This window comes from Prunus mume, linkage group LG8 (genome assembly GCF_029339155.1).
Source record: "Prunus mume cultivar Tortuosa linkage group LG8, ASM2933915v1, whole genome shotgun sequence".
Taxonomy (NCBI): domain Eukaryota; kingdom Viridiplantae; phylum Streptophyta; class Magnoliopsida; order Rosales; family Rosaceae; genus Prunus; species Prunus mume.
The window spans coordinates 15,506,059-15,650,237 of record NC_142705.1 but is presented as its reverse complement, the minus strand read 5'-3'; the positions used below and the strand labels follow the sequence as shown (position 1 = coordinate 15,650,237).

Here is a 144,179-nt window from a genome sequence, read left to right as displayed (position 1 = left end):
CTGCCATTGCAGAATTCTGCCTCTCTCTCAACCTCTTTGCCGCTGCTGGAAATTCAATACGTTCATTGGGTAAGTATTTTTCGTCATTAGTTTAAAAATATTAATTTAAATTCGTACTGACGCTATTAATTTTGTTCTCGTTAGGGATATTTGTAATTAGCGATTAGTGGAGAACGATTGAGAAGGTATTTTATTTTTTTTATATATTAATAATGTTAAAGTTAGTTTGTTATGTTTAAAATTTTTTTTGTGAAGTTATATTTATATTATGTTGTTAAATTGTGCGTGACGTAGCACAATATGTTGTAATGTACGAAGTTAATTGAAATTAACTTTGTATTTTTATTTTTATGTTTACTAACAATTAGTTTCCCGTTCGAGATTAGTTGCATTTCGTGCATGGATGCGTAATGCATGACTGCAGTCCAATTAATTCTTGAATTGTCCCATTATTTGAATAGTTTGCTAATGCATAGTGTTGTCACGTAATCTACGGCTACAAGATTAGATTTCGATTGTGGAGATTTCGGTGTCATCTCGGTACGTTCTTCGGGTGGTACGTAGGTATTTATACCTATAACCACCTCAAGAAATGTATCGAGATGCTGCCAAAATTCATCCACGTCGAAATCTAATCTCATGTAGCTTTAGGTTACGTGGTAGAACTATGCATTCCCGAATAGGATAAGGCCCTTACCGGAGGCATAAGGTGACATTATAACTTCGTATGAAGTTGTTGTGATTGTGGTTTCAGGAATTATAAGCAGAAGGTGGATACAGAACCCGAATAGATGCGCAGACGAATACTTGGATAGAATCTAGGATTTTATTGAGTTTGCACGTAGACACAACCTGAGTGCAACTAGAATTCGTTATCCTTGTAGGAGGTGTAATAACACGTTGTGGGAGACAGTTGAAAATGTTAGATTTCATTTAGTAAGGAATGGAATGATTGAGACATATAACATTTGGAATATTCACGGGGAACAATTAGATCATGCCTCGTCTTCAAATGCCACAAGAGTGGCCAATGTTGAAACTATTGTGGATCCTAATGATGAAGTCATGGATATTATACAGGATGCTTGTCCATTTGCATTGACCAACATCAATCAGGAAGGGGAAAATGACGTGCCTACATTAATAGACAGTGCGGAATTTAAACAATATGAAAAATTGTTTAAAAAATGCCAACCAAGAGTTATACCTGGGGTGCGAGAGCTTTTCCGTTCTCACGGCCATTGTGGAGCTAATGCAAGGAAAAATAGAGTATCGTATGTCGAGCCTGTGTTTCATTTCGATTACTTTTTGGGGGTTTTCAAGAGAATGCTTCGGACGGACAACTGTTTACCGGAAGATCATAAATACGCGCAGAAAGTGTTGAATGGTCTGGGATTGGGTTATGAAAAAATTCACGTTTGCAAAAACAATTGCATGTTATTCTACAAAGAGCATGAAACGCTGGATACATGCCCTATATGCAATGAGTCGAGGTTCAAAACGACATCTCAGAATAGAACGACTAAGATCCCTCAAAAAGTCATGCGTTATCTGCCCCTGAAACCTAGGTTGCAGCGATTGTATATGTCGACCCATATTGGCACAGACATGACATGACATAAGGAAAAATGGGTAGACGATGATGTGATGTGGCATCCTGCAGATGGGGAGGCATGGAAAAAGTTCGATTGAACGTTCCTCGAGTTTGCTGCTAATCCCCGAAATGTTAAATTGGGACTTGCCACTGACGGATTCAATCCGTATGGGGTTCTAAACCAACACCACATCACTTGGCCAATTTTCGTATTCCCATATAATTTGCCACCTTGGAAATGCATGAAAAAAGAATACATGATGATGACTGTTTTGATAACTGAGGATCCTAGTAGGTCAATCGATGTTTACTTAAGGCCGCTGGTTGATGAGGTGAAGGATTTATGGACAAACGGTGTTTACATGTACGATAAATCAACTGGGAAGATGTTCACTTTGCAGGCAGCAGTTATGTAGACTGTGAATGATTTCCGGCATATGCAATGGTTTCTGGGTGGAGCACAAAGGGTTATATGGCATGTCATATATGCAAGGAAAATGTAACTTCTGGTTGGCACGCTGGAAAAGTTTGTTACCTTGGTCATCGGAGATGGTTGCCATGGGACCACGAGTGGAGGGAAAAAGATAAAGAATTCGACGGGAACACAGAGCGTCGCCTCAAAACTAGAGAATGGTCCGGTGATGAGATATTGGAACAGCTTAACCGTTTGGATTTTGTTCCATTGGGGAAAACAGTTAGTTGAATCAGACCTTCTACACATATGAACTGGACGCACAAGCCTATGTTTTTTGAACTCCCATATTGGTCGAAACTCAAATTAAGGCACAATCTATGTGATGCATGTTGAGAAAAATGTATTCAACACATTGGTAGGCACGATTCTAGATATCGAGGGCAAGACAAAGGATACGATCAAAGCTCGTCTTGAGTTGGAAAGAATGGGCATACGAAGGGGTTTATGGATGAATAGGGACAGTGATAAAGCTAGAAGGGATCTTGCATTCTTTTCTATGAAACCGAATGACATGAAAGAGTTTCTAAACTTTGTATCGTCTGTAAAGTTTCCCGATGGGTATGCTTCTAATATCGCACGTTGCGTGAATGTTGATGGGGGTAAATTTACTGGACTTAAAATCCATGACTGCCATGTGTTTGTGCAACGCCTACTTCCTATGGGTATTTGACACCTATTGCCGGAAGATGTAGTCAAGCCAATCATGTTGTTGTCCAGATTTTTTTCACAACTCATGGCGAAAACATTGCGAAAGACAGACATTAATCAGTTGCGGCATGACATTGTCCAAGTCCTATGCAAGTTTGAGATGATATTCCCTCAAGCTTTCTTTACAAGTATGATCCATGTGATGGTTCACTTGCTAGAAGAGGCATTGCTTGTTGGTCCTGTCAACTATCGTTGGATGTATCCAATAGAAAGGAATATAATCCTTATCGTTTTTGTGTATGCATCATTATCACAGGCTTGCTAATTTGTATCATATCATTTTATTTTGGCAGGCTTCTCGGAGAGCTGAAAAAAAGTGTATGCAACAGGACAAGGCCCGAAGGATCAATTATAGAGGCTTAGGTTCAATATGAGTCGCTTACTTTATGCGGAATGTATTTAAAAGATGTGGAGACGGCTTTCAATCGTCCTCGGCGCAATAATGACGGAGGTTTGAGAAATGAAAAACTTTCTATTTTTGCCCAAAACGCACTACCCTTTGGAGATCCTGGATGAGGAGAGTCGTTTTCTAGAAATGACATGGATGTAGCGCATTGGTTCGTACTGAACAATTGTGATGAGATAATGGCATACTTAGATGAGCATGAAGAGATGATGAAGCAAGAACATCCATCACATTTGGTTGCCCAGAAACACCGTGAATTGTTTCCACAATGGTTTTTGGATTTTGTAAGTTATAAGTGTTTTGTATTTGAAAAATATTAATCGTAGTATTTAATTTTGTCATACTAACATGTGAATGATTTTGTATAATATTAGGTGAATAAGTTGAAATCATTAAATTCCCCCACATACAGTGATGAGTTATATAACTTGGCGTTCGGCCCGATTCGCGCTGAATTGTTCTCGGGAAATGTTAACGGCATCAAATTTTTGGGGGCTGCACGAGATAACAAGCTATGTATGCAAAACAGTAATGTCCATGTCCCAGGTGGAGGAAAAAGTACGAACATTGATTTCTATGGCAAACTCACAACTGTCGTGCAGTTGCTTTATAAAGATCGATACCAAGTGATCATGTTTAAGTGTCGATGGTTTGATACCAACCCAAATAGGTCGGGAAGTGTTAAAATCGACAATGGCTTACTATATGTGAACATTAACAGAACTTGGTATGATGACGACCCTTACATTTTGGCAAACATGGCAACACAGATTGTGTATCTAGATGACCCTAAAGCTAGGAATGGTTGGAAAGTTATTCGGAAGATGGATCATAGGAACGTGTATGCTATACCAGAACTAGACCTTACTGACAACGATGTCGACAATGTGGTTGACCAACATTTAGAATCTTCAATGGAAAATGATGCGGAAACACTTCGAGATAGAAATTTTATATAAGAACCGTTTCAAATACAAGGAGTGTCTTCAATCAAAATACCAATTCAGTCAATTACAATTGACCTCGGTGATCTTCCACGATACGATGTCGCAGTGGGCCCGAGAACCGACGATGATGTAGTTATAGAGGAGGAGGAGGAGGAGCATTGGGAGACCGAAAGTGATGATAGCAACGATAAGGAAAGCTATTATAGTTCGGATGATAAATAATGATTTTTTTTTGTAATTTCATTATGTTAATGTACATATTTTGTGTAATACAAATGTTTGTATATATGTATATGAATTGTAACAATGAATTAGAGTTAGCATTGCAATATTAACTGTCAGGAATCATAATGAAAAATAAAATCAATTCTCGCTAAAATCATTTAATATTGTGAAAATCAAAATCAAAACCAATTTTATTACCAAAATGCCCTTATACAAAACAAATTTTTTTATATTCAACTACTTACATAAGTTTTCAAACGAAAAAAAAATATTTATAATGAAACAAACTTTTAAAAAATGAAAATAATAAACAATCTGACATGACGCCAAACCCTTCGCAACAAAGTAAACATCGTTGCACTAATTTTGCGCGACGCAGAAGCCACTCATCGCGTAAAGTTAAACTTTTGCGCGACAAAAAGTAGCCGTCGCGTGAAGATATTTTGCGCGACGAAATAGTCCCCTTCGTCGCGCAAATATACATATATTTTTCTTTTTAATATATACACACGTATATATTTGAAATTCACGATCAAATTAGTTCATTGTATTCATATAGGGTCAAGGAGTGTAGCTGTAAAAAGTCATCAAAATCGGAGTTCAAAAAACCGTTCAATCATGACTTTTCATTTATAACCGTCGAAAAGTTTTGTCCCGTTACTTGATCTCTAAATGTTTTTTCCGATTTTTGGGGTCTATGATCTCGAAGTATAAACAAACAAGTTTGATGGCTGGATTACTGAAACTAGTTTCGTAAAATGTGTATGCCATCAAAACAATAGAATCATCAACAATGAAGAATTTACTTATACTTTCGTTAAACATAACATAAGATTATGTGTTATCCCTTAGTGTAAATATATTAAATTGAAGATCAAATTCAGTCATTGTATTCATATTGGGTCAAAAAATGTATCTGTAAAAAATCATCAAAATCGGAGTTAAAATTACAGTTAAATCGTGACTTTTCATTTATAACCGTCGAAAAGTTTTGTCTCGTTACTTGCTCTCTGAATGTTTGTTTTTTCCGATTTTCGCCGTATACGATCTCGCAGTATAAAAAATGAAGTTTACCGGTTGGATCGTTGAAACTAGTTTAGGGTTTAGTGTTTAGGTTTTAGGTTTTAGGATTTAGGGTTTAGGGTTTAGGGATTGTGCGACGAAGAGAGACATTTTTCATTGTGCAATGTGCGCAAAGCATAGGATTGCGTGACGACAGCACGTCTTCGTCGCGCAATCTCATCCAGACCTTTCATTTCCCCCCTCAATACTTGGTCGAAATTTTTTGGCAAATAACATGTTTGCGTGACGAATGGTGACAGTTTTCGCGCAATGGCGCAAAGCATAGCATCGCGACGACAGCACGTCTTCGTCACACAATCTCATCCAGACCTTTCATTTTCCCCTTCAACACTTGGTCGAAATTTTTTGGCAACTCACATGTTTGCGCGAAGAATGGTGATAGTTTTCGTCGCGCAATGGCGCAAAGCATAGCATCGTGCGACGACAACACGTCTTCGTCGCGCAATCTCATCCAGACCTTTCATTCTCCCCCTCAACACTTGGTCGAAATTTTTGGGCTGTATCACATCATTCAAAATATTTTGCGCAAACTCAAAACCCTAATCCCAAATTTTGGGCTGTATCACATCATTCAAAATATTTTGCGCAACGATCATTCAAAATATTTTGTGCGATGGTGTTTGTCCTTTCGTCGCGCAAACTCGAATAAGGTTTCGGAAACAATACGAGCGCCTCATTCTTCCCCAGATTCCATTTCTGCAAATCTCTCTCTCTCTCTGCCATCACCTCAGCCTGCCTTCCAACCCGTAGCTTCCCGCTGTCACCTGGAGCTTCCCGCCCGTCACCGTCGATCCTCCCGCCGGAAATTGCTCGGTTTTCACAGAATCTTCGCCAACCTCGTTCTCTCTCCTCCGGCCTCCAAATCTGACAATTGAGGTATGGTTTTTGGCCTATTTTTGATGGTTTAGCTGATGGTTGGGTAGGATTTGCATAATTGTTTGAATAGGGTAGTGGATTTGAAACCCTAGGTTTCGGCCGGTTTTTGAATTCAAATTCGGCCACTTCCGGTCGTTTTTCGGGGTTGGTCCGAAAACAAAGTGCCTCCAATTCATGTTTTGAACCTAGGGTAGGAACCTTGGCCCTTAATTTGTTGAAAATTCCTGCGATTGTTATCATTTTGGACACCCACGCGCTGCCGGCCCGTGGGATCTTATGAGTGCATTGAGTCCCAGTGCAATCCCCTGGTTGTGTCGAGCGCGTAGATGTGTTTGGATTGGAATTTGGTTACCATTTGAGTCTCAAACAGATTTTGCCTATTGTGCGATTTCCGGGTTTGATATGTTCGGACCATTGGATGGAACTCAAACTCATGCATGTTGTACGTTGTATTTCTAGGATCTTGTAGGATTTGACGGATGGTGGATCAGAGTCTCGGATACTTCGAACTCGCAAACCCTAGGTCTATGCTTTTAATTAATTAGTTAAGAATCTGAATAAAATCATATGTGCTTACAAATATTTGTATAATTTTAGGAATTTGTATGTGTATTAATGAAATTGTGCAGATGTCAGACTTGATTAGATACGTCATAGGTCGGTGACAACTACACCGAGTTTAGAGCCCGCCTCGGCCGGCATCTGTTGCCTTGCACAGCCAGATTGACGAGTTGGCGATTGGTCCGTGGGGTCCCGAGCGCTGCTTCATCTACTTCATCGATGGCGCGACTGTTAGCGCCGAGCGGCGTCATCAGCTGGCAGCACCACCGATACCACATCGGTGATCGTCGGGCTCACACTAGGTATAGATTTCATACAACTCCAGTTCTTTTTTGTTTTTGTTTTTGTTTTTATTTTTGTATTTTATAGTTAAATTTGTTATTTATTAATGTCATATTTCTTTGCAGCTAAGAGGAACACCCGCAGGCCGTGTCGGAAGTTGAAGACGGCGAAGGTCACTGGGTGACCAACGAGTCGTATCAACATCGGATACGACGAGCGACATCGGGCTGCACCGACGCCAGAGTTGCATAGATCCTTGGCCCACGACATTGGTCACGTCGTGCGTACCTATTGCCCGATGCAATGGAAGTCTTGGAAGGTCATGCCTGACGAGATCAAGATAGAGGTTCGCGGCCAGTTGTCGGTATGTATCCTACCTTTTAATTCTTTTTATTTCAAACTTTATATATTTGTTTGACTTAATGTATGTAATGAATTTATTGCAGAAGAACTACAACTTGGAGGACCTCAACGACGAGTCGTTGGCGTACGTCAACAGACTCTTTTCTGACAGGTACAAGCAGTGGAAGATCGACTTGCACCACTATTTTGAGGCTTTTGAGGATCCGGAAGTCTCTCTTCAGGAGGGTTGCCCGAAGGAGCTTGAGAGGCGGGAGGATAATTGGGCGTGGCTTTGCGCTCATTTTCAGGCGCCCGATTTTGTGGTAATTTGTAATATGAATTTCAAATATATTATATACTTCTTATTAATGTTTATTTTATTTTTTATATTTCATTTCAATTTCAACTAATACTGTTTATTTTTTGTATAATAGAATAAAGCCAAAGTCAATAAGGGCAATAGGAAGAAGAAGACTCTTCTCCACCATTTAGGTTCCAGGCCCTTCTCCTATAGGATGGATGCACGGCGCCGGGTGATGATAAAATAATTATATTTTAATTTTTAATGTGTTATTATTCTTAATTTATTTTTTTCGTACTAATATTTTTCTTCTCTTGTTCAATTTAGAGGGGTCCAAATTCCCAGAGATCGACGTCTTTGGCGACGTTTATGTTCGGCCTGGGAATGAGTTGGCCGAGTCCCTTCATGTAAGTATTTTTTAATTTTAATTCTGATGTTACCCATTCAAGTTTAAACGTTATTATATGAATGTTTTAATTTATATTTTATGTTATGTTAAATAGACGACGATGGTGGAGAGGAGCCAATTGGTTCTTCAAGAGTCCGCCTCCCGACTTCTGCCGAGACTCCGATCAGTCGTGGATCCTCCACAAGATCTTTGGGTTTCAGATCTGACGGAGGCGTTGGATTAGACTTTCGGGAGGAGGCGGGGACATATTGTCGAGGATGGGAATGCTCGGCGAGAGGAACCCGAACCCGTCGGCGATCAAGTCGGTAACTAGTTTGGTGCCGCACGGTGGCCACGTTTGAGTCAAATGTCGGTGATTCTAGAGTCCCTCGCACGGTCCAGATTCCAATCCGCATTTCATACGTCGACCTCCGGCTCGTCCACCCATAGCATCCCAGCAGACCACGGCCCTGCCCGGACCTCCGAGCCGCATGTGCGGGCGACCTTTGTAGATTTGGATCATTATTTGATTAGTTTTTTATTTTCATAATTATTTTTAAAATTTTTCTCCTGTATTATATACATTTATTTTATTTTATATAATAGATGTATTCTTTACAATCCTTTTTTTTTTTGCAATTTCATTTTATTACCCCAAAAAAAAACACCAAATTCATTTCTGTACAAAATTTTAAGAAAAAAACGTAATATTAAATTTATATAATATATATTAATTTTGTGCGACGAAATGCTTCTCATCGCGCAAAGTCACATTTACAAAATAAAAAAATGTATAAAAATATTTTATACATATAATTTATTCTTGCGCGACGTACACCTTCGTCGCGCGAAAAGGATATGCGCGACAACCACTCATTCGTTGCGCAATATCTTTCGTCGTGCAAACGTTAGGGACACATAATGCGCGACAAAGAATCCTTCGTGGCGCAAAATCTGCGGCACGAATTGCGCGACGAATATTATTTGTCACGCAAAGGTGTGTGCGATGAACAGTTTAGGCAACCCTAAACCTTTTGTGCAATGAAGGGTAAACCGTCGCACAATTTTGCGCGACGAATGCAAAATATTGGTCGCGCAAAGTCTGTCTTCACGCTCTTTGCATGACAGACTGTGCACGACAAATTTTTTGTCGCGCAGACATTTGTGCAACTTAATGTATGTTTGGGCGACGAGATTCTCTTCGTCCCGCAAACCGTAAAATGTAGTAGTGTTGCTTGGTTCGATCTTATATTGTAGGAAGGAAGGCTGACTTAGTCTTGTTCAAGAGGCGATCAAGTCTAAGGCCGCACAGAAGGAAGACTCCGAAAAAGTCATCCCGTGATAGTAGGCAACCTAGGTTAACCTAGGTGCAGCTGCAAATTGATTTGTCTGAGTTTTGTTTGATCTGTTCTAGTACATTGTATTATAGGATTGTTAATGAAGCTGGAGGCCCATTTTGTAACTTTTTATGCTACTGCATTGTGTGTGCTGTCAGTTGGTTGTTATTTTGTTGTTTTTGACAGGTGGAAAGTTTGGTAAGTTCATTTTTTAAGGGGAGACTCTGTCTAAATTTCTATAGGAGTCTCGACGCATTTTCCTTTGTTTCGGAGAAGATGATGTTTTTAGAAAGTGGGCCCAGCATTTGTTAGATGTCGGAAAAATAGCAAGGTCCATAACGGATTCCGAGGAATTATGGGCGAGTCTGTCGGCTCAATCAGCCTTACTCACCCAAAAAAAAAAACAGTAACAACAAAAAATAAACACAGTTTCAAATTCTAAAATCAAACGAAGAAGCATGGCCTCTAAAATAGATTTTTTTGCTTTCAGTACAAAGGCTATGAAGGCGGTAAACTCCACGAGTTGCCAAAAAAAAAAAAAACATATTAATCCTAGCTACGAAGTATATTTAAAAAAAAAATCAACATGTATAGTAGTCTCCAATTTGATTGAGGCACCATTGTTGGCCTTCGAGGCGTGGAGCAGGAAAAAGAGCTAGAAGAAGAAGAAAAGGGAGAAAGAGGACCTCGGGAGAAGCGAAAAGATGGAAGAGGCGGTGAGTTCTGTTTTCGGCTATACCAGCTAATTTTTGTCTTTTATTTCCTCTGTTTTGACTTCTATCTATCTGTAGGAGGAAATCCTCTGAGGTGATTGCGAGAGCATCGCTTTGGCGCGAAATAGCGAGCCAAGGCGAACCAGCTCGGAGTTGGCCTTTTTGAGGATGCAGAGGCGAGAACACTCCACTTGCCCTTCGGTATTTGAGGAACAAGCGAGCAAAGCTGCGTGAGCACATGGAATAAGCGAGAACTACCGTTGCAGTCCAGGCTGAAGTGAAAGTAGTTCTTCTTGTTCTGATCTTGTGGTAATTTTTCTTTATCTTTATGTCATGTAGTTACATCCTGTGTTTGCTTCTCTAACTATTTAGTCTTTTCGGTAGAAGTGCCTAGTCTGCTGGAGTTTTGGCAATGATGACCAGCCTTAAGCCTCCAATTATTCTGTAAGTATTGTACTCATTCAGGGTTTTCTTGGATTCCAAAATTTTTGCATAAAACGAGTTGAGTTCTTCTTGCAGATGCCCATCCATTCCTTTCGGGTTCATCGCCTTTGCTTCATTCTTGATCCGGGTGGCGGAATTGAGGCTATGGATCTGGATGCCCAGTGGACAAGCTAGAAAAACTCAGTTCTACCCCTGCAAGGCCAAGTCTAAGGTGGTGGGGAGAGGTGAAGATCCGGCAATCTATTGGTAGGCTGGACAAGGCGGGGAGGCTATTGATCAATTGATGAAGGACTGGACCTTCGCATAAACAGAACATGGCTCCCAAGCCGATACTTAAGATGAGCCTCGGCTTGGCAAGAGATGTGCTCAACCTTCATGATCACTATGAGGATCTTAATCCCACCTTCAAAACCTCTGAGTTCTGCAAGGCCACTCATGAGGCCAACTTGGCTGATTACGCAAAAGCGAAGCGAATTGGACCAGGATGGTTGCAGTGTATAAGGAAGCCAAGGCCACTGCAGATAAGCTGGAGAAGCATATTGAAGAGCTTCAAAAGCAGTTGGTAGAGTGCAGGGAGGTGCAGAGTAGGCTTGGGGCTGGGTGAGTTCCAAGACCAAGGCCACCTTTCTTGTGCAGAGCATGGTTTTAGCTTCCAGGCCTGCTTTGGAAATTGCAGAAGCTTCAATCCACTAGGGGGTGTTGCTTCAAAAGGAACTCTATATCAAGAAGGCTAGCTTACAGGAGACTCTCAAGAAATTAGGGTTCTAACTTTTAAATTCAGACTCGCAATAAACAACTTACCCACGAAAGTGGCTATATTTAAATAAAAGGTTATTTATTTTTGTGGAATTTTTTATTTCTAATGACAAAAGTGAGCATAAGTAAGAATAAAAACGTGCTTAACAATTTACAACAAAAGTAAATTTTGAACATAACTTTTAAACAACAGTTTCATTTTGTTCCCTCTCTATTCCAGGATCCATCTACATAGCCTGTGAATTCCACATAGATGGATAAAATTTCTTCAACCATTTGCCATTAATTGGTGCAGCATGATCATCTCCATCTCAATCCTGTAATCTGTATGCCCCCAAACCCCATGCCTAAGCCACACCCCCACACTGCCACCCACCCATCAAAGCAATTGCTCCCCCTACTTACCCACCACCGCACTCTTCCCCCCACCCCTCAGCAACATTGATGGATCTCACTTCCTCAACTCCTTTTTCGCTACCCATCTCTTTGCAATTTCAAAAACAAAAAAAAAAAAAAAAAGAACTTTGAATATTGTTTCCATCTTTGTTTTTTGGTTTTTTAATTAGAATAATTGGGGTTTATTTTGGTAAAATATGGAGCATGAGTGAGGGTTTAAATTACTAATTATATATATATATATATTTTTGTCAAAACGCTGGAAAATGATATTAATAATGAATGAGAAGGTTTACATCAGAGGCAAGAAAATTAAAGAGCCAGTCAGTTCCAAGGTGATCCCAAACATGATTACGCCCCTGTTTATAAACAGAACCAGCAACAGAATGGGCAGCCTGGTTGCAGGACACTGGGAGCAAGCGCAAAGGAGACCCGAGAAAGAGAAGCCACCAACTGCTGGATATCAAAGACAATCCCCTCCAGATCAGATCTGAGTCCACTGTAACCCGACCATTAAGCATTGAAATTCCCTTTTGAGAATCCGACTCCACAATTACGTCTGTTAGATGAAAGTGAGAACATTCACTGAGCGCATGGCAAATAGCTAGAAGTTCCATCATGAGAGCGGAGGAACCATGAAGGTCTCCCAGTCCACCCGCACATAACAACAGACCAAAAAAATCCCGTATGACCCATCCAACACCCCCACATAAATTACTAATTATATGGGTTATTGGATTATTTGGTTCATCAATCTATATGACGTTGTGGAATTTATCATGAATTCAAAGGAAGTTCTTATGTAGTTCGGTTTGTTTAAAAAACATGGATTTTTTGAGAAGCCCTCAAAGTATGAAATCAGAATGTGCCCCCACTGCGAATTTCTTAGAATTGGGCATGGCGAATGAGAAAATAAATATACAATTTACAACGTAGAGAAAATTTTCATAGAAATATAACTTCATAGGTTTTTTTTTGGAGTGGGTATAACTTTATAGTTTGAGACAACGACGCAACATCTATTTTGTAGGGACGGAAGACGAATGTATTAGTAAATAGAAAGAATCAAATGCACAGCCCAGCAGTATCATCGATCGATCTACACATCCAACCTTGGCTTACGCTTCTTGATCGCCACACAGGGAGAAAGTAGCCCTCTCGAAGAAGAGGCTTCTTGGCAAAATTTATTGTGATCCTCGCCCATGTTGTAATGAAGACGAACCATTACATTAGCCCTTTGTTGATCATCAACTCGATTTTCTCCGGCCTTTCTTTGACGATTTTGAATTGGCATGAGCGATTTATTGGTAGCATCACTGTCGCGGTTCACGGGTAGCGGTCGAGGGTAGAAGAAATCAGTGGGAAAGAAGTTGTATTGGAGGAGGCCAGACATGGATGGATATGGCTCAAACGCAGTCGGAAAGCTTTTTGAAGTTTTGTTTTGTGTCTGATGGTGGCCTTGTCGTTGAAGTGGCTGTATTTTATATTAAGTCAGGACTTGGGGCATAAGTCATTGGTTAATTAGTTTGGGCATTGATCACTGATCTTTCTTGTTTAGACGTTGAATATTCTTTGACCGCTGTATATTATTTGTTCCGCAAGAAAAAAGGGCTGCGTAACGGCTAGAGTCTGGCTTCTGGATGTCAGGAAACTTTAAGCTCTCGTTTGTTACATGGAATTGGTTGGGACAGGACTAATCACAAGGATTAGCTAGGATTGGCTTGACTTGGACTAAGTCTTGTAAGCCTACCCAAATCAAACACCCAAATCTCCAGTTCAACAAAACCCACACAAATACAATACTGAAACACATCTTCTTCTTTTGTTTTCCGCAAACCAACAACCCACAAGGTAAAAGCTTATGAATACCATAAGATTTTCCAAAGCATAACCCAGTATCAAAACAAAAATAAAAAGAAAGATAAAAAAAAGAGAGAGAGAGAGAGAGAGAGAGAGAGAGATTGGAGGCTTACAAGAAGATAGCAGCTGGTTTGATTTGCGGCAAGGGTGATTTGGGACGACAAGCACGTTATACGAAGAAGACGACTCGCTTGCGCACAGGGACGGACCTAGAATTTGAAAATAGCGTGGGCTAAATTTTTCTTACATATTTACAGAGACATATATAAAATGAACTTTAGCAGGAAAATCAAGGTTGAACTTGTATTTTTAAGAATGCTATATGATGAGTAGATTTTATATTATATATTTAACCCTATTCTTAGTATATTTTGGTTAATATTTTGGAAGAATTTTGATACTTTGAATTATATTTCCACTATAGGACTGTCGAACTTCCTCTGGAGCAAAACATAATCAAATGGACGAATTTTGGAGTCATTCTAGTTGGAGGACATTCGTGAATCACTTAGCTTCTTGATCATATCAAATTATCATATTCGTTCACCAAGCGGTGATTTCCTGGCGAATAAATAAAGGAGCGATGTGCAGTGCTGAAATAGTGACGTTTTGGGCTTGAATTGTGTTTTTGGAGCCCAAGGTGACCTCGGATGGGTTCGGGGCCTTCTGGAGATGTGTTCAGACTGTTTTTTTCGTTAAGACAAGCTATATAGGGCCGGATTTGGAGGAGATTTGAGGCTAAAGTGTGGCTGGACAGTTTCTGTGAAGTTTATCCCCACTTAATTAGGACTTCTTATATTCTATTTTATTTTACTATTTAGTTAGCTTCATAGCGGGAATAAGAGCTGGTTTTCGCAGGGATTGTGCGGCTGGTTTTTAGGGAAATATTTAAGGTTTTAGTCCGCCCTAGTTTTTTGGACACTTTTCTTTTACGTAACTTTGGGAGACAGAATAATTGCAAGGGTTCTTGAAGATCTTCAACTTCAAGGTGTTTTTATTCTTATTCATTCGAATGATATGTTCTTTGTCAATTATGACTATGCGTAACTAATTCTCTTTAGCTAGGGCGAAGCCTTGAACCTTAGCATGAATATGTAACTTTTATTTAATTGCTTATGATTGATGGCATGCATACTTTGAATTGTTAATCACACTTTTAAACTTTCTAGTTGTCTTAATGCCTGATCACCATTAGGATCTTTAGAAATGTAATTCGATGCAATTTTGGTCGGAAGGTTCCGTGAAATTGATGATTGCTTCTTGTGATTAATAATTGTAATTTCACTTAAGATGAACACTATGTTTTAAGGGTTGCATGGTTTTCATAAAGCATAATGAGTCTTTCATGTTCAGATTTGATCCAAACGTCCAGACGGGTTGCATGTTGGATATACGTTCTATGTTGGAGGTTCCAAGTATAGTATAAATTAGGAAAACCTAACCTTCAAAGTGGCATGTGCAGATCATAAGTAATTGGTAAAAATTCATAGGATTGCTAGGATATGGTGAAACCCTAGTGCTTTTATAAATTGGTTTTTAAAACTCTTTTCTTTGATCATATTTGTTTTTAATCGGCATTTGTTTTTAGTATTAATGAATTTCAGAATCATCCTTCTCAGTCTTTAATTTCAAGTAGTTAATTAGAGATTGTTTTTACATAAATTGTTAAATGGTCCTTGAGGAGAACGACCTTGCATGAGCATATATACTACAATATCCTTGTATTCTTACAAGTATTTAATGTGATTTTAACCCTATTTGCGTATGTACTAAAAATCCTATCAAGAAATTGGCGTCGTTGTCGGGGACTATTTTAGATAATTTTTGTTTAAACTTTTCTTGATAAATTAACAATTTTATTTTATTGCAGATTCTGCAAACTACATGGTCGACCAGATCGAGCCTGCATAGATTGCACAGTTTGATCCATAACCAAAACGCACCTTTGCATGGACAACGGCGAGAAATAAATTGGGCGTGGGATTGTTCACTGCAGGACACTTTTCTGCATAATTTGTTTGCGGATTTTGTGGACAACAAGGGTAACATGGCATTAGCACTGCCTGCAGTAGGCAGACCACTTAAAGAGTCGTTGGTTGCCCGTGCCAATGATGTCCCTAATTGCATTGTGTATCCTGAACAAGAAGAGAATGGTTCGTTTGAGATCAAGCACCATATGCTTGAAATTCTACCTATTTTTTGTGGGCTGCCTAATGAAGATGCGAACAAACATATTGCAAAATTTATTGTGAGTTGCAAAAATATTTTGACTATGGGTTTTTCTGCTAAAGCTATTAAGTTACGTCTTTTCTCTTTCACTTTGAAGGACAAGGCGGAAACTTGGTTGTTCACTCTACCGACAAATAACATTACTATTTGGCAATAATTACATACAAAATTCCTGAATAAGTATTATCCAGCATTCAAGACATTGAATTACAAGCGGGAAATCATGACATTTACTTAGAAGCCAAATGAAGAGTTCCATGAAGCATGGGAATGATATATAGAGATGTACATTAAGTGTCAACATGCTAATATTGATTCAACACTACTGCATTTTACACTTTGCAAGACGAAGAGAATTTCGTCGCGCAAAATACATTATAGTCGCACAAATTTTAGCGCGACAAAAACTTTGTCGCCCAGATTTCGTCGCGCAAAGATCGTGAAGAAAGACTTTGCGTGACGAAGTTTTTTCATGTTGCGCAAAGTGACTTTGCGCGACGACAAATCTGGTCGCGCAAAGCGACTTTGCCTGAACCCTAAATATTTGTCGTGCAAAGTGACTTTGCGCGAAGAAAAATCTTAGTCGCGCAAAGCGACTTTGCGCGACAAAAATATTGGTCGCAAAGTTTTGAGCGACAAAACACATTGTTCTTGTGACGAAAAATTTTAGAAAATTTTAAAAAAAATTCCCATGTCCCATTTTTGGTACCACCAAATTTTTAGAGTTTTGAGCGACGAATACTAATGTCGTGTAAGACTTTGCACGACGAAATATTTTGGTTTTTGACTTTTTGTTTTATTATTTCTTTAATATTAATTTAATTATATTAATTATTTCAAATTTTTACTTTTTAAATTTAATTTAATTTTATGATTTTTTTTCGTTACTTTAATTTAAATTGATATTAATTTAATTATATTAATTTTTTCGAATTTTTACTTTTTAAATTAAATTTAATTACTTTAATTTAAATTGACATATTCAAAATACAATTACATATGAAAAATAGTGATCAAATTATCCAATAAATATATATATATAATATTCAAAATGTACACATAAATTAACAAAGCACAATAAATAAATAAAAAGGGATAATCTCCCCTAGAATTATTATACCACAAATCCAACCCAAACTCCAATCCCTCCCCTTTACTCAACCCCAAACCCCACACAAACTCAAAACTAACTCCAAAAACACATATTAATGAAAAAAAAATTAAAATTTGGTGAGAATCTATCTTTTGGCAAGATTGAGAGTGAGTGAGTAATGAGAGAGAGAAGTGAGTGTCAGAGAATTAGAGAAGATAGTGATAGAGAGATGAGAGAGTGAGTGAGAGTGAGAGATAGTGAAAAGAGAGATGATGAGAGTGAGTGAGAGTGAGAGATAGTGAAGAGAGAGATGATGAGAGATTAAGTGAGAAGAGTGAGTGTGAGAGAAATGGTGGGATTTGGGGAGAGGGAAAGAGAGAGGAGAGATAAGAGTAGAGAAAGACATTGAGAAAATAGTGGAGGAGTTATTTTCATTTTAAAAACCGTATCACTTTGCATGACGAATATTGGTCACGCAAAGTTTTGCGTGACGAATCTTGGAATATTGGTCGCGCAAAGTCAAAAAAAAATCCCACGTCCCATTTTGGTACCTGCCCAAATTTTGAATTTTTTGACGAAAAATACATATTGGTCGTATAAAGTCTAAAAAATTATATATAAAAATTCCGCGTCCCATTTTTGGTACCAAATTTTGTGCGACGGAAAATATATATTGGTAGCGCAAAGTCTAAAAAAAAAAAAATTTAATCCCGAGTCCCATTTTGGTACCCTTAAATTTTTAGAGTTTTGCTTGCGACGAATTATTGGTTGCATAAACTTTTGAGAGACGAAAAATTGGTTCGTAGTACGATATTTATAAAAATAATTGCTATGAATAATAAAAAATAAATTTTTTTTAGGATTTAAAATATAAATAAGTTTAAAGCAACTTAATAAATGTATATACCAATTTCTTAAGTGTTATACATACAAAATAAATAAATTTAAAGCTATTTAATAAGTAAATAAATATATATATACACACCATTCAACGATCCAACCGTCAGACTTGTTTGTATATACTTCAAGATCGTATACCCCAAAAATCGCAAAAAACAAACATTCGGAGACCAAGTAACGGGACAAAAAATTTCAACGGTTATAAATGAAAAATCACGATTTAATGGTTATTTTAACACCGATTTTGATGATTTTTTACAGCTACACTCATTGACCCTATATGAATACAATGAACTAATTCGATCGTCAATTTAAAATATTTATACTAGTGGATACCACAAAATCTTATGTTATATTTAACAAAAGTATAAATAAACTCTTAATTGTTAGTGAATATATTGTTTTGATTGCATACGCATTCTACGAAACTAGTTTCAACGATCCAACCGTCGAACTTGTTTGTTTATACTTTGAGATCATATACGCCAAAAATCGAAAAAAATAAACATTCAGAGATCAAGTAACGGGACAAAACTTTTCGACGATTATAGATGAAAAATCATGATTTAACGGTTATTTTAATTCCGATTTTGATGATTTTTTACCGCTACACTCCTTTACCCTATATGAATACAATGACCGGATTTGATCTTCAATATTTACACTAGTGGATACCACAAAATCTTATGTTATATTTAACAAAAGTATAAATAAATTCTTAATTGTTAGTGAATATATTGTTTTGATGGCATACGCATTCTACGAAACTAGTTTCAACGATCCAACCATCAAACTTGTTTGTTTATACTTTGAGATCATATACGCCAAAAATCGAAAAAAATAAACATTCAGAGATCAAGTAACGGGACAAAACTTTTCGACGATTATAGATGAAAAATCATGATTTAACGGTTATTTTAACTCCGATTTTGATGATTTTTTACCGCTACACTCCTTTACCTATATGAATACAATGACTGAATTTGATCTTCAATTTAAAATATTTACACTAGTGGATACCACAAAATCTTATATTATATTTAACAAAAGTATAAATAAACTCTTAATTGTTAGTGAATATATTGTTTTGATGGCATATGCATTCTACGAAACTAGTTTGAACGATCCAACCGTCAAACTTGTTTGCTTATACTTCGAGATCATATACGCCAAAAATCGGAAAAAATAAACATTCAGAGATCAAGTAATGAGACAAAACTTTTTGACGGTTATAAATGAAAAATCACGATTTAACGGTTATTTTAACTCTGATTTTGATGATTTTTTTATAGCTACACTCTTTGACCCTATATGAATACAATGAACTAATTCGATCGTCAATTTAAAAAACATATTTTCTAACAAAAACCCAATCCAAACAACAATAATATATTTTTCTAACAAAGATTTTAAAAAATAATTTTATTTATTTTTTTTATAAGGACTTTGCGCAAAGTTACTTTGAGCGACGAATTTTTTTTTGTTGCGCAAAATTTGGTCGCGCAAAACTTTGAGCGATGACGTATTGTCGTCGCGCAAGACTTTGAGCGACGACGTATTGTCGTCGCGCAAAGTCCCTTTGAGTGACGAATTATTTTTCGTTGTGCAAGGTTTTTAGCGACGAAGTTTTGAGTTTCGTCGCGCAAAGTGACTTTGTGCAATGAATAATTTTTCCTCGCACAAAATTTGGTTGCGCAAGGGTTATTTTGTAGTAGTGCAAATACACAGATGAATATTTTCTTTGACGAGCTTAATCCGATATCTATGAGCTATGTTAATGCATCAGCTGGAGGATCGTTGTCAAATACATCTACAAGAGAGGCATTTGAACTGTTTGATATGATGGCTACAGAATCTCAACAATGGGCAACATAACATTCATAGAAAATGGGCATTTTTGAGTTATCAATAGGTTTTCCTAACATGTCTGCACAAATGGAAATAATGGAGAAGAAAATTGATGCAAAGTTTGATATTCTTCTACAACAAATTGCAAATTCTACACAATAGCAACCACCTACATCAAAAATTTGCAGTATTTACAGCATGGCTACACACAATATAATGGGTTGCCCTCATAAAGAATCCTACTCGGAACTTGTAGAGCAACATGTTAATATGATGAACAACTATCAAAGGCCTAGGAATGATGCATATGCAACTCATTACAATCCAGGATGGAGGGATCACCCTAATTTCAAGCATGAACAAATACCATTTGCTTCATCCAAACCAACTTTGGATGATCAGCTTACTAAATTGGCAGTAACAACTCAATCATTTATCAAGGCCAACAATCAAAGATTTCAAAGTGTAGAAGCATCAATTAAAAATTTGGAGCAACAATTTGGACAGCTAGCTGCACATATTTCAGAGAGAGAAAAAGACAAATTTTCTAGTCAAACAGTGCCTAATCCAAGAGAACGTGAAGATTGTAACATTGTTTGGACATTACAATGTGGAAAGAGCTAGCTATGACAATCATGAAAATAGCACTAAACTACTCCAAAATTATGTAGACAATTTTGAGGCAGCAGTTGAACACTGCCAATTCTGCAAAAAAGCGAGAATCTGGCGAATCTGACTGTTCCAAAACAGGTTTTTCAGCGTGTTTATGACCCTCAACTACCTTATCTTGAACATGTAATTCCTAGAGCAAGAGATCCACAAGAGATCAACAACTCAAAGATTTTATGCAAACATTATCCAAGATCCAAATCAACATTCCATTGCTAGATGCAATAAAGAAAATTCTATCATATGCCATATTTTTGAAAGAAGTTTGCAACAGCAAAAAGAAACTTGCAGATTTAGACAAAGTTATTTTGACAGCGTAGTGCAGCGTAGTTATGCTACACAAATTGCCACCTAAGAAAAAAGATCTAGGGAGTTTTAATATTTCTTGTTCTATTGGAAATTCTGATTTTGAAAGTGCTTTAATTCATTTGGGTGCGAGCATTAATTTGATGCCTTTTTCTGTTTTCTTGCGATTGAGACAAGGAGATTTAAAGCCTACACAAATTATATTTCAGCTGGCTGACCATTCAATCACTTATCCAAAAGGTGTTATTGAAGATTGAATTATTAAGGTTAATAATCTTTATCTACCGGCATATTTTTTGGTTTTAGACATAGATGAAGACCTTCAAACACGTATCATTTTCGGAAGACCGTTTATGGAAACATCTAGGACTTTAATTGATGTGGAAGCTGGAATCTTAATTTGTTTGAGGCAGCAAAACGTCCTGCTGAACAGCACGAATGTATGCGCATTGATATGTTAGATAGTATGGTTTAAGACAGTTTTTATGCCAGTTCAAACATAGATCAGTTGCTGCATGTTTTACAAGGGGAAATTGGGACAAATTATGAAGATGGAGGTGTTCTTGAGTACATTCACGCATTAGACAATCTGCCCACACAGTTGCCAAGGATTCGAAATGTTTACGAGAGCTTAAAGGAGCCTAAAGAGCCCCTTAAATCGTCCAGACAGCAGCCACCAAAATTGGAGTTGAACCTTTACCAGAACATTTAAAATATGCACATTTAGGGGCTGCAGAAACGTTGCTAGTTATAGTTGCAGCAAATTTAACTCCCACAGAGGAAGATAAATTGCTTCGTGTTTTGAGAAAATATCAAGATGCATTGGGATGGACAATTGCAAACATCAAGGGTATTAGCCCAGCAATCTGTATGAACATAAATTTAATAGAAGACATTGTGAAGCCAACAGTTGATGCTCAATGCCATCTTAACCTAATTATGAAAGAGGTTGTCAGAACAGAGGTTATGAAATTACTTGATGCAGGTACGATTTATCCTATTTCAGACAGTAAGTGGGTGAGTCCTACGTAGGTCTTTCCTAATCGTACAGGCATTACAGTGGTTACAAATGACAACAATGAGCTTGTTCCTATGCGTTTAACTGTAGGGTGGCGGATGTGTGTGGATTATAAGAAGACAAATGCAGGAACAAGAAAAGATCATTTCCCCCTACCGTTTACTGACCAAATGTTGGAAAGATTGGCTGGCAAGGCTTTCTATTGTTTCTTGGATGGTTATTCGGGGTACAATCATATCTCAATTGTCCCAGAGGACCAAGAGAAGACAACTTTTACATGCCCCTTCGGGACGTTTGCGTATTGAAGGATGCCGTTTGGGTTATGCAATGCACCTTCTACTTTTCAGCGTTATATGATGAGTATTTTTTCTAGCTTGGTTAAATATTGTGGAAGTTTTTATGGATGATTTTTCTGTATTTGGCGATTCTTATTATCAGTGCTTACCAAATTTATCATCAGTTCTTGAGAGATGTCAGGAGACAAATTTAATGCTAAATTGGGAAAAATGTCATTTCATGGTGAAACAGGGAATTGTATTAGGTCATTCGATTTCTAGCAAAGGCATTGAGGTTGACAAAGCAATGATTGATGTGATTGCAAAACTGCCACCCCCTACATCAGTAAAACGGGTGAGGTCATTCTTAGGACATGCAGGTTTTTACGGTCGATTCATCAAGGATTTCTTTAAGATTAGCCGACCTTTATGCAATTTATTGGCTAAGGACGCACCATTTCATTTTGATAAGGCTTGTTTAGAAGCGTTCAACAAGTTGAAATTACTCCTCACTTCGGCACCCATCTTTGCTGCACCAAATTGTGGTTTACCATTTGAATTAATGTGTGATGCTTTAGATTATGCTGTCAGGGCAGTTTTAGGGCAGCGTACAGATAAGCTCCCCCATGTCATTTATTATGCAAGTCGTACTCTCAATGATGCGCAACTAAACTATGCAACCACAGAGAAGAAATTGTTGGCAGCCGTGTTTGCATGTGTTTGCATGAGAAAAATTTCGGTCTTATTGGTTGGGGCTAAAGTAATTGTTTATACTGATCATGTTGCATTAAAATACTTGTTGTCTAAGAAGGATGCAAAACCTAGGTTGATTCGTTGGGTTCGTTTACTTCAAGAATTTGATCTAGAGATTAAAGACAAGAAGGGTAGTGAAAATGTGGTGGATGACCATTTATCCAGATTAATTATTTCAGCAGCTATAGAGGCAGATTCTCTACCATTGAGTGAAAGTTTCCTAGATGAACAACTATTTGTTGTTGAATTGATACACCTTGGTTTGCAGATATTGTCAATTATTTGGCTAAGGGTGTGGTGCATACCAATTTTTCTTTCCAGCAAAAAAGAAATTTTTATCTGAAGTAAAGCATTATTTCTGGGATGAACCATACTTATACAAGTACCGCCTAGACCAAATTATTCGCATGTGTATTCCTGAGGCTGAACAAGAAAGTGTTTTAAGTTTGCTCATCATTATGCCTGTGGGGGACATTTTGGGCAGAAAAGGACAGTAGAGAAAATTCTACATAGTGGGTTATTTTGGCCAACACTTTTTAAAGATTCACATAATTGGTGCAAGGCTTGTGATAGGTGTCAAAAGGTCGGCAACCAGTCCAGAAGGAATTAGATGCCCCAGCAAAGTATTCTAATTGTTGAACTATTTGATGTTTGGGGTATTGATTTCATGGGGCTGTTCCCATCTTCTAATGGGAACCAATATATTTTAGTGGCTGTGGAATATGTTTCAAAGTGGGTCGAGGCCATTGCAGCACCAACTAATCAAGTATCAGTAGTCCTGAAGTTCCTCCAGGGGGTTATATTTCCGCATTTTGGAATTCAGTGAGTTGTTCTTAGCGATGGGGGGAAGCATTTTATTAATAAATCGTTTGCTCATTTATTGGCAAAGTATGGAATTAATCATCGCGTGGCCACACCGTATCATCCACAGACATCTGGTCAAGTTGAAATTTCAAACAGAGAAATAAAGCGCATTTTGGAGAAAACAGTTGGTTCTACACGAAAGGATTGGAGTTTAAAATTAAATTATGCTTTGTGCGCATACAGGACGGCTTATAAGACTCATATTGGGATGTTACAATTCTGACTTGTTTATGGGAAAGCATGTCATCTATCTATGGAGCTTGAGGATAAAGCATATTGGGCCATTAAAGAGTTCAATTTTGCATATGATTTAGCTGGGGAAAAGTGAAAATTGCAGTTAAAAGAGCTAGAGGAAATTCGTCAGGGTGCTTATGACAGTTCTCGGATCTACAAGGAAAGAACTAAGGCATTTCATGATAGTCAAATTTTACGAAAGGAATTTCAGCTAGGGAAAAAGGTTTGGTTATTCAATTCAAGGCTCAATTTGTTTCCAGGGAAATTAAAATCTCGCTGGACTGGGCCATATCTGGTGACTAAAGTCTTCTCGCATGGGGCAGTTGAAATAACTAATGTGACTAACTGCAACGCATTCAAGGTGAATGGTCATAGGCTGAAACCTTACGTGGAGTCACCATTTGATACTGCAAGAAAGTCTTTGACTCTAAAGGAACCAGTGATCTAACTACCAGGACTCAGCAATGTCTAGCTACTAACTTAAAATAAAGCGCTTATTAGGAGGCAACCCAATTTTTACTAAACTCTTTACTTATTTTATTTCATTTTTAATTTTATTTTGTTTTTAACTTTTGACACGTATTGGTTAACTGTAGGTATCAACACGGGGAAAACAAAAGTAGGTAATCCTATACTGTGATGATTTAAGTACTAGTGCATTCCTAATTAAGTTTGCCCAATTTGGAGATATTTTAATTCCCTTGTCATCCTTTCCTACTTGTATTCTGGTCGATTGGGCTCATTGTATGTAATAACTCAAACCTTAATTAATATTTAATTATTAAATTATTAGAAGAAAAGACAATTTTGCCCATAAAATAAATTATTGAAGAAAAAGTTGACTTTTTGACCGGGAAGGAATTTGAAAAATCCGCTTGCGGTGTTGCGTAGAGTGTGACAAAACGAGTCCGTAAACACATATTGGGCTTCGATATGAGTCATATTGAAGGAAATACGATCGAAATACAATGAGGGGCAAAACGGTAATTTTGTAGGTCAGATTTTTTTTTATTTTAAAAGAACCGTTTCTTCTCTCTCTCTCTCTCACGCGCGATACCCCGCTTCCCTGTCTGGTTGTCCCGACCAAGGTCTAAAATATCGGGAGTTTCGGAAATACCGACGGTTCAAAAACACGGATATATCGATGAAAATATCGATATCTATAAAAATTGAATAAAAATCACGGAAATTGTGAGAAAACTTGGAAATTTTTATTGAAACTTTAAAGGATGTTTACTTAGTCAATTGTCTATTATTTTATCATGAAAAATTGAAGGAAATGCATGGCATGGTGGGTTTGAGTGATTTAAGTTGATTATGCAGCGACCTGACAAACACTGCGACTTTAGAAAATATGTAGTAATTAGTGAAAGAAAATTAAACACACCATAATTTTTTAGTTATAATAATTTACTTCAATATATTACACTTGATACATATGATAAAATATATGAGCTTAACTAAAAAAACAAAGATAAATATATGAGTTAGTACCACATAGAAATAATTCCTATTAAAATTCAAACTTAGTATCACATATAATGAACAATATTAAAACAGAAAGTGAATAATAATAAAACTCCATAATATATAACAACAACAAAATACTACTCCATTATAAAATAATAAATCACATTAAATATATGCTTAAATTTATTCTTAGGGAATTTTTTTAATATGGATATTTATCTTAGATAATATTAGCTTGCAGACATTTTTAAAGACCTCATAAATATTACAAGCTGAAGATATAAACACAAACTCAGCCGCAGCAAGTTGGATAAGGCGGTATGGTTCGAATCCCTTTGTGTGCAAGAGCAAGATTTTTCCACAAAAATATTGAAATTATCGTGCACGACATTATCGCGATAATATCAACAAAAATATCGGCGAAATATCGCCAATTTAATATTGTGGTCCCGACCACCACCTCATCACCCAGCTACCACTACACCGCAACGCAACCCACCAGACCGGACGGATCGCTGCCTTTCCTCGACCATTTCCCGTCATTGGAGAAGCCACTTTCACCGTAAACAGCTCGGTTTTGGACTAGTTTTTCTCTGAATTTCAAATATTTTGATCTCTCTCTTCCGGCCGTCAAATCAATCGGGTGAGGTATGTTTCCCTACCTATTTTTTGTGCCCTAACTGATGGTTGGGCAGGATTCGAGAAATTTCTAGGTTTGGCAGGTTAATTTTCGAGTTAGGGTTTGGCCAATTTTGGGATCACAATTCCGGCAACTTTCTACCAATTTTCGAGGTATGTCTAAGAACAAAAATGGTTTCAAATAGGCTGTTACACCTAGGGCAGGGTAGGAGTTTGGGCTAGCGGTTTGGTGTATTTCCGGCCGCCAGAAATTGATCTAGCCATCACTCGCTGCCAGTGCGTGTGGCGGCGTGTGGGCAACATGGTGAAGCCACCTTCTGTCCTAGAATGATCCCTTGGTCCTCACGAGCTCGTAGGTACTTGAGTATTTCAATTCGGACAACGTTTGGACCCTGAACGGATCTCACCTATTGTGTGTTTTTCGGGTTCGATACGTTGAACCGTTGGATCGCAATCAATTTGATATATGTTGATCTAGATAATTCTAAAACCGTGTCGGATTCGACGGATCATAAATCGGAGTTCTGGATACTCTGAAAATGCCAACCCTAGGGCTAGGGTTACATTCAATTGTGCGATCGGAATCAATCCAACCGTCCGATCCAGACCAAACTCTTGGGACATGTGTCCTAGGTATATTGGAACCTCTAGGAGCTTCCGGATCAGAATTAGAGGTCGTGGACCCCATGGGGTCTTGGGTTGACTTTTGTGACTTTAGCACTTTTTGAGTCCCGAGGCACTACTAAACCATTCCAAATGTAAAGAAAGCTTTTGTGGGCATAAGAATGATTTTAAAGTTAGTGCAGACACTTTTAAGAGACAGGGGTCAGGGTTTTAATTAAATACTTAGACTGAGTAGTTTTATTAATTAAATATTCATGATGGTTTAATCAGGCACATGGGGCCAGGCTGACCCACAGGAGGGACCTCGAGAGGTCCAGCTAGCTAAGTATTTATGCAATTTTGTTTTCATAAATGAATTTATGCAATTCAGTTACAGTATTTGATCTTAAATAAGTATGAATCAGCTTGAGTTTTCTAGCATAAATTGCTGAGGTTAAATATTTTGTTTATGTTATTTATATGCTGCCGAATGAGAACGTTTAAGGATAATAAAAGTTAAGAGTTTTAGAGAACTATCAGTTAGGATGACAGCAGAGTTTGAAGATAAAGAGAACTATTTTATTTATTCCTAACTTTCTAGAAATCATATTTTCTTAAAACCACCTTAAGTACCCAAGCATAATAAATGTTGCCTTCGGTAATTCTATTGCCTTCAGATAAATCGGTTGCCTTCGGTAATTTTGTTGCCTTCAGATAAATCGGTTGCCTTCGGTTAGGTCAGCATGCTTGATAGTTGCCCCACGAGTCCTAGGGGTACCCGGACCATGTGGAGCAAGGAATGCTGATCATGTTGACCATATGTCACCGAGACCTGTGAGGGTGTGTCACCAATGGTGACATGAGGACATGAGGACACGAGGACATGAGGAATTGATGGATTATAAGAAATTGATGAAAATAAAATGGGGTACACTTAGGTGGTAGATTAAAGTTGATTTCCATGTTTTTAAGGAATTAATGTTTGACTAAGAGTATAATAGGCTTATAGATTATGAATGCATTGATTTTGGTACGAGTATATATGAGGATATTGATTATTAGTATTTCATAACTGTTTTTACAGTGGGGTCAGTATGTTCATATGCTATTTTCTAAAACTTTGTTTTTGGTGCACTCACATTTTAAATGTTTTGCGCCCCTAGGTAATAGTCGTGCACAGTGAGCCACCACCGGGCAGAGTCTGCGTTCCGTCACATCTTTTGCTGATGTAGGGCCTTGTATAGTTAAATTACCCATGTAACTTATTTTGTATAGTTGCTCTGATATTGCCCTAGGATATATTTAACTGTTGGAACGTATGCATACTTGCAATTGGTGTATATGTTTAAATGCTTGTTGACATGTGTAAAATTTGGGAATGCTCGAATTACAGGGGGAACTCTGCCGAATTTTCGGCATGAATCAAACCTAAAATGGATTTGAGTTTTGAGTAGGAGGGGAATTAGGTCTTTTGTGCCCGGCACCCGCCGAGTGTCGGACATGCACAGGGTTCGGCTCAGATTCCAAAGTGGAATTTGGGCCGTGTCCTGTCATTATCAATTTCTTTAATTTGTATTGTTCATTTGGACACATTTCTATCTCCTTTAATAAAAGTTTTTTAGGTTCTTACATCATGCAAGTGGAATTTTAAATTCCTTAATCAATCTAGGCATGAAAAGAAGATTTCATAACGCGCAAGACTTATATTACAATTTTATCTGAATTACCTCTTTTTATTGGGCTTAACAATACTAATAGCAGCACGCTTGTGCAAACACATCATACAAAACATATACCAGCCCACTAAAGGGCTTTGAATATTTAAAATCATTCATGTAATTTAGATTAGATTCGTTTGTATAAAAAACAATAAATAAATACAAAGCCATACTTTTTGGGTTGAACAAATACAAAGCCACAACTCTAACCAGAGCTGCTGGCCTTATGGGCATCCTAACTTATATATAATGGTCACACTACCTCAAGATCTCATAAGATGCAGACAGTATTCTTAAAAAATTATAACCTGTCATCTTCATCAACCCAAGTTCTCAGTGAAAATCATACTAGCATAAAATTTGGATAAGACCACAAGGCACAAAGTCTGTATTAACAAACACAAATTTTATTTACCATAGATTTCCTAAACAAAGTTCAAACACCTGACAAGATGAAACCATCGAGCACAAATTGGTAGCATAGATTTCCTAAAACAGGTAACAACTCCGTAAATTGTTGCTATTTCATCTTTAAAACATAACCATAGCGACAACAACATAAATGAGACCTCAAAGAGGAAAAAAAGAAGAAGAGGGGAGGGTGGGGGAAGATTGGAGAAGAGAGAGAGAGAAATCTAAGGCACAAAAGACAACAAAGAAAACAGCATATTATGAGAAATACTTCAATTTCCCTGAAGAATCGTCAGGAAACAGAAACATATCAAGATTATTAGCACCAACTAATAACATATATAGAGAACTTTTTTCAAAAGAAAATGACATCCGTATATTTTCAGAACATGTGAAACAATACAATACTTGATAAACTTGAATCTTATATTCCCCAAACATCTGTCCATTTATCCCCATATTTTCTGCCAATATGTCAATTCTTTTATTTTAATACGACCAACATTTAAATCATGCAAAAACATAAAATTGAAAAGAAAACCTGGGAGCTCAAACATCTTTGCACTGAAAATAAGGCTCACCATCATACAAGATAAAACAAGCAATGAAGAATTGCGACCAAAGATTTCGTCGAGTGTATTTCAGGAAAAAGCAAACATTTGGATGGTAACCTAACCTTAATATATTGTAATCTTAAAATATATATTGTCCAAACATCTCAGTACCTGAAAATAAATCTCAAACATCTCAATACGCGAAAATAAAGCTCAAACATCTCAGTACCCGAAAATAAGGCTCAAACATCTTAGTACCCGAAAATAAAGCTCAAACATCAAACAAGATTGGAACCAAAAATGTCTTTAAACAAAATTTTAAATGATCTTATACATAACACTAGTGAAAACAAACATAGGTCGCAAACTAACCCAACAACCAGGAAAAGAGAGCAAGATACGTTTAAGGCACAAAAGATATAGTAAAACCAAAAGATAGAGTAAACACAGAAAATCATAACACAAAGACAATATCATGCTCAATTAGAAGACTTACAACGACAATCAGAAAATAAGAACCCAAAGAGTTGACAGCAGTAGTTAAGAAAAGAAAATTCTATTAAAAGCTAAAGAAAAACAAGCTCTTAAAATGCCTCACTTGCTTGTGTCACCTGAAAAAGGGCCCAGGACATATACTGACCATAACTGAATCAAAATCAATTAACACAACGCTATACCAGAACAATCTACACACTACCCAAAAGTCCACACATTTTAAAAAATAAGCTTAGTGTACATGTTTTTAAAACTGTAGAAGGGTAAAACAAGTCAAATTTATGGTGTGTCAAGCCAACCTTACTAGTTATTCTATACACATAACAGTTAGAAACTATAGAGCAGGGATAGTATAATTAGAGATCAAACAGTAACAGAAACTGCGTCTGCTCCCCATTAGAAACTCTGCCCCACTGCAGGCTTAGACACATCAGAAAGTACCATGTTTTTTTTTTGTAAACGATGAGAACCAAACATGTCCAAATAAAAACGGTTTCTTATTTTTATTGTTTGGAGTGCCCTCATCAGCTCTGGCAATTGTTTAAAACGTGGCACTTCTAAGGTTTCTGTTTATTTGATTTTCAGTCATTGATAAAAGGAAATTTGAGTGGACTTAATTTGTGCTCATGTACATTGACAGAAAACGTTTGAAACGGTGAAATATTACAATACCAAATGAACTCTAACCAGAGCTGTATACAATTTTATTTACCAGATACGGCAACTTAAATAAAAAATTCGCTGCTGCTTGCTGGGCATTCTAATCTATATATAATGCTCAAACTACCTCAAGATCTCATAAGATGCAGATAGTGTACTTTAAAACTTACTTACAACCTTTCTTCTTCATCAACCCAAGTTCTCAGTGAAAATCATACTAGTATGAAACAAACCTAAATTTTATTTACCATAGATTTCCTAAACAAGGCTCAAAACATCTGATAAGATGAAACCAAAGAACACAAATTGGTACCATAGATTTCCTAAACAAGGCTCAAAACATCTGATAAGATGAAACCAAAGAACACAAATTGGTAGCATAGATTTCCTAAACAGTAGCAGCTCTGTAAATTGTCGCATGAAATGTTCATTGATCTTTAAAACATAACCATAGTGACAGCAACATAATTGAGACCCCAGAAAAAGAAAAAAAAAAGAGAGGGAGAAATCTAAGCCACAAAAGAAAAAACAAAGAAAACACTGATTGGGTTATTTCATAAATATAGGGGAGAAATGAAGACGTGGTGTACCTGATTATCAGATTCACTGATGCAAATGCCACTGCAGGGTTTAAAAGAAGGGGGCACACTCCATAGTTTTCCTTCATATTATGGCATTATTGACGTGAAGAGACAGTACAAGAGGGAAAAAAATTGCGGAGACCTGACCAGCCAACAACCTTTGCAACTGAACAGCTTTGACTAGAAATCCTTATTAAATCAAAACCAACATAAAGATGCAGAAACATTCTTTTACAAGGAATAATTTGTTGCTCAAGATGCTAAATATTCTGGCTTGCATCATTATCATTCTTTATTAAACCAAAAAGAAGAAAGAAAAACTAGCACAATGATAAACTCAAAAAGCAATGTACTCGGAACAAAGAAAAAAAAAACTTTATGAACAAGCACATACTTTGCTAATGTTTCCAAGATATCTGGATGTCTAGGATTGCATCAAGAGAGACAACTATATCCACATTGGAAACCTCATCTATAACAAATTAGAAAGTAAAACTTAAAAGAGATTCCCTAATAATAGCAAGATTCTAAGTTATCTATAACAAATTAGAAAATCCTGTTGAGGTGACTCTCAATGAAAGCATCAATTTGTGGGATATGAATTCCACAATCACTTTGAGATGTCTCATTTAAAAGAATGCAACTGAGGCCTTTGCACACCAACCTTCCCAACGGTTCCTATTGATCTCAAAATGTGAATCTAAGCCAATAGGTCCTTTGTATCTTCACAGCATTATAAAAGTACTAACTTATCAACCCATGGTCTAAGCCAAGAAATATAACTTATCGTCACCTCCCATGCACATGCTCAAAGATCTCATCGTCTTCGAGTGGCATATATAGATCCCCCTAAGCCAAGTAGGAAGTATTTGAAACAAAAAAACAAAAATGGATTATAGCATCCAAGACATCACTATAGAAGCTATTACAAAAAGATCATGGCACAAACCTTTTTATAGCACTTTTAGAAATGATTGTGATACATTATGTTATTGAAATTAGCACTCCCCTAACTCTACCGACCCCATGGGGTGTAGGAAACTTGATTAGCAGTGCCCTCATGTTGATGGACAAATTCAGATCGCCTATGGCGGGGCGACCGAATAGCGTTGTATGAGGAAGGACACTTCGCTACAATGAAATCCATAGTAATGCTAGCACGCTTTAGGTGTGCCCCTATGGACAAGGTTAGAGGCATGTGGCCAAGGGGTTGTATATGCCCCCCCATTGAAGGCTACGAGTGTAGGGTAACATCAATCGAGAGGATTCTCACTAAACCCCAATTGTCTAAAGGCACCAAGAAAAATGATGTTGACGGAACTACCCTCGTCCATAAATACCCGAGCCACCTCGCAATAGGCAATTTTGGTCGTGATGACCAAGGGGGTCGTGATGAGGGAAAGTGACACCCGCCGTGTCACCCTGGGAGAGCGCAATTGGCTCTAGTTCCAACGCGTGTTGGGTGGGTGGGTTTCCAATTGTACCCATTGTCATGACCTCGGTAGATTCGTGTTGGTAAGCCCTTGCATGTCTTTTTATGACTCTATTTGAGTTGCCAACCACAGTTGGTTCTCCCGATATGGTAGATATGTATACCTAAGACACCCCTGGTTTGTCGCTGGCATCACTTCATGCTGGGTATCCATGGGGACTGTGTCTCCGTCATATATTCCTTCAATTTCCCACGCTGATTAGTACTTCAATTTCTTCTTTTAACTGGTAGCAATCATTCGTATAATGGCTGTAGTCACGGTGGTACTTGCAGTACTTGATATTGTCCCTCATTCCCGATAAGGGAACCTCATCCTCTTCGGGCTAGGGAATTCACCAGCTATCACCGTGAATGTCTCTCCCTTTGGTTTGTTTAAGAGAGTATAATTTGTATACTGGTTGGGCTTTTTCGGTCTAACCTCATTCCTCCAAGCCGAGTATCTCGACTATCCCTTCCTTCTTTTTGCCAAACGATCATAGACGTAGTCATTAGGCCTTTTTTTTCTCTTGGTGTGTGGGCCTTTGACATCTTCCATACAGTGGCTTGCCTGGCCAAGTTTAACTGTTTGGCTCGGGAGTAGCTTATGGCTTCGCGGAGGAGGTCCTCGTACCTCTCAAGGGGGTTCCTGGTAAGGGAAAAGTAGAAGTCTTCCTCTTAGAGTCCGCCTATCAATGCGTTACTCGCCAAGCCTTTTTCTCCCTTAGCATGTTCTTCGCGTCAATCATTCTCTGCCTCGGCCCTTTAACTCCTATCGACGAGGACGAGGGCTCGTTAGTATCCTTGGTTTTGGTCGGCTAGGGTTCTTATCGTGCGTGTAACTAGTCCGCCAGCTCAGCCTGGTTTTCTTGTAATATCTCGTTTTGTGCGCGGAGGCTGTTACTAAATTATGTATGTCCTTCACACCTTTCAGGACCAATCTTATTTTCTCCTACAGGCCCTTCAGACGATCCGACCTCAGCCACTCATTCCATTGCCTCTGGGTATTCCTTCTAGTTGCACTCGAGGAAGCATTCTTCCAAAGGTGCTAATTTCTCAGCATGGCTTGGTTATGCTAGCATCGGTGCTCAGATGGATGAGAGGATGCAGCTTTTGTTTGTAAAGAAGTTTTCCCACAGACGATGCCAAATGTAAACCAGGCGTCTTTTCCCCTATATGACGTGTAGTGGGTTGGGATGTGCTTCTTGGAAGATCTGCACACTAGGAACAACTATTAGAATATGAGTGAACTGGGGCTGATCCCAATAGAGCCCCTTCCGATGGTGAAGTCAGGTATGATAATGGGTAGAGAGAATGTATGTAGGGTTTACTTAATGAGAAGTTATTACCTTTGTCCAGAGATAGGTGAGGGGTATTTATAGGGGGAGAATAGAAGATTGGGGTATCTTTGAGGGAAAATATATTTTCTTCCCTTTCCATTAGTGGGGTCGAGCTCACATTTAATGGCCTATTATGATCAACATGCTACCTAACAAGGTTCATGCGGTGAAGCGATGGCTCCGGATGGGAGGCGTATTAAATAGTACCTTTCCATCACCAAGTGGTTTACTATCAAAGGGAGAGATGACACCTGGTCCTGGATAGGATGTGTATTAACTGATCCCCTACTTTCGGCTAGGTTGTTTCATCAAGTGGGTGGAGTGATTGATCTGACAAGGGTCCGATCAACCTTGCAAATCATCAATGTGTCCTAGTCAGGTATAACACCACCGTGGTCGGGTCAGTATACATGTAGCCTAGCAAGGAAAGGACAATGTGACAGTCCGTAATAGGCATGTTTGCTCGGGTCGGTATATGTGCGACCTAGCAAGGAAATGCCTACGTGGCGGTCTGTAATAGGCTCGGCTTTCAATGGTGATATGATCTATCAACAACATGAAATTGTACCTATCTTTGCCAAAACCTAGAACTCACCGAATAGAGAAATGCTCTCAAATACCACTAGCTAGTATTTGAACTCAATGGAACCCTCATGATACTAGCTATGTTACTTTCAATTACTTGAATCATTTTTTTCCACCTGCAAAACTCCATTTCCGATCTCGAGATTTTTCGAAACAGAAAGTGGAAGAAACATAAATTAAAAGTGAATTGAAAATGAAGAAACAATGAGATTGAAAAAGACTAAGGGGGAAAAAATTACCAAAGAAATATAAAGAGAGAATTATGAGTGGATTTTGACTCTTTGCTTTGCTGCTTTGCTAGGGGAAATAAGGGAAAAGAAGAGGTGTAAACTTTAAACAAAAATATAAGTTAAAGTCACAAAAGATTAAAAAGTGTGAACTTATATAGAGAATGGTCTCCATTATATATCTGTACATACACACACATACATTCAATACAAGGTTTAGATAGAGAGCTCATTTACAAAAATTCAAGTACGATTTTAGCTGCTCAGTAGTAACCACAAAGGAATAGTTGGGTTGCTTGTTTTTCCTAGATGTACTGCAGAACTTGAGCAGCTACTACTAATGAGAGATTTGGCCTGCAAAGCTCTCTCCAAATATGTAGTCATTTCTCGTTGGAGAAGTGAGACTACGTAATTCATGAAGAACAAGTCACACGGCAAGACGATAGGCCCAGAACTAGTTGAGAGTCCAAACTCTTCTTCAGACATCTTGAAAAGCTCTTGGAAAATGTAGTTAGAGAGATAGGTTAAAGGCAGCACAAAACGGATGTTGTCAATGGTGTAGATAACAAAGGTTCCCTTTTCACCCACCTTACTACTACTCCTCCGACTTTGATAGCAGTCTCAAGCACTCCAACACCTCCCCTCCAGGTAACTTTGGCAAGGCTTTCCATGCCCATGATACCAGAGATACAGGTTGGATTATTGATTCAGGAGCTACTGATTACCATATGACGTATAATTCTACTTTATTCTCTACTACTCTTCCGCCTCATCGTGATCATGTTCTGACTGCTAATAATGCTGCTGGTCCTGTCACGGGGGCTAGTTCTATACTCTTGATACCTACTTTACCATTGAACAAAGCGTTACTGGTTCCATCTTTGTCTAGTAATTTATTATCTGGACCTATGTGTTCTCTGCTGTGTTTTTATGGGTTTCTCTCCTCATCAGAAGGGCTACCGATGCTATCATCCTGCAACCCGACGTCTATATGTTTCTATGGATGTTACTTTTATTGAGGATGAAATGTTCTTCTCTAATACACCCGAGCATGTCCTTCAGGGAGAGACTAGTAGTGAAGGACATAACTGGCTAGATTTACAAGGGGGAGTAGTATTGGATAGTTTGATACAAATGGAAGAATCGACTAAACTAACAAAACCTACTACACTAGTGAACCTGCTAAAGATGTCACTACTTCAGAAAAGCTTCTTTATAGTACCCGATCAAGCTCCCCAGGATATTCCTGAGGTAAGATTCATATTTCTGAAATTCTTATGTTTTATCGCGATGGAACGTTCCACCTGTATGTTATTGCCCATTATATGTCTGATCACAGGTTATCTCCTGAGTGTAAAGTGTTTGTGACCAGAATGGATAATATTAAAATTCCAACCCGTTTTGAGGATGCATTTAATGATCTTGAAGCCATGAATATTGAAATGGAGGCGTAAAAAAATAATACATGGGACATTGTTGATCTACCAAAGGGAATGAAGCCTTAGGATGCAAATTGTTTACAGTTAAATATAATGCAGATGGTACTGTGGAGAGGTACAAGGCAAGATTAGTAGCTAAAGGGTTCACTCAGAGATATGAAGTTGATTATCATGATACTTAAAGATGAATACTGTCAAAATTTTGTTGTCCTTAGCAGTAAACTTGGATTGGACCCTGAGGCAATTTGATGTAAAAAATGCATTCTTACATGGTGAACTAGAAGAAGAAGTGTACATGAGTCTTCTAAATAACAAACAGAAAGTGTGCAAATTGAAAAAGGCGTTATGGTTATGTGACAAAGCGACATCTAAGTGAAAACCGTCGTTTTTTTAAAAGACGACGGTCTATAGTGTCCCTTAGACACCTTGGAGATTCAAATGATTGTTCATAAACAACGACGTACCTAATTAAAAAACCGACGTCTATTTGAAACAGTTTCCGCATGTAAAATCAAAGCAAATAAAGGGCAGAAGTTGAATCGACCGACGTTAAAGACGACGATTTCAAAAAAAGCCGCCGTTTTTATGCAAGACCAAGTTTTCTGGCGCCATATAATTACAAATAAATCCACGGCGGTAAAATACAAAATATTGCCGTATTAAATTAATGTACAACGATAAAAATATATCGACGGTTCTACGACGGTATCTTTAAATCTCACCACGTTTGTTTTTCATTTAACGACGTATTATAAAATTTAACGTCGTATTTATTCCCTTTATACGTATACCTTATATTTAAACCGAATATGAATTTTTTATCAATTTATTTCTTTGATTTTGTTATCATAATACTATATGTAAAGATGACGCTTTTTAAAAAAAAAAAACGTCGTCTATTATGAAGTAAAGATGACGGTTTTTCTGGATAAAAACCGGTCGTCTATTATATGTAAAGATGTATGATTTTATAAAACCGTCGTTTATTATATGTAAAGGGCTGTTATAAAAACATTCAATAAAGATGGCGATTTTATAAAACCATCTAATAAAAGACGATGTTTTCAAGAAAGGCATGTAACTAGTATGTAAAGGACGATGTTTATAAAACCGGTTTTATATGTAAAGATGACATTTTTATAAAACCGATGTAAAGATGACGCTTTTTATAGTAAAGATTTTTTTAAAAACCGTCGTCTATTATATGTAAAGATGACGATTGAGGTTCATTATATATAAAGATACCTTTTTATAAAAAATGGATTATATGTAAAGCCATGATGGTTTGTTATAATAACCGTTAAATCATGATTTTTCATTTATAACCGTGAAATTTTTTGTCACTTTATCTCTGAATGTTTATTTTTTTCGATTTTTGGTGTAGATGATCTCAAGTATAAACAAACAAGTTTGAGGTCATTGAAATTAGTTTCTTAGCGTATGCCATCAAAACAATATATTCACTAACAATTAAGAGTTGAAATATAAGACCACTAGTGTTATTTTAAATTGAAGATCAAATTCAGTCATTGTATTCATATAGGTCAAGGAGTGTAGCGGTAAAAAATCATCAAAATCGGAGTTAAAATAACCGTTAAATCATGATTTTTCATTTATAACCGTCGAAATTTTTTGTCCGTTACTTTATCTCTGAATGTTTATTTTTTCCGATTTTTGGCGTATATGATCTCGAAGTATAAACAAACACGTTTGACGGTTGGATCATTGAAACTAGTTTCTTAGAATGCGTATGCCATCAAAACAATATATTCACTAACAATGAAGAGTTTATTTATACTTTCATTAAATATGACATAAGATTTTGTGGTATCCACTAGTGTAAATATTTTAAATTGAAGATCAAATTCAATCATTGTATTCATATTGGGTCAAGGAGTGCATCAAAATCGGAGTTAAAATAACCGTTAAATCATGATTTTTCATTTATAACTGTTGAAATTTTTTGTCCCGTTACTTTATCTCTAAATGTTTATTTTTTTCGATTTTTGGTGTAGATGATCTCGAAGTATAAACAAACAAGTTTGACGGTTGGATCGTTGAAACTAGTTTCTTAAAATGTGTATGCCATAAAAAAAAATATTCACTAACAATTAAGAGTTTATTTATAACATAAGATTTTGTGGTATCCACTAGTGTAAATATTTTAAATTGAAGATCAAATTCAGTCATTGTATTCATATAGGGTCAAGGAGTGTAGTGGAAAAAAATGTCTATTGTATGTAAAGATGACGCTTTTTATAAAAACCGTCGTCTATAAAGATGATTTTTATAAAAGGGTCGTCTATTATTATGTGAAGATGACGTTTTTTTTAAAAACGTCTATATTATATGTAAAGATGACAAATTTTTTTTAAAAAGCGTCGTCTTTTAAAACACGCTAAAAAATGGCCGCTTAAGTGAATTCGCGCTCGATAAATTTTCAAATTTTCACCCGTCTTTGAAAATCTTATTTCTTATTAACAAGCGTTGTCTTTTAAAACACGCTAAAAAATGTCTACTTAAGTGAATTCGCGCTTGTCAAATTTTCAGATTTTCCCCCGTCTCTGAAAACCTTATCTCTCCCTCCTTGCACTCTCTAAAATACCCTCATGAAACTCTCTACAAAATCACCGATATCAATGAAGGACTTAGCAAATCCATAAGATGTAGAGGGATATTTGAGAATCGAAGCCACCTAATCTCTTAATACCCTTCTATATCTTGCTAGTGAATTCTGGATTAGTCTCTTTGCGTTTTGGTATGTTCTTTGTATCCCTAATTTCAGATTTTGTCTCTCTTGATTTGTCTGGTTTGTTTACATATTTTTTTATATTTCTGGTTTCTTTTTAGATTTTCTGATTTGGTTATCAAGAGATGATGAGGAAGCTTGCAGATTTATAACTTTTTCTTTTGCAGGTTTTCTATGTGAGTCGTATGTTTTTTGTTGTTGAAAATTTGTTACCTTCTCTTTTCACCATCATTTTATTTATATATTTTTCCTTTTGCAGGTTCTCGATATTCTTTTTTATGCTCATTTTACAAGTTTTCTATGGAAATATGGACCAATGGTAAAATTTCTCTTCCACCTAATTTTTTATGTTTATAATCTTAGCTTCTTTTTTTTTCTCTTTGTCATTTTGATTTATTTTCAGGGATGATGGAGGAGACTTCAGTTGTGCATCATTTGTATGTTTGGATGAGGAATGCTTGGATTAGGAGTACTTAGGTCTTGTTAGGAATTATGTTTGTTGTAGAATAAAGATTGGTTAACTATGTAATAACTATTGAATCTTCAAGTTTTATGAAAGAAACTATTTGTGTATATATTCATTAATAAAGCATTATGGTTGGTTTTCTAGTTAAAATCGTTGTATAGCATCATAGGAAATCAAAAAGAACTAAAAGGTAGCAGTTTGGAAACTTATTAGACGACGGTTTTTATAATAAATCGTCTATTGGTCTTTTTATAAAACAGATAATTAACGACGGTTTTTATAAAAAAGTGTCATCTATTATAGGTAAAGATGACCTTTTTATAAAAAAGGTCGTCTATTGTATGTAAAGATGACGGTTTTTATAAAAAACCGTCTATTGTCGTCTTTATAAACAATCCACAATGGTTTTCATAAAAAACCATCATCTTTACATACAATAAACGATGGTTTTATTAAAAACAGTCGTCTTTCCTCCTATAATTAACGATCTTTACCTCTAAACAACGCGATTTTCTTTAAAAACCGTCGTCTTTACAGATAAACAACGACGGTGAAAAGCCGTATTGTAGTTTGAAACCCAAATAGACGGCAGATCGATTTCACGACGGTTGGAAAACCTTTTACACGACGGTGGTTTCCCGTCATCTATTTCGATTTTTGTAGTAGTGAGTAGTATTGGATTTGTTGATTGTTTATGTTGATGACAATGCTGTAGAAATCGAGAAGAATCGACAGTAAATATTTTCCACTCGATCTAAACATGGCTTATTTCTTTCACATGGACTAGCTACAATGCTCATAAACTTGGTGTTTATGTGGATCATTGTTGAGAATCCCAACTCCAAAGGTTGGTTGGGAGAATGATTTATTTATTATTGACATGATATTGCCTATGCTGTAAGCATTGCTAGCCAATTTATGCATTCACCTAGTGAGGATCATATGACTTGATAACTTAAAGAGAGGTTTATTATTTAAGTGGTCATTTGGATCTAGAAGGTTATACTAACGCAGATTATTCACAAAAATAGACGTTCTACATCAGGTTACTTCACCTTTGTTGGTGGTAACCTAGTGCCCCGTTGTGTCTCGGTCCTTTGCCCAAGCTGTGGTTGAGGTGGTTACTTGCTGAAATTGGGTTTAGATCAAATGCTGCTACAAAGCTCGTGATAATCAATTTGCTAACAATCCTGCAACATGATCAAACTAAGCATGTAGAAGTTAATCGGCATTTCATTAAGGAGAAGCTGGAGCATAAGTTAATTTCTATACCTTTTGTGCCTTCTTCATGCAACTTGCAAATATGTTGACTCATGTTGTGTCAAAGTGCCGATTTGAAGACTCACTTGACAAGTTGGGCATTACCGATATCTATGCACCAACTTGCGTGAGTCAACGTTCCTGTTAGGAATAGAATTTATATTTTATTGTAATTATCTATTTTGAGTAGAATTAGGAGATTTTGTACATATTTCCTATTTGTAACCACTCTGTATGTAATATATATATTCCTCCTTAAGAGAAGAATAAACATATTAGTTTTAAACCCTAATTATTTTGAGTGATGATTATCTTGTCCATGGAAATATATAAATTGACCTAATGGAGCAATAACAGTATGTAACTTTGTGTATTTCATGAATGCTAAAGACTGATTGATGGAGAACAATGGGGATTGCTTTCCTATTTATACATATGTTCCATTAGTGGGGACAACGCTAGAAATTAAGTAGTTATATATTGGCATAGTACTTTGTTGCCTAGTTTTGTTAGTTGCTTGGTGGTGAAAATTTCAATGTTGCACAAGAGATGTTCAAAAATATTATATCAAGTTTATGTCTTGTGGCTTAAGGACACGAGAGATGTTATCAGTAGGATAGTTATTTAACGTACAAAGCGGAAATGCTATGAACCACAGCACCAAACTAAAATGTACTTTTTAGTTGCCTTGTGGAGAAAATTCCAATGTTCATGAAGAGAACCAAATATGTGTTGTGGTTGTGGCTTAGGGACACAACAGATTATTCCGTTCGTTAGTATTATCAGTTTGGTTACTAGGACACAAGAAATCTGAAGTTCCAATTCTTGGGAAGTTCCTATCGACCTACCTTTTGTCCTCTTGTTTATAGTGTCAAATTTTACCAATGTTTGCCAAAAATCCTTGTCAAAGGTAGTACTAATGAATTAGAAAGGGAATCGGATGTAAAATATAATATTTTGTTCGTCAAGAATTGTAAATTTTACAACAATCTTGAACTTGCCGAACTAATTTGGGAAAGGCTGTCAAATTGTAGTAATGGAAGTGTTATCAAAGTTAGTTAGCTCATAAGTTGGCTTAGTTAGAGTCTGTTAGCCTAAGAGCCGAATTGTACTCTTATAAAAACAGAGTTTTAGATGCTAACGGAGTTTGGCACAATGAAAAAGGGCCTTGAAGACCATTGGTTTCAAGTTTGAAAGCTTTTTTTTTTTTTTTTTTTTAGGTGCCAAACAATAAGAGAGATTTTATTGATAACGAATAATAAGGTTTACATCTTTAGCTAGAGTATCAAAAAGCCAATCGGTGGCCACCTCATCCCACCAGTGAACACACCTTGCTTGAGATACGAAGGAAGCAACCAAATGGGCCGCTTCGTTCACTACTGCGGCGCGAACAAAAACTCTACTGAACTAAAAGAATTCCATAAAATCTAATATCATGAATTAACCCTTCCAAGTTCATATCAATTTTGTCTTTGCCCTGAAGCATTTTAATAAGTTGTAGACAATTAGTTTCTACCTCAACTTTGTCAACCCCTACATCCTTTACTGCCATCATGAATGGATTCAGCGTCCATCATAAGAGCTGACTGACATAACATGTTCCCAGTACTGCCCGCCATGAGAAGAAAGCTGAAATATGATCACACCACCCACCCAACTCCACCCTGCAAGGTCTATGCTGCCAGGCACCATCGCAATTAATTTTAATCCAGCCAGGTTTGGGTTTTTGCCAAGATAGCGATACTGTTTGTCCTTGGTCTGGTGGTTTGGGCTGCTCAGAGGCCAACGGCAACGGCTTGTGTTGCGATTCTTGAAATTCCTGGACTTGTGCTTGCCAAAGTTGCACAGCTTCAGTTGGGCACACCTTCTTACCTTCAAAGATAGCCTCATTACGGCTTTTCCATATTCGCTAAAGTCCATAAGCTATCCATTGCAACACCACATCTACATTCTCATCTTGCCCGTATATATGCATTAACTCTGTCCAACAACCATCAAAAGTGGCACTCCTAAGCTTTCTCGTATCCAGTTGGAGTGAACTAGCAAACCAAAAAGCACGTGCAAATTCACACTTAAAGAATAAGTGCATAACTGATTCCCCCTCACTACCACAAACACCACAGGTATCATCAATATTAATATGCTTCTGCTGTAAATTTTGTCAAACAGCCACCGCGCCTTTACAAACTCACCAAATGAGGGACCAAATTTTTGGGACACATTCAGATGCTAAAAGCTCTTCCACAAAGCTGTGTGAGCCTCTGTGTTGCTCGATTCCCCCGTCCCTTTACTACCTAACTCTCCATTTCGATGCACGAACTGTGCAACATGGTATCCTGACCGGACAATTTATTTGTTCTTAACACCCTCATAATTCACGTTTGGTAAAGCCCAACTAAAAAACAACTTAAAAAGGCCCAATTTTTAGAACAAAAAAGTGAGGTTTGTTATTAACTAAGGGAATTGTAGAGAGAAATGAGGAGTATAGGAAGACAATAGAACTCTAAAACTTCTTGTCTTCTTCTTTGATAATCACCTATTTATTGGCTTACAATGATAGGAAGCTAACCCACAAATTATGAGTTAAAGGCTACTAATTACAATACTAATAACATAGGTTACAAGATATCAAAAGGTGGAGGTAATGGATGTAATGGTGGTCATCCACATTCTCTCTCTCTCTCTCTCTACTTTTCTTTTGTTAATTTGAATTTGGGAATCTAGGGTTTTTGATTTTCTGAATTTAATTTCAATTTTTTTTAGATCTTAAAATTAGTTTGGAGTTTAGTAACAAACAAGTTTTTAGATCTTAAAATCAATACTTAAAAACTCATGTTTAAATATGATTTATTTTCTAAAAATTATGTTAAAAAGAAATTTATATCTTGATTTTTGAATTCATTTTTTTTTTAATAGAATACCAAACGAGCCCTTAACCTGTCCTCGACACTCACCCTCATCTGCAAAAATGTACATAACCTCTCCTCGACACTCACCCTCATCTGCAAAAATGTACAATCTTTATTGTGTATATTAGATGCCAAACGGGCCCAGTGGACTTTTGTTATAAAATAAAATAAAATAAAAAAAACTGTATATCTTAGATTAAATATATTAAAATTTTGACTAAACATAACGCATAATAATAATATAGACTAAATATATACATAATATATACATATATATGAAGTCTTTTATTATTATTATTGCTTATTCACAAAATAATAATAATAATAATAATAAAGTACGTTTATTTGGTTTATCAATCTATATGAACGTTGCGGAATATATTATGAGTTCAATGAAAGTTCCTTTCTCTGTTTGTTTAAAAAAAAAATGGATTTTTTTGAGAAGCCCTCAGAGTATGAAATCAGAATGTTCCCCACTACGAATTTGTTACAATTAGTTGGGCGTGGCGAATGAGAAAATAAATATGCAGGATACAGCCACTCTCTTCTTTTGTGAGTCCCAAAAAAAAAACTTCATAGAGTGGGGGAAGGAGGAAGAAGCATATCATTGCCCCTTCTCCCCTCCTTTCTCCTTGCATGTTTCCTTTGGATTAGTGAATAAGTCAACTGAGGCGTTTTCAATAAGAAGCCATTTGTTGTGATTTTTTCTGAGCTATGCTCACATTGAAGTTCCCCCATCACCTTTTTTATGCGTTCTCAAATAAATCCTTCTCCCAAAACCCATTCTCTAACACTGCACATGTTCTCTAAACTTGGGTCTACATGGTCTTCGACAGAAGTTGCTACAAATCACCCAATTGTTCTTTGTCAAAGTTGTTGTTTTCGTTTATTTGTCCGCTCTTATGCCCAAAATGCCCAAATTGATCGCTGGAAACCAAGTTTTCCATAGATCTGTTATAAATGCGGTAGTGGGTATGGCCGCAATGACGCTTCTTCAAGTGGTGGTGGTAGGGTTTGTTTAGGCTCATGGGTTGCTTTAGGATTTCGGTTATGTTGGGTATGTAGGCTTATGGCTAATTGTGATGATGTGGGCCAGTAGTTTTCATGCGGCTTTTGTCAACTTTAATTTTGATTTTAACATGTTAATTTGTTGCCCTCTTGTGACGTTGATGTCTTTGATTATACTGTTAAAGTTTATATAATAAAAGTTTATATTTGATTTAAAAAACTACTTAAAAAAAAATACAAAAGTAGAGAAAATTTTCATTGAAGTATAAGTTCATAGTTTGAGACAACGACACAACATATATTTTGTAGGGACGGAAGACGAATGTGTTAGTAAATAGTAAAGAATCAAATGCACAGCCTAGCAGTATAGTCGATCAATCTACACATCCAACCTTGGCTTACGCTTCTTGATCGCCACGCAGGGAGAAAGTAGCCTTGTTGAAGAAGAGGCTTCTTGGCAAAACTTGTTGCGATCCTCGCCCATGCTGTAATGAAGACGAACCATTACATTAGCCCATTGTTGATCATCACCTCGATCTTCTCCGGCCTTTCTCTGACGATTTTGAACCAGCACGAGCAATTTACTGGTAGCGTCACTGTCGCGGTTGACGGGTAGCGGACGAGGGTAGAAGAAATCAGTGGGAAAGAAGTTGTATTGGAGGAGGCCAGACATGGCTGGATATGGCTCAAACGCAGTCGGAAAGCTCTTTGAAGTTTTGTCTTGTTTTGTGTCGGATGGTGGCCTTGTCGTTGAAGTGGCTGTATTTTATATTAAGTGAGGACTTGGGGCATAAGTCATTGGTTAATTAATTTGGGCATTGACTGATCTTTCTTGTTTAGACGTTGAATATTCTTCGACAGCTGCATATTATTTGTTCCCCAAGAAAAAACAGGATTGTTGCGTAACGGCTAGAGTCTGGCTTCGGGATGTGACGAAACTTTAAGATCTCGTTTGTTACATGAAATTGATTAGGACAGGACTAATCACAAGAATTAAGATTTGGCTTGGAATAAGTCTTGTAAGCCTATCGAAATCAAACACCCAAATCACCAATTCAACAAAACCCACACAAATACGGATCTTCTTCTTCTTCTTTTTCCGCAAACCAACAACCCACAAGGTAAAACCATATGAATACCGTAAGATTTTCCAAAGCATAACCAGTATCAAAATAAAAATAATAAGGAAAAAAAAATAAAGAGAGAGAGTCGGGGAGAGAGAGAGAGAGAGATTGGAGGCTTACAAGAATATATATAGCAGCTGATGGTTTGATTTGGGGCAAGGGTGATTTGAAATCTAAATTGAATACACTCCCCATAATAAGATTTTATTTGGGTTGCCAAGGCTAGGGTAGTAATTTAGTCCCCAAAAAAAAAAACACAAGTTCTCTGGGCTATAGTCCAGGTTATAGCATTTTTATGGGACCGTTCCTGCTTGCGTGCTCGATCGAGGTCTGGTGTTTTCTATCGGCACGTCTTATTTTGGGTTGTACGTACTAAGACCTTGATTTTAAGTGGGCTATGATAAGCGGTGTTAGTGAGGGTGTTATACTAGCTAGTGAGCTTATAAATAAGCCCATTTTTTGATTCATGACAGAATTAATGCTAAATAGCACAATCCTGTCCTAGTCCCCTCCAACAAACATGCCCTAAGTCACACGCACTCGAAAAGTAACACAACCCTATACATAGCATATGAGCTTGGACCCAAAAGAATACATACATATGTTATGTTATTTTGTTTTTACTATTTTATCCCTTATTAATTAAGTTATTTTGTTTTATAAACCTAATTAAAAAATGGCATATCTTGACATTTTGAATGTTTTACCAATTCTTGTTAGCACATAACTCTGCCAAGGGAGTGGGAGTATCATTTATACACAAATTTTTTTTAAAAGTTTTAGATCAAGAGGCCTACAAAAATTCAAGTGCGATTTATGTGCTCAGCTGAGTCAGCAGTAACCACAAGATTGAGAGCCCTGAAAAAAACATTTACAAAATTAATTTTGATGGATAAGTTCCATCTAATGGTGATTCTGAGTTAAATCTTTCCAAAATAGAAGTTGAAGGGGATTCTAAGACGCTAATTCAAATTACTACAAGGCGGGCGAATTTACCTTGGAGCTTACAAATCAAAGTCCCATTAACTGTCAAGGGAGCTGTCTATGATTTGTACACAAATAATGAAAGACAAGGCTTAGATTGAGAGCTCATTTACAAAAATTCAAGTACGATTTTAGCTGCTCAGCAGTAACCACAAAGGAATAGTTGGGTTGCTTGTTTGTCCTTGATGTAATGTAGAACTTGAGCAGCTACAACTAATGAGAGATTTGGCCTGCAAAGCTCTCTCCAAAACTGTAGTCATTCCTTGTTGGAGACGTGAGACTACATAATTCATGAAGAAGGATTCACACGGCAAGACGATAGGCCCAGAACTAGTTGAGAGTCCAAATTTGTCTTCAGACATCTTGAAGAGCTCTTGGAAAATGTAGTTAGAGAGATAGGCTAAAGGCAGCACGAAACGGGTGTGGTCAATGGTGTAGATAACAAAGGTTCCCTTTTCACCCACCATACTATTCATCAAATTGTTGCCAACTGCTCTTGGGGATGAGTTTTTGTTCCTCCCCAAAGCATCTCTCTTCTGTCACTTGCTAGCAATTTTAAGGAGCCTCTTGGGGCTGATGATTATATTGTCCATGGAAATATATAAATTGACGAAATGGAGCAATAACAGTCACTACTACATTTTACACTTTGCGCGACGAATGGACTTTCGTCGCGCAAAGTAACATTTCGTCGCACATAATATGCGCGACAGTAAATTCGTCGCGCGTATTCCGTCGCTCAAAGTTCGTGAAGAAAGACTTTGCACGACCAAATAATTGACTTCGTCGCGCAAAACAGTGCGACGTAGCACCTTTGTTGCAGGAAAGTTGTAGGGACGAAACGACGGTGCGACGCACGAATTTTTGTGCCACGGAAAAGTTGTCGCGCAAGATTAGCATCGCACTATTTTGCGCAACGAAAGCTCTTTGTCGCGCTAAATTGGCGCAACGGAGGATTCTTCGTCGTTCAAACCTGGCGCGACGAAAGTATTGCGTGACGAAATATGGTCTGCCGCGCATACATAGCTTGCGCGACGAGAAAAGTCGTCGTGCAAGAATAAATTAAAGTGTGTAAATTATTATTTTCACGGTTTTTTTTTAAAGTGAGTTTGCGCTACAAGAAACATTTGTCTCGCAAAATTTATACAGATTATTTAAATTTAATATTACGTTTTTTTAATTTTGTAAAAAAATAAATTTGGTTTTTTTTTATTTGGTAATAAAATGAAATTGCAATCCAAAAATGAATTGTAAAGAATACATTTATTATATAAAATAAAATAAATGTAGATTACAAGAGAAATATTTAAAAAATAATTATGAAAATTATAAACTAATCAAATAATGTTCCAAAATCTACATGGTCGTCAGGCATATGCGGCTCGGGGATCTGGGGGTCTACAGGGCCGTGGTCTGCTGGGATGCTCTGGTGGGCAGTCTCGGATGTCGACGCACCAAAATTCGGGATTGGAATGCCTGACCGCGCGAGGGACTGCAGAATCACCGACATCCGACCCTCAAGCTCGGCAACTGCGATGTCAAACAGTCACCGATTGTTTACTCGCGATGATGACCGCGGTCGAGGTTCCCTCTGTCGGGCATTCCCCATCCCTTTACAATATGTTCCCGGCCTCTTCCCGAGAGTTTGATCCAATGTCTCCATCAAGATTTGAAATCCAGCATCCTGTGGAGGATCCACTAACTCGATCGGAGTCTCGGGAGGAAGTTGGGAGGCAGACTCCTGAAGAACCAACTGGCTCCTCTCCACCATCGTCGTCTGTTTAACATAACATAAAATATAAATTAAAACATGTATATAAATTGAATGCGTAACATAAAAATTAAAAAAATACTTACATGAAGGGACTCGGCCAACTCATTTCCAAGTCAAACATAGACGTCACCAAAGACGTCGATCTCTGGGAATTTCGACCCCCCCTTAAATTGAATAAGAGAAGAAAAATATTAGTATGAACAAAATAAATTAATAATAATGACATATTAAAAATTAAATAGAAATGATATTATTATTACCCGCCGCCGTGCATCCATCCTATATGAGAAGGGCCTGGAGCCGGAATGGTGGAGAAGAGTCTTCTTCTTCCTATTGCCCTTATTCACTTGGGTTTTATTATGTTATACAAAAAATAAAACATATTAGTTTAAATATAAAAAATGAAATAAATATTAATAAAAAAAATATGAAATAATTAAACAAATACCACATAATCAGGCGCCTGAAAATGAGTGTAGAGCCATGCCCAACTATCCTCCCGCCCCTCAAGCTCCTTCGGGCAACCTCCCCGAAGAGCGACTTCCGGATCATCAAACGCCTGAAAATGGTGGCGCAAGTCGCTCTTCCACTGCTTGTACATCTCACCGAAGAGTCTGTTGACGTACGCCAACGACTCCTCGTTGACATCCTCTAAGTTATAGTTCGTCTGTAATAAATTACTTACATACATTAAGTAATAGAAATATATAAAATTTGAAAGAAAAATAATTACAAGGTAGGATACATACCGACAACTGGCCGCGAACCTCCATCTTGATCTCGTCAGGCACGACCTTCCAAGACTTCCAGTGCATCGGGTAATGGGTCCGAACGACGTGGCCAATGTCGTGGGCCAAGGAGCTATGCAACTTCGCTGTCGGTGCAGCTCGATGGCACTTGTCGTATTCAATGCTAATACGATTTGGTCACCCGGGTGACCTTCGCCGTCTTCAGTTGCCGACACAGCCCTCGGGTGTTCTTCTTGGCTGCAATGAGATATGACAATAATGTTCAATAAATAACAAATGTAACTATAAAATTCAAAATATAAAAAATTAAAAAAAGAACTACAATTGAAGGGATATCTATACCTGGCCGTGACCCGAGGCAACAAGACTATCGGTCGACGTCGTGTCGGTGGTGCTTGAGGGCGGTGCCGCCGCCTTAGCGCTAACAGTGCGCCACCGATAAAGCGATGACGCAGCGCTGGGACACCTGGCGGTTGGTCAGCGATCTTTGGAGTGGCGCAGATGCCGATTGAGGCGGGGCTCGAACTCGGTGTAGTCGTCACCGACCTACGACGTCTAATCAGATCTGACATCTGCACAATTTCCAAAGGGTACACACACACACACATTAATAGAATTTAGAATATATAAGTTATAAAATTTCATTAACAATTTTAAATAATTAATTACAAGAATAACCTAGGGTTTGCGATTTCGGAGTATCCGGGACTCCGATCCACAATCCATCAAATCCTACACGATCCTAGAAATACAAGGTACAACATACGTGAGTTTGAGTTCGATCCAACGGTCCGAACATATCAAACCTAAAAATCGCACAATAGGCGAAATCCGTTCGAGACTGAAACGGTAACCAAATTAAAATTTGACCACACGTACGTGCTCGTGACAAAAAGGGATTGCTCTGGGACCCAATGCCCGCTGCCATAGTCCCCACATGCCACCACACGCGCGGCAGCGCGTGGGTGTCCAAAACGATAACAATCGCCGGAAATTTCTAAAAAATAAGGGCCAAGGTTCCTACCATAGGTTCAAAACATCATTTAGAAGGCACTTTTGTTCTCGGACCTACCCCAAAAAATGAATAGAAGTGGCCGGAATTGAAATTCAAAAACCGGCCAAAACCTAAGGTTTAAATTCGAGACACCTATTCACACAATTATCCAAATCCTAATCAACCATCAGCTAGAGCACAAGAAGTAGTCCAGAAACCATACCTCAGGCTTCGAAATTGGTGGCTAGAGGAGAGACAAAGCGGGAGGCGAAGAATCTACCAAACGGCTTTTTCGGCGGAATCTTCGGCGGTGACGGCGGGGAACCTCTGGGCCGACGGTGGTGGCGACCGTCCTTTTCCGGCACAAAGATCGGGCTAGGGTGACGGCGGAGAGAGAGGGTGTTTAGGTAGAGAGAGGAAGTGAGGAAGAAAGGAGGCTGTCGCGATTTTTCTAAATATTTCTCGGATCTTGCGCGACGAAGGACAATATGCGTCGCGCAAGCTCCGTTTAAATGAACACTGCACGACGAAGAAATAAAAAGAACCGTCGCGCAAGGTTGTTTTCCGCCCAAATTTTGAACACCTTGCACGACGAAGGACACTATGCGTCGCGCAAACTCCGTTTTAATGAACATTGCACGACTAAAAAATAAAAAACCCGTCACGCAAGGTTGTTTTCCGCGCAAACTCCGTTTTTAATGAACATTACGTGACGAACTATTGACCAGATTGCGTGACGAAGAGGTAGTGTATTAGTCGCGTGAAGAAAAAAAATCTCAACTATGTGTACGGTTTAGGGTTTGGAATGGGCGACGAACATATTATTCGTTGCGCAAGTCTTTGTTATGTGCAAACCCCCCGCAAAAATTCATGCTAAGTGTTCCCTACTTGTAAAAGGGCTGAATGAGATTGCGCGACAAATACACCACTTGTTTGTCGCGCAAGCCTTTGTTCTGTGCAAACCCCTCGCAAAAAATCATGCTAAGTGTTCCCTATTTGTAAAATGGCTGAATGAGATTGCGCGACGAATAAACCACTTGTTCGTCGCGCAAGTTCTGTAATTGCGCGACGAATAAATTTGTTTTCGCGCAAGTTCTAAATTGCGCGACGAATAAATTTTGTTTCGTCGCGCAAGATTGTAATTCCGCCATAAATTCTGAAAATTCCGAAAATTTAATTATAATTACATTATTTTTTGTTTATAGGTGTTATATCTAAATTTTAATTTATATATTATATGTTGTAATTTAATTTGTGATTGCAAATTTTGTGTGCAACTTCATTTTAATTTGTGATTGCCATATTTACAACAAATTTCATTGACTATATTTTACATGGGTAGTCGCTAATGAATTGCATTATTCATCATCTGAACTATTGTAACTTTTGTTATCCTTGCTATCATCAGTTTCGGTCTCCCAATCCTCATCCTCATCACTTTCGTGGTTCGGGCCCACTGGAACTTCATAGCACGGAAGATCACCGAGGTCAATTGTAATTGACTGAATCGGTATTTCGATTGAAGACACTCCTTGAAGCAGAAACGGTTCTTGTATAACATCTGTATCTCAAAGTGTTTCCGCATCAGTTTCCATGGAAGATTCCAACCGTTAGGTCGTGACGTTGTCAATGTCGTTGTCAGTTGGGTCTAGTTCTGGTATAGCATACACGTTCCTCTGATCCATCTGCTGAGCAACCTTCCAACCACTTCCGGCTTTAGGGTCATCTAGATACACAATTTGTCTTGCCATGTTTGCCAAAATGTAAGGGTCGTCATCATACCAAGTTCTGTTAATGTTCACTGATAGTAAGCCATGGTATATTTTAACATTTCCCTGCCTATTTGGATTTGTATCAAACCATCGACACTTCAACACACTAATACAAAAAGTGAAAAAGACGACCAGAAAAAAACGACGGTCTAAGTGAAAACCGTCGTTGTTTTTTAAAAGCCGACGGTTTTATAAAACCGCCGTGTAATAACACCTTAGACAACTAAAAAATGGCGATTCAAATGGATGTTCCTAAAACACGACGTACCTAATTAAAAAACAGACGTCTTATTGAAATAGGATTTCCAAGTGGTAAAATCATAGCCAACAAATAACGGCGGAAGTTATGAACCGACCGACGTAGAAAGTAAAGACGACGATTTCAAAAAAAGCCGCCGTTTTTACCCAGAAATTAACACAACCAAGTTTTCGTATAAGGTGTCGTATAATTACAAATAAATTCACGGCGGTAAAATACAAAATACCGCCGTATTAAATTAATGTACAACTAGGGCAAAGATAAATATAACGACGTCTTTCTCGTATTTCTACGACAATATCTTTAAATCTCACCAAGTTGGGGTTTTCATTTAACGACGTATTATACAATTTAACGTCGTATTTATCCACTTTATACGTCATACATTATATTTAAACCGTCGTCTGAATAAGAATTTTTTTTAACAATTTATTTCTTGGATTTTGTTATCCTACGTTGGTAGATCTACTTAATGACAAGAATTGAAATAACCACGACGGTTTATATAGAAAACCGCCGACATAATCAGATTTTTCTGAGATCACAAGGGTTAGGAAATCTTACAAGATAGAACTCTGTTGCTCATCATAACCTTACCAGAAAGACAATATTTTAGAGGTTAATGATGTATGTGTATTTGTGTCTTTGAGATACACAAACGCACATACACATTAACATCCAAAAAATTGCTTCTGAAATTTGACGACGGCAGCCTCAGATTTGCAATCAGAGAGACAATTTTTTGGAAGTGGATGATGTGTGTGCGTTTGTGTAGATTTGTGTATCTACACAAACGCACACACACATCAACATCCAAACAATTGCCTCCTAAAACTTCATGACAGCAGCCACATATTTGCAATCAGAGAGACAATTTTTTGAAAATTGGTGATGTGTGTATGTTTGTGAATCAGATACACAAACATACACACAAACCAACATTCAAACAATTGCCTCCCAAGAGATGAGGTGAGACAGAGAAAGGGGCAAGAAGAAGTTGAAACCCTAATCGAATACTAAAACTGAAAGCACCCGTGAAAAAAAACCCTATTTATAATTAAAAAACCAAATCCACGTCGGTTATATTACACATAAAGACGTTTAACAAAAATAATCCACGTCGGTTAACAAATACATTACGTCGTCTTAATCTTACTCAAGACGACAAGAAAAGACGACGGTATAACAAAAAACAGTCGTTGTTTTTATATTCGTATTTGATTTAAATCAATCACCCAGAAAAGAAACTTTACAAATTCTAAAACATTAATTTTCTCGGGAAAAAAAACTCTATTTATAAGGCACTGTTTTTGAAAAATAAACTGAAAGAACAAGGGAAAAAAAATTATATTTATAATTATAAAAATAAAATCCACATCGGTTATATTACACATAAAGACGTTTGAAAAACGAATCCACGTCGCGAAAAAAATATTGCGTCGTTTTAGTTTGTATGTTTATCTTGCGGCCATGTTCTGTTAATATATGTCATATGTTTCCTTTTTAACGATGTTTTTTTGTTGGAGTTGGTCGTCTATTCTCATCCTCGACTGTTTTTTTTATGTCTTTTTGCAGTACAAAGACGTCGATTTTTATTTTTTGATGACATTTTTTGTTTTAACAACAACGGTTATTCACCGCCGTAGTTTTGTTATGGAAAAGATGTCGGTGGATTCCACGACCATTTGAAAACAGAATACACGACGGTGAATTCCCGTCATGTTTTTCCTTTTTTGTAGTAGTGACATGATCACTTGGTATCGGTCTTTGTAAAGCAATTGCACGACAGTTGTGAGTTGGACATAGAAATCAATGTCAGTACTTTCGCCACCACCTGGGACATGGACACCGCTGTTTTGCGTACACAACTTGTCATCTCGTGCAGTCCCCAAAAACTTAAAGCCATTAACATGGCAACCTAAGAATAATTCAGTGCGAATCAGGCCGAACGCCAAGTTATATAACGTTTCACTGTAAGATGGTGAATTCGATGATTTCAACTTATTCACCTAATATTATACAAATGAATTCACATGTTAGTTTGATAACATTAAATAATACACAATATATATATATATAACAAATACAAAACACTTATAACTTACATATTCCAAAAACCATTTTGGAAACAAATCACGATGTTTCTTGGCATACAAATGTGATGGATGTTCTCGCTTCATCATCTCTTCATGCTCATCTAAGTATGACATTATCTCATCACAATTGTTAATTACGAACCAATGCGCTACCTCCATGTCATTTCTGGAAAACAACTCTCCTCGTACCGGATCTCCAAAGGGTCGTGCGCTTTGGGCGAAAACAGAAAGTTTTTTATTTCTCAGACCTCCGTAATTATTGCGCTGAGGACGATTGAAAGTCGTGTCCACATCTTTTAAATACATTCCACAGAAAGTAAGCGACTCATATTGAACCCAAGCCTCTATAATTTATCCTTCGAGTTTCTGTTGTGTACAGTTTTTTTCAACTTTCCGAGAAGCCTGGCAAAATAAAAACAAATGATACAAATTAGCTACCGTGAGATAAGGATGCAAAAACAAATTATGAGGATTATATACCTATTAGATACATCCAGCGATAGTTTATAGTACCAGCGAGCAATGCCTCTTTTGGCAAATGAACCATCACGTGGATCATACTTGTGAAGAAAGTTGGAGGGAATATCATCTCGAACTTGCATAGGCCTTGGACAATGTCATGGCGCAACTGATTAATGTCTGTTTTTCACAATGTTTTTGCCGTCAGTTGGGAAAAAAATCTGGACAACAACATGATTGGTTTCACTACATCTTCTAGGCAAAAGGTGTCGAATACCCACAGGAAGTAGGCGTTGCATAAACACATGGCAGTCATGGCTCTTGAGTCCAGTAAATTTACCCCCGTCAACATTCACGCAACGAGCGATATTAGAAACATACCCATTGAGAATCTTTACCAACGATACAAACTGTAGAAAATCTTTTTTGTCATTCGGTTTCATGGCAAAAAATGTCAGATCCCTTCTAGCTTTATCACCTTCCCTATTCATTCATAAACCTCTTTGTATGCCCATTTTTTCCAAATCAAGACGAGCTTTGATCGTGTCCTTTGTCTTACCCTCGATATTTAGAATCATGCCCAGCAATGTGTTAAAGACATTTTTCTCAACATGCATAACGTCGAGATTGTGCCTCAATTTTAGTTTCAACCAATATGGGAGCTCAAAAAACATAGACTTGTGCGTCCAGTTCAAATGTGTAGAAGGTCTGGTCTAAGTAACTGTTTTCCCAAACGGAGAAATATCCAAACGGTTTAGCTGTTCCAAGATCTCATCACCGGACCATTCTCTAGTTCTGAGGCGATGCTCTGTGTTCCCGTCAAACTCTTTATCATTTTCCCGCCACTCGTGGTCCCATAACAACCATCTTCGATGACCAAGATAACAAACTTTTCCAACATGCCAACAAGAAGTTACATTTTCTTTGCATATAGGGCATGCCATATAACCCTCTGTGCTCCACCCAGAAACCATTGTATATGTGGGAAAATCATTTACAGTTCACATCACTGCTGCCCGCAAAGTGAACATCTTCCCAGTGGCTTTATCGTACGTGCGCACACCGTTTGTCCATAAATCCTTAAGCTCATCAACCAACGGCCGTAAGTAAACATCGATTGACCTGCCAGGATCCTCAGTTATCAAAACAGTCATCATCATGTACTCTTTCTTCATGCATTTCCAAGGCGGCAAATTATATGGAAATATGAAAATCGGCCAAGTGCTGTGGTGTTGGTTTAGAACCCCGTACTGATTGAATCCGTCAGTGGCAAGTCCCAATCTAACATTTCGAGGATCAGCAGCAAAGTCGGGGAACGTTCGATCAAACTCTTTCCATGCTTCCCCATCTGTAGGATGCCGCATCATATCGTCGTCTACTCGTTTCTCCTTATGACATCTCATGTCTGTGGCAGTATGAGTCGACATATACAATCGATGTAGCCTAGGTTTCAAGGGCAGATAGTGCATGACTTTCTGTGGAATCTTAGTCGTCCTATTCTGAGATGTCATCTTGAACCTCGACTCTTTGCATATAGGGCATGTATCTAATGTTTCATACTCTTTGTAGAATAACATGCAATTGTTTTTGCAAGCATGAATTTTTTCATAACCCAATCCAAGACCATTCAACACCTTTTGTGCTTGTCTATGGTCTTTGGGCAAACAATTGTCCGTCGGAAGTATTCTCTTGAAAACGCCCAAAAAGTAATCGAAACACAAGTTCGACATACGATACTTTATTTTTCCGTGCATTAGCTCTACAATGGCCGTAAGAACGGAAAAGCTCTCGCACCCTGGGTATAACTCTTGGTTGGCACTTTTTAACAGTTGTTCATATTGTTCGAACTCTGCACTATCCATTGGAGTAGGCACATCATCTCCCCCTTCCTGATTGATGTTGGTCGATGCAAATGGAAAAGCATCATTTATAATATCAATGACTTGTTCATTAGGATCCACAATAGGTTCAATATTGTCTACCCTTGTGACATTTGAAGATTAAACATTGTCTAATTGTTCCCCGTGAAGGTTCCAAATGCTATATATGTCAATCATTCCATTCTTTACTAAATGAAAGCCAACATTTTCAATTGTCTCCCACAACGTGTTATTACACCTTCTACAAAGACAACGGATTCTAGTTGCACCCGGGTTGTGTCTACGTGCAAACGCAATAAAATCCTCGATTCCATCCAAGTATTCGTCTGCGCATCTATTCGGGTTCTGTATCCACCTTCTGCTCATGATTCCTGAAACCACAATCACAACATTTTATCACAACAACTTCATACGAAGTTATAATGTCACCTTATGCCTCCGGTAAGGGCACTATCCCATTCGGTAATGCATAGTCCTGTCACGTAACTTACGGCTACATGAGATTAGATTTCGACGTGGATAAGTTTCGGCAGCATCTCGACAGTTCTTGAGGTGGGCATAGGTATAAATACCTACGTACCACCCGAAGAACATACCGAGATGACACCGAAATCTCCACAATCGAAATCTAATCCTGTAGCCGTAGATTACATGACAACACTATGCATTACCAAACTGTCCAAATAATAGGACAATTCAAGAATTAATTGGACCGCAGTCATGCTTTACGCATCCATGCACGAAATCCAACTAATCTCGAACGGGAAACTAAGTGTTACTAAAAAGTTATAATAAAAGTACGAAGTTAATTTCAATTAACTTCGTACATCACAACACATTGTGCTACGTCACGCACAATTTAACAACATAATATAAATAAATTCAACAACAAAATATATAAATATAACAAACTAAGTTCAACATAATGTAATGAATTTAATATAAAATGAATGAAATACTTTCTCAATCGTTCTCCACAATCGCAATTTACAAATATCTACAATAAAAATAATAATAATACCGTTAGTACGAATTTACATTAATACTTTTAAACAAATGACAAATAATACTTACCCAATGAGCGTATTGAATTGTTAGCAAAGGTAGCAGCACAGACAGAAGAAAAATCGAAATGGCCGAAAAATGGAGCAATCTGCCTCTGCAATGGCAGATTAGATATGTAGAAGAAGGATTTTGCGCGACGAATAACGTTTTCGTCGCGCAAGAAATCAGGTTTTTGGCGACGGAAAAAATGTGTCGTCGCGCAAAACTTTGTCGTGCAAACTCGTAAACGTGTCGCACAATCGAAACTTTCCATCGCACAAGATAGTGCCGACATCAAACCTTGCACGACGAACCACACGTCCGTCGCGCAAGTATTTGCCGCCATTTTCTCTCATTCTTTGCGCGACGAAAGAAAAATCGTTGCGCAATGATGCCTTTTGCGACGATTGCCATCGTCGCGCAAATATTTGGCAAAAAAAAAATCAACCTTGTTTTCCGTTCCACACTTTGCGCGACAAAGAAATTTTTCCGTCGCGCAGAGGTTCTTAGCGTGACCAACTCTGTCGTCTCGCAAAGGTTTGGCGCCAAAAAGAAAACCAACCCTTTTCTTTCCCACTTTGCGCGGCTGAGATTTTCGTCGCGCAAGTTTCTAGTTTTTGGGTGATGAAAAAAATTTTCGTCGCTGTTGTTTTTTTGCGACGAATTTTACTTCGTCGTGCAAACTTTCGTCGCCCAAATAGTAAAATGTAGTAGTGAGTACGTAACTTTCTGTATTTTCAAGAATGCTAAAGACTGATTGATGGAGAACAATGGGGATTGCTTTCCTATTTATATTTGTTCTCCTGTTAGTTTGCGGAGAAAATTCCTTTAGTTTTCTTTGTGGTGAAAATTTCAAAGTTTAGCAACCGACACTTTTTGGAGGTTCAAAATGATGTCAAGTTTTATCGGTAGGATATGTATTTGTCATACAAAGCCGTACTTGATTAGTACTTTTAGGGGAGGAAATTGTTTTATTTGCCTTGTGGAGAAAATTCCAATGTTCATCATATAGACAAGTCTTGGATTTTGTTTGAAATCATGCCATGCTATAATGTCTTGTGGCTTAAGGACAATAGATTGTTGCCGTTGGTCATTACTAGGACACAAGAAATCTTAAGTTCCAATCTTTGGAATGTTGCCGTTGAACTACCCTTCTTTTGGTTATAGCATAAAACCTTTGTTTGCCACAAATTAATCCATGTCAAAGCTAGTACGGATGAATTGGATGTGAAATATAATATTATTTATAGATACGTCAAGAATCGTAAGTTTTATATTAATCACTGAATAAATTAGGAAAAATAGACTCATATGCCACTAATATTGGAGAAATTATAGAATAGTACGACTACTTTAGCGAATAATCCGATTATATATTATTGTTACTGTATTGTCACATTTTTGCATCCCAAATATTCCCAGATAAATATTAATAAAGTATCAGTAGTAATAGGGCTATATCTGAGAACTTTGTTACAACAACAGTACCATTTGTGAGCATTTTCTTATAAATAAATACAGAAAGCCACTAAAGTTGTATTTCGCTATGCATAGCCTATATGAAGAACTGAAAATGAAAAACAAAAAAAATACAAGGGAAATTCTATTCAGACATGGTTCAATCTGACTGACCGTCACAAACACTTTCTTCGAACATGCTTCAGAGCGTGACAATCTAAGAAGGCTATGCTAGTCCGAATGCTCCAAAATTTGGATATGTTGTTCTAAAAATTTCATGAACTCAACTTCATTTTACCATTGTAAGTTGCTCATTTGAAGGGGTCGGACAAGCTACACTTTCCCAGAATGTTTCAGTGTTTGATACAGTGAGAATGCTACAATTGTCCAATTACTCCCAAATTTGGATACGTTATAGTAGACATCCAGAGAAACAAACTTTCATGAGATAATCAACTACAAGCATCACAAGTTGCTCCTTTGAGAAGGTCGGACCGGGACAACTTCACGTTTTAGCTCTTCTCCGAGCAAGCTTCAGTGTTTGACAATGTTTGACAGTCCAATTGCTCCGAAAATTTGGATATGTTGTTCTACATATCTTTTGGAACAATTTTCATGAAGGTGTCGATCACATTATTTGAGCATTGCAAGTCACTCTTTTGATTGATTCAATCTGAGGCCAGGCAGTTATGAGCTAGCAAATTTGGCCACGTATTGGCCATATTCCACTCCATTTTTTTAAAAGAAAAATCAAGATAATAACTCAAAGAATTCCTCCATTTTATTCTAAGGCAAATTGCAAATTTTGGTTCAAACACATTATATATTTGTCAATGGCGTCCATTATTTGTACATCATATACATAAATTGCAAATCAAAGTATGCTTTATCTGCTAAGCAGTAGCCACAAAGGAAGAGCCGGGTTGCTTGCTTGCCCATGATTATGCAATGCTGAACTTGAGCAGCTACTGAAAGAGATGGCAAGCAAAGCTTTCTCCAAATCTGCAGTCATTCGTCGCTGGAGAAGTGAGACTATGTAATTCATGAAGAGCGAGTCACATGGCAAGATGATAGGCCCACGGCTGCTTGAGACTCCAAACTCTTCTTCAGACATCTTGAAGAGCTCTTGGAAAATATAGTTGGAGAGATAGGATAAAGGCAGTACAAAACGGCTCTTGTCAATGGTATAGATAACAAAAGTTCCCTTTTCACCCACCATATCATTCTTCCAGTTGTTGCCAACTACGCTTGGGCTTGAATTTTTGTTCCTCCCCATAGAATCTCTCTTCTGCCATTTGCTAGCAATTTTTATGAGCCTCTTGGGGCTGATTACGTTGTCCATGGAGCTATATAAAACCTAATTGAGCACTAAAAAGCAACTACGTATTTTCAAGAATGCTAAAGACTGAGTGATGGAGAACAATGGGGATTGGTTTCCTATTTATATATGTTCTCCAGAGAACGCTAGAAATTAATAATTAGTTATATTGGCATAGTACTTTGTTGCCTAGTTTTGTTAGTGGGAAAATTCCTTTAGTTGCAACCGACGATTTTTGGATGTATGTCAAGTTTATGTACTTATTTTATAAAGCCGCACTTGGTTAGTACTTTTAGTGGAGAAAATTCTTTTGGTTGCCTTGTGGAGAAAATTCCAATGTTCGTCAGAGAGTATTACCAGTTGGTTACTAGGACACATGAAATCTTATAATAACTTCCAATCTTTGGAACGTTCCTATCTAACTACCGTTTTGTTCCATTGTTTATAACATCAAATTGTACCTAATAATAAGTTTGCCACAAATCTTTGTCAAAGCTTTTAGCTAATACGGATGAATCAGATAAGGTATTAGATGTGAAATATAATGTTTGTATGTTACGACTTGTAGGTTTTATACCAACCTAGAGCTGACCCCAAAAAAAAAAAAAAAAAGGAAAATTATCTCAAATAGCACTATTTCTGTAGTGAATTATTTCAATATTATCTCGATACTATCGATATTTCCTCATTATTTCCATAACAAATAGTTCCATGGACTCTTAATATGACATTAAAGTATCAATATTTTGTGTATATGGTCTATTTACCAGTGTAATAATAGTGCTATTTGGGAACTTTGCTACAACATAATAGTTATGTTTGAGAGCATTTCTTTATAAATTAATGTACCGAAACTGTCCCAAAACCGTGCCAATCTCGTATCGTCCCATTTGGTGTTGAAGTGTAAACGGAATGATACCATGTCATCCTGTTACTATTTGGCATGACACCGGTTCTAGATTTGTGATCTCGTTTGGTGCCATACCGTACCGAACAGTACCAGGTAAATAATAAACCATAATTTCATATTCCTCTTCTCCCACGAACATTTCGACTCCAGCTTTGTTTCTTCCGTCTCCCTTCTCTTCTCCTTTCCTTCCCTCTATTCTTCTCTTTTCTCCTCTCTCTCTATCTCTTTGTGTTCTTCTCCAAAGTGTATAAAACCGGTGGAAAAGGAAAGCCCCAAAGTGTATAAACAAACTCTTCAATCTTGATTGTTTGTAAACTTTGTATCAGGCTTGATTTATAAAAATTACAAGGTTTCTGAATTTTTGCAGGATTTTTTACGGTATCAACATTGATACCGAATCATACCGGTCCCGTTTGGGTCCGGCATGGTTTGAACGTGTTCTCAAAAACTCACATCCCGTGTCATTCCATCCCAATTCCCCTATCCGGGATTGACACTAGGATGATATCCATCCCGTGTCATCCTGTACCATGCCCACCCCTAGTAATACCTCATCTCTGTGTATATGTTCATATTAATTTTTTTTTAATAAAATTTCTCAAAATTTACATCTCTGAGGTTTACGAAAATATTGATAGCTTTCTAAAACTATTGTAAAGATTGTTGGAGATCCTCTTAGTCGCACATTTCAAGTTAAAAAAGAGGTTTTGATATGATTAAGAGGATAAAACTTTCAATTTCTAGATCCACCAAAGTTAGCCAAAAAGCAATTTCTACCAATTATAACCATAGCAATAACAGTATGATAATACTAACGGTCACAATAATAAAAATACAATAACAAAATGACAACAAAAACTAACTTTTGTGAAAGAAAACTTGTCAATTTAAACTAAAAACATTATCGCTCTGTAAACTAAAAACAAACGTACAAGAACAAGTCATGAAACAGGAAAATCAAGATACATAATGCATGATCGCCATGATATATTAATTATACATCATATAGACATATATTCACATTCAGTTCAAGTCTCCCATCGCTCATTTACAAAACTTCTAGTATGATTTTATGTGCTCAGCAGTAACCACAAAGGAATAGTTGGGTTTCTTGTTTGTCCTTGATGTATTAACGTAGAACTTGAGCAGCTACTGCTGAAGAGAGAGTTGGCAAGCAAAGCTTTCTCCAAATCTACAGTCCTTCCTCGCTGGAGAAGAGAGACCATGTAATTCATGAAGAGCGAGTCACATGGCAAGATAATTGGCCCACTACCACTTGAGAGGCCAAACTCTTCTTCAGACATCTTGAAGAGCTCTTGGAAAATGCAGTTAGAGAGATAGGCTAAAGGCAGTACGAAACGGGTCTTGTCAATGGTGTAGATAACAAAAGTTCCCTTTTCACTCACCATATTATTCATCATGTTGTTGTTAGCTACTCTTGGCGATGAATTTTTGTTCCTCCCCATAGCATCTCTCTTTTGCCACTTGCTAGCAATTTTAATGAGTCTCTTGGGGCTGATTATTTTTTCCATGGAGGAGATGTATAAAATGACCCAATTGAGCAATAAAAGCAACTTTGTATTTCTAGGAATGCTAAGAACTGATTGATGGAGAACAAGGGGGATTGGTTTCCTATTTATATATGTTCTCCAGACAACGCGTAGAAATTAATAATTCGTTATATCCGCATAGTACTTCGCTGCCTAGTTTTGTTAGTTGGAAAAAATGCTTTAGTTGCTTGGAGGTGAAAATTCCAATGTGCTGCAATGTTTTGGATGTTTAAATTTATGTCAAGTTTATGTCTTGTGGCTCAAGGACACGAGATCTTACCAGTAGGATAGTTCATTATGATATAAATTTAAGCCGTATAATGAACCACAGTACCAAACTATAGGCTTGTTTGCAAGTGATTCTAGATAGGTCAAAAAGCACATCTATGGAGAATTACTTCTCCAAATAATTACTTTAAGGGCATTTGTTTGGGAGTGCTTTTAGAAGGGCCAAAAGCGCTTTCTAATAACTAAAAGCGCCTCTGACAGCATTTGGCAGAAACGTTTAGAAACGCTTCTGGGTCATAAAGCGCTTCCTGGAGAAGCACTTGCTATGTGCTTCTTTAGGAAGCACTCCCAAGTGCTTTTCCACGAAGCACTTTAATTTTTTATGAAAATTCTAAATTTTTATAATAAAAGCACTTTTGTTAGAAACGCTTATGAGCAGAAATACTTCCTAGAGAAGCAGTCCCAAATGAACCCTTAAGTGATTTTATAGAGAAACACATGAGAGGTGCTTCTGTCCAAAATCACTTAAAATCACTTAAAGTGATTATATGGAGAAGCACATAAGAAGTGGTACTCCCTAGAAGTGATTTTATATACTTATTTTATAAAGCCGTACTTGCTTAGTACTTTGAATGGAGAAAATTCTTTTGGTTGCCTTGGAGAAAATTCCAATGTTCATCAAGAGAGCCAACTATTTGAAAGTTTTTCAAATTACTTCATGTTATAATATGTGTTGTCGTTGTAGCGTAAGGACACAACAGATTATTCCGTTCGTTAGTATTATCAGTTGGTTACTAAGAAATCTGAAGTTCCAATTCTTGGGAAGTTACTAACTACGTTTTGTCCATATATCCTTTTCATAGCTAATACTAATGAATTAGAAAAGGAATTCGATGTGAAATATATGAATATTTTGTACGTCAAGAATTGTAAGTTTTACACTAACCTTGAACTTACCGAATTAATTTGGGAAATTCTCTCAAATGTTGGAGTAATAGAGGCCACGTGTTGATAACTGCTTATGAAGTGTTATCAAAGTTAGTTAGCTGATAAGTTGGGCTTAGTTAGAGTCAGTTAGCCTGGCTAAGAGCCAAATTGTACTCATATAAAAACAGAGTGTTTGATGGCAATGCCTTTAGGTTCGAACAACTCATGGGACATTGATAATGTGTGTGAGAAAATCCTCCTCCGCTTCATAACTTAAAAAAATAAAAATAAATAAAACAACAACAACAACAACAATGTTAGATTGAAAATCTTGATCTTCAGTATTTTTTGGTCTTAATTTTCCTTCAGTTTCTCTTAAATATTAACATGTTATCAAGTCCACGTTATTCACGTGACAGATCCAACACTCTCACGTTAGCAAATCCATTTGGAATCAAGTGGTTTCTATTACTTTACCTGCGAGTGCTGAAAATTAATAATTAGTTATAATGGCATAGTTACCAATTACACAAATCTTAGCTTAACTTGAGAACAATATGACTGGTCAACTAAGAGTCATAGACTAGCAACAATCACACACACAAAGTAAGCAATCAATACTTGCAGACCTAGAAAATCACTAGTGACAACTTAGGCACTCAGAAGGACCTGTCATGCAAAGTAAACCACACTTAATTTGATTGCAGTAATCACAAACCACACTTATTGTGACCAAATATTAATTTAAAATTAAAGAAAATAAGAAGATTCGACTTTAAGAAAAGATCAATGAGTATTTCTATCGTTTGGCCAAATGAAAAACTTAAAGAAAATAAGAAGCTTGTTTACCTCCGAAGAAAATCAAGATCAGCACTGATTTCAACTTAAGAGGTTCTGAGTTTGCATCCTTCTTTCTGTTAATAAAAAACAAAAACAAATCAAATTACTTCATTTGTTTTTGTATGAATTTTTTTTTTCAATTCTATCTATTTGTTTATTTCTTGTTTTCTGTCAAATCGTTTTTTATGAAAGATCAACATTCACATCCTTCGCCAATGTAGAAAGTGCCACTCTAGGAGAAGAAGCTGCCACGAAAAAACAGAGATAGAATTTACAGCACAGGATATGCCACTAAAGTCTAAATGTGCAACTGTACTAAACTGTAGGGCCATTGAAATGTGTATTATTAAAATCCCCTAAATTGCCAGAACAAGTAGAGCTAGAATTTGGACACATTTTCTTTTCTACACACGGTGAAGAAAATTAATGTGTCTGCCTTGACCCGTGAAGAAGAAGAAAAATTTAGTTGCAATGGGGATAATATTATTTTTTTATTCTCAACAAATAATATTATGTTATGTTGAAGTTGTTAACACGTGTGTCATAGTATTATTGGTTGGAAATAACAAAATAGTGATATCCCCATTTTATAAAAGTCTTTCTTGTAAAGAAAGGCCAAGAGGAGAGACTAGTGGTAAGACTAGCAAAATTACTACATAGTTTGTTTCCTTTTTCTTTAAATAAAATTGATTATCATTATTACTGGTAAATTATCATTTGTTTTCCATTCGCTGAGCAGAAATAATTGATTTTGTTGTGTAAATGAGAAGTTGGTGTCTATGTTTTAGTGCTTAGTGCGGCTCAGCGAAAAGATTTCATTGTTGGCGCATGTTGTAATTAAGAGATTCATTATTTTGGTGTGCTTTCAAGATTTTGGTGTGCTTTCACACTTGGGTTCAAGTCTTCATTGTACCTGTGTGTGTGATTTTTTTCTTTTGTACGAAAACACTCCAAAACCTTTTCGTTGATGGACTACGCAACTATCACACACAACCCACACAAAGATAAAGCACACAGGAAACCACAAAGTAAACCCTTTGATATCTCATGAACCTTAGCTCTCTTTTCTCTCACCCTTGGCTCAATCCCAATTCGATGCCTTAGCTTTCTTGCGTTACAATTACCTAGCACTAAAGTGCCTATATATATTATATGTCATATGGCTTTAGTACAATTATGGAAGGACTCCAAAACTAGGAGAAAATATGTCCAAATTCGCTAAGGATACACACTGGATTCGCGTGTCCCGCTCGAGCTCCTGTTTCGGCTCGAGTCTGAGCACTGCCTCTCAAGCAGGCGCTCAAGCGCCTAGGTCTAGGAGAGAAGTAACGCTCTGCCGCTCGAGCGCCTGTACGTACTTCAGCTCGAGCAGCAAAGTCCAGTCAAACTGCTGTAGCTCTTTTGACCATTTATTTTCTTCACTCCTTCTGCATCTTTAACTGAGCGAAACATCAACATTCCCCTCCCTCTTCCCAAGCTATTTCTGAACCTCACAGGACTGCAGTTGGAATGGTACTTCTTGTCTCGTAATTGGGGCAAGCGTCTTCTCACGTTCTCCCTAATTGCCTCTGAATTTGACTTTTCTTGTATTATCTCTTGCTAATAATTTGCTTTCTATTAGTCAAATATCAAATTAGTCCCCAATTAAATTTTCTTGTAACTTTTTACCCAACCTAGTGCTTCTTTCAGAATATCCTCACCAAAGGGACCATTGGTTGTGGTATCAACGTGGGGCTGCATTACATGAATTTGGTTGCAAATAATATGCACAACTGATCCATTAAGACCTCAATTTGTTCCACTTGAATGATATCTTCAAATCACAGAGCTCAAACCCCTAAACTAAACCCAAAACATGACTGAGCACAAAATCACCAAGCTCAAAACCATCAAATAGACTGAGCACAAAAACATAGAGCACAAAGATAGTTTCATACAACTTTTGAGTTCAAAATATTTTCACAAAGCAGACAACATAAGTGTATTCTAGATTGCAAAAACAGAGTGAGATTTTGATCCCACATTACTTGCAGCAGGTTGAGTCCCTCCATTTCTAGCCAAACCTCCTCTAATTGCCTACAATTCAGAGAAAACAAGAAAATCTGAATTAGTGAAGCAAGGAATTCAAAGTAATGAACCAAATCATAATAAAGAAAGCAGCCTTTCCCTATAGGGCTTAGCCTTTCTTAAGAGATTACTGGGTTGAGCTGCTTGCAACTTCCCTTCCTCTCCCCGTTGAACTTCTTGCTCTTGCACTTCATCTTCCTGTTCCCATTGAACTGCGTTTTTCCACAGTCAGTTGAATTATGTCCTACTCCTCTCCACAACTCTGTGCAATGTATTATAATATACCATATCTAAGTTTATTTGCACCCTTTGGGATCTCATCTGTGACAATTGTATAGCCAATATTAATGTATCTTTGAGTCGGTGTCTTTTAAGGGTAGTGAGGTCTTTTACTTATCTAGGGCATCTTTATATGCCTATATATTGTAAGCGTACAGCAGCTTTATTATCCTATTGATTTGTGAATATATTGGGATTCTCTGCTTCTGCTTGAATTGTTCACATGGTATCAGAGCGATCCTCTTGAGTTGCTGCTTGTTCTTCCTCCCTTATGCCTTCTTGATTCGTGTTGTTGTGTTTCCTTGTTGATTTGCTACTGCGTTTTTTGCTGTCGGCTGCTCTTGTCTTCTTGGTTTTTCATCTATTTTGGTTTCCACTGCTTTTGGTTCTTGTCTCTTCTATATTGTTTTGCACATGGCTAGTGAAAAAGATGATTCTCTTCCAGCTATCAGTGTCAAATTGCATGGCAGTAATTATTTTTATTGGGCCTATGTTATGAAGAACTTTCTAATGGGAAAAGGAATGTGGGATTATGTCTCTGGCAATATTGTTGTCCCATCTGATTAAAAAAGCAGAAAAGTATGCTGAATTGTTGAGTACGTGGCAAATGCAAAATTTTAAAATCATCACTTGGATCAATAATTCTGTGGACATCTCGATCGGTATACAACTTGCAAAATTTGGTACATCTAAGGAAATTTGGGAACACTTAGAAAGATTTTACAAGAGATCCAACTTTGCTAAACGTTATTAGTTGGAAAATGATCTTCGAGCCACCAAACAAGGATATAAAAGCATTCAAGATTTTTATAATGTTATGACTGGACTTTGGGATCAACTTGCACTGACTGAACCTTCTGGACTTAGCTCTATTGATCTTTATTGTACATATAGAGAAGAGCAGCGCCTTGTTCAATTTCTCATGGCTCTCCGAGATGAGTTTGAAGCTCTTCGTGATTCTGTTCTCAATGAATTATTAGCTGAAGAGGTTCGCTTAACATCTCATGCTGACACATGTCTTATTCCTTTGCCAAACCAGACAGTCTTTGCCACCCAATCCCAGTCCTTTCTTCCTTCACAAAATATGCCACGCCCCGGAGTTGCAGCTGATGAATGCACCTTTTGCAAAGAAAAAGATTATTGGAAATCTCAATGTCCTGTACTCCTTAATAAGAAGTCTCAACCACAGCAAGTCTTCCCATCCAAACGATCTCCAACAGCTGCAGCTGTTTCATCCCAATGCGAATCTTCTGCTAGTCCTACAGTGTCGCTTATTGCAGAGCAATTTCAGAAGCTTTGTTCTACCCATCAACCTCCATGATTTCCCATTCTTCAAGTTTGCCTTCCTCATCTTCTTTAGGTATATTCTCATCCACTTGGGTCTTTGACTTAGGCGCTACACATCATATGACTAGTGATATGTCATTGTTTACTTCATTGTCTTCTTTGTCTACATCAATTTCTTTTTTGATTGCCAATGTCATTGGCTGGTATCGGCTCTATCACAACTTCTGGCCTATGTCTATCTGATGTCTATTATTTTCCTCAACTCACCTTGAATTTGATTTCTATTATTCAATTATGTGCTTCTGGCTATATTATTCAATTTTCTTCTACTTCATGTAATGTACAGGATCCTCACTCTAAGAAGCTGATTGGGACAGGCCGTAGAGAGGGAGGATTATATATGTTAGAGACGCTCCAGATTCCTGCCTTGGTGGCTTCGTCTATTGACTTGTCATCTTTTTGTCTGAGTCCTAAGTCGTCTAATTTTTACCTATGGCATTCTTGTCTTGGTCATGTCTCTGGTTCTTGTTTGAAATATTTAGATTCTACAGGAGCTTTAGGCAATTTCAATTATCCTGGCATTTCATATTGTAGTGGGTGTAAACTTGCCAAATTTTCTGCATTACCTTTTACTAGAAGTTCCTCTATTTCTTTAGCACCATTTGATTTAATTCAGATGTGTGGAGCCCAACTCCTATTTCTAGTAAAGGAGGCGCTAGATATTATGTTTCTTTTATTGATGACTACTCTTGTTATTGTTGGATTTATCCCATGAAACGTCGCTCTAATTTCTTTTCTATCTTTCAAAATTTTCTCACCCTTGTCCATACACAATTTTCTGCTGTCATTAAATGTTTTCAGTGTGACTTGGGTGGTGAATATACCTCTTGTGCTTTCACTGACTTGCTCGCCTCATATGGTACCACACACCAATTCTCTTGCACTGCCACTCTTAAACAAAACAGTGTTGCCGAAAGAAAATATCGACATATTGTTGGTCTCTATGTTGCTTTTTGCCGATGTCCCAAATTTTTTTGGGGGGGGAAGCAGTTCCGGCTGCCAATCATGTGTGATTAATCACATTCCCACATCTCTCACCTTCGCATATCTCCGTTTGAAAGATTGTATGGTAACAGTCCTTACTATTTCTCATGTTTCTAGTTCCCACTACTACATTTTAAGTTTTGCACGACAAAGTAAAATTGGTCGCGCAAAGTTACATTTAGTCGCACATACTTCTGCGCGACAAAAAATTCGTCACGCACAGTCCGTAGCGCAAAGACTGTGAAGAAAGACTTTGCGCGACCAATTTTTTGCATTCGTCATGCAAAACTGTGCGATGTAGCACCTTCGTTGTAGAAAAGTTTTAGGGATGAGACAAATGTTCGACACACATACCTTTGCGCGGTGAAAGGGTATTCGTCGCGAAGACAATGCACGACGGAAATTTCGTCGTGCGAGATTCGTGTCGCAATTTTTTGCTCAACGAAGTGTCCTTCATCACTCCATGTTTGCCCGACGAAAAAGTAGTTGTCGCGCATACATTGTTGGCACGACGAACGCCATCGTCGCACAAGCATAAATTATGGGTATTTAAAAAAAAATTATGTTTTTTTCTAAAAAGTGAATTTGCGAGACGAGAAACATTTCGTCACGCAAAATTAATACATATGATTTAAATTTAATATTACGTTTTTTTTATTTCGTACAAAAATAAATTTTTTTTTTTTGTAATAAAATTAAATTGCAATACAAAAATGAATTGTAAAGAATACATTTATTATATAAAATAAAATAAATGTATACTACAAGAGAAATATTTAAAAAAATAATTCTGAAAATAAAAAACTAATAAAATAATGTTCCAAAATCTATATGGTCGTCTGGCATATGCGGCTCGGAGATTTGAGGGTCTACAGGGGCTGTGGCCTGGTCGGGATGCTCGGGGTGGACGGGCTCGGAGGTCGGCGCATCAAAATTCGGGATTGGAATGCCAGACCGAGCGAGGGGCTGCAGAATCAACGACATCGACCAAGCTCGACCGCTGTGATGACAAAACTGTCACCTAACTGTTTGACTGCGACGATGACCGGGGTCTAGGTTCCCTATGTCGGGCATTCCTCATCCCTCGACAATATGTTCTCGGCCTCTTCCCAAGACTCTGATCCAATGTGTCCGTCAATATCTGAAATCCAGCATCCTGTGGAGGATCCACAGACTCAATCGAAGTCTTGGGAGGAAGTTGGGAGGCGGACTCCTGAAGAACGAACTGGCTCCTCTCCACCATTGTCGTCTGTTTAACACAACATAAAATACAAATTAAAACATGCATATAATTGAATGCGTAACATAAGAATTAAAATTAAATAATACTTACATGAAAGGACTCAGCCAACTCATTCCCAGGTCGAACATAAACGTCACCAAAGACGTCGATCTCTGGGAATTTCGACCCCCTCTAAATTGAACAAGAGAAGAAAAATATTAGTATGAAAAAAATAAATTAATAATAATGACATATTAAAAATTAAATATAAATTATTTTATTATTACCTGCCGTAGTGCATCCATCCTATATGAGAAGGGCCTGGAACCGGAATGGGGGAGAAGAGTCGTCTTCTTCCTATTGCCCTTATTCACTTGGGCTTTATTCTGTTACACAAAAATAAAACGTATGAGTTGAAATATAAATATTTAAATAATATTTAAATAAAAAATTGAAATAAACATTCATAAGAAATATGTAATAATTAAACAAATATTATTAAAAAATACCACATAATTGGGCGCCTGAAAATGAGCCCAGAGCCACGCCCAACTATCCTCCCGCCCCTCAAGCTCCTTCGGGCAACCATCCTGAAGAGCGATCAAACGCCTCAAAATGGTGGTGCAAGTTGCTCTTCCACTGCTTGTACCTCCCACCGAAGAGTCTGTTGACGTACGCCAACAACTCCTTGTCGAGGTCCTCTAAGTTGTACTTCGTCTGCAATAAATTAATTACATACATTAAGTAATAGAAATATATAAAGTTTGAAAGAAAAATAATTAAAAGGTAGGATACATATCGACAACTAGCCGCGAACCTCCATCTTCATCTCGTCATGCATGACCTTCCAAGACTTCCATTGCATCGGGCAATAGGTCCGAACGACGTGGCCAATGTCGTTGGCTGAGGAGCTATGCAACTTCGCCGTCGGTGCAGCCTGATGGGGTGCGTCGTATCCGATGCTAATACATGTTGGTCACCCGGTGACCTTCGCCGTCTTCAGCTGCCGACACGTCCCTCGGGTGTTCTTCTTGGCTGCAAAGAAATATGACATTAATGTTAAATAAATAAAAAATTTAACTATATAATTCACAATACAAAAAATTAAAAATAGAACTACAGTTGAAGCATATCTATACCTTGCTTTGTAACCCCGAGGCACCAGATCAGTCGGTAGAAGTGGTGTCGGTGGTGCTGGCGGGCGATGTCGCCGCCTAGCGCTAACAGGCTGCGCCACTAATGAAGTGATGACGCAGGTGTCCGGGACCCCGAGACCAAGCGGCACTTGATCCATCGATCTTTGGAGCGATGCGGCAGATGAGCCGGGGGCTCTGAACTCGATGTATTCATCACCGCCCTACAACATCTAATCAGGTCTGACATCTGCACAATTTCATTAATACACATACTAATTAATCAAATTTACGAATATATACTTAAAGCACATACAATATCATTAAGAATTTGAACTAATTAATTAAAAGAATAGCTTGACCTAGGGTTTGGGATTTCAGAGTATCAGGGACTCCGATCCACGATCCGTCAAATCCTACACGATTCTATAAATACAAGGTACAACATACGTGAGTTTGAGTTTGATCCAACGGTCCGATAAACATATCAAACCTGGAAATCACACAATAGGCGAAATCCATTCGAGACTCAAACAGTAACCAAATTAAAATCCGAGCACACCTACATGCTTGTGACAAATAGGGGATTGCTCTGGGACCTAATGCCCCACTGCCATAGTCTTCCACGCGAAATTGATGCTTTAAGGGCCAAGGTTCCTACCCTAGGTTCAAAACATCAATTAGAGGCACTTTTGTTCTCGAACCTACCCCGAAAAATGGCTGGAAGGGGCCAGATTTTAAATTCAAAAACCAGCCAAAACCTAGGGTTTAAATTCCAGAAACCTATTCATACAATTAACCAAATCCTAATCAACCATCAGCTAGAGCACAAAAAATAGTCCAGAAACCATACCTTAGGTGTCGGAATTGGTGGCCAAAGGAGAGAGAACTAGGCCGGCAAAGAATCTGTCAAACTAAGCAATTTCCAACGGCACCTTCGATGGTGATGGATGGGGAACGTCTGGGCTTCGAAGGTTGTGACGGCCCGGTCCTTTTTCCGACGGATCGGTGGGCTGAGGTGACGGCGGAGAGAGAGGCGTTTAGGGCAGAGAGAGGAAGTGAGGACAAAGGGGCTATCGCGATTTTTCTGAAAATTTAACGGATTTTGCACGGCGATGAGTACAGTGCGTTGCGCAAGGTCAATTTTAATCAACCTTGCGCTACGGAAACAAAATAATGACGTCGCGCAAGGTAGTTTTCCGCCCAAATTTTTGTTACATTGCAACGAGTGTCAAAAACTGTCTCGCAAGGTGTGTATTGCGCCAAAATTTTGGTCACCTTGCGCAACAAATGGACAAAACCATCGAGCAAGTTTGTTATGCCGCCAGAAATTTTTGGGTTTAGGGTTTATTGAAGGGTCTGATCATTTTGCGTGACGAAGGAACTATATTTGTCGCGCAAGCCTAAACCCTAAAAATTTCAACTAAGTGTTCAGGGGGGAGAGATTGAAAGTTCTGAATGAAATTGCGCGAAGATTATTTAATAGTTTCGTCGCGCAAGCCTTTGTTCTGTGCACCTTGCGCGACGAACAACACTTTCTTTCGTCGCGCAACCCTAAACCCTAAATTAATAAACCTTGCGCAACGTACATGATCTTGCGCGTCGCACAAACCTCTGTCCAAGTATAAGTATAAAATAAAATTTACCTTTTTTTTATACGTTCTAATACATATTATAAATTTAAATTTAAATTTTAAAAAATTCTTATGGTGTTTATTATTTTTTAATATAGTATATTTTTAATAATATACTCTATTAAAAAATAATAAATACCATAAGAATTTTAAAAAAAAATTTATACAAGGAAAAATACTCTATTAAAATAAGAGTATTTCAATTGATTTCTATAAACTCCACATAGAGTTTGATTGAATTCCTAGATTGATTTTAATGGTGTTCGTTAGAATTTTATCATAAAGTTTAAAAGAGTTTATTAGAGTTCTAAAATGTTTTTTTTCTTTATTTTGTTTTTTTTGGGGGTTGTTTATCGTTTTTCTAGATTTTCAACAAAAAAAGTACCTTTACAAAAACATTTTGTAAATAACATCCAAACCATATACATCCAAAGAAAATAAAAGAAGGGCATCTATTTTGTTCGAATGTGCAACCAAATAAGGATTTATGTTTGCATGTTTATAAAAAATATGCAAAACTAAAAACATAAAAGTAATTTCAAGACCAAAAAAATGATAAGTAAACCATATGAAGATAATTTTTTCCTTTTTGTTTTGGCATAGACTAGATATATATAGATATTGTACAAAACAAGAAAAAGAATGATTATAGATTGATGAAGAAGCCTATCATCTATATGATATAATGTACAGAAACCAAAAAAATTAAAATTAAAATTAACAGCAACTAAAAAAATAATAATAATAACACCAAAAATATGTGATTTGTAAATATGTTTTGCGCGACAAATACAAATAGTTTCGTAGCGTAGAGAAGTTTTGCGCGACAAAGTATATCTTTCATCGCCCAAGGTTGTATTTTCACTAGGAATTTACCGCAACTTGCGCGATGTAAGCATTAACTTCATTGCGCGAAGAAGTGTTGCACGACGAAGTATATTTTTCGTCGCACAAACCATTCGCTTTCTCGGCGACGAAAATATTCGTCACGCAATTTTTAAACTATATCTTAAAAATCACGCTTCTGGCAAACTTGCGCTACGTGGATGTTCTCATTACGTCGCGCAAACCTCTGGCAATGTTTTTTTCTTTAAGTTAATTTTTTTATTTTCTTTATTATAAATAATTGTTATAAAAATTACACATGTTACCTTGAAATTTATTTTTTGTCAATTTTTTTTATTCATTCAATTTGAAGATTTTAAACACAAAAAAGAGAAAAACCATAATTCTTATATTCATACAGACCACTGAAAATCAAATAGACAGATTCAAATATGTTTTCAAATTTAGGTATATATCTAAATTTAAACTTATGTATTATATGTTGTAATTTAATTTGTGATTGCAAGTTTTGTGTGCAACTTGATTTTAATTTGTGATTGCCATATTTACACTACCATAATTAAATTACAACAAATTTCATTTACTTTGTTTTACATGGGTAGTCGCTAATGAATTGCATTATTCATCGTCTGAACTATAATAACTTTCGTTATCCACGATATCATCACTTTCGGTCTCCCAATCCTCCTCCTCATCACTTTCGTTGTTCGAGCCCACTGGAACTTCATATCGCGGAAGATCACCGAGGTCAATTGTAATTGACTGAATCGGTATTTCGATTGAAGACACTCCTTGAAGCTGAAACAGTTCTTGTATAACATTTGTATTTCGAAGTGTTTCTGCATTAGTTTCCATGGAAGATTCCAACTGTTGGTCAGTGACGTTGTCGACGTCCTTGTCCGTTGGGTCTAGTTCTGGTATAACATACACATTCCTCTGATCCATCTGCTGAGCAACTATCCGGCTTTTGGGTCATCTAGATACACAATCTGTCTTGCCATGTTTACCAAAATGTAAGGGTCGTCATCATACCAAGTTCTGTTAATGTTCACTGATAGTAAGCCATGGTCTATTTTAACACTTTCCTGCCTATTTGGGTTTGTATCAAACCATCAACACTTAAACATGACCACTTGGTATCGGACTTTGTAAAGCAATTGCACGAAAGTTGTGAGTTTGCCATAGAAATCAATGTCCGTACTTTCGCCACCACCTAGGACATGAACACCACTGTTTTGCATACACAACTTGTCATCTCATGCAGTCTCGAAAAACTTGATGCCGTAAACATGACAACCTGAGAATAATTCAGCGTGAATCGGGCCGAACGCCAAGTGATATAACTCTTCACTGTAAGAGGGTGAATTCGATAATTTCAACTTATTCACCTAATATTATACAAATAAATTCACATGTTAGTTTGATAACATTAAATGATACAAAATATATATATATATATATATACATCAAATACAAAACACTTATAACTTACATATTCCAAAAACCATTGTGGAAACAAATCACGGTGTTTCTTGGCATACAAATGTGATGGATGTTCTCGCTTCATCATCTCTTCATGCTCATCTAAGTATGCCATTATCTCATCACAATTTTTAAGTACGAACCAATGCGCTACCTCCATGTCATTTTTGGAAAACGACTCTCCTCGTACCGGATCTCCAAAGGGTCGTGCGCTTTGGGCAAAAACAGAAAGTTTCTCATTTCTCAGACCTCCTTGCACTGAGGATGATTGAAAGCAGTGTCCACATCTCTTAAATACATTCCACACAAAGTAAGCGACTCATATTGAACCCAAGACTCTATAATTGATCCTTCGGGCTTCGCCCTGTTGCATGTTTTTTTCAACTCTCCAAGAAGCCTGGCAAAATAAAAAGAAACAATACAAATTAGCGAGCGTGGGATGAGGATGCATAAACAAATGATGAGGATTATATACCTTTCTATTGGATACATCCAGTGATAGTTGACAGGACCAGCTAGCAATGCCTCTTCTGGCAAGTGAACCATCACATGGATCATACTTGTGAAGAAAGCTGGAGGGAATATCATCTCGAACTTGCATAGTACTTGGACAATGTCATGGCACAACTGAATAATGTCTATCTTTCGCAATGTTTTTGCTGTCAGTTGGGAAAAAATTCTGGACAACAACATATTTGGTTTCACTACATCTTCTGGCAAAAGGTCACGAATGCCCATAGGAAGTAGGCGTTGTATAAATATATGGCAGTCATGGCTCTTTAGTCCAGTAAATTTACCCCCGTCAATATTCACGCAACACATGATATTAGTAGCATATCCATCGGGAAACTTTATCGACGATACAAACTTTAGAAAATCTTTTTTCTCATTCGGTTTCATGGAAACAAATGTCAGATCTCTTCTAGCTTTATCACCGTCCCTCTTCATCCATAAACCTCTTCGTATGCCCATTCTTTCCAAATCAAGACGATCTTTGATCGTGTCCTTTGTCTTACCCTCGATATCTAGAATCGTGTCCATCAATGTGTTAAAGAAATTTTTCTCAACATACACAACGTCGAGATTGTGCCTCAATTTTAGTTTCGACCAATATAGGAGCTCAAAAAACATAGGCTTGTGCATCCAATTCAAATGTGTAAAAGGTCCGGTCCGAGTAACTATTTTCCCCAAACGGAGAAAAATCCAAACAGTTAAGCTGTTCCAAGATCTCATCACTGGACCATTCTCTAGGTCTGAGCCGATGCTTTGTGTTCCCGTCAAACTCTTTATCCTTTTTCCGCCACTCGTGGTCCCATGGTAACCATCTCCGATGACCAAGATAATAAACTTTTCCCGCATGCCAACCAGAAGTTACATCTTCCTTGCATACAGGGCATGCCATATAACCCTTTGTGCTCCACCCAGAAACCATTGCATATGCGGGAAAATCATTCACAGTCCACATCACTGCTGCCCGCAAAGTGAACATCTTCCCAGTGGCTTTATCATACGTGCGCACACCGTTTGTCCATAAATCCTTGACCTCATCAACCAACGGCCTTAAGTAAACATCGATTGACCTGTCAGGATCCTTAGTTATCAAAACAATCATCATCATGTATTCTTTTTTCATGCATTTCCAAGGCGGCAAATTATATGAGAATACGAAAATCGGCCAAGTGTTGTGGTGTTGGTTTAGAACCCCATACGGATTGAATCCGTCAGTGGCAAGTCCCAATCTAACATTTTAGAGATCAGCAGCAAACTCGGGGAATGTTCGATCGAACTCTTTTTATGCGTCCCCATCTGCAAGATGCCGCATTACATCATTATCTTCCCGTTTTTTCTTATACCATCTCATGTCTGCGGCAGTATGAGTCCACATATACAATCGTTGTAGCCTAGGTTTGAGGGGTAGATAACGCATGACTTTTTGTGGGATCTTAGTCGTTCTGCTCTGAGATGTCATCTTGAACCTCGACTCTTTGCATGTAGGGCATGTATCCAATGTTTTATACTCTTTGTCGAATAACATGCAATTGTTTTTGCAAGCATGATTTTTTTCATAACCTAATCCAAGACCGTTCAACACCTTTTGCACTTGTCTATGGTCTTTCGGCAAACAATGGTCCGTCAGAAGCATTCTCTTGAAAACCCCTAAAAAGTAATCAAAACACAGGTTCGACATACGATATTTTATTTTCCATGCATTAGCTCCACAATGGCCGTGAGAACGGAAAAGCTCTCGCACCCTAGGTATAACTCTTGGTTGGCACTTTTTAACAGTTGTTCATATTATTCAAACTCTGCACTGTCTATTGGGGTAGGCACGTCATCTTCCCCTTCCTGATTGATGTTAGTCGATGCAAAATGGAAAAGCATCATTTATAATATCCATGACTTGTTCATTAAGATCCACAATAGGTTCAACATTGTCCACCCTTGTGGCATTTGAAGACGAAGCATTGTTTAATTGTTCCCCATGAAGGTTTCAAATGCTCTATGTCTCAATCATTCCATTTCTTACTAAATGAAAGCCAACATTTTTAATTGTCTCCCACAACGTGTTGTTACACCTCCTACAAGGACACCGGATTCTAGTTGCACCCGGGTTGTGTCTACGTGCAAACTCAATAAAATCCTCGATTCCATCCAAGTATTCGTCTGCGCATCTATTCGGGTTCTGTATCCACCTTCTGCTTATAATTCCTGAAACCACAATCACAACACAACAATCACAACAACTTCATACGAAGTTATAATGTCACCTTATGCCTCCAGTAAGAGCCCTATCCCATTCGAGAATGCATAGTCCTGTCACGTATCCTATGACTACATGAGATTAGATTTCGATGTGGATAAATTTCGGCAGCATCTCGATACAGTTCTTGAGATGGGCATAGGTATGAATACCTATGTACCACCCGAAGAACGTGCGAGATGACATCGAAATCTCCACAATCTAAATCTAATCCTGTGGCCATAGATTACGTGACAACACTATGGATTACCAAACTGTCCAAATAATGGGACAATTCAAGAATTAATTGGACCGCAGTCATGCTTTACGCATCCATGCACGAAATCCAACTAATCTCGAACGGGAAACTAAGTGTTACTAAAACATAATAATAAAAGTACGAAGTTAATTTCAATTAACTTCGTACATCACAACACATTGTGCTACGTCACACACAATTTAACAATATCATATAAATATAATTTCACAACAAAAAATATAAATATAACAAACTAAGTTCGACATAATGTAATTAATTTAATATAAAATAAATAAAATACTTTTTCAATCGTTCTCCACAATTGCAAATTACAAATATCTATAATGAGAACAAAATTAATACCGTTAGTACGAATTTACATTAATACTTTTAAACAAATAACAAATAATACTTACCCAATGAGCGTATTAAATTCCTAGTAAAGGCAGCAGCACAGACAAAGGAAGGTTCGAAATGGCAGAATCCAGAGATGTAGACGACGGTTTTTTCTCGATGAAACAACATTTTCGTCGCGCAAGCACCTGTTAACATCGGAGTTTTGCGCGACGAAATTTCTTTGTCGTCACTCAAACCTTCGTTGTGCAAACTCTTAATGCGTCGCGCAAGCGCAAATTCTCGTCGCACAAGAAAGTGCCGACATCAAACTTTGCGCAATGAATCATACTTTCGTCGTGCAAGTATTTGACACCAAAAAAAAGGTATCGCACGTTTTTCTGTTCACCTTTACGCGACCAAATTCGAAACTGTCACGCAAAGATATCTTTCGCAACGATCATTATAGTCGCGCAAATATTTGGCGCCAAAAAAATACACCCAGGTGTTCCTTCCCCACTTTGCGCGACCAATCTTTTATTTGTCACACTAAGATACTTTGCGCGACCAAAGTTGTCGTCATGCAAATGTTTGGTTCCAAAAAAAAAACCCTGGGTTTTTCTTCGCCACTTTGCGCGACGACTTATTTGTTTGTCAAGCTAAGAATCTTTGCACGACCAAACTTTTCGTCACGCATGTTTTCATCTTTTTGCGTGACGAATAATTTTTTTCATTGCTGGATTGTCTTTTGTGCGACGAATTCGTCGCACAAAGTATCGTCACGCAAATAGTTAAATGTAGTAGTGTCCCCTTCTAATCCTTGTGTTACTTCTCCTCCTATTACTCAAGTGTATTCTCGCAACAAACATGTCATAAGTTCTTACACTAATAATCCTTCTTCTCCTTTGGCGCCTGCTTCAGCTTCTGTGGATGTGGATCCAAAAGCACCTCGTTATCCTTCGCGCACTCATAAGCCCCCTCATCGGTTTGGTTATTCTTCTAATGACTTTAGTTATTCTTGTTGTTCTCATGATTTCACTTCTTTCTTATCCTCTATACATACTCTCTCTGAACCCACCTTCTGCAAGGAGGCTATATGTAATCCTCTTTGGCAACAGACTATGAATGAAGAACTTTCTGCTCTGCATAAAACTGGCACATGGGATTTGGTTCCTTTTCCTCCCGGTAAAAATGCAGTTAGATGTCGATGGGTCTATAAAATTAAGACTAAGTCTGATGGTTCACTTGAGAGATATAAGGCTCATTTGGTTGCTAAGGGATTTACACATGAATATGGCATTGATTATGAAGAGACCTTTGCTCTAGTGGCCAAGATGACTTATGTTTGTACCTTACTTGTTGTTGCATCAGTTCATCAATGAATTTTATCATAGATGGATGTTAACAATGCTTTTTTGAATGGGGATATTTTCGAGGATGTGTATATGGTTCCCCCTCCAGGTGTTCGTTATAATCCCGGGGAGGTGTGTCATTTACAGAAAGCTTTTATGGTCTTAAACAAGCTCCTCGTGCTTGGTTTGAGAAATTCTCTGCTGGTTATTGGTTCTCTTGGTTTTCAATCAAGTTCTCAAGATCCTGCCTTGTTTGTTCGTTCTACCTCTGTTCGTTGTATCCTTCTCCTCCTTTATGTTGATGACATGATTCTTACGGGTGATAAGTTGGATGGTATCACCCAATTAAAATTGGCTTTACATGATCAATTTGAAATGAAGGATTTAGGTCCCTTGCGTTATTTTCTTGGCATTGAAGTTGCATCTTCCCCTAAAGGTTATCTCCTTTCTCAGTCTAAGTATGCCACTAATGTTCTTTAGAAAACTCATATTACAGATACTAGAGTTGCTAATACGCCTCTTGAGCTCAATGTGCATTATACTCCTTCTAATGGTGCCCCTTTGGATGATCCTACTCTTTATCGTACTATTGTTAGGAGCTTGGTTTATCTCACTATTACTCGCCCTGATATTGCATATGTCGTTCATATTGCTAGTCAGTTTGTCTCTTCTCCGACTACTCTTCACTGGGCTGCTGTGATTCGCATTTTACGCTATCTTTGAGGGACGTTGTTTCAAAGCTTATTACTTCCTTCCACCTCAACTTTGGAGGTTTGAGCCTTTTCTGATGCCGGTTGGGCTGGCGATCCTTTTGATTGGAAATCTACTACTAGTTATTACATTTTTTTTGGTGATTCCCTTATCTCCTGGAAGAGTAAGAAACAATCAGTTGTTTCTCATTCTTCTGCTAAGGCTAAGTATCGTGCTATGGCCTCTACTGCTACTAAAATTGTTTGGCTTCAGTGGTTGCTTCAAGATATGGATGTTTCTCTCTCGATGCCTACTCCTATGTATTGTGTATAAAAGTGTCATTCAAATTGCTCACAACTTTGTCATTCATGAGCGCACAAAGCACATCAAGTTGGACTGTCACTTTGTTCCCCATCATTTCCAGCAAGGCATTATCTCTCACTACTACATTTTAGGCTTTGCGCGACGAAGGCAAGTTCGTCGCACAAAGCTAACTTTAGTCGCACATAATTCTACGCGACATAAGTTTTGTCGTGCACACTCCGTCGCGCAAAGATCGTGAAGAAAGACTTTGCGCGACCAATTTTTTCCTTCGTCGCGCAAAAAGTGCGACGTAGCACCTTCGTTACTGAAAACGTGTCGAGACGACACAAATGTCCGACGCACAAACGTTTGCGCGACAAAAGGGTATTCGTCGCACCAAGACTACGCGACGAACAATCGCGCGAGATTCGTGTCCCAGACATTTGCGCGACGAAAGACTTCGTCGCGCATGATTAAATTAAGTGTATTTAATTTTGTAAAAAAAATAAATTTGGTTTTTTTTTTATTAAAATGAAATTGCAATAAAAAGATTAATCGTAAAGAAAACATTTATTATATAAAAAAAAATATGTATACGAGAAATATTTTAAAAATAATTATGAAAATAAAAAATTAATCAAATAATGTTCCAAAATCTACATGGTCGTCGCCACAGCGGCTCGGAGGTCAGCGCCTCAGGGGCCGTGGTGCAGTGGGAATGCTCGGGGTAGACGCTCGAAGGTCGGCGTACCAAAATTTGGGATTTGAATGCTCGACCGACCGAGGGACTGCAGAATCACCGACATCCAACCCTCAAGCTCGGCAACCCGTGATGTCAAAACAGTCACCTGATTGTTTCCCTCGACGATGACCGCGATCGAGGTTCCCTCTGTAGAGCATTCCCCATCCCCTACAATATGTTCCCGGCCTCCTCCCGAGAGTCTGATCCAACGTCTCCGTCAAAATCTGAAATCCAGCATACCGTAGAGGATCTACAGACTCGATCGAGTCTCGGGAGGAAGTTGAGAGGCGGACTCCTGAAGAACCAACTGGCTCCTCTCCACCATCGCCGTCTGTTTAACATTACATAAAATATAAATTAAAACATGCATATAAATTGATGCGTAACATAAGAATTAAAATTAAATAATACTTACATGAAGGGACTCGGCCAACTCATTCCCAAGTCGAACATAAACGTCACCAAAGACGTCGATCTCTGGGAATTTCAACCCCCCCTAAATTGAACAAGAGAAGAAAAATATTAGTATGAACAAAATAAATTAATAATAATGACGTATTAAAAATTAAATATAAATTATTTTATTCTTACTCGCTGCCATGCATTCATCCTATATGAGAAGGGCATGGAGCCGAAATGGTGGAGAAGAGTCTTCTTCTTCCTATATTCACTTGGGCTTTATTCTGTTATACAAAAAATAAAACTTATTAGTTGAAATATAAAAAATTTAATAATAATGAAATATAAAAAATAAAATAAACATTAATAAGAAATATGTAAAAATTAAACAAATATTATTAAAAAAAATACCACATGATCGGGCGCCTGAAAATGAGCACAGAGCCACGCTCAACTATCCTCCCGCCCCTCAAGCTCCTTCGGGCACTCCTAAAGAGCGACTTGCGGATCATTAAATGCCTGAAAATGGTGGTACAAGTCGCTCTTCCACTGCTTGTACCTCTTAGCGAAAGAGTCTGTTGACGTACGCCAACGACTCCTCTTCGAGGTCCTCTAAGTTATAGTTCGTCTGCAATAAATTAATTACATACATTAAGTAATAAAAATATATAAAGTTTGAAAGAAAAATAATTAAAAGGCAGGATACATACCGACAACTGGACGCGAACCTCCATCTTGATCTCGTCAAGCATGACCTTCCAAGACTTCCATTGAATCGGGCAATGGGTCCGAACGACGTGGCCAATGTCGTGGGCCAAGGAGCTATGCAACTCCGCCATCAGTGCAGCCCGACGGCGCTCGTCATATTCGTTCTTGTCGATTGTTGGTCACCCGGTGACCTTCGCCGTTTCAGTGCGACACGGCCCTAGGGTGTTCTTCTTGGCTGCAAAGAGATATGACAATAATGTTAAATAAATAACAAATTTAACTATAAAATTCCCAATTAAAAAATTAAAAAGAACTACAGTTGAAGGATATATACCGGTTGTGACCACGAGGCACCGATCGCGGTCGATATGGTGTCGGTGGTGGCGGGCGGTGCCACCGCCTTAGCGCTCACAGGCTGCACCACCAATGAAGCGGATGATGCAAGGGCCTGGGATCCCGGGACCAACTAGCACGTGGTCCTGGTCCATCAATGCCGGATCGTTGTCTGCGATGCCGCTAAGCCGGGCTCCGAACTTGGTGTAGTCGTCACATCCCTACGACGTCTAATCAAGTCTGACATTTGCACAATTTCATTAATACACATACAAATCAATCAAATTTAAGAATATATACTTAAGCACATACAATGTCATTAAGAATTTGAACTAATTAATTAAAAGCATAGTTTGACCTATGGTTTGCAATTTCAGTATCCGGGACTCCGATCCACGATCTCCAAAGGGTCGTGCGCTTTGGGCAAAAACAGAAAGTTTTTCATTTCTCATACCTCCGTCATTATTGCGCTGATGACGAGTAAAAGTCGTCTCCACATCTTTTAAATACATTCCACAGAAAGTAAGTGTCTCATATTGAACCCAAGCCTCTATAATTGATCCTTCGGGCTTCGCCCTATTGTGTACATTTTTTTTTAGCTCTCCGAGAAGCCTGCCAAAATAAAACGATATGATACAAATTAGCAAGCATTTGATAATGATGCATACACAAACGATAAGGATTATATACATTTCTATTGGATACATCCAGCGATAGTTGATAAGACCAGCAAGCAATGCCTCTTCTGGCAAGTGAACCATCACGTGCATCATACTTGTGAAGAAAGCTGGAGGAAATATCATCTCAAACTTGCATAGGACTTGGATAATGTCATGGCGCAACTTAAACATGTCAGTCTTTCGCAATGTTTTTACCGTCAGTTGGGAAAAAAATCTGGACAACAACATGATTGGCTTCACTACATCTTCCGGCAATAGGTGTCGAATACCCACAGGAAGTAGGCGTTGCATAAACACATGGTAGTCATGGCTCTTAAGTCCAGTAAATTTACCCCCATCAACATTCACGCAACGTGCGATATTAGAAGCATACCCATCGGGAAACTTTACAGATGATACAAACTTTAGAAACTCTTTCTTGTCATTCGGTTTCATAGAAAAGAATGCAAGATCCCTTCTAGCTTTATCGCTGTTCCTATTCATCCATAAACCCTTTCGTATGCCCATTCTTTCCAAATCAAGACGAGCTTTGATCGTGTCCTTTGTCTTGCCCTCGATATCTAGAATCATGCCCACCAATGTGTCGAATACATTTTTCTCAACATGCATCACGTTTAGATTGTGCCTCAATTTGAATTTCAACCAATATGGGAGCTCAAAAAACATAGGCTTGTGAGTCCAGTTCATATGTGTAGAAGGTCTGATCTGACTAACTGTTTTTCCGAATGGAGCAAAATCCAAAGGGTTAAGCTGGTCCAATATCTCATCACCAGACCATTCTCTAGGTCTGAGGCGACGCTCTGTGTTCCCGTCGAACTCTTTATCTTTTTCCCTCCACTCGTGGTCCGATGGCAACCACCTCCGATGACCAAGGTAACAAACTTTTTCAGCGTGCCAACCAGAAGTTACATCTTCCTTGCATATATGACATGTCATATAACCTTTTGTGCTCCACCTAGAAACCATTGCATATGCTGAAAAATCATTCACAGTCCACATAACTGCTGCCCGCAAGTGAACATCTTCCCAGTTGATTTATCGTACGTGCGAACACTGTTTGTCCATAAATCCTTTAGCTCATCAACCAGCGGCCTTAAGTAAACATCGATTGACTTGCCAGGATCCTCAGTTATCAAAACAGTCATCATCATATATTCTTTTTTCATTCATTTCCAAGGCAGCAAATTATATGGGAATACGAAAATCAGCCAAGTGCTGTGGTGTTGGTTTAGAACCCCATACGGATTGAATCCGTCAGTGGCAAGTCCCAATCTAACATTTCAAGGATCAGCAGCAAACTCGGGGAACGTTCGATCGAAGTCTTTCCATGCCTCCCCATCTGCAGGATACTGCATCACATCATCGTCTACCCATTTTTCCTTATGTCATCTCATGTCTGGGGCATTATGCTTCTACATATACAATCACTGCAACCTAGGTTTCAGGGGTAGATAACGCATGACTTTTTTAGGGATCTTAGTCGTTCTATTCTGATATATCATTTTGAACCTCGACTCATTGCATATAGGGTATGTATCCAACGTTTCATGCTCTTTGTAGAATAACATGCAACAGTTTTTGCAAGCGTGAATTTTTTCATAACCCAATCCCAGACTATTCAACACCTTCTGCGCGTGTTTATGGTCTTTCGGCAAACAATTGTTCGTCGGAAGCATTCTCTTGAAAACCCCCAAAAAGTAATCAAAAACAGGTTTGACATACGATACTTTATTTTTCCGTGCATTAGCTCCACAATGGCCGTGAGAACGGAAAAACTCTCGCAACCCGAGTATAACTCTTGGTTAGCATTTTTTAACAATTTTTCATATTGTTCAAACTCTGCACTGTCTATTGGTGTAGGCACGTCATCTTCCCCTTCTTGATTAATGTTGGTCGATGCAAATGGAAAAGAATCTTGCATAATATCCATGACTTGATCATTGTAATCCACAATAGGTTCAACATTGTCCACTCTTATGGCATTTGAAGACGAAGCATGGTCTAATTGTTCCCCGTGAAGGTTCCAAATGCTATATGTCTCAATCATTTCATTCCTTACTAAATGAAATCCAACATTTTCAATTGTCTCCCACAACGTTTCTCAATCATTCCATTCCATTCCGTACATCACAACACATTGTGCTACGACACACACAATTTAACAACATAATATAAATATAATTTCACAACAAAAAATATAAATATAACAAACTAAGTTCAACATAATGTAAATAATTTAATATAAAATGAATAACATACCTTCTCAATCGTTCTCTACAATTGCAAATTACAAATATCTATAATGAGAACAAAATTAATACCATTAGTACGAATTTACATTAATACTTTTAAACAAACAACAAATAATACTTACCCAATGAGCGTATTGAATTTCCAGCAGAGGCAGCAGACACAGCCTGACAGATTTTTAAAATTTTTGTAAAATTTTGCATTATGACTCTGCAATGGCGGAATGCAGATATGTAGAAGAAGGAGTTTGCGCGACGAAACATCATTTTCGTCGCGCAAAACAATTTTTTCGCGCATAAAATAACCTTTTTTCGTCATGCAAAGATCTATCAACATCGGAATTGTGCGCGACGAAAATATCTCCTTCATCGTGCAAATCTCCGTCGCGCAAACCCTAAACGGCATCGCGCATACACAAATTTCCGTCGCCCGAGATCGTGCTGACATCACACTTTGCGCGACGAACTCTATTTCCGTCGCGCAAGCATTTGCCGCCAAAAAATCCGTATCGCAATTTTTCCTGTCCACTTTTACGCGATGAAATTTATTACCGTCACGCCAGGATACCTTGCGTGGCGAACTATAACGTTGCGCAAATATTTGGCGCCAAAAAATTAACCTGGTTTTTCTTCCCCACTTTGCGCGACGATTCGTTTGTTTGTCGTTCTAAGTATCTTTGCACGACCAAATATTTCGTCGCGCAAGATTTTGTGTTTTTGCACGACGAATTTTTCTTTCCGTCGCAGGAGTGAATTTTGCGTGACGAATTCGTCTTCGTCACGCAAAGTCTCGTCGCGTAAATAGTAAAATGTAGTAGTGTCTCTTCCTTTTGTCTCCTCCACCATGCAATTGGCCGACTTCTTGACCAAGTCTCACACTCTTGCTCGCTTCCACTTTCTTCTTAGCAAACTCTCGATGCTTAATACTGTAACATCATGAGTTTGACAGGGGGTGTGACGAGTATAGCCAATATTAATATATATTTGAGTCGGTGTCTTTTAAGGGTAGTTAGGTCTTTTACTTATCTAGGGCATCTTTATATGCCTATATATTGTAAGCGTACAGCAGCTTCATTATCCAATTGATTTGTGAATATATTGGCATTCTCTGCTTCTGCTTGAATTGTTCACATCATCAACCTCTCTAATCCTTTCCTTATTAGGCCTACTTCGCTTATGATACAATGAAGGTTTATAATGGACCTATGACCTATTTTAACCCGTAACTCTTGGGTTGACATTGGTGAAATGTAATTGATATATGCTCTATCATATGAGGAAGTGGGCAGCAACAGATTGGCTCTTTAATTATATTTCCTTCTAGCATCAATCCCATTTTAGCTCACTCTAAAATTAAATGCCATGTTTATAAATATTTGGCCATGTAAAGTAAAGGGAGATGGGAGATGTTAATTGCACTCCAACACACCATCGCTTTTTCATTGCATTATCATCTTACAGGAAACTCCTAACACCAAATCCTCCAAAAAAGAATAAGAAATTAAGTCCTCAATTGACAAGTATAAAATGAGCATTACCAGCAATGAGAGATATTGCAATGCCTTTTCGAACAACTTGTTGAAATCTTTCTTGCTAAGTATTTAGGGGTCAAAAAAAGCATCTTCACCTTTGAAAATTTCGCCGAATATGAACTTCAGCCACTTGTAAAACCAGTACTCAGAGCAAAGTTTTTAGAAGATTTTTTCTTTTTCACGGTGAAAATTGTCTGATAGATGTTTTCAAATCACTGTTAATACTGAACTTCCCATTAATCTCCACAACAAAAGTTGACTTCTTAACTTCACAGACTTGTTAATGGTGATATTGCTTGAATATATCTGCCAATGAACCCCATCCATTCTTACTATGCTTCCCAATAGATTCAGCATCATATGAAGAACAAAGAGAAAGCCCATTATTGTGTGAAAAGCTATGATTGGAGTACTTTCTATCCTGGAATTCTAGGCGTTGCTTTGGGGTGCTTAGCGACCTTGTCTTCGCCTTGGCAGATGCTGTCACGGCCATGTAAGTTGGAAGAAGTGTAGAAGATGCCATCAATCTGTCATGCTGATGTGAGCAGAATTGTTCTCTTCTGCATTGCAAAATGATCTCCTTGGTAATAATTGAAATTGTGGACTCAATCCTTCCATTGAATCTTCATTTCTCACATGTCTCAGTTTAACTTGTGATCCTCCAAACTTTCCATCAGTACAACCACTTAGATTTGAATGAATGGTTAGGGTTTCAGTTGCATTGTCGATCATTGAATCGTTTAGCATTTGAACATTTCTGCTTTCCTGAAAAAGACAATAATTATATGGCACAAGGTAGATAGATGTTAGAAGAGGAAATGGTAGACAATAAAAAGAAAAAGAATTGCTTGAACTTTGACAGCATTTTGGATTTGTCATAAGTTTTCCTGTCTTTTTATTTGTATTCATCTGAAACAAAAAATTCAGATGATTTCAGATTAAAGTACCCGCAGAGAAAATGAGTATTTCTTCATCCGCTCTCTTTTGATCATGGCCTCTTGCTTTCTTAGCCGAATGGCTTCCATGTCTTCCTTTGAAATTATACTGCAATCCCACCCTCTCTGGCTGCTGCATTCAAGCTGTCCATAACAAAGATCTTCAGTAAATCAAATGAGGACTCAGGAGTTATGTGGCTTTTATGAAATCAAATTATATTAGGATCCATTCAGAAGTACAATTAAGAATGGAGAACTCTCCCATTGAAAAGAAAACAAGAAAACAGAATGAAGAACTATATCAGGCAATGAATGCAGGTTTTACCACCAGAACTGTTCTTCACAGAAATGGTTCCAACTTTAATAAACAATGACATTAAACTAACATTTTCTCCCCAATTATATATACCAACGTAAATTAGCAATTCTATGTCCATATGAATCATCTCACTTACTGTTGCTTCTTTTTCTTCTAACTCCCTTTGTGGGCTACTGAGCTATTTCTTTTCGCTGTCATTGCATCCCTCATTTGCAGCTGGAATGCTCCTTTTCCAAATCTCTGCCTTACCTCTTCTGTTGGATGGAGAACGCTTCAAAGTGGTAGCTGCCTGGCTTCTCACAGCTCTGCCACGAACTTGTTGAAATATAAGTGTATTTAGCTGTAATGATTGTTTAGGTTCATTAAGCATGCTTAGCTGTGTAATTAACTGTGAGCCATTGGATTATAGTCCAATGGACGGCTAAGTTCTCAAGTGAGTGTTTATGCTATGTGTCTTTATCTCATAGGGTAGAAGAATGGATGGTGGGATTGTGCTGATGTAAAGGAATATTCTTATTCCTAACGGTTTTATATCAAACATGTAATGTGCATGAATGAGTAAGAATGAAATAGTGAGATTACAGACTCACATTTTGGGTGCTATCGTTTTCCTCTCAAATCTATCTCTCTGTTCTTCATTTTCTTTTCAAAACTCCTGAGCTCCCTTTATCAAAAATCCAAATCTAAATCATATTATAGTCTGTTATTTCAACATGGCCTCAGAGCCAGGTTCCTTCGTCTAAACTGGGCGTGGAATCTGTGAAGTACGATTGAGCTATTCCTGAGCTCGAATCGATTCTGGAAGTTGCGATTTCTCTGTGGTCAAGTCTAATATGGCTGGATCTGGAGGTGGTGAGCTGAGAGCGTCGATCTTCAATGGTGAGAACTATGAGTTCTGGAGCATACGGATGAAAACCATCTTCAAGTCTCATGGGCTTTGGGAATTGGTTAAGAAAGGAATAGAAAGTTCATATTCGAAGGGAGCTGATGAATCTGATGTGAACAAGAAGGAAAAAGAGGAATCGAGTGGTGCTGAGAAGATATCTCTCACAAAGGCACTTATGAAAGATGCTAAAGCTCTTGGACTGATCCAAGGAGCAGTTTCTGAGGAAATTTTTCCTAGGATCGCTCATGAAGAGACATTGAAAGGAGCCTGGAATCTCTTGATGCGAGAATTTCATGAAGACAAACAGGTGAGAGGTGTAAAATTACAAAGTTTACGAAGGGATTTTAAATATACTAGGATGAGAGATGATGAATCTTTGTCTGGTTATCTTGCAAAATTGTTTGATCTTATAAATCAAATAAGAAGTTATGGAGAAGATTTATCTAAAGGGAAGAGTAGTACAGAAATTGTTGATTAGTTTGCCTGCTATGTATGATCCTATATGTTCTGTGATTGAGCATTCAAAGGATATAGATACAATTGAAGTTCAAGAGGTTGTTGCCTCATTGAAAGGTTTTGCACAGAGATTGGAGAGACACACTGAGCCTAAAACTGAGAAAGCAGTTGCTAGTCTCAGTGTGAGTTCTAAAATTGATAAATCCACAGGAAAGCAAAGTGCTAAAGATCAAAAGAATTGGAAGACAAGAGACAAGAAGTGGGAAAATAAATCCACTGATGGCGCTAAGAATTCACGTAAGCATTGTGGAAAGTTGCATTTTGTTGAATGTAAATTTAAAGGGAAGCCAAAGTGTTACAACTGTGACAAGTTTGGACATATAGCAAAAGATTGCTATAGCAAGAAATCTACACAACAACAGCTGAACTATGCAACTCAAGCTCCTGCTTCACCGACTATGTTTTTTGTCAATAATGCAGCTATTAAAAGGCCTATGGAAGATGTGTGGTACTTGGACAGTGGCTGTAGTAACCATATGACTGGAAGGGAGGATGTTTTGATTGACATTGATAGGAGCATAACTGCAAAAGTTGCAATGGGAATAGGACAGTTGGTTGATGTCTTGGGAAAAGAAGCTTGTTAGTTGAAACAAAGATGGGAAAAAGATACATCAAATAAGTAATGCTTGTATCTGGTCTCAAGGAGAATTTGCTTAGTGTTGGACAGATGATGGAGCATGGATACTTTCTGATTTTTGGAGATAGCAAAGCAGATGTCTATGATGATGGCTCATTGTCGAATCTGGTGGCTAGGGTACAAATGAAAGGAAATAGAAGTTTTCCTTTGAGTCTTCATACCGAGTTACAATTAGCACTAAAAGCAAGTGTATATCAATCAACTATGATTTGGCATAGGAGGATGGGACACTTAAACTTCAACAGTTTAAAATTACTACAAAATGAAGGAATGGTGTTAGGATTGCCAGATATTAAAACCATAAGTAATGTGTGTGAGGGGTGCACTTTTGGAAAACATTGCAGGGAGTCTTTTCCAAAAGAAACAACAAGCAAAACTGCAACTCCACTTGAATTGGTACACACAGATGTTTGTGGACCGATGCGAACTGCTACAAAGTCAAGAAATAAGTATTTTCTTACATTTATAGATGATAGTACTCGAATGTGTTGGATCTACTTTCTGACATATAAGTCTGAAGTATTCAATGTGTTTAAGAAGTTTAAATCTATGGTTGAATTGCAAAGTGGCTATAAACTGAAAAAATTGAGAAGTGATAGAGGAGGTGAGTATACATCTACCGAATTCAGCAAGTTTTGTGATGATATGGGAATGGAAAGACAGCTGACAGTTGCTCATTCTCCTCAACAGAACGGGGTAGCTAAAAGGAAGAATAGATCAATTGTTGAAATGGCAAAGTGTATGATGTTTGAGAAGAACATGCCACTGGAATTTTGGGCTGAAGCAGTTAACACTGCTATATATGTTTTGAATAGATGTCCTACTAAAGCTCTAGAGAAGAAAACACCCTTTGAAGCTTATAGTGGAAGAAAACCAGGAATTAAGCATCTAAGAGTGTTTGGTTCCTTTTGTTATGCTCTAATTCCAGAGCAGCAGAGACAAAAGCTTGATCAAACTAGAACCAGTGTGTGTTTCTTGGTTATGGCAATTGTGAAAAAGGTTACAGGTTATATAATCTTGAATCAGGCAAGGTGATCATTTCTAGAGATGTTATTTTTAATGAGGAAGGTAGTTGGGACTAGAAATGCACAAAAATAGTGCAGCATTTCAATTCCACTTACTGATGTTGTTGCTAAGAATGGAAAAGAGAGTGATGAGTCACATGGAGCTCAAGCAGAAATGTCCGAAGACAGTGAAGCAGAACACACTGAGGTTGTCACAGGTCCTCAAGATTTTGATCATACTCCTAGAAAATTTAAAAGTATAGCTGAAGTCTATGAAAGATGCAATGTGTGCATCATTGAGCCTGAGTCATTTGAAGAAGTTGTCAAAGATGATTCTTGGCAGAAAGCGATGGAAAATGAGATTAGCATGATAGAGAAGAATGACACTTGGGACTTGGTTGATAGACCATCTGATAAACCGGTTATTGGAGTTAAATAGGTGTATCAAATCAAGTTAAATCTGGATGGTTCTGTTCAGAAGAATAAAGCAAGGCTGGTGGCAAAAGGCTACTCTCAAAAGCCTGAGATAGACTTCAATGAGACCTTTGCACCTGTGGCAAGGCTTGATACAATTCGAATTTTAGTAGCTTTGACTGCACAGAAAAGATGGAAGCTATTTCAATTGGATGTTAAATCGGCATTTCTGAATGGAGTGTTACATGAAGAGGTTTATGTTGATCAACCACCAGGTTTTGTGATTAAAAATAGGAAGATGGAGTTTATAGACTAAAGAAGGCTTTGTATGGTCTTAAACAAGCTCCGAGAGCTTGGTATGAAGAGATCAACTCTTATTTCGAGAAGGCTGGTTTCAAGAGGAGTTTTAGTGAGGCAACTTTGTATGTGAAGTCTGCAGAGAGTGGAATTCTTATTGTTTCGCTTTATGTAGATGATATCATCTATACTGGAAGTTCTAGAGAATTGTTGTTGGATTTCAAGACTGAAATGATGAAGCAGTATGAAATGACAGACCTTGGTCTATTATATCATTTTCTGGGGTTAGGTGTGATAAAAACTGAAACTTATATTTTTTTGCATCAGAAGAAATATGCAAAGACTCTCTTGGATAGGTTCAGCTTCAAGGATTGCAAGTCAATTGCCACTCCTCTTGCAGTGAATGAGAAATTGTCTAAGCAGGATGGTAATGAACAAGCTGATGAAAGTTTATACAGGCAGGTAGTAGGGAGTTTGCTGTATTTGATGCAACAAGGCTGATATTATGTTTGCTGCCAGTCTCTTAGCCAGATTTATGCATGGTCCTACCAGAAAACACATGGCTACTGCTAAGAGAGTACTTAGGTACATACAAGGTACACTTGATTATGGCATAGCCTATGAAAGAGGAAAGGAAGCAGTGCTAGTTGGCTATTGTGATAGCGATTGGTCAGGAAGTGAGGATGATATGAAGAGCACGTCTGGATATGCGCTTCACCTTGGATCTGGTATCTTTTCTTGGGCATCAGTCAAGCAAAGCAGTGTAGCTCTCTCCACTGCAGAAGCTGAATCGTGAGTGCAGGTGAAGCAACTGCACAAGCGATGTGGTTGAGGTTTGTCCTCTCAGATTTTGGGGAAGAACAGGTCAGTTCAACATCAATTCTATGTGATAATACCTCAGCTATAGCCATAACAAAGAATCTGATACACCATCACAAAACCAGACACATAAACAGACGGTTCCATTTTATCCGTGATGCTTTACAAAATGGAGATATTGATCTATTGTATTGCAAGATGGAAGAGCAGACTGCAGATATATTTACCAAAGCTCTAGCCAGAGATCGGTTTGAGTATTTGAGAAAGAAGCTTGGTGTCATTTCAGCTAAACACTTGTTGAAATATAAGTGTATTTAGCTGTAATGATTGTTTAGGTTCATTAAGCATGCTTAGCTGTGTAATTAACTGTGAGCCATTGGATTATAGTCCAATGGACGGCTAAGTTCTCAAGTGAGTGTTTATGCCATGTGTCTCTATCTCATCAAGTTCTCAAGTGAGTGTTTATGCCATGTGTCTCTATCTCATAGGGTAGAAGAATGGATGGTGGGATTGTGCTGATGTAAAGGAATATTCTTATTCCTAACGGTTTTATATCAAACATGTAATGTGCGTGAATGAGTAAGAATGAAAGAGTGAGATTACAGACTCACATTTTGGGTGCTATCATTTTCCTCTCAAATCTATCTCTCTGTTCTTCATTTTCTTTTCAAAACTCCTGAGCTCCCTATATCAAAAATCCAAATCTAAATCAGATTATAATCTGTTATTTCAACAGAACTATGGCTTGAAGTCTCACCAGTCCCTTCAAGGCTCGCAATGCTTTCCTTGCCTGTTTCACTTAAAAGTTTTAGACCATGCTACAGAGGAGTGGTGATTATGTCAAATTCAGCTTTCACATTTCAAGGACATAAATCAATTTGACTGAGTTATATTTTCAAAGTTCAAACCAAGGGCCCCATTTCTATGATCTAAGACTCATAGAGCTTCCGGCTATCTTGTCAGAACTTGGAAAGGTAAACCCGAAAAAAAAAAAAAAAAACAAAGAATCAGTTATACAACCTAAATGCGACTGCTTATTCAGCTAAGTGCTTATGAATTCAGCCAATAAAATTGGATGCAAAGTCAGAAAAATATCCAATGGGTTTTCACAATGAAAATTTAGAGAACAACCATCTTTAAGCTATATATAAGGTCAGCTTGATTTAAGTAAATGGTGTATATACAGCTGCATTAGAAATGAAGACCATTCAAAATATTTAAATTCAGTGCCAATGACTTGAGAAATTTACATTCAAATCAGGAAAGAACTCGGAAAAGCTCTGTTACCATCCTATGTTTAGGAGATGCAGATGATCAAATTGAAGGTTAAAAAATATATCTATTTGGTCTTGCTTTAAATTACACTAAATATATATGCACACGTATTTATATGTATTTTTCTCACTTACAAATGGTTAATATATATTCAACTCTTTGAGCTGCCTGACTATGAACAGAGTATTTATGTAAGAGAACGTTTCCAAGAAGTACACAAGATGCGCCCGATAAGCGCTTTGAATTTTAATGGCAGCCAAGTTCTTGTCAAACTTTGTGAAATAGTGGTAAGGTTGTGAAGTAAGGCGCACAACCTCAGCTGCAGCTGCTGTCGCCATTGCAACATTGAAAGCATGTTTTTTCTGCTCTTCCGTAGCTTCACGTAGCGTCCTCTCTGGTGCTGTCAGTGCAGCCTGTGCAGGGTATTGATGAAGTACTTCAAGTCTTCGAAAAATCCATCTCCGGTCGTTTGATTTCTGGAGATTAACAGGACTAATTAACGTTACCCAAAAGACTAAGCAGTTAAGCATGTTAAGGCAATGAAGAAAGAGTTTAAATTCACCAACCTTTTGTGTCCTTGTCTTTGCTTCAGAAGTAAAGAACCTCTTGACCCAACCAAACCAGCCCTTTTTCTTCGCCATTGATCTACTATTAAGACTATGTTAATCCAATATGTCAAACATCATCCTATATTCTTCAGGCATTTCCTGCAATTTAGGAAAAGATATATATTTATATGCCAAAAGTACATAACAACATGAACAAATACTATCTCATGAATCATGATATATACTTGAAAGCTTATAGACTCATAGTTTTCTTCAGTTAGTGATACCAAAAACACTCAAAACCTCTTAGAAGTATAAAACTATTACCATTGTTGATGCTCAAAATGGTTAGGCTAAGATTGAGTCCAACTTAGTGATGAAGTGTGATGGATGATGAATGAAGGTGAGGACCTTAAGCATGTGTATAAAGACTTTAAATGTAAAGAAGACAAGATATACGTGGTTCACCCTTAATGAATGGGCTATCCATATGTTCTCATTATAATAGTGTATGATTACATTTGTACATGTCGGACCCGAATATAAAGATGGCAAGTGAGATGCCCATCTATAAGAGAGTTAGGTCTAGCTTTGAGATCCTCCTCAAGAGAAGAAGTCACATGGATACTAATTTATCAACTTTGCACAAGTCATACACGTGTCATGGTGTTGATGCTCTTGGTGCTGGGTATGCTCGGTTGATTATGGTGTAAACAACCATTACTTATGATACTCCAAATGGGATTTTCTTTGTTTTGATATATCGGTAGGTGTTCCATGGTTTTTGCTTTCAAACATAAAAATCAATAGCATACAAGGGGGAGAGGGGCAGAGAGAGAGGGGAAGAGAGAGAATATGAAAACAAGCACTATTAATAGAAACTGTGCACACCTATGCTTCACTCTCTCTCTCACCTGTCAATTCCACAACAACTGCTATTGACGAGTCTAAATGTTGTTATTCATGAAATTACTGATGCGACCTCTATAACATAGCATTAATTATAATGATTTATGAAAGTCTAACATGTGCAAGGCCAAAAATCTATGGGAATTAATGATTATAGTTAAATGGCTATAATAATTGGGTAACACTAATACTGCTCTCCACATTCCATCTCTTGCATGCATTTCTAAAGAAATATTTTATATTTTCGTGCGCACTCACAAGTGCAATGGAAGCTCAAAAATAGGGCAAGTCTTAGAATTAATTTTTTGTCAAGCTTGAGTGGCAGTTATGTCAAAAGCATGCATAGCATGATAAGTCCTTTTGTTTAGAAGATAACTCGTTACCTCATCCTTCCTCACCATTTGAGGTAACTTTGACGACTTGACCTCCAATGCTTAGGTTAAACAAACAAAAACAAGAATTTGGGTTCTTAGACTCAATAAATTTGATGGTAGAGACATGATGCTCTGCTTACTCGTGTGAACGATGTTGTATGCTCCTAATCAATGCGTGATTAAGGTTGTGTTGGTTTCCCACACATTGACCTAAGGGGTAAACTTATTGTCTTCAAGTGTACCATTTTTCATATCAATTTCGAGCCTCCAAAAAGAGCTTCTTAATCTCAATTAATAAGAAAGGACATACAAATTGGATTAAGCACTTGACAACAAGTGATTAGAGAACTTCAAGGATTAAAGTTTCTTGGTCTGAGAATGGATTTAAGTATTTGACAACAATGAAATGCAAATGGGACCTCTATTCTATAATTAAAAAGATTGGTCCCCTTACTTTTAATTCTTGAGGCACCACCACATGTTGTGACTATGTGAACGAGTTTTGACTTGTCAAATTAGAACTTTCGCCTTTATCCCTAATCCTTCCAAAGTGAGACCAAAGTAGCTTTTGAGCTGTTCAACGTCCATGATTCAAGACTTTATCAAATGCAGAATTTTGTGCAACTTTTGCTTTGCTTAGATTGGACTTTAGCAATGAGTTGTCCTAAATAAAATAGAATGGCCCTTTTTCTGAGATGAATTTGAATAAAGTTTTGCTTTCCTCGAAAACAGATAATTCAATTTTAAGTAACGTAATTTATCAGATTATTAGTTCCCTCAACTGATTGATAAAAAATTGTACCAATAAAATCCACCAAAGTTCTCATAATTGTTATTTTCATTTATCTAGTTTGCTATATGTTTATTGTTTGTTTTCATTTTGAGTCTACTCTAGATCTTATCTATTCACGGCAATACCAATGGTCTTAAGTTCAAATACACAGGACACCTTGATAATGTGTGTGTGAGAAATTCCGGCCCCCTCCCTCTTATAATTTAAACTCTCACTTGTAATAAATAAATAAAATTAATACTAATATTATACATTTTATTCTTGTATAACTAGATGCATTGTTGATTTAGTTAGAAGACAACTAGCCCATATTAAAATCCAACTGCTATTAAAGATAGATATACTTGTTTATGTTTTCTATAAAGAACATGAAAAGATTTGAATCCATGGGTCAACTAATCATCAGTTTTAGGATAAAGAAGTTGACCATGTAAGAAAGCATGACATTATTGAATTGAGAATGCATCTCTGAATCAGTTATCTAAAGAGGAAAAGAAACATGTCATAATAGCATAACATCACTGTCATTATAGTTCCATGCACAGCCTGCATTTGCCACAATATTGATGCATGCGTTGCTTCATTTCCTCCATATTTAAAATTTTATGTGACACCTAACATTAACATCAACCATGCATTGGGAACGGCGGAGGATTGATTTATGTTCCAAGGGCCAGGGAAAAAGAAAAAAAAACCCTATTATTTCTCTTTTATTTTGTATTAATGATTTTTATTGGGTTAATTAGTTTGAAAATGTTTGTACATGCGAACCAATTATTGTGTGGTATGACTCTCTTGCACGCTTTGGTGGTCCACTAATTCTTTGCTTTAATACAAAGCTGTCTTGATTATGATTGAGGGCAATTCAATTCAATAAGATTATGATTGAGGGCAAATCAATTCAATAAGATTGAATTAACTGAACAGAATTTGACACTCCTAAAGTTGTTCAGAACCTGTCAAGAGTCTCCTGCTTTTCAATTCATCAAACACATATTTGAATGCCTACATTCAAATTTTAGAACATTAAACTTGCAGTGTAGAACAAAAAAAAAAAAAGGATGCAATCATAATCAATGGTAATGCTCATTGACGAAAGAATTTATTTGCGTGATTTTTTTTATTATTATTATGTTTACATTCCACATATTATAGTAGGCCAGAATGAAAGCTCTTGAGAAGAATCAGACTTGAACACTGGACATATTTTAGGTGGTCTCAAATATTTCTTGGAGATTAAGGTGGTCCGATCACATTAAGGCATATTTCTCTCTCAAAGGAAATATGTCTTTGACTTGTTGACAGACACAGGAATGCTGGATTGCAAACATGTAGACACTCCTATTGTTCAGAATTATCATCTTGGAGAATACCCAGATCAAGTTCTAACTAACAAAGAAAGATACCAAAGGTTAGTGGGAAGATTAATCTACTTGTCTCATACTCAGCCAAACATTGCTTATACGGTGAGCGTCTTCAATCAATTTATGCATTCTCTGAGTGAAGACCACATGAATGCAGTTATTCGAATACTTAGATATTTAAAGTCTGCACAGGGAAAATGACTTGTGTTCTCAAAACATGGTCATCTGAATATTGATGGTTACACATATGCAGATTAGGCAGGAAGTAAAGCGGATAGGAAATCCACATTTGGTTACTTCACATTCATGGGAGGTAATTTGGTTACATGGCGAAGCAAGAAACAGAAGGTGGTCGCCTTATCTCATGCAAAAGCCGAGTTTAGAGGTCTGACTAAAGGAATTTGCGAACTTATTTGGTTAAAGATGTTGCTTACTGAACATGGGTATAGACCTACATCTGTAATGAATCTTTTTTGTGACAACAACGCTGCAATAACTATTGCATAGAATCCAGTTCAACATGATCGCACCAAATATGTTGAGGTACATCAACACTATATCAAACAGAAGCTTGAAGCTAAAGTGATTCAGTTTCCTTTCGTAAAGTCCGAGGATCAATTGGCGGATATTTTGACAAAGGCAATTTCCCGTAGAGCGTTCCACAATTCACTGGACCAATTGGGCATTGGCTACATCTATACACCAACGTGGGAAAGTGTTGGTGTGACTTGTGGACCATTAACTTTCTTTCCTTACACACCAAGGATTCCCATTATAATTACATTTGATTTACTTTAATTCTTGATTTATTATTGTAAATAGAAATTTATTATTTATTTGGCCACTAAGGCCCCATTGTATTATAAATTTGACACCCTACAAGGAAAGGAATACACTGAAAATTCCCACAAATAAATATTCTCCCATAATTCTCATATTTTAAGCATATCCTACTCGCGAAAAGTTGCACCCAATTGAGCTCAACCAATTGCAATTTATTTTCAATAATTTTACGGGTTTGCAATCTGTAGATTTGTTTGAAGTTGATGTTTTTATCCATTTTGACATGTTATCGTTTGTTACTGAACCTCATTGCATCATGTGTACACCATTCGATCACATTAAAAGGCATTGGCAGAATATTCAACCACATAAAATCATCTGTAATTGTTTGTAACATAAAGAAAGAGGAGTAATATATATTTCACACAAATTCTGTGCAATATATTTTTCAAAAATTCTTTGTGCATGACGTTAATTCTATCTTTAATTAAATACCGAATATTCGATATTAACATTGATATTTAATTGAAGTTGGCAAAAGTATATTATTTTTATTATTGATAATAATAATATCGACACATTATCAATTCCACGTGGACAATTCTATCTTTATTGAAAATCAAATGCTTGATACATAGCCAAACTATAATAATCGACACGTTACGAAATACATGTCGAGAGCCTTACCTTTATTAAAGATCAAACGTTTAATATAGAGCCGGACTAATTGTCAACACATTACATGTGGAGAGTCCTATCTTTATTTATTAAAGATCTTGTCCTTTCTATAGTTCAGATATATATATGCTCATCATGGGCAGAAAGTAATGACGTAGTTAGGTCCACCTTTGCATGTAAATGTACCCTTTTTGTCATCATAAGCATAGCTGTAAGCGTTGGGGCATGCGCGACTGAATATCTTAGAGTAATTTGTCGGTGGGCATGTCTCTGGAGTGTTTTGAGGCGGAGTGCAACAGTACTTTGGCTTTTGGAATGCGACACATGCGCTCATGCAGGCAACCACTTTCCCATTGGCCCCTTTCTTTTGCAGCTCTCTCGGACAAACTTTGTTCACGTTCTTTGGGCAACTAGCCGTCTTGCAGTCGCCGGTACCGCCTTGTGGATTCACAGACATGGGCACGTTAAAGCCATCAACAAGACTAACGTCGTAGAAATCTTTTCCTCCGCCTGCTGGAATATTGAATTCTGCTAAAGTTACCGGCGGAATAGCACCGTTACCGTTGCACTTGACCTGACCGGAGGCACAGTCTGCGGTGGCACAGACGAACTTTCCATAGGAGTCCATGGAGCATCCAGTTCGGGCCCAGAAGCGGCCGTTCCATGGCTCCGGAGTGTGTAGCTTGAACCTAGCATGGGGTGCTAACTTGAACCCTGTGGTTGATAATTGAGGTTTTTTCCCGGAGGTTTGGGTTGCTGGCCAGACCGTGTAGGGGCAATTGTTTTTGAAAGACATTGTCGCTGCATGTGCACCTGCCATGCAAAGTAAACCGTACTTAATTTGATGCAGTAATCACAAACCACACTTATTGTGACCAAATATTAAATTAAAATTAAAGAAAATAAGAAGCTTCGACTTTAAGAAAAGATCAATGAGTATTTCTATCGTTTGACCAAAATGAAAAACTTAAAGAAAATAAGAAGCTTGTTTACCTCCGAAGGAAAGGATGGTTAAGCTGAGGCTGAGGACTACTAGTAGGGTCGTCATCATCGGAATGTCTTAGTTTGCTTTGCTTCGAATTTGATGAGCTTGGGCTCTAGTTATATAGGCTTAGTGCGGGCCTAACTTTTGTTCTTTTGCAGGGCACCTTCTACGTTGCACCTAGGGTACCGATACACCCAGATTTGTTTTTTTTTTTAAATGAAACGTGTTGTTCAAGTTGCTCGGTTCCAGCTTTTCTTCTCTTTTTTTTTTTTTTGTGGAGTTCCAAGTTTTTTTAATATTTAATATTTGCCCTTTTTTGTAGGAAAGAAACTTTGTCTTATTCAAATTTTCTGCCCGGAGGTTACGGTTCCTTTTTGTTTTGGCATAGACTAGATATACATAGATATTGAACCAAAAAAAAAAGGATGAACATGGATTGATGAAGAGGGCTATCATCTATATGATATGATGCATAGAAACAAAAAAAATAAATAACAGCAACTAAAAACAAAAATTTAATAATAACAGCAACCAAAAAAAAAAAAAAAAAGAAGAAGCAAACCTTGACAAGCACATACACGTTATATGATATGCATCGAATACAAGATGTGCAATTGCTTGGATATATGACGGAAAAGTAGAAACAGCAATTGCTTGGATATATGACGGCAACAATAACTATTCAACTATTCATACATGATGTGCATCGAATACAAGCAACAACAATTGCTTGGATATATGATGATGTATAGCAACAACAATTATTCAAGCACTGGAAAGCATAGAAAGCGTAGAAAAAGAGAAGAGATTTTTTACTTCCACTTGACAAGCACACACGTTCAAGGACTGGAAAGCGTAGAGCACATTCAAAGTTTCTAGGATTCACATAAGATTTGTCAAAGCCTTTTGTATTTGCACTTACCACTTTATTTTCTAACGAAATCAGGCAACTTATTAATTCCTTCAAAATAAATTACTTTTTTAATACACCTAAATTTTGTTATAATTAAATACACCTAGATTTCGATGTATTTTTTTAATAGTAAATTTAGCTTACACCCTTCAAATTCAATTTGCCGTACCTAAAACCCTTCACTTTTTGTTCATATAAATAATACCCAATTTGTATAAGTAAAAACCCATGACCAGGATCCAACTCAGCAAGTTACCAAATTAAGCATAAAATCCGATTTATTGTACTTTTTAGATTCTAAAAATACCCCCAACTAAGCCATTATTACATTTTGTATATTAATGTAGGAATCAATATGGAAACAGTTTTTAATTGGATTGTATATAATGACAGATGTTGAATTTGGAAAGATCTCCAAATGGTTGTAATGGACGTAGGAATTAATTTTGAAACATTTTTAAAAAAAATTTAACAATAAATTCAAATTTGGGTAATCGGTTTGTTTAATAAAATGTTTATGTTATTTATTTTTATGAATTATACATGACTAATAATCCACTTTATAATTGTTTATGAATAAAACTGTACATACTAATTACGTTGAAAAAATAATGTACCTATTACTTGTTTGTTTTATGAAAAATATAATTTACCTAGTATGCAAAGTGTACATAATTATCTATTCCAATATACCTACATTATATGACATCCAATATACCTACATTAATTTTAATGTATTTACAATTAGGATTTAGGTATTATATGTCATCCAATGTACCTACCATTTGAATAATATACCTACTACGAATAAAGTACCTATTATTTATCTAAATAATGTACCTATTTTTCCTCTCCAAATAATGTACATATACACATTTACAGGTATATTGTAAAATAATTTACCTGTGGGTAAATAATGTACCTATTTTATATAAATTATTGTGTACCTATTTTTAATTATGAAAAATATACGCAATTACAAAGTAACTGACTTTTTTTTTTGGGTAAATAATATACCTATATTTTATATGTATATATTTATATTATATTTTTCATAGGTACATTATTGGATATGTAATTTACAGATTTTTTTTTTGTTTGCAATTTTAGGGGGCGAGATGTGAGAGGGAATGCCAACTAAAAGAAATGGGGTGATTGATATGCTATTAATAGGGAGTATATTAATTACAATTATGGCAGCTAATGAAATGCTTGAAATAAATTAGAAATAAATTATGAAGTTGAGTGGCAACGATGTAAAAACATAGAAATACTACGACCTCTTATATCCTATTGGTCATTTAAATTTGAAATTGGGTTTTACACATATATTTATAGAGTGATGGGTATAGAAAATGTATGGATCTATATTGGACAAGCCCATTTTTTTAATATCAATTGAAATATGAATTGAATACACCCAAACTTTTACAAACTCTTTTAAAATTTGAATTGAATACATCGTGATTACATTAATGATTCATGTTATAGTTTTTGTAAAAACCAGGATTGACAACATTAATGATTCATGTTGTAGTTTTTGGGACCTGAGAGTTCCATAACATTGTAAAGATTATCCATATACTTGTAATACCATTGGTTTACAACCTTAGAGAATCATATTAAAATGCTTGACATATAGACGTTGCAAAACAATGTAAAGCGTATCCTTAATCTTATAGATTATAAAATTTGAATTCGAATTTACGAGCTTTTGCACCGTGATTACAACGTCAATGACTATGGCAATTGATGGGTATCGAATTGCCAATTAATGGGTATCGAATTGCCAATTGATATATATCGATTTGGCAATTGGACTGTAATATATTTTAATATTTAATAAACCTTTTCACCTCTAATACCAGGTTTCCCGGTTTTCCATACCAAGGGTGTAGATTAGTCCATATCCCACTAGTCTCAATCTAAGTGTAGATTAGTCATATCCCACTAGTCTCAATCTAAGTGTAGATTAGTCCATATCCCACTAGTCTCAATCTAAGGGCCCATATCCTTTGGTGTACCCATACACCAAAGGACTGTAGAATTTTCCCTTTGGCAAGACTATGGCTGCTGCGATGACAAGTGACAAGACAACTAGTCTTATGAACTTATCAAGTTGATTTAAAGTCCACAAACATAAATTTTTTATCCAGTTACATAATTTTGACAATATAAATAAATTATATAAATTCAAATTTCAATATATAAAAATTTAAAATAAGAGCCTACGCTTGATACGTTCAAATCTAATGCATAAACAAGATAAATATTTGTAACAATTCAATCATTTCTTTTTCTTTTTTGACTTTCAAATTGTTGTTTTTTAAGGAATCATTGCTACTTGAAATCAGAAATAGTACAAGGAAATCCAATGAAAATTTAATACTTCAAATAATAAACAAAGAACAACATAACTTGGAATTTGGGAAATTCCCCTTCACAATAACAAACTTAAAACTTCCAAATTTGCAACCAATTAGAGCTTAAAAGAGTTGAAACACCCCATGTTACTTTTTTTTAAATATTAAAAGAATATATAATAAATATAATATAACTCTTTATAAAATTAAAAAGTAAAAAATTTTGGGCTACCTTGGACAATGGACCCAGAGCAGTCGCACTGACTGCTCCTATCCAGGATTGGCACTGATTTTGACTTCAGAATTTCCGAGTTTGCATCCTTCTTTTTGTTAATAAAAAAACAAACAAAATGAAATTACTTCATTTGTTTTTGTATGAAGAATTTTTTTTTCCAATTCAATGTATTTGTGTATTTCTTATTTTCTTCCAAATCGTTTTTTTATGAAAGATCAACATTCACATCCTTCGCCAATGTAGAAAGTGCCACTCTAGGAGAAGAAGCTGCCACAAACAAACAGAGGAAGATTCGAGTCGTTTTTTCAATTCTACTAATATCGCTTGTAACCATCTTATTCGACTTTTCTTCTTCAAAGACACGTGGTGCAGATTCAAGTCTTTTTTGGTCTTCCATCTTTGTAGGTGCTAAAATATGAATATTGTTTTTGTATGAAGATTTTTTAATTTTTTTCAATTCAATGGATTTGTGTATTTCTTGTTTTCTGTCAAGTCGTTTTTTATGAAAGATCAACATTCACATCCTTCGCCAATGTAGAAAGTGCCACTCTAGGAGAAGAAGCCGCCACGAACAAACAGAGGTAGATTCAAGTCGGTTTTTCAATTCTACTAATATCACTTGTAACTATCTTATTGGACTTTTCTTCCTCAAAGACAAGTGGTGCAGATTCAAGTCTTTTTGGTCTTCTTTTTTTTTTTTTTGGGATGAAAATTTGGTCTTCTATCTTTGTAGATGCTAAAATATGAATATGGTTTGAATGTATTAGGTTGAATTATATTCTTCTCCATAAGGATATATATATATATATATATATATATATATATATAGTCCCCTTCTATTGAGGGATCCCTCAAATAATTTTATGGGAGTTTCACTAAAACACCCAAAATGGAGGTTGAAATTATAAAAAAACCCAACACCCAAAACACTTTATAAACACACCCAAAACCCATCATTACACACACTTAAAACCTATTTATAAACACACCCAAAAAGTTGACTTTGGGGTTGATTTTGGGTGTGTTTCTATGTTTAAATAGTGCTTGGGTTTTTTTATAAATACATGTCTAGGATTGGGTTTATTTATAAATTTGTATAATTTTATTTGAGGGACGCCCTTTAGGGTACCCTACAATTTTTTTTTTCCAATGATCCAAACCATATATTTTTTAGGTCTTCATTCATAGATCATCCTTACAAAAAAATTAGACAAATCGGAAACCGTTTCGACATCCAATTGTGTCTTACAAAATCAATGAACACGGTGCTACAATAAAGTACTAAAATTTCAATAACTCAATTGAATGGTCAAATGATATCGGATTCAAGTGATTTTTTGTAGAGATGATCTTTAAATGAGTATCTACAAAATAGACGGTTTGCATTAGTGAAATACAATCCATAGTGGGGCTTACAAAGGGTGTCCCTCAAATAAGCTTATTTGAGGGATCCCTTAATGGAAACTCTCTGTGTATATATATATATATATATATATATATATGAGTTTACATGAGCGATTTACAAGGAAATAGATACAGTAATCAATTAGGATAGTATCTCCTAATTATACAAAGATTTGTCAACTAAATAAAATGGAAAAGTAAATCCCTTAATTAATCAAGGAAATAAATCTCCTTGATTAATTAAGAGACTCACGCCAACAGTAGGCTCCAAGACATTCAAGTAATCTTTAATAAGTCTCAATTTTTCACAGACCAGCATCATGAAATTTGGAAGTCGTCATTCTGCTAAATTAATTTGGCTGCAACTACCTTCAATTATATTGTCGATCGTCTGACCCCGGACCACAAAACTCATTGTCTTCTACATTTGTTGAAATAATATGGTCATATTTGTAAAGAGAAAGATGTCGGAAGCTTTGATGCTTAACATCATTTTTTATTATTTCTTTTTTACAAATGACAACATATTTACACGATACTTCAACTCCATCAACTAGCTATAACTAAATATAGAACTAATTATGAATATGAGTTGAACTTCAAACCTCTTACAACCAGCTATAATAGTCATGCAAACACACAGTGCACTATTTAAATCTATGATTTCACGTTTGACAATTCTTTCCATCCTTGACAATATTGCTAACACATATAGGAGTTTAGAACTTACATTTTCGCACTTCTTTTCCTATTCATGTTTCTAGTTTGTGACTTCCTTCTTTTGAAATTAGTGAGACCATCGTCCTTCTTTTCCTATTCAATTTGTATATAATCCCACATTTTGTTAATATTATATATTAAATACATCTAAATTCAATACCTTTCATTTCCAAGAGGAACATCTCGATTTTCTTCATCTGTCTCTAAGTGGTTTTGCTCTCTCTCTCTCTCTCTCTCTCTCTCTCTCTCTCTCTCTCTCTCTCTCTGCACTCCACATCCAAGATGAACAAGATTTGATACATCCTTTTTTTGATTCCAAATTTCTTGACTTTATACTCTTCCCTGTGATTTCTCTCTCATCTATTATAATGTTGTTTGCTCAGTAAACTCAAGAATTGTTTTCTGGTAGTAATTTATATTGGTGGATTTAGCTTTATGCTCATACACTCTAAATGTGAAGGGGGAAATACAATATAACAAACTAAAGAACAACATAATTATGGAGATGTGAAGCCCGTAGGCTACACAGAGCTCCTACACAAACTTACTTGAGACAAATTTTAATAAGATTGATACTTCAAATACACTACTATAGCACACACTCTTGATACACACATAACATAGAGTGGATATGCCACCTATTTATATGTCATAATATTAACTCAACATTAAACATAACCATAACCACTATACTCACTAAACCTCACTTTAACTTCAACTCATAAACTAGACATAATAGCTAAACTATTTAGATTCTAACTTTTTATTTCCTTAACTTCTGACCTTTGAAATTACCCCAACAATCTCTCCCATAATTTCAAAGCTTATTAACGTAGATGCTTTCCCCCTTACTCGTCTTCCATGTCACTTATGTTCACGATACTTTGAGGCTGGCCAATACCATGTTCTTCTGGATTTTCATCTTGTGTTAGCGTGCGCACTCCAATTTCTAGTTCTAGATCCATCACTTGATCTTATAGCATCCCAATATCTTCCTGCAGCTTACCACATTCGATCTTGAAATTCATCAATGCATTAAAGTTGAATCGAACACTTTACTGATGTCTTGTTCAATCCAATAATTCAGACAAAAATATGCCGCCAAGTGTTCTGCCTCTTTCTTTATTTTTTTCCACCTGCTGGAAAAAATTCGGATGTGCTCCTTCATCAAAACTAATATAACACACTAATTGCATTGCATGAGCTGGTCCCTTGGTTACAAAATTAAAATGTGGTTCAACATTAAAGTTGCGTGCAACTTCAATCAAAATGGGCTTGAATGGTACAACGACTGATATACTGTCATTTTTCCTTTTCTGGCTGCAAGAGAGAAAACAATTAATAACTAAACACTTTCCTTCATGAATCATAAAACACTCCATTTTCTTTCCTTTTTTCTTTTGGGTGCACATTTGCCCCAATCTTCACAGGAACCATTGTTCCTTTTTTCTCTTCGGCATCTTATGCTTTTCTCTCTTCCTTCGGCATACTTGTGTCTTTCTCTCTTCATTCGGCATCCATGTGCCTTTATTTCATTAACATCAATATGCCTCTCACTTACAACCAACACACAAATTATTATTATTTTTTCTTACACATCTCAAGCCCACGATAAAACATTTTAATAACAACAAAAAAAAAAATATTCATCATGCCAACATAATTTAAATATAAAACCACCACCAACGCTCCATGCTACATGCCAAAAATCATTTAAAAATTGGACCATGCTCCAAACGCCACATATGTGATACAGGTCCTCATGACCGTATCAGCTCTGATACCACTTATTGGATGATTTAGCTTTATGCTCATATGCTCTAAATGTGAAGAGGGAAATACAATATAATGAACTAAAGAATAACATAATTATGGAGATGTGAAGCCCGTAGACTACACAGAGCTCCTACACAAACTTACTTGAGACAAACTTTAATAAGATTGATACTTCAAATACACTACTACAGTACAGCACACACTCTTGATACACACATAACATAGAGTGGATACGCCGCCTATTTATAGGCCATAATATTAACTCAACATTAAACATAACCATAACCACTAAACCTCACTTTAACTTCAACTCATAAACTAGAAATAATAGCTAAACCCTTTAGATTCTAACTTTTTATTTTCTTAATTTCTGACCTTTGAAATTACCCCAACAATTTACTGTCCTCCACAGGGGTGGAACCACAGCCAGTAACTTGAACAAAAACTAATGATAAACCATAAGAAGTTGATGCCTCTTGGTTTTTTCTCAAAGTGCTATCTTCTTTTCTTTATCTGCCGACTTTTTTTTTTTTTTTTTTTTTTTGTGAAATTATATGTTGTCTCTGGAAAAAGGTTTTTGAAGAAGAAAAAAAACTTATATGGCCCATCATCAACTACAACATTAGGGAAATATTATCTCAAGTTTATTTGTATTCTTTTTCAAGAACAAAACTTAGACCCAAAAAAAAAAAAAGGTTAATGAGCGTGATATACAATTAGAGCTTGTTGCCGATTATATTAAATAAATGTCCTTTAATATTTTCGGAACTGAAAGTGTCAATGCAAACCTCCCTCAATCCCTTGTATTTTTTTTTCAAAAACCTACTTGTGGAAGCAGGAAGTGATGTGGAGCATGACTTTGGAAGGAGAAATAATTTTTTATTGCTACTTCTATAACTATTAGTAATTAGTGGTGAACATATCCAAGTTGACAATAGTGATCGGCTGCCTTTTTCAGTGTTCAGTGTTTCAATCCCTCCCCAAAACCCAAACTCGACAACAGTGATCGGCTGCCTTTTTCACTAAGAAAACCCTAGTTCAACAAATTGCAATGAAGAAAAAGTGTTCTTTTTTTCCATTATTTTCCTTCTATTCTTTACGCACCCACCAAACAACAAATAAAGATGCCAAAGCTGAATTCATGACCAGAAAATAAAACGAAAAAAAAAAAAAAAAAAGAAGATGACGAATTGAAGATCAAAAAATCAGCGGGTGTGGTTAAAGAAAAAGACGGTGGTGTTGAGAAATTAGAATGAGAATTCCCTAAAACCTAGAATGGAAAACCAAAAGCATAGAGAAGCACAGATACTGGCCAGTTTGGCATTCTTTGTCTTTGTGAAAATAATCATTGTCAGATTTGCTGTGAGAGAAATCAGCTGTGAGAGAAAGCAGTTTGGCGTTTGGTAAAATTTTTGTTAAAAGTGTTGTTGATGTTGATTTTATGCATAATCAGAAAATGATTGCTGCATAATCATTAAACTCAACACCTCTTCAAAACTGATTCCTGCATAATCAGAAAATGAAAGCACCTAATTAGCTGCTTTCCCTTATAGCTTTCTCTCACAGCAATTTTTAATAATAAGTGATGTTTTCGCAGTTTACCAAACGGGTTGGGCTTCTCAAAATTTTTAAAAAATCACTTATCACCCCGAATAAGCAATGCCAAACTGGTACTAAAGCCGATTTTACCTGAACATTTTGCAGACTTTTGGGTTCCGACTCGTAGTAAACATGGATTGAGTAAACATGGTTTTACATATTTAAAAGGCAATATGAGGAAAACACGTGGTTTTACATTTACATCTTTAAAGGCAATATATGCAATATGAGGAAAAGACATTAAAATAATTTCTAGGCAATAGACTATTCAAATCCACTTTTCATATGGATGAAGGCAAAAGCATGAACTCTGGATTCAAACGAAGACATAATTATGTTTTTCGAATGACGAAAGAAAAAATTACTACAATTCGGCCCTTTCCTATCATAGAGAACTACAAGAATTAGTTGAACAGATAACAGAAAATCGAGTTAAGAAAAAGAGATTTAAGGAGATAGAAGAAGGAGAAGAAGGAGGCTTACCCGTTGGAAAGGAGACTGCCGCTGGAAATTGTCCCGTTGGAGAGGGCTGAGAGACGGCACTGAGACTGAGAAAATTTCGAAGAAAATCGAATTAAGAGAGAGAGAGATTTAAGGAGGTAGAAGAAGGGAGAAGGAGGCTTACCCGTTGGAGAGGAGAGGAGATGCAGCCGCCGGAAATTGTCCGCTGGAGAGGAGGAGCCGCTGTAGTCGAGATGGAAGAAGGAGAGGAGCGACTCGAAATGGAGGAGAGAATGACCCAACCCTAAGGGGGTGTATCCATTCTAACTTTAACGACTTTTTTCTTTTTGAGAGTTAAGAGCAGAGAGAAGAACTTTTTGACAGGGAGAGGAGAGAGAAAGAGAGTTAGGTTTAAGACTTAGTGAAATTTTTTTAGGGAAAAGGATGAAATATTTTTGGGGGAGTTGACCTGGGTATAACACATCAGTCATTGAAACTTTTACTTTAAAAAGAAAAAGAAAGATATATGGCATCAATTCAAATATTGATCGATGCTACTTCCATATAAAGGCATCGGCTCAGATTGCCCAATATTGGTTGTGATGTCTTTACACTCCTATGGCCTCGGTTTTTATAAAACTGAAGCCTAAGAGACTAAAGTGAATTTTGGCATAGTGGTACTTTGTTGCCTAGTTTTGTTATGTTTATGTACTGACAATTTAGTTGCTTGGTGGTGAAAATTTCAATGTGTTGCAACGGAAATTTTTTGGATGTATGTCAAGAATTGTAAGTCTAGAGCTGACCCAAAAAAATTAGGAAAATTATCTCAGATAACACTATTTCTGTAGCAAACAATCCCATATTATATCGATATTATCTCGATACTGTCGATATTACCTCATTATTTCCATAGCAAATAGTTCCATAGAATCTTGATATGACATTAATCAATATTTTGTCGATATAGTCTATTTACTACTGCAATAATAGTGCTATTTGGGAATTTAGCTAATAGTGGTGTTTGAGAGCATTTCCTTATAAATTAATGTACAACAAAATACAGAACAAAGTGAACCTAATCCAGATGTAAAATTATAAGAATCCGTAGTTTTTTGGTGGCTGATTGCTTGCATTTTTAGTACTGTGTCATGTTAGGAATGTGCCCTAAAGTCAATGAAGGGCAGTAACACCTCATCTCTGTATTATGTTCATATTAAAAAATTAAAAAATGTGTTTCATCCCAAAACATATGTCCTGAGGTTTACGAAAATATTAATAGCATTCTAAAATTATTGAAGAGACTGTTAGAGATGCTCTTAGTAGCACATTTCAACTTTAAAATGGGTTTTTGAATGATTAAGAAGATAAAACTTTAAATTTCTAGATCCACCAAAGTTAGCCAAAAAGTAATTTCTATTTATATTCATAGCAACAGTAGTGTGATAATGATCATAGCAACATAAAACTCTTTAAACTTTTGAAATTATCCTTTGACGTAATCTCCGCAGCTTCCTCATGAGGCACTAGTGTCTTCTTAACATCAAAATGATGGTAATACTGTCAGATCGCTTGTTGCACGATGTATTGAATTTACTCAAATTATAAAACGTAAGACGGTGTATTGAGTTCATTCCAACGATAAAACGTAACACGTATAATGAGTTTATAGTTACACATCCATGACTGAGTGTCCAATTACAATATTCCTGTAAATTCCATGGTTGAGAGCTCTAGAAGCAAAATTATTGCGGCGTAAACTAAGAACAAACGTAGATGAACAAGTCATGAAACATTGGAAAGCGAAGATAAATAAAGCATGATCTCTCCATGATGTATTTATACATCATATACAAATATATTCACATTCAGTTCAAGTCCCATCGCTCATTTACAAAACTTCTAGTATGATTTCATGTGCTCAGCAATAACCACAAAGGAATAGTTGGGTTTCTTATTTGTCCTTGATGTAGTTTAGAACTTGAGCAGCTACTGCTAAAGAGAGAGTTGGCAAGCAAAGCTTTCTCCAAATCTCCGGTCGTTCCTCGCTGGAGAAATGAGAGTATGTAATTCATGAAGAGCGAGTCACATGGCAAGATAATTGGCCCACGACCAGTTGAGAGGCCAAACTCTTCTTCAGACATCTTGAAGAGCTCTTGGAAAATGCAGTTAGAGAGATAGGATAACGGCAGTACGAAACGGCTTTCGTCAATGGTGTAGATAACAAAAGTTCCCTTTTCACCCACCATATTATTCAGCATGTTGTTGATAGCTGCTCTTGGCGATGAATTTTTGTTCCTCCCCATAGCATCTCTCTTCTGCCACTTGCTAGCAATTCTAATGAGCCTCTTGGGACTGATTATATTGTCCATGGAGATGATATAAAATGACCCAATTGAGCACTAAAAGCAACTTCCTGGTTTCTAGAATGCTAATGATGAATGCTATGGTTGTTGAATAATTGGGATTGGTTTCCTCTTTATATATGCTCTATAAAACACTTGTTGGTTGGTGGTGAGAATAACAATGTGTAGCAAAACAAACAATTTTTGGATGCTTTAAATTATGTCAAGTTATGTCTTGTTTTTGGGTAGTTATTTATCATATTAAAGCCGCACACCAAATGAATATGTGAAGTCTATTTTGTAAAGCCGTATATGATTAGGAAAATCGTTTGGTTGCCTTGTATGGAGAAAATTCCAATGTTCATATTAATGTCATGTGCCTTAAGGACACAACATATAATATTCGTTCGTTAGTAGGACACAAGAAATCTTGACTTCCAATCTTTGGAAAGCTCCTATCTATAACTACCCTTTTGTTCTTCTCTTTATAACATCGGAATGTGCCAATGTTTGTCAAAAATCCTTGTCAAACGGAATACGAAAGAATTATAGAAAACTCATCAAATAATAAATAACGAAAATGCTCTCAATTATCACTATTTCTATAACAAGAACTTCGCAGTTAGAATTTTATGAAAATCACCGTATTGCTGCATCTATAGCTCCCTTTTTTTTTTTTTTTTTATAAAAAAAGGTGAAAATGAAATATCATTTAGTCTCTAGTAGTACTTAAGGGCAGAACCAGAAATTTTTCAATTGGTGGGCTAGCTAAAGTTATTAGCTTAAAATCTAATGATAATTTTTTTTCTTATGTACTTACATTTTCTATAGTTTTTCTAGAAATAAAAGTATACATTAAATCATATAAATAATGCTAATGTATTTTTGAGACAGAAAGAAAGAGGAGATAGTTTTAAAGGTGTAGAGTATTTTTTTTTTTCCTATTAGAACCATCTAGTGCTTGTGAAACTGATCTTGTGGAATATATGATTTGATAAAAAATGGCAGGATGAGATATTATTTCTCACTTCTTTCACTTTCTTATCTTGGATGAAAACAACCTCAACCTCTGCATGATCAATAATATAATTTGCACCCTCCTGGACCTGCATTAACACAATACTTAAGAGAAGTTCAATAAATTACTGAAATCAGAATTGCACAAACTCAAATAATGACTATAACCCAGAAAGTAATCTTCTCTTTCCATGTTGTGACATATTCTACCTTATTTTAGGAATGTCCATATTCACAATTTCTCAACGTATAGCAATATATGCATGACAAAAAAGAACACTAGTGTTAAACTAAAGTAAAACTTAGCATGTAAACGAAATTAAAGCATTAAGTTGAACTATAGGAAAATTATGAAACAACTAACATAAGATCCTATTTACTGTAAACATCAATCAAAATAGATTATAAATACTAAATTTCTAAGCTTTCTAATGTAATCTTAAAAAATTATAAATAAATAACACGCATCCTATAATTTCTTTAAAATGGAAAACTTGTACGTCATTTAAGTTTAACTTAGTAATTAGTACCCAAAAAAAAAAAAAAAACATAAAGTAAGCACATATAACACAACTCTTGCTTGATGGTATTCATATCTCCAATGTTTAAGCCCTTTGTTAATAAAAAGAAAGTAAACGTACATAATATAATATCGGAAAATTGTAGCATTAAACTTTTTATGAGAGCAAATACATGCCATCGGTAATAGACAATCATTTCCGATAGCAATTATGACCCCTCACTAATATACACCATCTCGAGAGAACTAATGATTGCCTTTGGAAGTACATAATCACTTCCGACAACAACTAATTACCCTCGAAAAAAGAAAAATTAATTCCGACGACCACTTATTGCCCTCGGAAATAGGCTATGATCTTCACGCGCATAAGATTTGTCGGAAATAAACGTGGTGCCAACATTTCCAGCCAAATATTAACTATTTCGAACGGCATTTTGGGTGCTTGAAATAGTAAGCATTTTCGGTGTCAGATTGTTTGTCAATTCTTCTTTCTTTCAAATGCCTTTTGTTTTGTAATATAATCTGGACAGTTTTCTTTCTTTAAAAAAAATTAGTTGATACTAAAAATGCAAAAGCAATTATCCATTATCATGTAAGTCACAGCCTCTCTCACAAACCCAACTCCCTTGTCGCCGGTTGCACCTGCCAGCGGAGTAACATAAGTCATGGGTTTGGAATGAAGTGAAGGCACTTTGGACAAATGTTCTTAGGGTCGTCGCAGCCACATAGCATACATCACCGCCGGAGTAGGAGTAGGAGTACCTTGACGACTGGCATGAATGACCGACATGTGTACAATGCTTTACCGTTTCATTCACCATCGGTCAACAAATGAAGGATTAGATGGGCGTCACCAATTGGCACCTTCTTATTCTTAAGTTTTAGAAGGTGTTGGTCCCTTTTTTCTCGACACTCTTTGTCTTCTGGGTTGAGGTGCTCTAGAGAGTGGAAAGGCTGTCGGGTCAACACCAATGTCCTAATTGGATTTTTAGCTCGTGAGAGGACTCTTTCAACTTTTTGGACAAAATTGAAAGTTGAATCAGGTTAACAAGAACGGACGAGCTTAGGCTGGGCCCTAATGACTTGCTTCTCCTGACCTGATTGCTGATTACGTAGGTGTGCCACTATTGGATATAAGACCAGCCCAATAGACCTAGTATATGTGATGTAGGATATCTATTTGGTGGATTCGCACTTGTTCTGGACTTCTGATCTAGCCATTGTGCTCCAAAGGGGGTACTCACTTAGATGAGTTCTTTTCTATGCCTCAATCAAGAGGACTTCAATATTCTTTCACTCGTGTGTTGCTGGTTTAATAGATACGAACAGTACCTGATTAAACAAGAAGGAAATCAATGTTGTGGTTAATGCTCCCTTATTTGGGTTCAAAAATCTAACTTGGGTCCGAGATGACCGGGTAAAGATTCAGCCAATTCGGGCCCAAGAATGTAGTTAGGACCTGGACAGGCCCTTACTTTCGAACTAATAAATCCCTATTCGGGCCTAAACCCTTATCTTGGGTCCAAATAACGATAAGCTTAAATTTGCAAAGGCGGGAAAATAAATTAATCTACAAGAGTATATAAAGAAACTAAATGGAAGATATTTAATGAGGTAGCTAGAGTAAATTTCATAAAGTAAAGAGGTTTCAAATGTCGAGATCCCTCTATCCAACTCTGGTACGATAACAAATAAAAATAAAAGCCAAAGATTTCTCCATTTAGCTACTTTTAAATACAAATTACAATATTGAAGAAGCTAGAGATTTCTCTATCTAATTTAAACAGAAGATATGTTTACAGAAATTCAAACCGATTGTTTGAATAAGAATAATACCATAAGGATGGCAAAGTAAGAAAAGATAAATGCAAAAGTGGTCAATTGGTTATCTGAACAGTAAGTAGGTTATTTGAAAAGATCTTGAAGTTCTTTCAAGTGCTTTTGAGACGTTGTGTCTGGTTTTTGGAGAGAGAGTCCATTTGTGCTGCTGTAGAGCCTCTATATTTATAAGCAAGAATTCCTAATGATGAAGGCTGGAGGAGGATACTTGGCTGTTGTCCAAAGTCGGCTGTTGATCTATCCTTATGAGCCGGTCCATAGGTAGGAGGAAAACCAATCTCAGACAAAACTATTAATGGTGATAATCCCTTTTCAGACCCTCACGTGGGTCGAATATGCCACATTTACCTATTTTCTTAACTTTAGCGTGGACCAAAGTTGGGGTCCTTTCGTACTTATGGGCTTTTGGGAGGTTTTCTCCCACTGCTAGCCCAAATCCGAAAAATCCATTTTCGTCATTTCTAAAGGAAAAGGTTGGGCTTGGGTTTAATAAATCTTCTTTGAAAACCATTTTTGGCCTATTTTCCAAATATGGTACAAACAGAAGGACTTCCTTGTTGAGGTTGGGTTGCAAGTATGTGTCGTCTAGGTTTTCTAAGCTGTCATAGAGTTTGCCTAAACAGCCAACCATGCATTTCTTAGAGAGGAGCCTGATCACAGTGCCGATGGGTAGAGACAGAAAAGTGAAAAGAAAGTCAACAAAGTCCTTGTCAGATTCGGCAAAGAGAACTTTGTTATGCTAGCTTTTTGTCGATGAGGAGCTCAAATTAACTGGAGAAGTAGAGATTGATTTGGTTTTGGTTTTGGGTTTGGGTTTGGATGGGGCCATTGAGGCAGAGTGAGATGGAAGGACATGCCAACTATTTATTTGTAGACCCAATACCAGGGAGTTAAACGTTTTTTAATTGTCATTTGGATAGACCTTATCTTATATTATTCAATTATCTAGTTTTTTTGGTGGATAGATTATTCAATTATCTTTATGAGAGCCTTCTCAAAAAAGAGACACACAAAAAAAACAAAGTAATTATGAGGGCGTATTTACAGTTATCTAATATATAACATAGCATTCACCAAAAATATATACATAACATAGCATGCCCTCTGGGGGCGTAGCGCAATTGGTTAGAAGGACAAGCCGGGTCCAACTGTAAACTCAGAGTTTGAATCTTATTGTTGTTGTGCGAGTTTCTGATTTACCATCACACCTCAAAGGGTTCCTTGATATCAATACAATTTCTTCATTCGAAGGGAAACGAGAAAAGATTGAAATCCGAAATAAGGAAACGTCCAAAATGACATCATAAAGCAATACGAATCTCCTTAGTTCACAAAGCAGAAAACGTTTTAGGCCCCAGGAACACTTTGGTAAGGACTGCACTGGTCTCGAAGGATGCCTTCAGCAGCTTCAAACCCTACGAAGAGAAAAAACAAAACATACAAAATGTCAAACAAATAAGCTTTAAATCAAAGCAGGGACGAGGAATTAGTTTGAATGTTGGGTTGCATGATGATTCGGCCTTATTTATTAATCCAACAAGTATATATATATATATATATATATATATATATATATATATATATATAATTAATGAAAGATGAAATCAAAACAGAAAATATATATTAAGCCAACAAGAGAACATAACAAGTTGCCCTATATATTATAGAGTAAAAGTATAGAGATTATTAGGAGGAATAATATTCAGACCTCTTGCATCCCAAGATAAACCACCACCTCTTGACATACCTGGTTAAGTACTCTTGAAATGGTGGACATTGGCTCGCTGCCGGACGTTGCCACCACCATAGAAGAAGAAGCTTGTGGGGAAACATAAGTCACCCTAGTGGATATGGAACTGTAACTATTTGGGCAAGGGGTATTACAAACATCGGAAATATGGCGCGGATTGCAGTATGAACACATGTAGAACTGTTTAGAATTCGAGTCGACATTAATATTGTTGGTCAGCTGAGGAAGGATATTGGCACCAACAGCAACTGTGGCCTTTGGTTTCAGCAAGGTGTCCTTGTCAAGATTGGGTTGCAAGTATGTGTCATTTAGATTTTCGACACTCTCATAAAGCTTTCCCATGCTACCAACCATGCCGTCTTTGGAGAGGAGCCAGATCACAGTCCCAACAGGAAGAGACAGGAGACTGAAGAGAAAATCAACAACATCCTTGCTCGCTTCGGCAAACAAAACTTTGCAACCCCTTGTGTCGATCAGGAGTTTCAAGCTCACACGTGTGGTGTTGGAGGTTGCCATATTGATGTGCGCAACTATATTGATGCTATGTTGAGGCTTAGGTTACCTATCAATTTATAGTCTTAGAAGAAAATTTACTAAAACATCTCAAATTAATTATTCGGGTCTGTGAAAAAAAAAAAATTAAGGGCAAAAGTTAGGGAATGACTCAAAATACCTCTACCCTAAACAGGTAGTCTACATTTTCATAAAGGCAAATTGAGACGAAACCAATTTAGCATATGACACTTATGTCCCTCAAATTTGTCCTCCACCGACCGATAAAGAAGAACCCTTTCCTTTTTATTGGCAAAAAAGAAGAAAAAACCTTTTTTTTTCTTTTTTTTTTTATCTTTTTCTCCTTTTCTTTATTACTTTACAATACTTTTCAAAACAAAGGAACACTACATAGTACATATTCGGTGCTCTTAAGCTTAACAAAATATCCTTAGTTGCCAAGGATCCTCTCGTTCAATAAAATTTCCTTAGTTGCAAAGGATCCACTGGTTTAATAAAATTCCTTATAATTACTTGCTAAGGATTCACTACCAAGCTCTCCCAAACATTGTCCTGGATTCGAGTCCTATTATGTGTGGGTGAGTTTAGATGAATATTGTCAATTTCAATAGGAGAGACCCTATAGCAAATTCCTTAGTTAAAAACCACTCTTACATTTTATCCATTTTCCTTTAGAAGAAAGTTGATGTTCCACTCCAAAATTAACTCACAATGCAGAAAAAGAGTAGCTCAATTCCTTATAACTTATGCTAATTCCCTTAACTTTTCAATATGCAACAAAATTCAATAGGGACCATACTATTATTATTTAAGTAAATTTCTATTTTTATTTTTGTTTATAAGTAGACTTCTAGTCTAAAATAGGGAAATATTATTGTAGTAGTATTATTATGCTAAACTGTCCATAATATTTCATTTGATCACTATGTTATAGGAGTCATTCTATAGTGAGTGTGTTAGATAACATCCTTAGATGAGACCATATCTCTTAACCATTGGATCAACAATTTGATCCAACAATTAACCAATTCGATTCAATGAGCCTTAGATAAGACCCTCACTAGCGCATGCTATTATAATTGGTACAAGACAATCATGAAATCCTCGAAATTTGAGACTATGCATTTCCATCAAGCTTAACAAAATTTCCTTAGTTGCTATGGATCCTCTGGTTTAATAAAATTTCCTTAGTTGCTAAGGATCCACTCGATTAATAAAACTCCTTATACTTAGTTGTTAAGGATCCACTGGTGTAGTGATTTGGAGCCAAGCTCCCCAAAGATAGTCCTAGATTCAAATCCTAGCATGTGTGTGTGAGTTCATGTGAATATCATCCATTTTAGTAGGAGAGGCTCTAAAACAATTTTTCCGTAGTTAAAAACCACTCTTGAATTTTCTCTATTTTCATTTTGAAGAAAGTTGACATCTCACTCCAAAATTAACTCGCAATTGAGAAAATTAGTAGCTCAACTCCTTAGAGCACTTCCATCGCAGGAGCCCAGTCAAAAGGCCCCCTAAGCCACAAAAAGTGATTCCAGCGTAGACGCAAGAGTTGGGATCCATCAAGCCCAAGTAAGGCCCAAGGTAAGATCAGCTGAGCTATTATGAGGGCGCTGACATCAGCGAATAAAATTTTTTATAAAAAAAATAAAAACAATTCTGAAAATTTTCCAAAAAATTCAGAATTTTTTTATTATACATACCTAGCAAATTATTTTCTTATTAATCTCATACATATAAATAAAATTAGTCCCACATAAATAGTAATTGCCCTTGGGTTGTGATGTATGACGATATATGGGTCATTTATGGTGGGAAATATTAATTAAAATAAAGTGGCTCAAAGTTGGAAGGAAATTGTGCAAGAGAGGAACATTCTGAGTAAGCATCAATTATGGTGCACTAGGAAAAGAATGACAGTGTATAATTGGGATTTTCTTGTTGCTTAATTTTGTGAGAAGATTTATATTATATTTATATTTTTTTAGAATAAGTTATCAATCAGGATATTATTTTCCTGATATGATTTTAATTAGTTTCTTATTAGTTAAGTTTTAGGAATATTCTGGAACCTAGGGTTTCCTACGGTTTTAAGATTTCTTGGTTTTCTATTTAAGCCAATTCATGACATTGTAATAATTAGTTTTATGATATTCTTAATCAAATTTAGGATTTTTCTATTTTCTAGTGGATTCCAGTCTTTCATGGATTTCATTTATCTTTTTATGATATTCTTAATAAAAAAATATACAAATTTATAAATAAACCCAATTCTAGATATGTATTTATAAAAAAACTCAAGCACTATTTAAACATAGAAACACACCCAAAATCAACCCCAAAGTCAACTTTTTGGGTGTGTTTATAAATGGGTTTTGAGTGTGTGTAATGATGGGTTTTGAGTGTGTTTATATGTTTAAATAGTGCTTGGGTTTTTTTATAATTTCAACCATCATTTTGGGTGTTTTAGTGAAACTCCCTAAAAAATATTAGTGAGCAGCCAACATGCCCAAGTTCAGTAGGTCAAATGAAGTGGTCAACCGAGACCAATACTTAAAGCTACAAAGCTACCAAAAAACAAAAACAAAAACAAAATAAACAAAATAAATCTTCATCTACTTTGAGACTTCAGCAGGAGACTCCCCGTTGTTGATGTCATCTTTAGCTCCAGTCTAATTAGCCGCATTTTCTCTTCGGCTTCTGTCTCAACGACCACCTGCTCATCAGCTGCAGCCACCTGCTCATCAGCTTTGGCTACCTGCTTGATAGCATTAGCCTCCGCCTTATCAGCTACCCGTCATTGGCCTCATCTTCCTGGATTATAGGCTTATTAGCCATCGTCTCGCCAGCTACCAACTCCTCGGCAATATTTGTGTTCATGACGGTATTACTTGCGAGAACTAATGTTTGCCCTTGGAAATACATAATCACTTCTGACAACAACTAAACCCTCGAGAAAAGAAAAATTAATTCTGACGACCACTTATTGCCCATGAGATTTGTCATAAATAAATATGGGGCCAACATTTCCAGCCAAATATCATCTATTTTCGACGGTGAGAAAACCATTTTCTAAGAGTATTTTGGGTGTCAGAAATAGTAAGCATTTTTGGGTGTCAGATTCTTTGTGAGCAGATGCACCATTAAATATCTTTCTTTCAAATGCCTTTGGTTTTGTAATATAATCTGGAAATTTTGTTTTCTTAAAAAAAAAAAATGTTGATACTGAAAATGTAATGCCAATTATCCGTTACCATGTAAGTCACAGCCTCTCTCACCAACCCACCTCCCTTGCCGCCGGCTGCACCTGCCAGCAGAGCAACATAAGTCATGGGTTTTGGAATGAAGTGAAGGCACTTTGGACAAATGTGCTTAGGGTCGTCGCGGCCACACAGCATACCTCCCCGCAGGAGTAGGAGTAGGAGTAGGAGTAGCTTGATGGCTGTCATGACCGACATGGGTCAATGCAGGAAGGATTTGATGGGCGCCACCAATTGGGACCTTCTTATTCTTAAGTTTTAGGACATCCTTGTTGAGGTTGGGTTGCAAGTATGTGTCGTCTAGGTTTTCTAAGCTGTCGTAGAGTTTGCCTAAACAACCGACTATGTGTTTCTTAGAGAGGAGCCTGATTATAGTGCCGACGAGTAGAGACAGAAAAGTGAAAAGAAAGTCAACAAAGTCCTTGACAGCTTAAGCGAAGAGAACTTCGTTATGCTTTTTGTCGATGAGGAGCTTTAAACTAACTGGAGAAGTAGAGATTGATTTGGTTTTGGGTTTGGAGGGGGCCATTGAGGTAGAGTGAGATGGAGGACATGCCTACTTTGTTAAACTTTTGTTGGAATTTTAAAAGGTTTTAAAAATTTAATCATTTTATTTATTTATTTATTTTTGATGTTTCATTTTCTTTATTGTGGGGTTATAAATATTTAATATTCAGGTTTTATTTCTGGTTGGTGAATGCCTTAATTTTTTGGTTGGTGAACTTTTATGGTTGATGAAGGTTATATGTTTTGGATGCCTATAAAAGGCCACTCCTCCTTCACATTTGAAAAAAAATACACATAACACACACAATACACTATCAGAATATCACATACACATTCTAATTCTCTCCTTTCTACTTTTACATATATTCTCTACTTTATATTATTATTATTTTGGGCAATGGTTATGTGACTTGGATACCTATATCTGTCTATGAACGTGCTCATAGCGGATCTTGAGTTTGTGTACAAGGGTCGTATCTTGGAATCTTGTAGACCGTCAGTACCTGCACGTAGGGAGGCTACAAAGGCTTTAGGACAACGTCTTTGACGTGCTTCACCGTATCAAACTCACCTTCTTACTTATTATTTATTTTCCTTTTACTTACCTATTATTTTGTTTTCTTCAATTTCATTATACCTTTAAAACTTTCCAATTTGTTTATATGTTATTTATAATATAAATGTTTTGTATTTGACTTTACGGAAAGAGGAAAACTATTATTTTTCATAACAACTTTTTCTAATTGTCGTTTGGATAGACCTTATCTATATTATTCAATTATCTATATAGCATGCCCCCAAGGGCATAGCGCAATGATTAGAAGTAGGCCTGCAATTCGGCCGGATCGGATCGGAAACAACCATTCCAATTTCCGTCCAAAAAATTTCGAACTTCAATAAACACTTCCGATTGTGATTCCGAAAAATTTCAGAAAAATTCGGAACTTTCCAATTCCGAAGTTCTGAATTGTTCGGAAAATAATCTACAAATTTTAAACTTAACTGAAAAAATTAATACTAAAAATCCCAATTAGACTTCTATTAAGAAAGCCCAATTAGGTGTTTCATAAATACCCACTAAATGACGACCCGTCAAGCCCGCGTAGGACTGTAGGCTGAAATTAAAGTTCGCTCGATGTTGTTTAGGGTGAACATATTTATAGAGGAGAAAACATCCAAAGTTTATGTTTCGGTCGATATGGGACTCCAACAACTCTCAGAAATGGGTCTGCTGCATGAGAGCTCTTCTTGCTCTCATCTGTTTCTCAAATATCAATGCAGGCGTTTTGCTCTGACACTTGATGATATTTCTTCTTGGTCAGGGTCTTCCCAAGATTTTAAACTTTGATTTTCAAGTTTATAGTTTGATTGGCATTATGCTCCACTTTTCAGAGAAAATAACACCTCTGCAACCAGAACATTCTGAATTGGGCATGGAGTTTGTATTAAAGTCGGACTTGGATTTGGCCTAATTTTAAAATAAATCAATAAAGAAAAATGTGTGTTTCATAAATAACTAAAAAATGTGTTTTATTGTTTGTCTTCCGAGCCTACCCTATATTTAAATATTATATATATATATATATACACACACACAATAATCTATACTACTGGAATACTAGGGGAATAAGAATGTTAAACTTGCATTCAATATGTTAGTCTTGCTCTAGACAATTGGAATACTATAATTGCCAAGCTCCAATGAATATACTTATGATGTTTTATGTATAAAATAATTTTATAATTAAAAGTTTAAATGAAGATAGTTTAAAATTAAAAAAAAAAATACATACATACATACATAGAATATAAAATGAAATAGTATGATTGACAGGACCCACCCCGAATTTTTCCGAAATCCAAGAGACGAATCCTGTGGAAACCCCGGCATCACCCCGAGGTCGGGCCCACTCACTAAACTATATCCTCCTTTTACAAAAGAGGAGTAAGGGCATGAGACTTTCTGCCGAAAACTCGGCAGAGTCTCCCCTGTAATTTGGACTTTCCCCAAACTTCTAACATATGAGGTTTTAACCCCCTAGCACAAACACAAGTAGTTTAGGGCCGCAGCCCACATCGTAATAATCCAAACGGGTCTACCCCTAATTCAACCACGACATACTAACACCACCCTACCATAGTCAAGCGGGAGTGCGAACAATTGTCTACTCACACCTCGGTTTCATATGAGTTTCAGGACCAAAGACAAGGTCAGCACCACTCAACAAAGTACCTAACTAAATCAACGGTTCTTACTTAAAACCGTTGTGGTTTAACACCTTCCACTACGGTTATTATTGAAAACCACTGTTGAAAAGAGCATAGATAATGACGTTTTGGAAAACCCACAAAATTACCAAAATTCCAAAGGAATCATTCGCTATGAAAATTAATGGAAATTCACACTAATAATTTATACCACAATAACAATTTACAATTAAAATTCAATGCATGTACGCTACAACAATTTTCACAATAAAAAAATTGTGTTTATCTTGTTCCATAACTTCATCACTCTACATAATGGTCACAAAACTTGCTCACTCATGTTTGACTTCATCCATCTGCTCATGTGTTGACAAACTTGCTCCCAACAAGCCTTCAAGAATTTTAGGACTCAAGCTGCTTGAGAATAGATAGGCTGTAGCATAAGTGAAAACCATTAATGGATTATTAGAATAGATGAAAACCATTTGGTGAACCAAAAACAAAGGAAAACCCCTACATCTATTAGTTGGAGAAACAAAGGAAAATGCCAGAAAACAGAATCAAAATACTTTATAAATTACCATAAAGAACGTCTTTATTTGGGCAAATACCACTACTACAAAAAACGAAATAGACGATGGTGATTCATCGTCGTTGTGATACTTTGAAGACCGTCGTTAAATCGACCACCATATTTTGGAGTATCAAACTACGACGGCTTTTCACCGTCATTGTTTATCTGTAAAGACGATGGTTTTTGGTAAAACTGTCGTTGTTATGAGGTCAAGACGACAATTTTTTGTTAAAAACTGCCGTCGTTTATAGGTAAAGTCGACGGTTTATCACCGTCATTGTTTATCTGTAAAGACGATGGTTTTTGGTAAAACTGTCGTTGTTATGAGGTCAAGACGACAATTTTTTGTTAAAAACCGCCGTTTATAGGTAAAGTCAACGGTTTATAAAAAACCGTCGTTATTTATGGGCAAAGACGATAGTTTTGGTTTAAAAAACGACATTATTTTATTAAAACCATCGTCATTTATGGATAAAGACGTCAATATTTTGTTAAAAAGCGTCGTTGATTGTATATAAAGATGGCGATATTGTGTTGAAACAATCATTAATTATATGTACAAACGATAGTTTTTTCAATTAAACCATCGTTTTATTATTTTTAAATATGTCGTCTAATAAGTTCCCAAGCTATTACATTTTAGTTTTTGGTTTCCTATGATTCTATACAACAATTTTAACTAGAAAACCAATTATATTGCTTTTAACGAACATATACACTCAAAAATTATTTCTTTCATAAAACTTGAAGATTCAATAATTATTACATAATCAACCAATCTTTATTCTATTACATACATACTTCCTACCTATAATTAGAAATAATGGATCTCACAAATTCTACTAATTTGATCTTAACTTCATCAATTTGTTATTGGGTTGACTTAGCTCTGCCTTCTTGCACATTTTTCAAGTTGGTGGTGTCGGAAGGACCTGCACGAAAGAGATCCCAATAACCTTAAACATAAACTTGTTTAGCAACAACCTAAAGTTAGCAAAAAGATCTATGCAACTTTAGAATGACAGCAGCTTGAGGACTAATCCAGTATTACCTGCTTTACTGAGAGAGAGATTCGGAGAGAGTTAATGACATATATACTACCATGTAGGCTTTCATTGTTGTTAGCTTCAGACTTGGTCCTGCCAAGAATTTGCCTTCCATCAGCTGCTAATCCAGAAATTACCTGTAATTGAATAACACCATAAAATTAATGCAAACTTATCTGTCAGAACAAATAGCCTGGGCGATTAAGCCAAACTTGATAACCATGTGAGAAAAGAAAACGAAGTTTAGAAGATATAGTCTGGGTGATTAAGCCTAAAATTGAAATGAGCAAGCACAAAATAAAATGAAAGGAGAGATAAAACTGAAAAGTAATAAAACAGAGGATTTGCTCTGCATTAGAACCAAATTAAACCCACTCAAATAGAACCATATATATATAACCAATAGCAATTATCAAATTAAACCAAACAAAACATAAGCCTCATTCAAAACAAAATATTGAACCCAGACGCTAACTTTAACAACAAAGGTCAAGGAATTGTACCTTGGTCAGATATTTTACTCCCAAAGGTCAATGTATTGTAGTTTAGAAATTACCTGAGGAAAATCATTACAAAACATGAAGTTAAGAAATGAAATGGAAAGGGTGGACAGTCACAGAAATTCAAGTGTCAAAAAATGTTGAATATGAGGTCCACCAACAATAAAACAGATGCCTCAGCCTTGACTTGAGAACAACTGCAGTATCATCCTTACAAGTGAATTAAATTTAAACCATTCATGGATTGTGGGATTCCTCCAGTTAAATTGTAAAAACCCAAGTCTCTGTTAAAAAAACATATAGGCATTAACAACTTAGGAACTTAGTTAACAAAAGTACCGTGCTTGATATTAGTCCCGTGAGATGAACTCAGATTGGAGAAGAATATGGTCCATGGGTTCCCTTTATTGGAACTATGTTTCTATTTATTTTTGTGTCGAATTGGTCGGGGGCTCTTTTGTACCTTAAAAGGAAAATCATAAAAATAATCAGATTACCTCAAAGCAAAAGATATACATACTGAAAGGGTGGTGAAAAAATAAAATTATATCCACATAATTAATAATGTGGTTCCAACTTGCAAGCTATAGCTATTCTGATAAGCATATATTCATATTCAAACTTGCAAGCAAATCCAATCCACAAGTTACACTATTGCTACACAAACCAATCAATTAATTTTAGTTGTCAATGCACTTAGGAGTTCATATGATTTAAATAAAAATCAAAACATAAACATACATTATATATGAGAGGCACATTCAACCAGCAAGTCCACAAGATCCTGCAGACTCCCAAACAAGAGATATGGATCTTATACAGAAGAACAAAAAACAATACAAACAAAATATATAAGTGAAATAGTCACCAGTGAATTCATTAAAATAGTAAGGGAATCTTACAGAAACTAAACTATCACTCAAAATTCAAAGAGCAATATAACTGAAATCTCTAAAATCTCTCTGTAATATTAGAATCACAAAAATCTTTAAACATATGAGTGGTAGCACAGAGAGAAAGAGAGAGCCTTGCTTTGAGGTCCGAGATCGAAGAGAGGATTTGGAGTTGGGGTTGGGGTCAAGGTCGGAGAGTCGAGGAAAATGAAATGAAACTCTTTGCCGATCTTCTTCTCTAAAAGGCTAGGACCGCGATGACCGTGACAGCGACAAGCAGGCAACGAGCGCAATGACGACGTTCACTCTGTCGATGACACCGATGGCCATCACCTTTTCGACTGTCTTTCTGATTCGCTCTCTGGACCTCGAAGAGAAGTTACCTGCGATGACGACTATCCAAAAGATGGGGCCGACGACGATCCAGAAGACGGCGCCGACGTCGATCCTCGTGACGAAGCCGACACCGAAGTCCACCTCCTCGTTACCTCTGTCTCTCTGAGATGTGAGAGCCGACTTAGAAAAGATTGACCTGGGGAGAGAGGGTTTAGGTGCAGAGATGTGATAGAGAGGGAGAGAGAGAGGGTTTGAACTCAGATAGGGAGAGAGGGCTTCATCGAGAGGGAAGGGAATTTTCATGGAGAGGGAAACTTAACATTGAGCGGGGCGTGAAAAATTAGGTTGAGAAAGACAACGACGGTTTTTGGTGAAGCTGAGAGGGACAACTTAAGTGAAACAGTGTGTAGCGTGTTTTGGATGCACTTCGGTTCTTCTTGACAACCGACGTCTTTTATAAATATGTTTTTGATTATCACCGTATTAGATGCCTTAAGACGTCCCTTTTATAACAACTGACGTGGTTTGTAGCCAATTTTAAAGCCATGACGCTTTCTTCAAGTTCCGACGTCTTTTAAGTGACGTGTTTTTGCAATATTGGCGTAGTGTACGATAAAGAACTTAAGTAGACCAAATACGTGATTTACACCAAGTCAACTACAGCTAGGTGATAATTTCATTGAACCCAACAAAATTAATTCACAAATAAATCAAAAATCCCAGATCTAAATTCATACCATTCACATCAAACCCATCAAATCTAAATGCTTTCTTCATTGGTGCTTTGGAGAAACAGCATATGTAATCAAAGAAATTCCATTAGGATCCATAACTTCTCTCTTTAAATCTCTATTTCTCCTAAAAATTTATCATTTGTGTAGAGCAAACATAAATGCATTAACCAAGGACATGCAAAACTGCATCAGTCAGCAGTTCCTATAAGTAAAATTCAAAAGCCATTGACACCCTTTAAAGTACCACTCACTCTCTCTCGCTAACCACCAAGCATATATATAGAGCCCCACTTTTGGTCTTACCTACCTAATGGTTAAGGATCTCATATATCTTATACCTTTGATAACTTAATCTTATGCTCAGTGCAGAACCGTTGCAATCCCTGCAGTGAGAGTTGCAAAGTAAGAGACACTATATTACTTAACAACAGGTTTATCATTGATCTCTAATTACTATTTCATAGACAATAATTGAATCATCACCTTACTTTTAATATTACAAAACTAACAAGATGTAAATGTATGTACTTGAGTTCCTTACCTCTCCAACATTAAATATAAATCTTTGCTTGCCAAAGAATAGCAACACTGAAGGAGGTGTATCCTGCGTATCCATTCCAGTCCCTAGCAACTGCAAAGAGTGGAAGCATGGCAAAATTATTAGACCATGAAAAGGGAAAAAACAATAGAACCAAACTCTGCATTTTGAAATTAGGATATACAAACTTTTTAAGTTTTCAATAAGTCTCCATTCAACGCAAAAATCAGCAAAAATCTGCTTGGTAAATCAAACCCACAAACAAAAAAATTATGAATTTTAACTTTTCTGAATTCTTTCTCTTCATCACTAATGTCCACAAACAGAATTCCAATTTACAAGTCAGATTTTCACATCCCACATATTTCCCAAACCAGTCTTCTTCACGTCAACTATGCTAAAACATTGCAATCAGTTCCTAGAATCACACTCCCAAATTTTCTTTCCCCTACCAAAACAAAAATTATCAAATTCAAATCCACAGTCCCATAAACCAGTATAAGAACGAATTTGAATTAAAACCCTTTAGAAAAAGAACGAACATATCTTTAAACAGAGCTACCCAAATAGCAGCATATCCTACTTACCAAAACAAAGCTATCCTGAACCCTGTAACAAAAGAACCAGTATATACAAATACCGATTTTCAGGGTTTGCCAACTAATTTTTAATTACCAAACAGAAAACCTTATCAAAAGCAATCACATAGTATTTTAATAACTAAATTGTTTAACCTGATTTCATCAAAATAATAGCACAATCAAATCAATTTCAGTATTTGGATAAAATTTGCAAATCAATAACACAAACCCACTATGAAGAAAAATTAGGGATTTGGAAGAACCTAAGGTTTGACGGTTCCAACAGTGTCTCCTTTCTGACTTGTTTGAACAAATCCAATGGCAACTTGTAAAAACAGAACACAAAAAGTAACCATATACAAAATACAGAAGGTGGCTTCAGCTTTCATCTACTCACCAATTTGGGATAAGCCTTAGCAAGACTTGCCATTCTCTTCTCTGCACCATATATTTCACCAGCAATTGCTATGTAGCTGAGCAAAGAACAGGCCGTCATGTGGCACATGGTAAGGAAGATCAGGTACTTGAAGCCATAGTTGCTGAGTAAGTACTTGTTCAGCAGCAGAACCCTAATGTTGGATGAGTACCAAGCAGTGACGAGCCTGATCGTGAACAAACGGCTCTTGCCCTTCATTTTATGAGGTGGGTCTCGATGGGACGGCTGAGATTTTGAGGCAAAACCAAGAAAGCGTTAGGTTCAGGTGAGGCGGGATCTGTTATGGTTGGGGCATTGGTGAAACCCAGGTAGAGAATGACAAAGTGGGTTATATAGAAACATGGGTTGGCCTCCCATGGATTTGAGAATTGAGGTTCATTGAAAAGACGCAGAATTTTAAGAAATTTAAATGAAAAACAACGGGAAAAATTAAGAATTTTTAGAAAGTAACAGGCAGAGAGAAAGGGGATTGAAAATGGAAATGGGTCTCTGTTAAAATTAAGAGAGGCTGCGTCGTTGGGTCAGAGTTTTGAGGATGACCAACGAGGAATGTGCCTCTTCTACAAACAGCTGCAATATAAATTGAAACCTTAAATATTTTTTTCTTTACCTTTGTTGATCGAAGTAGCGCGACCACAAGCCAACACCCAAATGGTTAGATTAAAACCCAACCCATAAATTGAAACCCATCTTCTGCAAACAGACAGAGTCTCGCTGTCTATGGGTGTGGCAAAGGCAAGGCGACGAGGTGGGAAGAACAAGACCGTGGAGTGGAGAGAGGTAGATGTGAGAGACAAAAGATAGAAGAGAGATAAGAGAGAATGAGAACTATCGGGGCTTAAGAAAAAAAAATTGAGCCACTGTTCACTCCGTGTGTTTTTTTTAAAAGCTTCAATTACAACGGTTGAAAGGAAAACCGTTGTAGAAAGTTGTGAAATAAAATCAGAAACCAAATACTCTAAACCACAACGCTTAAAAACCCCTTTTAACAACGGTTATGTATTAACCATTGTGAAAGAAACTACTACAATGGTTTGAAGCCAACCGTTGTGTATTCAGTGTTGTCTTTTTGAATATTTGTAGTAGTGTTATAATTACTTGCTAAGAATTCACTACCAAGCTCTCCCAAAGATTGTCCTGGATCCGAGTCCTACTATCTGTGGGTGAGTTTAGATGAATATCATCAATTTCAATAGGAGAGACCCTATAACAAATTCCTTAGTTAAAAACCACTCTTACATTTTATCCATTTTCCTTTAGAAGAAAGTTGATGTTCCACTCCAAAATTAACTCGCAATGCAAAAGAAGAGTAGCTCAATTCCTTATAAACTTATGCTAGTTCCCTTAACTTTTCAATATGCAACAAAATTCAATAGGGACCACTATTATTATTTAAGTAAGTTTTTGTGTTTTTTTTTATAATAAGTAGACGATCTCGTCTAAAATAGGGAAATATTATTGTAGTAGTATTATTATGCTAAACTGTCCATAATATTTCATTTGATCACTATGTTATAGGAGTCATTCTATAGTGAGGGTATTAGATAACGTCCTTAGATGAGATCATATCTCTTAACCATTGGATCAACAATTTGTTCCAACAATTAACTAATTCGATTCAATGAGCCTTAGATAAGACCCTCACTAGTGCATGCTATTATAATTGGTACAAGACAATCATGAAATCCTCGAAATTTGAGACCATACATTTCCATCAAGCTTAACAAAATTTCCTTAGTTGCTATGGATCCTCTGGTTTAATAAAATTTCCTTATTTGCTAAAGATCCACTCGATTGATAAAACTCCTTATAATTAGTTGCTAAGGATCCACTGGTGTAATGATTTGAAGCCAAGCTCCCCAAAGATGGTCCTGAATTCGAGTCCAAGCATGTGTGTGTGAGTTTATTTGAATATCGTCCATTTCAGTAGGAGAGGCTCTAAAACAACTTTTCCTTAGTTAAAAACCACTCTTGAATTTTCTCTATTTTCATTTTGAAGAGAGTTGACGTCCCACTCCAAAATTAACTCGCAATGGAGAAAATTAGTAGCTCAACTCCTTAGAGCACTTCCATCGCAGGAGCCCAAGCAAAAGGCCCCCTAAGCCTCAAAAGGTGAATCCAGCGCAAACGCAAGAGCTAGGGTCCACCAAGCCCAAGTAAGGCCCAAGGTAAGATCAGCCTGAGCTGTTGCCTGAGGGCGCTGACATCATCGAATAAAATTTTTTATAAAAAAATCTAAAACAATTCTGAAAAATTACTAAAAAATTCAGAATTTTTTTATTATACATACATAGCAAATTATTTTATTATTAATCTTATACATATAAATAGTAATTATCCTTGGGTTGTGATGTATGACGATATATGGGTCATTTATGGAGGGAAATATTAATTAAAATAAAGTGGCTCAAAGTTGGAAGGAAATTGTGCAAGAGAGGAACATTCTGGGTAAGCATCAATTATGGCGCTAGGAAAAAAATGACGATGTATCATTGGGATTTTCTTGTTGCTTAATTTCATGATAAAATTTATATTATATTTATATTTTTTTACAATAAATTATCAGTAAGGATATTATTTTCCTGATATGATTTTAATTAGTTTCTTATTAGTTAAGTTTTAGGAATATTCTAGAACCTAGGGTTCCCTACGGTTTTAGGATTTCTTGGTTTTCTATTTAAGCCAACTCATAACATTGTATTAATTAGTTTTATGATATTCTTAATCAAATTTAGGATTTTTTCTATTTTCTAGTGGATTCCAGTCTTTCATGGATTTCAATTTATCTTTTTATGATATTCTTAATCAAAAATATTAGTGAGCGCCGACATGCCCAAGTTCAGTAGATCAAATGAAGTGGTCAACCGAGACCAATACTTAAAGCTACAAAGCTACAAAAAATAATTTATTATTGTTGGGATTGCTTAGGCTTTCAACTTCTTCCTATTTTAGAAGTAAAAGTGTCAGTAGAATTTTCAGCCAATCAACTATGGCAAATGGTATGTTCAATCAACTATGGCAAATGGTTTCCGTTTTAGTACTTTCATCATGGTTTTCCATTTGGTTCCTCACTTATTAATATGTTTATTTTTTTCCATACTTTGCAATGCGGTTTCTAATTTGATTATATGATTTTATTGGTTTGGTTGTTTCTTACTAGTTGTTGGCATTAATTTTTTTTTTGTTTTTAGTTGCTGATTTGATTGGTTTAGGTTTCTTTTTACTAGTTGCAGTCATGTGGTTTTTGGTTTTTTAGCTGTTCTTGCAACTCTTGCTTTTGATCTTAATGTAAACCATCCATATAAACCGCTAGTTGAGGCAATAAAGAAATTCAAAGTAGCTTAAAATGCTCTTGCTCAAGTTGCATGGAATTTTGTTAATGACGAGTATGTTTCTCTTAGTTCATATATCTTGCTTGTTCTTCTTGACCTTTCTTCAGTTTCTTTTTGAACTTGGAATGTGGCATGCAGACTTACTATGCATTTGTCTTGATTTGGAAATGGTTGATGCCATCACTATCATATGATATTTTGCAATACCATTTAAGCTTTAGTTCAGTGAAATTTTATACAAGTTCTGCATCGTAGTTTTGCACAAACTTTCAGAAACTGCATTGTAGTTTTGGTACTTACAATTGGATTTTTGCTCTTTCCTTGGTCTTCAACCTCACCAATTTGAAGAGTAGAGTCTACCCATATGAGAAATTGGGTGGGCAAGAAAAGAGTAGAACTATCCAAGAGTAAGGGAACTCAAAATTGGACTTTTAGAAACTGCATGGCAGTTTTGGAAACTGCATTGCAGTTTTTATTTAATTACTCTTTCCTTGGTCTTCAACCTCACCAATTTGAAGAGTAGAGGCTACCTAGATGGGGCATTGGGTGGGCAAAAGAAGAGTAGAACTACCCAAGAGTAAGGGAACTCAAAATTAGACTTTTAGAAACTGCATTGCAGTTTTCATTTAATTAGAATTGGATTTTTGTTCTTTCCTTGGCCTTCAACCTCACCAATTTGAAGAGTAGAGGCTACCCAGATGAGGAATTGGGTGGCCAAGAGAAGAATAGAACTACCCAAGAGCAAGGGAACTCAAAATTGCAAAATTGGATAAAATTGTTCCTATTGGTTCCGCCATTTTGCTTCAATAAAATTAATTTTTGTTTTTGAAGCTGTTTTCATTTTTGTTTTTTTTTTTAACATAAATTGATATCTACATTGTATTTTTGTTGCAGTTTTTCAGTTTTTATTTGTTGTTTTTGTGTGAAAAAGTGTTGAAATGATTTTTTTAAAATTTAAAAAAACCGTTGATTGTTTATATAAATATTGTATAACTGAATAAATATTACAAAATCAAGTTTGGTGTAGTGGTTTGTGAGTGAGCCTTCCTCCTTTGAGGGTCAAGGTTTGAGTCCCTTAAATGACACAAAATCTTTTTTTTTTTTTAAAGGTGAATAAAGGGTAACGGAATTGGTCCCTTATAGACGGTGGCAGGCCGGCTAGGCGGTGGCGGTGGCGGCTTGGCTGCAGCAGAGGCCGACGGTGGTGGTCGGTGGCCTGCGGTGACGGTGGGTGGTGGTGGCATGTGGCTCGGTGGGTGGCCGGTGGTGGTGGTGGTGGCGGCAGTTGTGGCTAGATTAAATGACACAAAATCTTTTTTTAAAGGTGAATAAAAGGCAACGGAATTGGTCCCTTGCAAATGGTGGCAGCCGCAAGGGGCGATGGTGGTCTGTGGTGGTCGTGGTGGCGGTGGCCAGCGGTAGGTGGTGGCCGGTTGCAGTGGGCAGCAGTGATGGTCGGTGGTGGCCGGCGGTGGTGACTAGATATGGACATGTGGCATAGTATGCTTGCTTTAGAAGGCATTATGTGTAATTTTGATATTTTTTAATGGTATTTTTGTAAAATTAGGTACTACATTTTGGTCTTTGGCCTTATGCTAATTAGATGAAATTGTATTCCTATCTTCCAAATTAGTAAACTATATTATGTTTTAAAACTAAAGCTCCCAAAAATCAATTAGGGTAAAATTCTTATATATATAAGCTTCCATTTAGATGAAATTGTAGGCCCCACTTCAGATTGTATTTCACTAATCCAAACCGTCTATTTTGTAAATACTCATTCAAAGATCATCTCTATAAGAACTTACTTGAATCCGATATCATTTGACCACTCATTTGAGTTATTGAAATTTTAGTACTTTCTTGAAGCATTGTGTTCATTGATTTTGTAAGACACAATTGGATGTCGAAACGGTTTCCGATTTGTCTAATTTTTTATAAGGATGATCTATGAATGAAGACCTTAAAAATAGATGGTTTGGATCATTGGGAAAAAAATTGTAGAGTTCCCTAAAGGGTATATAGAAGGGGACTGGTATATATATAAAGCTAAAAGCAGAGAATGGTGAGACATTCAAAATACCAGAAAGTGCCCTTGGTTAATTTAAACATTAAGAATTAAAATTATTAATTAAATGAGGGTAATATGGTAAATTCACATTTTTTCATATTAAAAAAATAAAATTAAAAACAAAATAAGATAATATGGAACATAACTACCATATTATATTTTCTTAATTCTAAAAATAAAATTAAAAAGAAAAAAGAAAACCAATTGGCACTTGCGTGAGTATGTTCTAAGGGGCTAGTATATATATAAGATTACATTGTGTAACTCAAAAATAATAGTAATGTTCTCCTAAGTCAACTACACAAAGTAACCACCGTCAAACATGCATGGAGTACTTTTATATATACCTACCTGGGCTTAAGCCCACCTAACCCAAAGGTCATAAGAACTGGCGTCCATAGCCCTCAGCCCATCCCTTACTTTTTATTTTCTTCATATGAACAGCAAAGCCCCTGCTGTATATAAACCAAACCAAAGTATTAGGTACCAGAGCATGTGATAGTCTCTCTGCCAAAGTCCACCAAACCAACATCTCTCAGTAGTTATTAAATACACTCCTTTCTGCTCCCTACTTTTCCATGGCGGGTCTTCAATACAACTTCTTTCCCACTGATTTCTTTTACCCTCGCACCGCTCCACAGGTCACCAACAAACCAGTTGTTCTTCCCCTCCAGACCACCAAACTAGATCATGTAGCCGCCGGCGATCTCGAGCAGCTCAAAGCTTTGGCCATTCAACGCCGCGGAGTTCAAGCCGTCCAGGTTGCCAAATCTCCCCCGATGCATGGTTGAATAATATGCGAGAATTTGATGAAGATCAACGTAATGAACTTTGGGGTATTATTAGTATATGCTTAAGGGATTATATTATGGGATTCTTTTTCCTTTCCCTTTTTATAGTTTAATTTCTCCATGTAACAAGATGGTGGGTGTTCTATGGTGTTAGCATCATCCAGAATATGTGATTTTTATGATTAGATTATTATGAATATATTTAGCAGATATGGTGATGCAGTTTCTGCAACTTAATGTCTAAAGAAAATCGTTTGTTCCTCAAAATTAAAAAAAGAAAATAATTTTAAAATAAGTTATCAAAATGAAGTTTGCTTCTGTATACCTTTTTTTTTTTTAACCTATTCATCACTTTACAGAACTCAAATGTAAGATCTTTTGCTCCTGCAGCCTCACTCATCTAGCAACCACGTCTTTGAGCCCAAAAGAATAATTGCAGCCAAATGGTTGATTGACTATTCAGTTCATTTTTTATATGCTTAAAAAATCTTACTGCCGAAAAATTTGATTGTAAAGTATAAAAGATGAGACCTGCAGCCAGCAGAAAATGGAAAGTGATGACTTAGATTTTGAGAATGGCTCCAATAATTATGGGCGATGTATTAGATATGTAGGTAGAATTAATATGCAATTCAACAGTCGAGATTAGGAAAAACATAAACAATCATTATCATAAAATATTTATTAGAGAATCACAACAAAGAAACCCCCCAATTGACCCAAACATAAAAAAATAAAACAAATAAATAAACTCCCGTGACATAGAATTCATGTGGACATCGTGAGGCCGTCCAAATTAGCAGTGTGAGAATTGCTGGTAGGTCCAGTATTCGTGGGCACATGTGGAAATAATTTAAAACATGGGTTTAGGGTGCTTTAAGAATTGAACATGCATTTCTGTCTAATTTTGAACAGTTTTTCCAACTTGACTGACTTAATAATAAGATAATGGAGCATATTCCAATGATCCATGGCGTGCAGGCCACGGTGGCTGCTTGGCATTGGCCCACAGATCAATATGCGAATATGCCGAGTGAAGTAGAGAAGTCCAAGTTTTTGCACATACAACACATGCCAACTGCCAAGACTTTCTTTCTTTCTTAATTTCTTTTGTTTGGGAGGTTTGGTACTACCATATCAGCACATTGCTATCAACTTATCAAGTCATCTTGCATGCCTTGAAATAAATGTTTCTTTTATTACTTGCTTACATGAAGTCATGGTGCATGCCTCCCACCATATATGGTCCTTATTTCCTTATAATAGTACCATTAATTATATCTCTGGGATGTAAATCGATGATCGGAACTGTTCAATTTTTAAGTTTTTTTTTAAAAAAAATTCGATGATTTTTTTGCAAAGATAACCTGATAATAGACAATTTCGATCGTTGAAATATATTATTAAATAACTCTAAGAAGGATGTGTGCACTTTAGTTACAATAAGGAAAATTATGTATATATATTTGTTTTATTATTAGTGCCAAAATAGAATCTTTTACTTGTTTTAACTAATAGGGGGAATATGATTTAGGAATCTAATCACGAGTTATTCTTTTGATTAACAATTTTGTTTGGTCAACTTATCACGTGTTATTCCGGCCCACCAAATTAGATCCAGGTAGCGTAGTTGTGCATCTTTATATAAAATAAATAAATGTGTATAGTTTGACGAAGTATCAGTCCAAAGGAGAACCGTACGTATCTCAAAGGAGTTATCAAATGAGAAAAACATTATTTTCAATTACTAGCAGAGACGAAGCTTCTGTCAGAATGAAAGATGGGCTACAATCTGGACCTAGGGTAATGGTGGGCTTTGCGCTTGGCCTTGAGTTTATGTATTGATTTACGTTGATCAACAATGTTTTTCATGCCATTTGAAATCATATAAAAAATTTCACCAGATTTTTTATTTTTATTTTTTGTACAAGCGATTTGGGGGATTTACACATAAATATTCATTGAGTGCTCGTACTTGGGAGTTTCAAACTCATATAAAAATTCACTCGACATCATTTGTAAGATGTATTTGTCCGAACCTTTTAACAACACAGAGATTATCTGAAAAATAAAAACAAAAAGTTTTTTTCGATAAGTTTATGGCTCCTCATGGGAAGCCAAAGTGAAGCAAATCAAAAACCAGCTAATTACTAGCTAGAATCTTGGAGACGAATAGAGAGATTAATTACTTAATATAACAACATTAGATGAAAAGGCCAAGAGCATGACAAGAATCGACTCCATTCATGATTAAGAAATGCTGCATCAGCTCACTCTTGTGTAATTTTTATTTTTTAGGTTTTATAATGAAAACTTGTTGTCAACCTTGACGTACGCAACAACTTTACGTAAATTATATATTTAAATTACGATCATCTCAAGGTTCATGGATTTCTTATTGAACTTTATGGTCAAATACATAATAGATAACTGGTTTTATTTTATCCTTTGCTGCCCTTAGCTTGTCATTATAGATTAATAAAATTTAGTTGTTACACTTTGTAGCCTACTAAAAGTATGAATTCTATTAATAAGTTTTCCAATTCGAACAGTTTAATGTAAATGTGAGTTATTTAAATAAGTATGTAAATATATTATGAATACTAGGAGTCCTTTATAAGGCAGGATTTATTGTTGTGTCCTTTATTGAGTAGTGTTTCCTTGTAGAACAAGGATTATATATGTATATATTTCAAGGAAGTAATACAATGAAAAATTACCCCGTAATATTCTATTTGGCATTAGACTTAGGTTGCCGTAACCCTAGAATATTTTTTCCGTTGTTGTGGACGGCCGACTCTTTCTTTTCTGCAATATTCCCTTGCAGAACGTCAGCCGTGTGGGTGTGTGTGTGATAGTGTCGTGTGTGATTTGGCTGTGTTGTGTAGATTGCTACATCAAGAGCTGTGCACCGTAAGATAGGATGGCCTCTTTGGAAGATAGTGCTGTATTGAAATTGGAGGGTAGCTCTCGTACACCAACCAATACCCCAGTTTTGAATTCTGTTGTTATTCGTAATGATGCGCCTGCTGTACCAAACACAGTGAAGCTGAATGGATCAAATTACCCTCTTTGGTCTAAAGTTTTGGAGATACACATCGTTGGACGCGGTAGGAAAGGCTTTGTGATAGGGAGTACCAAGGAACCTGCTGAGAATAGTGATAGGTATGAGACATGGGAGACAGGGAATGCAATCGTAAAAAGGGTGGTTGATCAATTCCATGGAACCTGCTATCATGGGATTTCTTATCCACCTACGTACTGCTAAAGAAGTTTGGGAAGAGGTGGCTCGGACCTATTATGATGGTTCGGATATTTCTCAAATTTATGAATTAAAGGTTAAGTCTTTCAGACTCCGTCAAGAGGGTCGGCCGGTTGGTGTGTATTACGTTGATCTTAAGTCCGTTTGGCATGAGTTAGATCAAAAGAGACCAATCAAGATGGAGTGTGTAGTGGATCTCAAGACCCTTCGAGATGAGATTCAAATTGATCGCGTGTATGCCTTTTTGGCGGGTTTGGATGATATCTTGGATAAAGTACGTAGTGATATTCTACGTACTCAACCCTTACCATCTGTTGAGGAAGTGTTTTCTGTTATTCGGCGTGAAGCATAGAGACATGCCACCATGATGAGTGGGAGTAACAACCAAGGAGGGCTGCCATCCATGGCCATGGTCTCTCGGCCCGCCGCTGCCTTTCGTTCTAGTAATCCTTCTAATCAGTCTTTAAATTCTCATCCTTTTACCCAAGAAAATATAGATGATTTGAAGTGTACTTTCTGTGGACAAACCCGTCATACTGAGGATACGTGTTTTGCCAAGCATGGGGTACCTGATTGGTTCCCAAAATTGAAGAAGAAGCTACGTGCAAAGGAGCTTAGGAGTGGGGGAAATAATGGAGGCCGTGCATCCCTGGCTACTGCCCCACCAAAAGCTAAGGAGGATGAGGCTATCTCCAATAACCTGAGTCAAACTTTGTTGACTCGTTCTACCCATGGTGATTCATCCTCCACTGCAGGTACTGTAGGGCATGTTTTTTTGGCCTCCGACACTGAGCATCATGCAGGTTGGATTCTAGACTCTGGTGCAACAGATCATATGACATATGATAAGAATGTGTTTCAATATATGACAACATCTCACAGGGAATATATTGCAACTGCTAATGGTACCCGTGCACCTGTTATTGGTGCTAGTACTGTGTATCTCATAGCCTCTCTCCCTTTACACCGATGTTTGCTTATTCCATCTTTATCACATTATTTACTTTCCATACCACAGATTACTGAACAATTGGATTGTGTGGTTCTAATGTATCCGTCCTTTTGTCTACTTCAGGATATTCAGACCAAGGAGATAATTGGGCGTGGCACTAAGAGATAGGGGTTGTACTACGTAGATGATGTCATTCCTGGCAAAGCTCATGCAGTCTGAGTGCTCCGTGGTAGTAATTTACAAGAAGTATGGTTATTGCATCATCGATTAGGCCATGCATCCTTTAGCTATTTAAGGCGTATGTTGCCTTGTTTATGTAGTGGAATAAATGAATTAGACTTACATTGTGAAGTATGTATTCTTGCTAAAAGCCATCGTGCTTCGTTTCCTCCTAGAATGAATAAAAGACCTTTTTCATTTGATCTTGTGCATTCCGATGTTTAGGGGCCTTCTCCAATTGTTACTTCTTCTGGACTTCGGTGGTTTGTTACATTTGTTGATGATTGCACTCGTATGACATGGCTTTCTGTGTTGAAAAATAAAAGTGATGTTGGTGCCATATTTCGGTCATTTGCTCAGATGGTTCAGACGCAATATTCTTCCGTTATTAAAGTTCTACGTTCTGATAATGGAAGAGAATACATTAATTTTGAGTTGTCGGAGTTTCTCTGTGGTCAAGGGATTCTCCATGAAACCACATGTCCGCATACCCCACATCAAAATAGGGTTGCAGAGCGTAAAAATCGTCACATTTTGGAGACAGCCTGTGCCTTACTCCATGGGGGCTCGGTTCCTCCACGGTTTTGGCCTGAAGATGTTACTTATGTCGTGTATGTCATTAACCGTATGCCTTCTCGGGTGGTTGGATTTCAAACTCCTATTCAGGTCCTCACTCAACATACTCTAGTGGTGTCCAGTAATACTCTCACTCCTCGAGTGTTTGGTTGTGCGGCTTATGTTTATATTTAGAAAATACATCGTAGTAAATTGGATCCGTGTGCACTACAGTGTCTTTGTGGGTTTCTCGTCTCACCAAAAAGGGTACAAGTGTTACCATCCTGAGACCCGACATATGTATGTAACCATGGATGTGACTTTCTCTGAAACATAATATTTCTACACTTCCATACCTTCAACTTTAGATCACCAGGAGAGAACACTAATGGTAATCTAAGTTGGTTGGATCAAGGGGGAGATGTGACTGTTGAACAGGGTGTAGAACCCTGTTGTTGAACAACCTTGTGCGGAGCCCAGTATACCCATTATTGCAGAGCCTAGTATGCCTTCTCTCTCTAGTTATGAAGTGCCGCCCAATACATCTTCTCTGAATATGCCTGAGGTAAGTATTGTAAATGATTGTGTAACTAATCTAAGTGTAGGTACTTATAAATTTCCCCCAAGACAAAATCGAGGTGTGCCTCCTAATAGGTTTTCTCCTAAAGGAAAGGTGAAGTATCCGATAGCCAACTATGTATCATGCAATAAGCTTGCACCAGAGCATCAGACCTTGGTAAGTAATATGGAGTCTATCCATGTACCAACTCGAGTGGAGGAAGCTCTAAAAGATCCAATGTGGGCAAAAGCAATGGATGAGGAAATGTTGGCATTGCAGAAAAATAATACTTGGGAGGTGATGAAGCTACCCATAGGGAAGAAGACAGTGGGATGCCGGTGGGTGTTTACAGTTAAATATAAAGTTGATGGAACAGTAGACATATACAAAGCAAAGTTGGTGGCTAAAGGATATACCCAAACATATGGGGTAGATTACCAGGAGACTTTCTCCCCGATTGCCAAGATGAATACAGTACGTGTTCTTATCTCTTTAGCTGCAAACATGGATTGGCCATTAAAACAGTTTGATGTGAAGAATGCATTTCTCCATAGGAATTTGGAGGAAGAAGTGTATATGGATTTTCCTCCTAGATATAGCAATGGTGGGAACACCGGAGTGTGTTGATTGCATAAGTCACTCTATGGACTTAAGCAATTGCCTCGTGCATGGTTTGGTAGATTTACTCAAGTCATGAGAAAGAATGGATATTGTCAGAGTCATTCTGATCACACTTTATTTGTGAAGCATAGACAGAATAAAGTAACAACCTTGATTATCTATGTAGATGACATGATTATAATAGGAAACAATGTTGATGAGATGTCCAAGTTGCAAGGAAATCTCGCCGTCGAATTCGAGATGAAGGACTTAGGGGATTTGAAGTATTTCTTGGGTGTTGAAATTGCTTGCTCATCGAAAGGTATCTTCTTGTCTCAACGTAAGTACGTACTAGATTTATTAAAAGAAACTGGTATGTTGGGATGTAAGCCAGTAGAGACTCCTATTGTTGAGAAGCATCATTTGTGTTTGGATCCGGAGCAGGAACTAGTTGATAAGGGTAGATATCAGAGACTTGTAGGGAGACTGATTTATTTGGCTCATACTCACTCTGATATTGCTTATGCTGTGAGTGTTGTGAGTCAGTTCATGCATTCACCGAGTGTGGATCATATGGCTGCTGTTATGGGTATCTTGGCATACTTGAAGTCGGCACCTGGAAAAGGAGTCTTGTATAGAAAAAATGGGCATTTGAGGATTGAAGGGTTTACTGATGCGGATTGGGCAGGTGATGTAACTGATAGACTATCTACTTCTGGATATTTTACCTTCGTTGGAGGGAATTTGGTGACATGGCGAAGTAAAAAACAGAAGGTGGTGTCACGGTCTTCAACTGAGACCGAATATAGAGGTATGGCTCAAGGAATCTGTGAAATCCTTAGGCTCCGAAAACTTCTTTGGGGACTTGGGTTTAAACCAAAGGATACCATGAAGTTGTTTTGTGATAACAAGTCAGCAAGGGACATAGCTGATAACCCAATACAGCATGATAGAATGAAGCATGTAGAGGTTGATCGTCATTTTATCAAAGAGAAGCTTGAGAAGAAGATTGTATCAATACCGTTTGTGGAGTCAGAGGGACAACTTGCAGATGTTCTTACTCATGCAGTATGTAGCCGAAAGTTTGGGAACTCACTTGACAAGTTGGG

At 36.9% G+C, this 144,179-nt stretch overlaps 4 protein-coding genes and 6 pseudogenes across 8 annotated transcripts; 1 reads left to right on the top strand and 9 right to left on the bottom strand.

Annotated features, from left to right (window-relative positions):
- The first annotated feature begins 7,207 nt into the window (after nt 1-7,207).
- On the top strand, nt 7,208-11,248 carry LOC148914831 (uncharacterized; annotated as a pseudogene).
- Nucleotides 11,249-48,119: 36,871 nt separating this feature from the next.
- On the bottom strand, nt 48,120-49,668 carry LOC148914830 (uncharacterized; annotated as a pseudogene).
- Nucleotides 49,669-54,863: 5,195 nt separating this feature from the next.
- On the bottom strand, nt 54,864-56,040 carry LOC148914829 (uncharacterized; annotated as a pseudogene).
- Nucleotides 56,041-59,944: 3,904 nt separating this feature from the next.
- On the bottom strand, nt 59,945-60,400 carry LOC103339290 (auxin-responsive protein SAUR64 pseudogene; annotated as a pseudogene).
- Nucleotides 60,401-62,364: 1,964 nt separating this feature from the next.
- Nucleotides 62,365-62,818, bottom strand: LOC148914828 (auxin-responsive protein SAUR64-like). Its single transcript, XM_089043314.1, is given in 2 exon segments — nt 62,365-62,397; nt 62,399-62,818. Coding segments are annotated over 2 exon segments (453 nt in total).
- A 7,707-nt stretch (nt 62,819-70,525) lies between these two features.
- LOC148914827 (uncharacterized) lies at nt 70,526-71,071 on the bottom strand (annotated as a pseudogene).
- A 16,981-nt stretch (nt 71,072-88,052) lies between these two features.
- Nucleotides 88,053-96,626, bottom strand: LOC148914826 (protein IQ-DOMAIN 12-like; annotated as a pseudogene). Its single transcript, XR_016122819.1, has 8 exons — nt 96,514-96,626; nt 95,814-95,954; nt 95,466-95,723; nt 94,712-94,762; nt 92,286; nt 89,536-89,714; nt 89,093-89,224; nt 88,053-88,910 (listed from the first exon to the last, which is right to left on the bottom strand). The product of XR_016122819.1 is annotated as a protein IQ-DOMAIN 12-like (transcript).
- A 3,979-nt stretch (nt 96,627-100,605) lies between these two features.
- LOC103339264 (glucan endo-1,3-beta-glucosidase-like) lies at nt 100,606-101,842 on the bottom strand. Its single transcript, XM_008242538.3, has 2 exons — nt 101,690-101,842; nt 100,606-101,509 (listed from the first exon to the last, which is right to left on the bottom strand). Exons 1-2 carry the CDS (start codon nt 101,745-101,747, stop codon nt 100,830-100,832), a joined length of 738 nt encoding a protein of 245 aa, XP_008240760.2. The 5' UTR covers nt 101,748-101,842; the 3' UTR covers nt 100,606-100,829.
- A 16,023-nt stretch (nt 101,843-117,865) lies between these two features.
- Nucleotides 117,866-119,152, bottom strand: LOC103339292 (uncharacterized). Its single transcript, XM_089043012.1, has 2 exons — nt 118,562-119,152; nt 117,866-118,268 (listed from the first exon to the last, which is right to left on the bottom strand). Exons 1-2 carry the CDS (start codon nt 119,117-119,119, stop codon nt 118,182-118,184), a joined length of 645 nt encoding a protein of 214 aa, XP_088899138.1. The 5' UTR covers nt 119,120-119,152; the 3' UTR covers nt 117,866-118,181.
- Nucleotides 119,153-126,379: 7,227 nt separating this feature from the next.
- Nucleotides 126,380-131,316, bottom strand: LOC148914825 (uncharacterized). Of its 4 annotated transcripts, none has more exons than XR_016122453.1 (7): nt 130,557-130,698; nt 129,716-129,805; nt 129,513-129,557; nt 127,953-129,222; nt 127,215-127,267; nt 126,717-126,848; nt 126,380-126,597 (listed from the first exon to the last, which is right to left on the bottom strand). XR_016122453.1 is itself a non-coding variant. In XM_089042151.1 (7 exons), exons 1-4 carry the CDS (start codon nt 130,925-130,927, stop codon nt 129,214-129,216), a joined length of 381 nt encoding a protein of 126 aa, XP_088898277.1. In that variant the 5' UTR covers nt 130,928-131,316; the 3' UTR covers nt 126,380-126,597; nt 126,717-126,848; nt 127,215-127,267; nt 127,953-129,213. The 4 variants fall into 4 exon arrangements, 2 of the variants coding, with proteins under 2 accessions (XP_088898277.1, XP_088898276.1); XM_089042151.1 differs by having other exon boundaries at nt 130,691-131,316; XR_016122452.1 differs by having other exon boundaries at nt 129,513-129,805.
- Nucleotides 131,317-144,179: the final 12,863 nt, after the last annotated feature.

Coding starts and splice junctions, on each gene's coding strand:
- LOC103339292 (XM_089043012.1), bottom strand. CDS start 119,119: ATGGCAACCTCCAACACCACACGTGTGAGCTTGAAACTCCTGATCGAC. Junction 118,269..118,561: donor TTTATCTTGGGATGCAAGAG/GTCTGAATATTA, acceptor TTCTCTTCGTAG/GGTTTGAAGCTGCTGAAGGC.
- LOC148914825 (XM_089042150.1), bottom strand. CDS start 130,927: ATGAAGGGCAAGAGCCGTTTGTTCACGATCAGGCTCGTCACTGCTTGG. Junction 129,806..130,690: donor CTAAGGCTTATCCCAAATTG/GTGAGTAGATGA, acceptor CACTCTTTGCAG/TTGCTAGGGACTGGAATGGA. Junction 127,268..129,512: donor ATAAGATTAAGTTATCAAAG/GTATAAGATATA, acceptor GATTTTCCTCAG/GTAATTTCTAAACTACAATA.
- LOC103339264 (XM_008242538.3), bottom strand. CDS start 101,747: ATGATGACGACCCTACTAGTAGTCCTCAGCCTCAGCTTAACCATCCTT. Junction 101,510..101,689: donor AACCATCCTTTCCTTCGGAG/GTAAACAAGCTT, acceptor TTTGCATGGCAG/GTGCACATGCAGCGACAATG.